The sequence below is a fragment of the Chanodichthys erythropterus genome, chromosome 20 (assembly GCF_024489055.1).
Source record: "Chanodichthys erythropterus isolate Z2021 chromosome 20, ASM2448905v1, whole genome shotgun sequence".
Classification (NCBI taxonomy): domain Eukaryota; kingdom Metazoa; phylum Chordata; class Actinopteri; order Cypriniformes; family Xenocyprididae; genus Chanodichthys; species Chanodichthys erythropterus.
In genome coordinates this window covers 12,004,375-12,137,848 of record NC_090240.1, presented here as the reverse complement: position 1 = coordinate 12,137,848, position 133,474 = coordinate 12,004,375, and the positions used below count along the sequence as shown (strand labels likewise).

At 38.2% G+C, this 133,474-nt stretch overlaps 4 protein-coding genes and 1 long non-coding RNA gene across 11 annotated transcripts; 4 read left to right on the top strand and 1 right to left on the bottom strand.

The window, feature by feature from the left end:
* Window positions 1-10,118: 10,118 nt before the first annotated feature.
* On the top strand, window positions 10,119-10,837 carry LOC137009444 (uncharacterized). The gene is made up of 3 exons (XR_010892895.1): window positions 10,119-10,179; window positions 10,283-10,381; window positions 10,685-10,837. It is a non-coding gene; the product is annotated as an uncharacterized lncRNA (long non-coding RNA).
* A 24,017-nt stretch (window positions 10,838-34,854) lies between these two features.
* Window positions 34,855-38,618, bottom strand: snai1b (snail family zinc finger 1b). The gene is made up of 3 exons (XM_067371902.1): window positions 38,449-38,618; window positions 37,451-37,993; window positions 34,855-35,707 (listed from the first exon to the last, which is right to left on the bottom strand). Exons 1-3 carry the CDS (start codon window positions 38,522-38,524, stop codon window positions 35,526-35,528), a joined length of 801 nt encoding a protein of 266 aa, XP_067228003.1. The 5' UTR covers window positions 38,525-38,618; the 3' UTR covers window positions 34,855-35,525.
* A 32,042-nt stretch (window positions 38,619-70,660) lies between these two features.
* LOC137009164 (tumor protein p53-inducible nuclear protein 2) lies at window positions 70,661-81,806 on the top strand. 3 transcript variants are annotated; one of them, XM_067371135.1, is made up of 4 exons: window positions 70,661-70,917; window positions 72,664-73,013; window positions 76,492-76,921; window positions 77,931-81,806. In XM_067371135.1, the coding sequence occupies exons 2-4, from the start codon at window positions 72,890-72,892 to the stop codon at window positions 78,196-78,198; spliced, it is 822 nt and encodes a 273-aa protein (XP_067227236.1). In that variant the 5' UTR covers window positions 70,661-70,917; window positions 72,664-72,889; the 3' UTR covers window positions 78,199-81,806. The 3 variants fall into 3 exon arrangements, with proteins under 3 accessions (XP_067227236.1, XP_067227237.1, XP_067227235.1); XM_067371136.1 differs by having other exon boundaries at window positions 70,661-70,926; window positions 76,792-76,921; XM_067371134.1 differs by having other exon boundaries at window positions 70,661-70,926.
* A 1,990-nt stretch (window positions 81,807-83,796) lies between these two features.
* LOC137009523 (glutathione hydrolase 7) lies at window positions 83,797-105,814 on the top strand. Of its 2 annotated transcripts, none has more exons than XM_067371812.1 (16): window positions 83,797-83,912; window positions 86,584-86,780; window positions 86,884-87,110; window positions 89,850-90,001; window positions 90,821-90,935; window positions 91,096-91,163; window positions 93,651-93,724; window positions 96,187-96,380; window positions 96,572-96,659; window positions 97,612-97,739; window positions 98,821-98,909; window positions 99,060-99,212; window positions 99,723-99,840; window positions 102,469-102,606; window positions 102,700-102,799; window positions 103,223-105,814. In XM_067371812.1, the coding sequence occupies exons 2-16, from the start codon at window positions 86,591-86,593 to the stop codon at window positions 103,390-103,392; spliced, it is 2,004 nt and encodes a 667-aa protein (XP_067227913.1). In that variant the 5' UTR covers window positions 83,797-83,912; window positions 86,584-86,590; the 3' UTR covers window positions 103,393-105,814. The 2 variants fall into 2 exon arrangements, with proteins under 2 accessions (XP_067227913.1, XP_067227912.1); XM_067371811.1 differs by lacking the exon at window positions 83,797-83,912 and adding an exon at window positions 84,116-84,509.
* A 1,850-nt stretch (window positions 105,815-107,664) lies between these two features.
* On the top strand, window positions 107,665-127,088 carry ncoa6 (nuclear receptor coactivator 6). Of its 4 annotated transcripts, none has more exons than XM_067370704.1 (15): window positions 107,665-107,911; window positions 112,981-113,244; window positions 113,446-113,601; window positions 113,767-113,889; window positions 114,034-114,162; window positions 115,873-116,715; window positions 116,808-116,894; window positions 117,058-118,495; window positions 118,593-118,708; window positions 118,795-122,280; window positions 122,388-122,435; window positions 124,208-124,238; window positions 124,593-124,634; window positions 124,955-125,100; window positions 126,907-127,088. In XM_067370704.1, exons 2-15 carry the CDS (start codon window positions 113,019-113,021, stop codon window positions 126,957-126,959), a joined length of 6,924 nt encoding a protein of 2,307 aa, XP_067226805.1. In that variant the 5' UTR covers window positions 107,665-107,911; window positions 112,981-113,018; the 3' UTR covers window positions 126,960-127,088. The 4 variants fall into 4 exon arrangements, with proteins under 4 accessions (XP_067226805.1, XP_067226802.1, XP_067226801.1 ...); XM_067370701.1 differs by having other exon boundaries at window positions 116,808-116,939; window positions 118,596-118,708; XM_067370700.1 differs by having other exon boundaries at window positions 116,808-116,939.
* Window positions 127,089-133,474: the final 6,386 nt, after the last annotated feature.

Genomic DNA, 133,474 nt, shown 5'->3' with positions numbered 1-133,474 from the left:
GTTTCTTTTCTAAAAAAAAAAAAAAAAGAGAGGGAGAGAGAGAGTAATACATTTAAAAGTTTTTAAAACCTGCCTTCATTACATACGAAAACCCAGTGTTTGTCCCATTTATTACTTTAAAAAAAACTATGAATGTTTTCAATACAGTACAAATCACTGAAACGTATCATCTCATGTTATCACTCAATCAGTGTTTAAAATGAAGAAAAAACGTCAAAACAATGTAAACAATGTCACTTAAAAATCACATTTATCTCAGGAAAGCTATTCAATGACCATAATTCAAATATGCATGAGATTACATATTTGTTATTTTTTTACTTAACCTGTTCATTATATTTTTACTTAACATAATGATTTCTTCATTATTCAGTGTAGGTTAGGCCTATGTTTAAATAAATCTGTCATGAAAACAAGTTAGGCTATTTCTGCCATTGTTTAAATGTTTATATTTCACCAAAAATGTGGAGTAGAAACATAATTATATTTTAAAACGTTTATATAAAAATACATTGTTATGTGTTATTTAAATGTATGTATACCTCTGTATTATTTGAGTGCTGATTATTAAATAAAATTTAGTTTTTTTGGCTGACTGCATCCTAAATTTTAATTTCGGTGCATCACTAGTAGGCCTATGAATAAATTTACACAAGAATATACAGTTAATTCCTAAACAAAGTGCTTCATGTAAGAACATCTCATTAAAAGGGTTCATGCAAGTCAGAATTTTAATTTAATCTGCATATCAACCTGACAAATTACATCACAGAAATGAATTTAATTTTGTGGGTTAGATAAAGTATAAGTAAAAGTAGAAACAGATCTTGAAATTACAAATGGAGGTTAGGGCCGACCACTTTTTTCCCAGTGAACGTTTTAGTGTGCCACCCTGTTTTTTACTGCCCCCCTCTGACCACCCCATTAAAAGATTTCCACACACCAGTTAAAGTTTGCAACATAGCAGTAATGAATAATATCTCATCCGTATTATGCTGTCACTGACCTGGCGGGCTGTTCTCCATAGCGGCTGCTTCAGGAGAATCCTCTTGAATTGCTAATGGGTCGGTGGTCTTTCCTCTAGCTGTCAGAGCGCCATCTGCTGACACTAGACAGCTAATGTTGAGCTCCACTGACTCCAGCACAGGGGAAACGCTTGTTGTACTCATGATGAAGAGCTATTAAACGCGCAATCTCTGTCTGTACAGACTGGGAATCTCTGCTCAGGTGAATACCTTCGCTTACACTCGGATTTTCACTGAACTGAAGTGTTAATATTGCGAGCGCGAGATAATATAGGCCTGTCTGTGTTCTGAGTTTATGACGTCACACGCTCTCTTTGTTAGCGCGTTCTATGAATCATTCTCCCTATTCTCTGTTCCATTAGAATGTTATGCCGAACCTCACGAAAGTATGTCAAGCTGTTTAATTAGTCGAGTTTGATTCCGTACAACCAATCACTGAAGGATTGATTTAGAGTCATTTGCTCGTGAATCGAACAAATATAATTTTCTTGTAAACTTACAAATTCACTGATTTTAATGACAAATTTCACTTATTACAAAGAGCAGCAAGCGTTGAAATAATGCACTATACACATGTGTATCTACAGAATCACAAAGTAGGCTTTTATTAAAGGTGCACAATGTAAGATTATCTGTCTGCTAGAGGCCTATTCAAAACAAAGGCGTAGCTTGATGACGCTGAGTTTGAGCGTGGAATCTTGGAACATGTGGTCTTCGCCTCAATGGACGGTGGAAAAAAATTGAGATAGGACTCGGGAAGAAATCATGTTCATGGATGTGATTATTAACGTTACTGTAGTATGAAGCAGAGCAGGACCGAGTGTTGTGGAGCTGAACGAGGAGCTGGAGCGATTGATCAACACACGCCTCACGAGCAGCGGGACTTTTATTATGCCGCCGGTGCTGCCTCCGCTTTTCCGGTCATGAGTATGAGGTAACACAGCTCTGTTTATCATATTGGATACATTTGAGAGTGTTGAAAATGATGTTATAACATTACTCTGAGTGTTCGCTCGGCGGCTGCTGTGAGACACTGTTACACACTGCAGTAAGATAGATCGATTTTACAATATATTAAATGCTGGATGATTGTGTTGATAAATGGCATGCAATTAATTTTAAAACGTATTGTATGATGGAGAAAATGCTGTATTACTGTTACTAAAAATAAAGCTGCATCTGATTATGCTATGTTAGCCAGTTCACAAAATCGTGTTTTTCTCTGAGGCATGGTAAAGCATGGTACTCGCAAAAAATCAAGAAAATTAGATTTAAACAAGACTAAAAGTGTTGAGCCATATAGCAATAATTAGTTTTCTGGCTATAAATATATCAAAACAGTTGTTCCCTTGCCTATTAAAACATGTAAATATTAAAGCATCTTTGAAAATAAACCCGGAAACCGAGGGTAACGCGGGTATGACGCAATTGACTGGCGACTCCTCACAGGTCCCAGAGCCTTGGATAAAATTGCAATTTTCTCCTGATTTACAAATAGTTGCAAACATTTGGGATATTGTAAGTACTCAAGTGAAAAAAATACATAACACTGGCCTAGTGGTTTTTGGATATTTTACTGCAAAATTCTTACATATCGCACCTTTAAGCAAATAAATTACTCACTCACTACATAAAACAGATATCTGTTGGGCACGATTCAAGTTTTAAACGCACAATAGCAGGCACACAAACACTTAATATTTAAATCTTACCAAAAATGACTGATTAAGCAGTTTGTTTTCTAAAATCTATGTTTAAGTTTTGTTCTTAAGTGAAGTGCCTAAATATAATTAATGGGAGGAGCGAGCCCATCTAATCTTCCAATCAACAGTATCAAAGCAGCTGCTTACCTCTCTTCAGTCTCAGCTGTTCCAGCATCCCTCCACCTCCCCAAACTCCACCTTCATCTCAGGTACCTTGCCCTGTATAATCATATCCTATATTTATTCACTGTGGGGTGTATCAGAGCTTGAGCTGAAGCTGATTCATCAAGTCCCTCATCAGTGGACAGCAAGCCAAATTAGCTAACCTAATACCTTAAAGATTATATGGGAAAACAAACTTGTTAAATAACATTTGGATGTAAATGGTCCTCTTGCTGACTATGGCGTCAGTTTTTCCATATCAGTTTGAGTCCAGTAATGACAGTCAAGAAGAAAAATCTGATCAACCCGAACCACCTTTGCAAGCACAACTTGTGCTGGATGCTTTACTGAGTTAGTTCTTTATTTTTTTTACCTCTTTTATATTTCAGATATGATGTTATAACTGTCATTTCTGTGTTAAAATGCATCAAACTGCATGGTCCAGGAAGCAGTCATTAGAAAAATGGTGAGAACACAACAAAAGGATGTGGCTGTACTGCTGAGGCAAAGTGTTAAAAACATTGAACCACTGATTCTGAAGTTCTGGTTCTGTGTGGGTCATTCCGTGTCAAATCAACCAAATTTCGGAAACTTCCCTGGCTTAAATTTTTGTTTTTGTTAATATTTTTTTCTGTAGAAAGACAAAATAAATAGTGATGAAAGCTATTAAAACTATTAAATGTCACAGATGTATATTTACTGAGTAATCCACTATTTTGTCAAAATGACAACTTTCACCTGAGATTTGGAGCCAATTTACAGGGGTGTAAAAATAACTTCAGAGAGATGGCAGCATAACAATTTTATTTTTACACAGAGATTGGTAGGTCTATTAGTAAAATACAAAATAACCCATGTATTGATGTTTTTCCTTCACACTGAAAAAAAAAAATAAAAAATGTTTCCTCATAGCAATAAACTATTCCTGTCCTTATAACTATTTTTGTTAGAAGGTGGGCCAAAGTAGCCAGTAGGCAGACATGGAAACAGTGACAAGACTACAAACTGCACAGCATGAATGTGCAGCTGCTAAATCAGCAGAAATCACATCAACATAACCAGAATCTCAAAGAAACAATGTTGAAATCCAAAAAGGTTCCAGTTTCCTATATTAATTAAAAGATTTACCTTCCAGATCCTTGAAATATTATCCCTGGCCACTCTTATGACTGGGAAAAGGATTGAAAACTATTACAAATCTGAGCAGAGCACCAGAATAAGGCTGTAAAAGGCTGGGTAGAGTGCTGAAGTCACTTTTTTGGTGTGTATTATTATGGAATTTTTTGATGGTCATATTTTTATTGGTACACTTAATTATAGCTCAAAATAATAGTATAATACAGTATATAACCCAATTAACAGATTCAAATTTCACTGTAATATTTATTTTCATGCTGTTATCTGCCTATATTATGCAAAGTAATTTAAAGTTAATTTAGAATTTTTGATTTTGTCTAATTTAAGATTATCAATTAAGTTCAGTCAATAATCACAAATTTGATTTCTTTTAATTTGATCAAGCTATTAACATGACATGGTGAATTCAGGGAAATCGGGCCACTTTTGTCATTCATCAAAAATGATCTGTTTATCTGAATTTACCCTAATGCAGTGATATATGTACACCGATTAACATTTTATGAAGAGCTGAGTGAGCTGATTAAGATCAACAAACACTTTTTTGCAAGGTGTTTTTACTATAGTTCCCCAGCAGGAGTACTCCAGCAGAGGGCACTACACCCTATATGTTTTTATGGTTAAAATGAAAGACAATGAATGTGTGCAAGCCTTATAAATGTACATTGACTTCATTGAATAATCATGTTTTTAGTTATTTCCTGACTAAATAAGCATTTTCCAAAGAATTCTGCATTTCTTCTTTCAAACACTTAAATTGTGTCAATGTCATAACATTACACCTACATAAAAACATCATACCAAGAACTATTCGGATGTTTTAGGAGCTTTCCTCAGACTTTTTTGATTTTGCTGTGGCTTTTAATCAGTTTGTATTCTGATGATTTTTAGAGGATCTCTGAAGTCAATGTTACTAACATCTGGCAACAACAAACTGTCTCAATACGCTTTGTCTTCATTTAGGCCTATCTATTGTTTTCTCATTATAAACTTAAAGGATTAGTTCACTTTCAAAGTAAAATTTCCTGATAATTTACTCACCCCCATGTCATCCAAGATGTCCATGTCCTTTTTTCTTCAGTTGAAAAAGAAATTAAGGTTTTTGATGAAAACATTCCAGGATTATTCTCCTTATAGTGGACTTCAATGGCCTCCACAGTTGAAGGTCAAAATGACAGTTTCAGTGCAGCTTCAAAGGGTTTTAAACGATACCAGACGAGGAATAAGGGTTTTATCTAGAGAAACCATCACTCATTTTCTAAAAAAATAATTAATTTTATACATTTTAACCATAAATACTCATTCTTCTTCTTCTCTATTTGAATTCCAGCAGTGTAGACGCTGCTAAGTGTATTACTGCCCTCCACAGGTCAAAGTTTGAATTAATTGTTATAAACTTTGACCTGAGGAGGGCAGTAATACACTTAGCAGTGTCTACACTGCTGGAATTCAAATAGAGAAGAAGAGAGCTAGTTCAAAATGAGTATTTATGGTTAAAATGTATAACATTTTATTTATTTATTTTAGAAAATGAGTGATGATAAGACCTTTATTCCTCGTCTGGGATCGCTGTAAACTGTAATTTTGACCCTCAACCATTTGGGCTCCATTGAAGTCCACTATATGGAGAAAAATCCTGGAATGTTTTCAACAAAAACCTTAATTTATTTTCGACTGAAGAAAGAAAGACAAACATCTTGGATGACATGGGGTGAGTAAATTAACAGGAAAATCTTATTTGAACGTGAACTGATCCTTTAACAAGTATCTTTTTGTGTTTTCACATTTTTTTTAAAGGGAGAGATTACTGAAAAATGAAAGTCATCTATCATCATTTATTAACCCTTGTTTTAAAGCTGCATGCATTTCTTTCTTAAAGAAGATATTTTGAAAAATGTCTGTGCTTCTTTCCATACAATAAAGTCAGTGTGGTCCAATGTTTTTTTTTTTTTTTTTAAATATCTTCTTTAATGTTCTGCAAAAGATGAGACAAAATGAATAAACTCTTCCTTTAAGTGTCCAAGTACTGTATTTTGTCCCTCTTCTCTTGGTTCTAAATTTGGTTTTCTACAGGAAGTGCAGATCAGATGTCCTCCCTTTGGCTCCTCCTCTCTATAATGCGGCACGGGCTCAACAAACCCCACACACAGTATCTGTTTTCTCTTTCAGGGGCCAATTGCCTGCTAGTATTTTTATAATCTCCATTTTTCCTGACCTGTTGCTCTTCTCCTGGCGCCAGTGGTCTCTGACCCCCCCATCCCACAGCCCCATGTGTCCCACGACTCCTGGGTGGATAATTGAGACCAGCTGTTGCAAGGTGCCTTGCTCACCGCCCCCTGCTCCACTGCACTTGCTGTTTTGCCAGACTGCTCGCTTAAGACATGCTGCTCTCCTCCTTAAACTCTGCATGCCTTCCCCATCAATCTCTCTGATGGACTGATTGCCCTAATCTTAGCCTCTCTGTCTCTCTCTCTCTCTCTCTTTCTGTCCTCCTATTGGTTGCTTGTCATTTAACAGACACTTTTTCATCCAGGGAGGCTTACAGTACACTAATAACAGAAACAGACCCTCGGGGCAGTCTGGGATTAAGTGGTTTGCTCAAGGGCATATTGGTTTACAACTGTAAAGTACTTCAAAAAAAATAAAATGTCCTGAAAACCATGTTCATACTATGTTTTTAAAGATTATACCTTTAAACTAATGTTTTAAAATGTTTTCAAATAGATTTAAAGCTTGTAAGAAGCACAGTCAAACATGAATTATTAATGTATATTATAAGTGGGTATAATATCTTGGAAAACACTGTAAAATAAAAGCAATATTTTGAAAAATGAAATAAATACATTTTTGGAAGGTTTTTTTTTTTTTTTTTTCAATTAAAGATCATTGTTCACTTCTGACCGGAATACTGATGCTTCCTTCTAAAGACAACGGTCCGTCATCAGCCGATATCAGGCCGTCATTGAACATTTGGGTGGCCATTTTTGTAACACCTAAAAGGAGGACACTTTGCAGGATTCATTGAAGCCAGGTTAGTTCACCCAAAAATCAAATTTCTTTTATTAATTACTCACCCTCATGTCGTTCCACAGCCGTAAGACCTTCGTTCTGGTCCCAGAAGCATAAACATCGTAGGAGACTGACAGGAAAGTGAAGAAATTGTTGGTTAAAGTCAGTTTTGTTTTGTTTTTGTGCACAAAATGTATTCTCGTCACTTCATAAGATTTAAAGTTGAACCACTGCAGTCACGCTCAATGTTTTTAATACTTTTATGGACCTTGAAAGTGGAAAAAAAAAACATTGCAGTCTATGGAGGGATCAGAAAACTGATTTCATAAAAAATATTTCAATTTGTGTTCTGACATGAGGGTGAGTAATGACAGAAATTTCATTTTTGGGTGAACTGACTCTTTAAGGGGTGATATTTCTACCCTTACATTGATTTCCACAGACATTTTTATTTTTATAAGGACTACTTTTTTAACCTTTTTTAAATGTATGCATCCCCTTTTATGTAAATTCTTACAAATACAATAATAAGACACTATGCTGTTCAAATTAAATCAATATCTACAAAATCCATTTTTCCACTGCAGTGGCATTTAGATGTATACACTTTTACACTGCAATTACAATTGTATAAATAATGTTATATTTAAATATTGAATATAGAAATATAAAATCAAATTATACTTTAAATATGAAACTAAAATCACCAGGGGGTCTTGAGTGAGTCATTGATTCATCCATTCATTCAATAGATTATTAGAGTGGCTGTGTCCCACTTCAGAAGCTGCATCCTTCGAAGGACTCAGACTTGAAAGGCCATGAAGGTCGGAACAAGCATTGTTAAATGGGACGGTCTAGACTACAGAGGATCAACTGTGACAGCTGCCGTTGATGAGCTGCAGTAACGTTTACAGTTAAATTAAACTTTCTGAAAACAAAACAGGGTTCACAAACTGTCTGAATATGTTTGCCATGGTCAATTTCTGCATATAATTAAACTATATATAATCACTTCTTATATAAATCAACATTTGAACCGATTTTTATATATATATATATATATATATATATATATATATATATATTTGTTTTTTTTCACACATTTATCATTAGAAATCTGAGTAAGTTGAAACCCAATACCATTTAATTATTCAATTTCTCTTCACTGGTGCGCATTGAATTCTGGGGTAGGCAAGGCCGCGAAGGATCCATCTGTTGTATGCTTCATTTCACGGAAAATGTTTGAAGGAGTCTTCAATTGGGACAGCCTTTGTCACACCACGGTGATGCAATCGGCCTTCGAAGGATGCATGCCTCTGAATTGGGACACAGCTTATGAATGGGTCGTTGAATAATTTGGTGCGTCCCAATTCACATACTTATGCACTGTTCTATGATGTTTTTAAGTATGAATAGTGTGAGTGAGTTCTGTGTGCGTTCATGCAGAAAATTCCAAAAAGTGCACTTTAAATACCCGGATGATGCACTAAATTAACGGAAAAAATGAAGTGTGGAATGTTGGACACTTCATGCGCTCAACTGTCGCAGCTTTATTACGTAGTGGGAGGAATGGGGCTATCAGACTTCAGTGTTGAATGACAAAATAACCTTATAACATTTATACACTAGATGGATGAGTAGTACATAGTGTGTAAGTGTGTAGTGTAAAAGTGCATATTTGGATGCAACTTTTGTTTTTTCGGTTAATTAAGTGCATCATCTGGGTATTTAAAGTGCACTTTTGCTTTTTGGAAGTTTCAGTGTGAACACACTACTCACACTATATATACTACAAAGCGGCATAGAATAGTGCATAAGTACGTGATTTGGTACACACCTATTGACTATCGATTCATTCAAAAATGCTGAATCATTCAGGAATAAACCCCACAGTGTTGATCGGAGATGCACAACTCTGACTATGTTGTATCTAAAATATGTCACTTAATATTAACTTAAACATAGTTTAAAAAAAATAATAATAATTTACCTATTAATTGTATTCCATTGGATAAAGTATAGTGATAACCTTAAAAGGAGGATGCCATCAAGAAGTACCAGACGGCCGACCGGACAGACAGCCACTCTATTTAGTGTCTGTCAGCCCATTTTTTGTGGTGTGTTCCATTCTAGTGACATTGCGTGAAGGTACTCAAAATTTGTCATCTGTATTTAACCCATCCAAGTTTGTGCATACACACATTAGAAGCAGTGAGTAGTGAACACACACACACACATACTGCAAACCATGAATACACTCCCGGAGCAGTGGGCAGCCATTTGCTGCGACACCCGGGGAGTGATAGGGGGTTAGGTGCCTTGCTCAAGGATATTGAGGGTGGAAGAGAGCACTGTTCATTCACTTCCACACCTACGTTTTCCTGCCGGTATTGAGAATAGAATCAGGTTACCAGTCTGACTCTCTAATCATTAGGCCACGACTGCCCACGTGCCCCTAGTCGGACCCTGTTTGTGGCTTTTTGGCAAACTGAACTTGTTGAATTGGGGGCGGAGCCCATGTTCAGCTTAGAGAACCAGCGTATGAGAAGAATTATGAAATTGATTGAATTATTTCTCTCAAAAAAAGGGTGAAATTGGAAGCTAGCGCTGTTTTGTTTATGGTTTGAATATTCCCTTTTTGCATGATGAATACAGACTACTGCCACCTGCTGGTATGGAGAGTTACACCGTGTCTACACTGGACATGAGCGGCGCGATGTGACGCAACAAAAGACAACAGAACCCATTTTAATCAGTGATGTTGTCATAATCACTGGATGTGGCGTGACTGGAGTGACATATCTCCGACTACTAAAAAATCCAGTAAACTGATACCTCAGTTCTATTTATGACATACTGCCACGAAGGACAAACGCTTTGCAACGGGCCCTTTATTGCGTCCAGCGTAGAGAGCTTTAGCTGTTGCGACATGAGTGACAACGGTGAAATGTTATTTCCTCTTCTGCAGGCACAGAACATATGTGGTAGTTGATGATGACTCTACTCTCACATTGTTAGCTTCTACTACAATATGGATTTGGATTGTGGGGAAAACCGGGGGAAAGCCACACCAACACAGGGAGAAACTGCTCACAGGATCAGTTGGGACTCCCTGTTGAAAAAAACGCTGATATGCTGATAAGGTCGGTTTTGTGGTTGGTATGCTGGTTTGAGCTGGTTTATGCTGGTCCATGCTGGTCAATGCTTAAACCTACCTTAACCAGCATATGCTGTTTTTTTCAACAGGGGGAACAGAGAACTTCTTGCTGTCATGCAGCAGTGTTACCCATGTGCTACCCAGCTTAGCTACATGCTTATGCTAAACTGTATTGTAATTAATTTTAAGTGAGTGACAAGCTCAATTGTATTGAATGCCTTTCTTTCTTGAATTCCTGCCTTTCTGTTATTGAATTACAGAAAGGCAGGTCCATGTGCTTTTAGAGATCCAAAACTTTTCCAGAGAAGAAAAATCAAAGATTTCTTAGCATTATAAGTTTTGTTTTTTTTAATCACTGCCTCTGAAAAAATTGAGAGATTAAAGCATGTGGCTTGTGTGGTTAGAGGGACCTTGACAAAGAGAAATTAATGATTCCACCTCCTTTCCAACAGAGTTCTCTTGACCATGCGTTCCTTGTGTTTCTCCTCCAGCAGTCGCCTCCACACCACAAAAGCAGAGTCAGACCTCCTCATCCCCAGGGCGATCCACCGCCCTGTTGGAAGACCACAAGTAGCTCTCTGCTGGCAGTGATCCGTGTGAATATCCATTCTCTGAATCCATTCTGTCAGCATTCATTCTTTCATTTTATGCTCTCTGCCTCCTCTAACATTCATGAACTAATTAAAACTTGATCTACAATGTACAAAAGCACGACATATATACATATATATATATATATATATATATATATATATATATATATATATATATATAGGGGTTGGGTAAGGCAATAGAAAATATCATTAACCTGATATAAAATTAATGGAAGTCTATGCAGTGTCCTCACTAATATAGTGAAACAAACATGTGTGTGGTCCTGGTATTCCCTACATTATGGGGACCAATATCTACAAGGATAGTAATACCGGATAGTTTTGACCTTATGGGGACATTTTTTGGTCCCCATGAGGAAAACAGCTTATAAATTATAAGTGATGTTTTTTGAAAATATTTTTTGATGGGTAGGGGAGAAAACATACAATTTGTAAAACAATTATGTCTATAGAAAGTAAAATAAAACAGGGAAACCCAACACCTGTGTGTGTGTGTGTGTGTGTGTGTGTGTGTGTGTGTGTGTGTGTGTGTGTGTGTGTGTGTGTGTGTGTGTGTGTGTGTGTGTGTGTGTGTGTGTGTGTGTGTGTGTGTGTGTGTGTTTGTTGCAGTCTCTCTGGCTCCACAACCTCATGAATGTGTGTGTGTGTGTGCCCTCCATTTTTACGCCCCCTTATGTGAAGGTGTGTTTTTGAGTTAGCATATCTCTATTCTGATTAGAAATATGTATGTCTCTATTCTTATTTGGTCTACATTTTTAATAATTCATCTTTCCATATAGCACTGTTAAAAATATAGTTTTGTAATAGCCTATGCTATTCTTGTAAACATTGCATGGGAGGTCTTTATAACAGATGTTCCCTCTCTCAATCCTTCCCTTTTAAATGTGTCTCTCTACCCAACACCTGTTGAGGCATAAGGGTCCTTAAACTGCTGTGTGTGTGTGTGTATGTGTGTGTATGTGTGAGAGAGAGAGAGATGAGGTGTGGGGAACTTTAGAAGACAATAACTTCTTGATTGTAACAACACTTGTCTCCCTCCCCTCACACACACACACACACACACCTACACACACACTCACAGAGCTCTTTGAACTAGAGAGAACGGAGCACACATAAGCTAATTAGCCGTTTGCTGCTCATTTGGCACCTCAGTGAAAGACAGTATTTAGCCTGTTAGCATTGCTGTGGAAGGCAGTAATGCAAATAAGCGAAATTGCATGAGACGCATTAAATAAACACACAATTAATTGAAGGATTAGTTCACTTCGGAATTTAAATTTCCTGATAATTTACTCACCCTCATGCAAGGGCGTAGATTTGGCTTCAACATTGGGGGGGTTGAGCGTTGGTATGCTGCCTGTAATTTTTTTAATTAAAAAAAAAATCTGTTTTATGTGTAGTGTTATTGGATAATTTATTTCTTATCTATCTATCTATCTATCTATCTATCTATCTATCTATCTATCTATCTATCTATCTATCTATCTATCTATCTATCTATCATAACTTTATGGAATTATCTATAACCATTCATCAAATTCTAACATAACGGAGTGATTTTAAAAAGAAAGAAATTATGTTAAATATTAAAACCGACAGTAGGTGGCAGCGATTCGATGTTTTAATGAGTGAGCTACTTAAATCGTTCATTCAAGCAAATTCGTTCAAAATCAGATTAATTAAGGATGAAAACAAACACCGATGTGAATACTTTTGTCATTGATAAGACATTATTGAAAAATGAAGTAACAAAACAGACGGCTGTTTTAGTAAGTGGTTACAGTTTCACTGATAGTTATGGCTAAATTACAATGGATTAGCTAGCTAAAATATATGTGGAGTGTACTTAGCTATTACAATGTTTTCATACCTCCTTCTCAGTACATGTTTTATTCTTTTTAACATCCCTCTTTGAACAGAAATTTAAAATAGTCGGCTGGGCAACGGTTCTCTTCATTTTTTGGTGCTACCCGTACTCTCCATTCAAACATTAGAGCTCCACTCGCGTTGTTTTGGTGAAAGTGCGATGCGCATTGGTTGGGCGTAACCAATCGGTTCAATGGAAGGGAGGCACTTTTTTTGACTAATTTATTATGACAAACTCATTTGATTAGAAACAAAATTATTGTAACAAAATAAATGAATTATACATATGTTAGTATAGATCTACTGTGATTTTCATGTTGAAATATTGGGGGGGCTGTAACTGATGGATTTGAATATTGGGGGGGTTACCTCCCCCCCATCCCCCCCGCAAACTACGCCCCTGCCCTCATGTCATCCAAGATGTTCATATCCTTCTTTCTTCAGTCGAAAAGAAATTAAGGTTTTTGATGAAAACATTCAATTTTTCTCCATATAGTGGACTTCACTGTGATTCACAGGGTTGAAGGTCCAAATTGCAGTTTCAGTGCAGCTTCAAAGAGCTCTACAGTGACAATAGCATGAACAGAGTGAAAAAAGATCTAAAGTTAGCTATTGCTCATTGACAGCTGAAATTCATTTTATATATTTTAACCATGTGTTGAAATTTGAACAACATATCAATTTCAAATAGAATGGAATGTTTGGTTTTCCTTCCTATATGATGTCACTTCCTGGATTTATTTTATTTATTTAAGAAAATACTAACTGGATGGAAAGTGAAAATTGAGGACACAAGAAAAACCTATAAATTGCTAATTTTGAAACATTTTAATAGACAAAGAAAAATGAAGAAACTCAAAGGAATATTTCTTAATTGCCATTTTGTTTGTTGCACCAAAGTGATTTAGAATTTACTGAAACGACTGTTATGTTAATATGTTTTAATTGTGTTTCTGTGAAAAAACAAAAACTTTAATATGTTTGTGAAGGACCATTATTTTCTGATTGTGGACATTAATTTAAATGTTGTGTGTGTTTCTTTAGTGGCGTCTCTCAGCAGTGGGACGGATGTAAGCACATCTGGAAAGACTTACGTGATGAATCAGGGTCTCTGAGTGTGTGTGTGTGGGAATTCTCTCGGCTTTCTCTGTAGGGGGGAGTTTTCCCAAACCCCTTTAAATCAAGCTTTAAAGTAATGACTTCAGTGTGAGTGTGTCCTCACATGCAGAAAAGAGTGACTATATAGATAAACCCTGACTATCTTTAACCATTATCCTTTTTTTTTTTTGTTTTCTTTTTTATTTGGTTAATGCCTGGAACACAGTGAACACCACATCCTTTCCCCTCCTCAGTCTGTCAGTCTGGATCATGAATTTTATGTAAAGATTTCAATGCTTGACACTTAATTTTTCACTTAAATTGTTTCATGAACAATTTTGGTATACTGTGTTGGGTCACCAGTCGATGTACAATGTAACATCTGGGTGCTGAAGCAAAACCAGCTGAGAACAAACTACCCAGCAGACACAAACTCACATACAATCTCTCTTTCCAACAGATACACACTTTATCAACGTATACAGTAAATCAGCTGTCACAGTTTCTATACTGCCACACATGCAAAGGGCTCAGATCTCTGCTCTGGGGTAGAAAGCCTCTAATATCTGTGTGTTAGCTTTGGCTCACTGATGTGGCCTTCATGGTCTGACTCACAGGGTATTTTAGGATCTCAGCACTGATAATTAAACTGCGCATGAAGTCCTCGAAAGAAAATAAATAAAGAGCCACTCAAGGACAATGCATTACTAAATCATGTCTCTCCCTGTTAACATTATGAACAATACAAACAATAGTTTGGACACAAAAAAAATTGTTTTTGTGTCCAAACTAGTGTTTGTATTGTTCATTACGTCAGGCTGCGTTTACACTTGGCATTAAAATGCGACCTGAATCTGGATGTCATCCACATACACATTGAAAAGGCAAGTATAAACAAGCTTCTGATCGGAATGTTGTCCAATCAGCCTGTCCTGGTCCAGAGGTAGTCGAGGACGCATTGTGATCGAACCTCAGTGTAATGTAAACGCAATCCAGCCATCGTATCTACATTCAGAGGGCGACTTCATATGCAGTGGGTACGTAAAGTATCCAGACCCCCTTAAATTTTTCACTCTTTGTTATATTGCAGCCATTTGCTAAAATCATTTAAGTTCATTTTTTTTCCTCATTAAAGTACACACAGCACCCCATATTGACAGAAAAACACAGAATTGTTGACATTTTTGCAGATTTATTAAAAAAGAAAAACTTAAATATCACATGGTCCTTTGCTCAGTATTTAGTAGAAGCACCCTTTTGATCTAAAACATGAGTCTTTTTGGAAAAGATGCAACAAGTTTTTGACACCTGGATTTGGGGATCCTCTGCCATTCCTCCTTGCAGATCCTGTCCAGTTCTGTCAGGTTGGATGGTAAACATTGGTGGACAGCCATTTTTAGGTCTCTCCAGAGATGCTCAATTGGGTTTAAGTCAGGACTCTGGCTGGGCCATTCAAGAACAGTCACGGAGTTGTTGTGAAGCCACTCCTTCATTATTTTAGCTGTGTGCTTAGGGTCATTGTCTTGTTGGAAGGTTAAACTTCGGCCCAGTCTGAGGTCCTGAGCACTCTGGAGAAGGTTTTCGTCCAGGATATCTCTGTACTTGGCCGCATTCATCTTTCCCTCAATTGCAACCAGTCGTCCTGTCCCTGCAGCTGAAAAACACCCCCACAGCATGATGCTGCCACCACCATGCTTCACTGTTGGGACTGTATTGGACAGGTGATGAGCAGTGCCTGGTTTTCTCCACACATACCGCTTAGAATTAAGGCCAAAAAGTTCTACCTTGGTCTCATCAGACCAGAGAATCTTATTTCTCACCATCTTGGCAAACTCCATGGAGGCTTTCATGTGTCTTGCCTGAGGAGAGGCTTCTGTCGGGCCACTCTGCCATTTTTTGGCCGTACGGCCAGCTCTACGAAGGGTTCTGGTTGTCCCAAACATCTTCCATTTAAGGATTATGGAGGCCACTGTGCTCTTAGGAATCTTAAGTGCAGCAGAAATTTTTTTGTAACCTTGGCCAGATCTGTGCCTTGCCACATTTCTGTCTCTGAGCTCTTCAGGCAGTTACTTTGACCTCATGATTCTCATTTGCTCTGACATGCACTGTGAGCTGTAAGGTCTTATATAGACAGGTGTGTGGCTTTCCTAATCAATTCCAATCAGTATAATCAAACACAGCTAGACTCAAATGAAGGTGTAGAACCGTCTCAAGGATGATCAGAAGAAATGGACAGCACCTGAGTTAAATATATGAATGTCACAGCAAAGGGTCTGAATACTTAGGACCATGTGATATTTCAGTTTTTCTTTTTTAATAAATCTGCAAAAATGTCAACAATTCTGTGTTTTTCTGTCAATATGGGGTGCTGTGTGTACATTAATGAGGAAAAAATGAACTTAAATGATTTTAGCAAATGGCTGCAATATAACATAGACTGAAAAATTTAAGGGGGTCTGAAAACTTTCCGTACCCACTGTAAATCCCCGGCAAGCCTCTCCGCATGGCTGTGAGAAAATAATGGACGGACACATTTTTGACAAGAAATTAAATTTGTTTGAACTGTGTGTCATTTTTCATTTTAATTGTGCAACATTATCTGAATGAGGCGATCACATGTACAATCACAGTCATGAGATCTTAATGAAGAACTTCACGCTGTTTTGCCAGAGGAATAATCGAAATACCCTTTGCATTTTAAAGAATCAATTCACTTTGAAATGAAAATTACCCCAAAATGTATTCTTTACTCTTCCTTCAAGCCATCCTAAGTATATTTGACCTTCTTCTTTCTGATGAACACAATCTGAGTTATATTAATAAATATCCTGACGTGTCCAAGATTTATAATGGCACTGAACAGGACCACCGAGTATGAAGCTCAAGAAATGTACTCCACAGGGCTCCAGGGGGAGTACACATACGAATTAATAATGAGGAGACAGATGAGTGGCGGGAATCTGAACAAAGACGACACGTGATTGAACACATACTGAAAGTCCATAAAAACTAAGACAAACCAAACATGACTGTAACAGTACACCCCCCTCTGGTAAGGTGTGACCTCACGCCATAATGGAACAACAAAGGGAGGTCTGGAGGGGGTTTAGGAGGTGGAGGAGGAAATGGCAAAGTGATGGCAAGAGACTGGAGTGACGGAATGGTGAAGGGATGACGACGAACTCCCTGAAGCGCAGATGTAGGGTGCTTGGTGGCACAGACCCAGAGCTCCCCAGTGCCGACAGCCCACAGCGGAGTCGAGGATGGGAGGAGCCAAGATGGTGTAGCTGATGGCATCTGGGGGACGACTGATGGAGACTTGGCAGATGGATCCATAGGTGCAGATAGAGAGCCGATGGACTTGAGCGACATTGCTGGCTCTAGAGATCTCTGTGATGCTGCGGCAACGAACGTCAGAGGTGGAGCCAGAGTACCCAAGGGCTGAGGCGGAACTGGTGTGACAGAGGACAGAGGTGACGTTAGGGGGAAGGAGGAACCCGCTGCGATCCGAGGGTCTCCGGTGGAGCGGAAAGTGGGAGGAGACAGGGCGAAGCCGGCAGGTTGACAGGCTAAGATGGAGCGAAGTGGTCGAAGGCAGAAGTAGCTGGTTTTAGCTGGTCTCCCAGCCTGGCTTAGCTGGTCAAGCTGGTCTCCCAGCCTGGGTTAGCTGGTGTTCAGCTGGTTTAAGCTGGTCTTCCAGCCTCACAGTCTCCTAGCTAACCAAAATCCTTCTAAAACCAGCTATGACCAGGCTGGGAGACCAGCTAAAACCACCCTGACTAGCTTAGGCTGGTTTTAGCTGAATTTTTCAGCAGGGAGTTTATGCAGATTACTGAAAAGAGGAAATCATAGTCCATATAGTCATTGTGCTGTCTGAAAACAGCGATGATGAAGGTACTGGGTGGGATAGGGTGGGAAACAATACTTCCTCATTCCTAAGCTCTGGCTGACGTGCCGTGCCGGGTGGTCGCTTTCCGTCTGCGGTGGGCACACTCGAGTACTCCGTGGTCGATGGACGCGATTCGGGCTCTGGGTCTGACTATGTTCTAGACCAGGACATGACGCTCTCCAGACAATGGATGATTGCTTCTCTCCAGCTCAGTCCAGTGGTGTCTGGTAGGTCCACAGCGTGATGGTAATACGCCCTGATCCAGAACAGTAACGTCACGGTTTTATTGTCAAAAGGGCTGGTGAGTGCAAGACGACAGAAGTTGGTGGGAAGTGTCAGGAAATCGGTGCTCTCCTGAGAATCTTAAATCCATTTTGGGTGTTTCAGTCTTCTGTCACGGGTGGTTGCAAGGAAGGCAGACGAAGAAGACGAATATAGTTTCTACACAAAGGTTTAATGAGGATAATGCACAGAATAAACAGACAGGCAGGGCAACACACACTAAATGGGCTTTCACACCAGAGGAACCTTTTCATAGTTCCTAGAACTATTGGTGGAAGTCCCTGGATTTTGTTGTGTTCAATTTTAGTTCTAGGAACTCCTTTTGGGGGAGCTAAATTATCTCCTACTTCAGAGTAGGGTCTAAACCAGCACTAGTACGTTGACTGGTCAAACGCATGTCAAACACACCAGCACCCTGCATTTTTAAAAAGCTGTGTAAACGTATTTACTTCACAAACATGGAAAAAACAAAGTGAACAAGAAAAGAAAAAAGCCAGAGTGTGTGTTTGTTGGTGTCCTTTCTTGCACCGTGAATGTGTGCAGAGGACAATTCGAGATATACCACATCTATAAATGTGAGAACCCAATATTGCTTATTAAGAGAATGTGGAGGCTTCCATCTTGTTGCAACTAATTTCTTGGCAGCTGTTAAGCCAGCTAAAAACAATCGTTTATGAATTTTGTTAAGTTCGATGTCAGAGAGATAATTTCAAATAAAAACAGATGGGGACAAAGGGACCAAAACATTTAATATAATGGACAAATTTTCTTTAACCATATTCCAAAAGTTAGCAACCCCAGGGCATTCCCAAATCATGTGATAAAAAGTACCAATTTCCCCTGTATGGCAGAGTGTACAATTCGGATCAGGTTTAAGCTTCATACTATACAGTTTACGTGGAGTCATGTAAGTCCTATGAATAAAATTAAAATGGATTTGTTGATGATCCGGATTCCTAGAAGAAAGCATTACCATAACCCAGACACTGTCCCAATCAAAACTAGGGGAAAGGTCTGGAATATCTGTCCTCCAGGAACAGTCTATTATCAGAGGAGGATACATTTTTCACAGAAAAACAAACAAACATATAATTTAGAAACCAATCCTCTTGTTCCCTGGGTCTCACATAATACTTTAAGTAAAGGGCGGTCTTTAAGAGGAGACTGCCCTCAACTGTTAGTAATAAAAAAGATGCAGATTGAATTGAACAGAAAGTCCTTTAAAGGTGTAAAGGCCCTTGTCACCCATTATCACCCAAGAAATGAATCCTTTTGCCCACTGTCGACACTGGCCAAACTTAATAGGGTGCTTACCAATGAGCAAACCATAATTATTAATGATAGGAGAGTAGGGATTCCAATTAGAGCGGATATCACAAACTTTTTGCTGCTCTCTAGACTGACATGTGACACTAAAGGACCTTGCCACACCTCGGGTGAAGACTTTACTCGCTTTTATTTATAGGGATATAAGCAAATACAACTTCATCCAACTCCAGAGAAAGAACCAGATTTTCTTCCAGGGAATGCCAAGAAACTTTAAATTTTATCATCATACCAGCTAAACAGGAGACATAATGTAAAAGCCCAGTGATACAACTTAAAATTGGGGAGTGAAAGTCCACCAGCAAATCTATCTCACTGCATTGTGGAAAGCTTAAGATGTGGCTGTTTGCTATTCCAGACAAATTTTGTGAATATGTTATGTAACCTGTCCCAAAAACGGGACAGAGGAATTTGGGAGTGATGACCAGGTTACATGAAATTTTAGACAGGATACCCTCATAGTTGGTCTTAATTATATACTGCAATGAAGCACCAATCATAATACCCAAATACTTAAATTGTTGAACCACTGGTATACCTGAGGGTAGTACTGTGTTTCTCATTGTGTCTTTCAGTGGAAGAATTGCCGACTTTGTCCAGTTTATTTTATATCCGGCAATGGCTAACTGCATGATCGCTGCTAGCACTAGCCTCGCTAGAATCAGTACAATCTTCCATAAAGCCTCGAGAATGGTCCGGCTTGTTCTGTTTTGACAGCTTGGGCATGATAAACTAACAATGAAGTGACTAAATAATGAATTTGAGAAAGATGGGTAAAAACAGGAATGTGGACTGGGAGAGGTGAAAAACACGTCTGATCGCCATTACCAGAAGCCTGCAGGGTTAATTGTGTTCTTTTCTCCACCTTGATGATATGTAATACTGAAAGTTGTCTTAGGAGATTTCGTCTCTTTGCCCAACTTTTTGCTCTTTCAGTCTCATAAATTATGTGTTTACATTCCATATCAGTTAACAACAAACACAGATGAGATCTCGGGCGTCCTCCATCCATCAGTTTTTTAGTGTTTATAAGAACTAGAACTACCTGGTGCGAAGGCCCCTTAAATGCAACTTAAATGTAACATGGACTGAACATTGAAGGACTGTGAGGGAAGAACTTAAGTAGAGAACACAAACAAGGATAATGAATCAAACACAGCTGATGCATACAAACTAAAAATGAAGGTAACCAAGGAAACCGACGAGTGGCGGGAATCTGAACAAAGACGACACGTGGCAATTGAAAACAAACTGAAAGTCCATGAAAACTAAGACAAACCAAACGTGACTGTGACAATGAGGTTTTAAATGATAAAAACAATAATATTTTGGTCAAAATGAAAGTATTGTGACACTTTGTGGTTGTAAAAAAGAGTATTGGATCACATTAGTTTATGTGATGTGATGAACTACACCTGCTACAACTGTGTGAACTTAAAGGGATAGTTCACCCAAAAATGAACATTCTGTCATGAATTTACTCACTCTCATGTCATTCCAAACCTGTATTATATTCTTTCTTCTGTAGAACATAAAGATAATTTCGTAGAATGTTGGTAACCCAACAATATTGGTTACCATTGACTTCTATTGTATTTCTCAGAATATCTTTGTTTACATTGCACAAAATAAAGTATAAGTCATACAGATTTTGAATCACATGAGGATGAGTAATGAAAGAATTGCTAATATGCAATAAGATTTGAGTAGTTAATCTAATAAGTGTGATGGGAGATAAGCTGGCTAAAAGTGCTCACACCGTTGATTCAGCAGAGGAATGGGGTTGTTTGATTCATGCTGGGCTGAGCACATCCACACATACCTGCATGACTAACCCCCCTGCAGCAGGACGGCCAGGGCAGGAAGGGGAGGTGGGACACTGGATGGGGGTGCTGTTGTTTTGGCTCCGCAGGCTGCTCAGGTGGACCGATATCTAGAATTACACAGTGACAGCTGTAGAGACGCTTCAGCAGACCTCAAACCAAGCTGGCAGGTCACTATCTGTCACAGCTCACTGATCTGTGTGTGTGTTTGCATGTATAAGAAACACTGTGATTCATTTCAGTGACAGTAAAATGCATATAAATCTCAGACACTTGACTGCACTGATTGAGTTTGACATTAGCATTTTTGTATCCCTTAATTGTATTGTATGTGCATGTGTACTTCCGATCTTAAAATATAATTTTTTACATGGTGTACTTGCCAATATACATGTATATATATATATATATATATATATATATATATATATATATATATATATATATATATATATATATATATATATATATATATATATATATATATATATACATGTATATTGGAAAACTGGATGTCTGTGTTAGAGTGTAATTATACACTTAAGTACTGAGTAATTTTAATGAACTACATATGCTTAATAAAGGGTTAGGGTAGGATTGGGTTTTGATTTAGGGTAAGTTGCATGTAATTATGCATAATTTATAGTTATTACTGCAGTAACTACATTTAACGTGTAACAAGGATACTAATAAAGTGTAACCTAAGAAACTTTAATATTATATTATATTATATTGAAAAAATGTATATATAAAAAAAATATATATTTTTATATTATTATAAAAAATGTAAGAAACTTTCAAGACTATATTTTTAAGACACTTAAGTACGCTTTTAAAAAGTGCACTTTGTAATAATTAAAAGTTTTTAAAGGACATTTTAAATCATTATGTTATTTCGGCAATAAGTACTTTAAGTTTTTAAGTTTTTAAAAGTATGCTGAAGTGTATAAAGTATAAAAAGTATACTGCTTTTTTAAGGAAAGCTTTTGCTGTAATAAGCATAAAGACCCCATAGCAGATCTAGGCAGGTGGTGCTGGGGAGGTGGAAGGGCTGGATAAGAATTTGTATAGTGCACAGATATTTGCATTCGTTTGGATGCATTGTGATTATAAAGGGAAATGGTAATGGATACATAAAATCAGTTACATTGCACAAACCAATCAGATCGTGAACAGAGTTTCATGGCTGAACTATTCATTTGGTGAAATTAATTGATTCTTAATTAGACTGAATTGCTTTTATAGTAGCCTGTACTGAATGTAAAAAAGTGCAATCAACTGTTTTTGCATTGAGAGTGTCTATGATTCCTTAAAATGTTGTCTAGATTTGCTACATAGGATGGTGTTGTCTCTGTCTTATGTAACTGGAATCTTTAGTCTTAGTAAGGGGACAGGTGTGGACCCACCTGACCATATCCAGAGGTCACAGGCACCTTCTGTCTCCCCTCCATCCACCTGTCTGTGCCTTCTGTGCTTGGACCTCGGGTTCTCCAAACACTCACACCCATAGGGAAACTACTGCTCAGTGGTAAAGCACAAAGAGACAAAAACACAAATAAAAACAGGCACAAATGAGATTTCTGCTGATATAAGTATAGAGCTATTAAATTAATATTGGATAGCAAATGCCAGATAACTTTATCTTGGAAGTCTTTGTTTAAAGTCCATAAGCTTCTATTCTCTGTCAATCTATTTGAATGGGGAAACTCCACAGCTGTTTGTCAATATTGTGTTTCAATATTTCAAATCAGCAATACAGTCTGACAACAATGGAATCATAAATCTTGTTTCTTTAGCTCAAGTCTTAAAACCACATACTTTACTATTCTGAGCAGGCATTTTTGAGATATCTTCTAGAGGGAACACATATGAGAAGCAGGAGACTTTTCCTTTTCCTATTAGATAGGATATGATCAGGAAGCATTGGAATACAGAGTCAGGAAATGACCACGAGCCAGGACTAGAAATTAGGTCAGCCGAAGTACTTCTGTGCCATATGTAGGAGCACTGCCCAGAAGGCCATGGCTTCGATGAGAAGAAGGACACTTAGGCCCTGTCCCAAATGGCACCCTAAGCCCTCACGGTCTTCCTCCACACTTTTGAGAAGGGGTGTGCAGCGGAGCCAATATCTGTATCTGTAATAATCTCAAAATTATTCATATCTGTATTCTGATAAAACCAGAAGCGGGTGGGGCTTTACCTGAAAGTTCATATATTTACTTGAGAAGACTGTTATGTCTATGGCTTTACAGCCTACATCTGTTTTCTTTGTAGTTATCATTGAACAAATATGCCTTGAATAAGTGCTCAAATATTTTATTTTTATTATTATAACATTCATTTGAATATCTTCTAACTGTCGGAGCCTCATATAGGCAATGAGATGTAATGCGGTTGTGCTTCAGATGACTTGAGTTCGAGTCCCAGCTCAGGGACCTTTTTATTCAATATTTGTTTTGAAGCCATTATCCATGTCTTTCCAAATGACGTATTCGGCTTCAGGCACACCCCTACTCGCTAACACCCTTCTGAAACCTAAAATGACAAATGGGACACTCCTTGTGGACTTCATGAACACACATGTGGTGGCCATTTAAAGTCTGCAGGACTATAACAAGGGAAAGCATATTTAAATATTTCGGAGTGATCATAATTTCAAAGGTTTACATTTGGGACTATAGCCTATGTATTTTTGTCATATTTGACCCAACCAAAACCCCCTGCTCTAATCTGCTAAAACCAACTATAAGGCATAATGATATTAAAGGGGACCTATTATGACCTTTTTCTATTTTTGGTCTCTACTAGAATAGGTTTTCATGTTTGAATGTTCAAAAACACATAATTTTCCCCATATTCTACATTGTTGCAGCTCCTCTTTTCCCAGTCTGTCAGTAACGCTCTGTTTAGTTCCTGTCTCTATGAAGCCCCTCCTTCTGAAAAGCGCAATGTGCTCTGATTGGTCAGCTGGACCAATGTGTTGTGATTGGTCAAGCACTTTAAGCATGTTTGGGAAATGTCCTGCCCCTTACCATAACCGCCAGTTTCAACACACTACTAACACAACTCAATCAGGCCTCTGTCCTTAATTTTGTGTATGCATTGGACGGGAATTATTTAAAAGAGGCATATTATGATATGTTTTTAGAAAAAAAAACGTAAGGCTACAATGGCACCATTTCAGGGAGAAAAAAATCACTTTGGAATAGGGCTGCCCCCTAATAGTCGACTTAACGTTAGTCAACCAAGATTTTATTAGTCAGTTGCAGGAAAATATATTCCACAGGAAGTGGAGAAATCACGCAGTCAGTGAGGGACAGATCGTTAACAGCGGGTCCTTGTGATAATTACAGTATGTCGGGCAGGAAATCCAAATGTTTGCCTATCATCCATCAACCTCAGTTATGGCTTATTATTTGAAACATGTAAGTAGTATCAACTTTACATGGCTGTACCTAGATTAATGTGCGCCATTATATATCCAAGTGTTTGTGTAGAGTGAGGAAGGCAGCTAAAGTAGGCTAGAACATGCTTTACTGCACGACATGGAGGTGCCGGCGTGATCAGTTGCATTTTTTCAAATTAAAATACTGTCTGTCATACAGATAATAGTAATACATAATTCAAAACTGTAAATCTTTTATTTGTATACTTTTATTTCTGTACACTCACAATAACAACAAATTGTTGTGCTTTTGTAAAATAAAGAAAACAAATAGGATGCGCTTTCTGCCATCTTAGTCTTAGTCAGATAAATGAACTGAAATCAGCATATAGGCTACTTTCCTCAAAGACATGAGAAATATATCTAAAAAAAGCTTGAAACAAATACTTTTAAACAAACAATTCGAAAACAAATACTCACTGCTTATGTAATCCATATGAAAGGTGCATTTCTTTCTATAGGTGTGTTTCTGAGATGGCGAGTCAGCATAATCAACTTCATCTTTGCAGCCAACACTGTTTTAAAAAAACACTATTAATAAACAATTAAAATGTAATTTTATAACAATAAACTTACATAAATTTGTTAAATTTGACATTTGTCGTAGGAGAAGTCACACTGCAGGACTGTGTGCCAAATCTTCTGACACTCCCAGAATTTAGTTGGAGGTAAAATTTGATCGCAACGGTCATTAATCGGCTGTTTGTGAACATGTGAAACTAGTGATCAAAGAGTACAGATTTTAGCCTAGGATTATAGGAATCATTTAGGATTCTCAAAATTTGTCTCAGACAACCAAATCATGGCCAAAATCCCACAGTGTGCACCCACCTTAAATTAATATAAACGTGTGATTAGTTAACTTATGTCTTAAATAAACGATTACTAGTCGACTACAAAAATCTTTAGTCAGGGGCAGCCCTACTTCAGAGTGACTTTGTGCTTTGTTACTTTGCAGACCTTTTTCATGCTCAAATAGCACCAAAGTTAAAAATGTTAGAAAGCATTATAAGTCCTCTTTAAGATAATATAAACATTAAAATCATTATTTTATGTAAAGCTGCTTTGAAACAATGTGTATTGTGAAAAGCACTATAAGAAATTCTTCATTTGCACTCCATTTAATCTTGCTGTTTGGGAGAACAGTGTATCAGTGTATTTTTTGTTTTCATGGACAGTTTCTCACAGACACTTACAGTACAAAACAGTCCTCTACAATGCACCATTTACCCAATAAGGATATCAATGCAGGCCTCAAAGTTTCTATTTATATCTGTAAAAAGAGATTAGATATGCTGTGTGTGTGTGTGCATAATTATAGCATTTTTCCCATATGCTCCATGAAATTTGTAATCTCATCAGTACCTTGAACCGATCACTGCTGCATATGCTTTTTGGAAAAGGAATATAATATGCTGACATAAGTCACAGTAAGGAGAAACCAAATCTTTGTCAAAAATGCACACACTCACAGATAAATGAACGCTCTGACTTATGAATGCGCTGAGTGGTTGTGAGATGAAGAGATACAAAGGCCGCCAGAGGGTGTGCATTTCAGGCAGGTGCAATTATACACCTGCAGGCTGTCTTCAGGACACAAGTGTGTGTGTGTGTGTGTGTGTGTGTGTGTGTGTGTGTGTGTGTGTGTGTGTGTGTGTGTGTGTGTGTGTGTGTGTGTGTGTGTGTGTGTGTGTGTGTGTGCGCGTTTTCGTGATTTATGACATGAGTATTACACTGGTATTACGACGTAAACATAAAATATGAGGACATTTCATGAGTCATTACATATAAAATAGCTTTAAAAACATACTAAACAATGTTTTTATTAAAAATGTAAAAATGCAGAATGTTTCCTGTGATGGGTAGGTTTAGGGGTAGGGGTAGTGTAGGGGGGTAGAATGTATAGTTTGTACAGTATAAAAACCCTTACGCCTATGGATTGTCCTTACTAAGATAGCAAAACAAACCTGTGTGTGTGTGTAACACTCACAGTAGTCCTCTTCACCTCTGGCTCACACAAGTGGCAGAACAATAGAGTTGTAAAGTGCTGCAGGTCTCAGGGCAGAACAAAAGTGCACCTTGCACCTTTCAAATCATCCAAAGTACCTCCTGAGGCCCCAAATACCTGTGGCGCAGTCAAAGAGACACTGCAGGTGTTTTCTCTGTAACCGCAGGTGCAGTACACGGTGAGACACGCCCTCAATTTCACAGTAAAAAACACAGAAAAACAACTTTTTTACAGTGCTTGCGTGAAAGTGTATGCAACAGACATGAAAACCTCAAATCATGTTGCTTTTTGAGGTGTTCAGGTGAGATATTACTTTATTTGCATCTGGTGGACGAAAAACACCAGATTATCAAAGATACTTGAAGGGTAAGCTCTTCTGACTTGGGCAATAAGCAACCACAGTAGCAACTGCTTATGCTAAACATGCTAAAATGTATTTGACTATGTTGAAATCACATGACCCACAGTGTTTTACTAAACATCTTAGATATTCCTCAGGGTCACTGCCTGCTAGTAGCGTAGTTTTGTTTGGTAATGCAAAGAGCGAAAGTAACACAATGAATCACACTTATTGCTTTCCCAGCGGAGACAATGGGACAATCAAGACATGTACAACGAAAGAAGCATAAAATGTCTGAATCCAGATGACTGACAAAGACAAAAAACAAGCGTAAACATCAGTATGACATACACAAGGTGGGAAGACTTGATGATGGAGAAAATTCTGAGTAATGAAGTGGTTTCTTTTTGTTGGAGAGGTAAGAGAAACTCTAAAACACACTAATATCAGTGTAATTTACATAAAACTGGCAGTGATGAAAAGATGGAAGTGCAGCATCTAACATCATAGTGATATATTTGTATACAAAGAACAGCAATGCTAACATTAGCTAAATAAATACTGAATTGCACTTTAAGTTTAAGCCTTAATGCTGTTAAGCCTTAAAGTTGTGTTCACTGAAGAGCCAAATGACGTCCAGATCACCCTCTATGGACAAAATGGTTGGAGTTATGTTTAGCAATAAGGTTATGGGTAAATTTAGGGTGTGGTTGGAGAGTCTAGCTCCATCCATTACATCCAGCGAGAGGGGGGCTAGATGTCAAGCTCCACCCATTGGCTCTGCAATGAGCAGCCTCTCAAAAAACACAGTTATACAATGAAAATGACACTATTGACACTGTTAGTCACAGCCAACTTAAAGTTAATGCTCATGTATATAAACAGAACCCCTAAAACTGCTGTTTTGCTGATTCAAAAAACGTTTCACTGTTCTGTAAATGCTTCTCCTCTTTCTTTATCTTTTCTCTCTTCATCCTCTCCTTGTATATATTGTTACACATCTCTAATTTCCTGCCCTCTCCTCAGTCTTACTGTAAATGTGAATGTGTTGTTACACACAATTTGTTTGGTTCTTGCAGAGATTCTTCAACTGGGCCCATGAACACCAGACATCAGTGTGCTGCAAATGTGATGTTATATAATATCTGTGTTTCTCAAGGTTGCTTAAATCCTTAACTAATAGACCACCCCATTTACAACCTGTCCCCTTCATTCACATGTTAATTAGTACTGATAATGCACAGGTGCCCAGTCCTGCTCCTGGAGGGCCAGTATCCAGCAGTGTTTAGCTCCAGTCCTAAGTAAACACACCTGAACCAGCTAATCAAGGTCTTTGGGATCACTAGAAACTTCCAATGAATTGAACACTGAAGGAAAGAGGCCCCCCAGGAGCAGGATTGGATGCCCATGTGATAAATACTATAGGCCTACTAGATGAATACTACTACATACTAGACCAAGTGCAGACAAACCAACTCTTGGAGTTTAGCTCCAACCCTTATCAGACACATCGAAAACAATCAAGGTGCTCAGGATTACTTGAAAACAACAGCTAGGTGTGATGGAGGAGGGTTGGAGCTGAAGTTTAGGATGGCCTAGGTGAGACCTCACTTCTGTTCCTGGTGATCTACCTTCCAGAGGTCAGTTCCAGCCTTGCTCTGACACTCCTGTCATTAAATATCCAGTGTTCCTGTAGGGTTTGTTCACCCAAAAATGAAAATTTAACTTTATATGATGAACAGATTGGTAGTTATGTAGCTGTCTATGGAAGAACAGAAAGTTCTCAGATTTCATTTAAAAGAAAACTTGTGTTCTGAAGATGAATGAAAGTCTTACGGGTTTGGAACAACATGAAGGTGAGCAATTAATGACAGATAAACTTTGCAGGAAGGTAGATTTCCAGGAACATGATTGAGCATCCCTAGCTTGGATGAATGCTGTGAAATGCTTCTAGATAGTTTGAAAGGAGTGAAGAAACTTTGCCTTTAGACCACAGTCCCATTTTAAGATATGTTTGGTTGCCTTTTTTTTTTTTTTTTTTGCATTGATTTAACATTTAAACATTTAAAGAGGATTCACCATGCCTGTGACCCTATAAGACAAATGGATGTATGGAAAATTGATGTATGGACCTTCATTACATGGAGTGATCTGAAGGCCAAGAATCAAGAGACTTAGACTGAGATTAAAGATTCTCATATACAAATTGGTCTCCACACTCGAATATAGCACATACAGCTCACTTTTGCGCAACACTTGCGTCTCTTGCGTTATTTTGAAATCATACACCGATCCATCTGCACAGCGCTGCTTTAAGTCGAACAGACCTTAAATCTGCAGTGGTCAGGTGGTATAGCGGCCACATGGAATGAAGAAAATTACGACTTTACATATGTAATTAATTTGGACGTTACTCAAACTAGACCTAGCCAAACTTGGGGTCTTTCTAATGCCAGATTGTATGAGTCTCCCTTAACTAACCGCTTCCGAAATGAGGATATTCGTTGCAGATGTGAACATCAGCCATTGCTTGAAGAGCAGATTCAGTGACGGTAACTGCATGGTTTGACCACGTCTGTAGAATGACTGACAGCAGGCTACCATTCAAACTCCTTTGGCCAAATTGTCCTGCCCAGTGGAAAGTCCAACAAACAGCACCAAAGAAAACGTGGATCAAGCTGATCGATGAAGAGAAATTGACATCTCAACCTCAACAAGGCCAGGTCCACGGCCATGGACCCCCTGGCATGGAAACGTCTTGTAATCGAAATCAGGCAACCATTAGCATCCACAGCAGCATATGCGGTCTTAGAAATCGATCCAAACCAAGCATCAGCTAGGGATTAAAGAAGAAAAGAAGACTACAAGCATATTCACTGCAAGACGTTCTACAAGCATGTGAAGGCTTTTTTCACTTCAGAATCGTTATGGTAATTATGACATGCTGTGAACACACCTATGAACCTCAAACATCAACTAATGTCAAATATCATTGGTTCTGATTGTCACATGACCAAACAGAATAACATTTGACACAATATTTGATGTAGACTTAAGCCATGTATCCACAGCAGGAACTTTCCACAGGAACTAGGGACTTAGGGGTCGTACTTGGTGTTTTTCGAACGCAGTGACCAGGATCTAAATTAAAATTTCCCCCTCAGAAAGCCCCTGCTCATGAGGTAGTACTTTTTCGGAAAAGTGCAGGAGCTTTCAGTTGTGAGACTTGGGCGCTGAACATGCTGATTGGTTGAGTTCAAGCAACATTTTAAGTGGTTGACTCCACACAGCATTTTATTTTAACCACCATTATTGAAAGTCTGTTGCGGTGCGGTAGAGTTGTTTGCTATTCAAATCAACTACGGAGTTTAAAAAATACGATCGATGGACCGACGACGAGGTTCAGGCTTTATAAGGCTTGTATGTGGAGGACGAAATCCAGTTGGAACTGGAAAGTTGCGTGCAGCCCTACGTCACAGGACTAATTTGCCTAATCTTCATGGTAGTTTAGACCACGATGGAAATGCAAACAGCAACAGGTCTGGGGGAAAATTGTTTCTGGGACAAATTGTTCCAGGTAATTTCGGTGGAATCGCGGCTATAGTGTATAGATTGTGTCGATACAGTCATACAGTCTGCAGTGGGAATTTACTAGCTTAGTCATATGGATTAATTTCATGCTATCTTTATGTTCTTTTTGGAGCACAAACTTTTTTTTGTGTCATATTGCCTTTTTTTTTAAATGCTCAAACATTTTTCTTTTGTGTTCCACGAAACGAAAGTCATACAGGGTTGGAATGACATGAGGTTGAGTAAATGATGAACAGAAAGTTACCTGCTAAGACACAATCGATGTTCAACAAAAATGTGAAAATTTGAGGAAACAAAACCAGCAGGGAAGTTAAGGGCGTTGAGGTGGAAGGGGCAGGCAGCTTCCAAAGAGGGGTTGCATCTGGAAAAGAGAGAGAGAAAGAAAGCTAGAAGCCAAAGTATGTGGGTAATCCTCACACAAGAGCACAGTCACCCAGAACTCTGTTAGTAATCCAAACCATCATAACAGCTCCTGGCTCAAACACGATCCCTATGACTCAGCTCTCTAAACCACCACCTCAAACATGAAAAGACAAGAACATCACTGCTCAAATATGCCCCTTTAAAGGCAATGCATGACCACTGCTGATCACAGAGTCTAGAACCAGCCCAAAGACCCTCAAATTTAATATCTAGGACCAGTATTCCTGGTTCAAACAAAAATCCTCATCTTTGTGTCCAAAACTGGTCTCAGATCTGTGTAAATGTCCAAAACAATCGACGACATGAATAGGTTAGAGAATTAGGTTAGGGAAGGTTCACATTCACTCTTTCACATTGCTCCAAACCTGAATGAAATTGTTGTAGTCCATCTTGAGTCCGAGTCCAAGAATGTATTTTTATGGTCATGGACTCAGAGTCGGACCAGGCTTCATTCACCCCAATGGAAAGCAATACAGTTCACTTCAGACCCTCTTCTGGTCTTGTTCTTGACTCAGACTCAACCATACACAGGTCTCGAATGAGATGATCTCAACTACAACACTGCTGCTTGACTTTCTTTTGTGGAACATCAAGTTTCTTCTTTAAATATGAAATATCAAACGAGGTTTGATGCCAATAATATTAAACATTGTCATTTGTTTTGATCTGTCTTGACTGCTCATCGTTAATGTCAAATCTTATTGAAGAATAACTTACATTTGAACCTGTTCCTTACACAAATCTCTCATGACTTGTAATAGTGCATGAACCATGGTGTTTCTTGGACTTTGACATCTTCAACCCTTTTCATTCGTTCTAATCTCCATTTGTGTTTCTCAAAATGTCAGTTGAGTTTGGAATGACATGAGGGTGAATAAATAATGAAGGAACTTTTATTTTTGCCCAAACTATTCCTGTCATTATCAGATCCCTTTCTAGTGCACTCCAGCTAGCAGGAGGCGTTTCTCTACCCAGATGCTTCAGATGTTTTTTATCAGTGCTGCAAAAAGGCCAGTGTTTATATGTGACTGACAAGTCATTTCCTGTGTCCGACGGGCTCCTACAGCCTAGAGAGAGGAAAGGAGGGAATGAGAGGTGAAAGGAAAAAGTGAGGTTAATCTAGGTCAACAATAGGAATAAGGGATTTTTCTATGTATGGCATGATTTCTCAAAGAAACTAGTGATGTTAGACCACTCTGCACTGTAGAAAAGAATTGTTGGTTTAACTTAAAAAAGTAAGTTACCTAAGTTCAATGAAATTAAAAATTTGAGTTAATACAATTAAGGTGATTGGTTTAATCAGCAGATACTCAAAATATCATGTTATCTGAACCACATTAATTATTGAAGTAGATTTGACAAAAGAAAAAATGTTGTGATAACACATCATGAAAATATATTTTTTTACAGTGTATCAATATTCCTATTGGTACCTTGTGGCTTTTAAATTACTCAAAAATTTGACAAAAATGTTTTAAACAAATTTTTTAACATTTTAAACAAATATGTGCATTGACAAATGTGGTCTTCATGCCTTATTACTGACAGACATATAATATATGTAGCCGAAAGGCATTAAGAAATGTTCATTCCAGCAAGGCAAACAAGAGGAGAAGACTGACAACAGAGCAACTCATTCCACACTGCACCACCATCAATTACAGACATATTATCTCACCCCCTCACAGGTACAAGGGAACATTTTTTGGCTTTATGGGGAATTCTTGCAGATTTGTGCTGCTCCGAGGGTTGAAAGACAATGACATCACCCATGTCATCCATCCAGCCACCCACACACAGTTGTCATCTCCCTGTGAACATGACTCCGTGGCTTCAATCCTCCACGTCTATTATGTCTGACTCTATGTCTCCAGTTGAGGCCAACCACATCAAACCCAAAAGCCCAAATGACTTTCGTCTACTGAGCACCAATCATATCTGACCATGTCGGCCCACATACACCCAAACACACACATATTTGCCATTTAAATGACACTACCTTAAACAAGTAACTTAAGAAATATTTACCACAGAAAACTATGTTGACTCACCCAGCAGTGTTACAGCATTGTTAATCAGCTGTTAAAAAGCTGTTAATCAGCTTTTATATTTATATTTACAGTTTTTATTTTAGTTTAAGTTTAATTTTTTTCATTTTTTAGAGTTTTTCAACTAATAATTATACTTTTTTTCAGCTTTCAATTACAAGTTCAATTACCAAAAAAAATTGTTTTAAAAGTTTTAGTTAACACTCCTTCACAGAAATGCATTTACAGTGGAAGTCTATGGGACAAGGCTTTTTTAAAGCCAAAATTGGTATTTCTTGCTAATTCACTTTAATTATTTAATGAATAAATGCTGTTTCTGTGTGTAATGTTGTCTAAATTGTTATTTTAAAGTGGGACTTTTTTGCTGGACGAACATGATTTGTTGGTATTATTCCTTTTGGTGATATTTGCCACATGTAAGCAGTCCTTTATGCAGACAGCCAAGGTTTTACTGCAGTTAGCCACTACTAGTAGGCGAGAAACTGCCATTGACATGAATAGGAATGCCAACCGAAACTTTTTTTTCAGGTATTATAGACCTCCTTAAAGATTTACACCACATTACTTTTGTTTATCCTTGCACAAGTTACCAAGTTCACAAAGGTTTATATGATTCAAATTTGTAATTCTTAATTAACGGGCAGAGCTCCGTTCTCAATGAGCACACTATTTTAGTGGTCACAGATGTTGCAGATGAAGTATGCCACAGATAGTTGCTTTCAGCCTGGAATATTTCTTTAAGCGTGCCCTCCCCCCGACAACTAGCTTCCCCCATCAAAATCCCACAGCTTTGAGCCTCCAAATCAGCAAAGGAAGTGCATCGTTACTCTAGCAAGACTGGTTGGCGTCAACGTGGGTCACAAGGGCTTTGTGGATTCAGATTGCTCGGGAAAGGGTGAGTTGCGGAGGCAGTCCACAAAACTGAAAACCTCAAAACTCTGGCCACATTCGAAGCACAGATTGTTGGCATTTCCCACATTTATTAAATTTCCCCTCGGGGAGGTATATCTATCTATTTGACAGATTGAGGTTCTGGAGCTGAGAGCTGGATCCACTGGTCTTAATGGTGCAGACTAGAACATTTCTCTTCCTCATCTCTCTGGTGCTCCTCTAAATCTTCTGCCTCCCTTTTGGTCTTTTTCCACCTGCAGTGTGTCTCAGACATGAACATTTGTTGGCCATGTGTCAGCTAAACTGGGTTAGTGTTGTATTAGCGTTAGGCTAAGCAGAAAGTGTGTGCAGGTGTTCTGACCATCACTCAAAATATCTGACTGCGTCTAGACGCAGACGATAAATATTTATTACACCATATCTATTCAGAGACATTTGGATGTAAATTAATGCATTCAAGGAATAATTCACCCCAGTTATTTTCTTTAAAAATTCTGCTAGCTTGTATTAATAAAAAAAAAAAACAGACACAACATTTGATGTCAAACCTGGTGTAATATGCTCAAGCATTATCAGCAAAAACCTATTGTTAGACTTCATATGTGCACAAACTGCTTAGACTACTTTTATCGTTATTGTTGTAAAAGAGCAGTAAGAACATTCTGCTAAATGTTTCATTTCATATTCCATGAAAGATATAAAGTTATACTGGTTTAGAATGGCATGAGTAAATGAATACAAAGTATTAATTCATTTGTGGGCGAACTCTTCCTTTAGCACATTCAGCCTTCATAAAAACACAAATTAGACACTTTTCTGCTAAACAAAGAACATAAATTACTTTATTGGGAAAACATAGCAAGTGGAAATACACTAAAACATCTTTGCTCAGAAAAGATTGCATAGCATTTGTATTGTGTTATACGTCCAACATTTAAACGATATATAGAAAGCTAGTTTCAATATCATTGTGGCTTTGGAAAAAATATGTTTGAAGAGGATCTCTCTCAAATGAGAAACTGCAAATTCCCTTCAGTTCAGAGGACCTGGAGTAAACTTTGTACATAAAACCGGATGACCTTCTTCTTGTGTTTTTGACACCCTATTCAGTCTTTAAGAATATAAAAACATTCTGACGCTGATTCAGGAGTCAGACTGCAAATTCAGGACATGGCGAATGACGCAATACCTCAAAGCTCGAATTACAGAGACAAATTCCATTGCCTAATTGAACTCCTTATTAAAGTAGGTCTTTGGTGCTTTTCAGCCATCAGTCTAGGGAAACCAATGCATTTGTCGACAGCCCTGTGCCGCAACAGCTGTCTCAATACATCCTTGCAAGTCTGTGGAGATCTTGGTGAGAGATGACCTCTCACCACACACGTTTTATAGCAGCTGCCCCCTCGCAGTCCCGGACCAGCCGGCACCGAGGTGCATCTTGGGAATCCACCGAGAGCCAGTTCATGGGCCCCCTTCCCACGCCAAAAATCTGCAGTCTATGTATAACAGAACCTCACTGTGAGAATGCGTGCAAGACTAAAACTGGTAGAAAAATAGCATCTCTTCTTTTGGCTTGTGGAATAAAAGGTAAGGCACTGTGTGCATCAAAAACAGCATCAGTACATTCACTTATGGCTTAAACCCGTCCCGGCTCCGCGCCGAACGATGGGAAGCAGCTGTCTTCTCGTCTAGGCAGACGGACAGCAGCCGGAGAGGGTGTGTTTGTGCAGGAGGGACATGCGGCTGAAGGTACGAGAGCACGTTCCACACTGGTACTTCTTCACTTCGGAGTGGGTCTGAAGGTGAGCCCGCAGGTTCGAGCGGTCCGCAAACGCACGGTTACAGTGGGGGCATGAGAAGGGACGTTCACCTTAAAACAGAGATTTTGTTTTAGCATACACACAGACAGACATTATGTGTAGATGGTCATTGCGTTGAAGACATTTTATGCATTTAAATCTCTAATTCTGCAAAGTGAACCTACAAAAATTGTGCCATAAGTAGTTCCTTAAAAGAGCCCACCTCCAAGTATCTATGATATTCTTGTCTCTAGATATTTGGGAGTCCTTTATGCAGACAGTCAATGTTTTACGAGTTAAGATCAGTTAGCCACTGCTGTCAGAGAAACTGCCATTGACAATAAGGGGAAGGCTAACTGAAAGCTTTCTCCAGGTATTATAGACCTTCTCAACTTTTAAGATAAATTACGCCACATCACTTTAGTTTATCGTTGCACGCAAGTTCACGGTGTTTAAACGACCATGACAAAAGATGAAAGATTGACTATAACAAACTACACTTTCTCAAGTATGAAGCCCTTCAATGAAGTAAGAATTCAAGCTCTTTGTTTTAGTAATGAATACCCTCCTTTTAGTTCAATCGTGATCATTCCTTGTTTTAATTGAGGCCATGATTTAACTAAAACAAGAGAAAATTAAGGAATTCTTATATATTTTTTCCCCCTGCATGTCATGACTAAAAGAGCCCAAGTTTCTATCTCTGGATAGGACAGTTTGGGATTTTTACACCACTTTTATTGTCTTCCAGATGTAAAATCCAGTTACTTAGAAAAGTAAAAGACCTTAGTCAGGGTAGCAGCATATTTAATTTTTGTTTTGAGGGACAGAATACAGTGCCTTCAATGGATTGTACTGTAGTTTAACAACACACCAATTGTTCAGTTGACGAAACATCTTTCAGTAGAGAAAAACTTTCAAGTTTTAAGAGTTGTGAAAATTACATGATCTAGGATCTTTATAGCCTTCAGTGTGTGCCATTATAAAGACTGTGGTCCTGTTTACACCTGGTATTAGGATGTGTTTTGGTCGACCGGACCACAAGTGGACGACGCTAAATACAGGTGTAAATGGGGTCTAAACCGTTTTGAGGGAGGTCATCGAAAAGAGGTAGTCGAAAACGCATTCGACCGGATTGCTTTTGTAATGTAGACACTTGGGTCTAAACCGTTTTGAGGGAGGTCATCGAAAAGAGGTAGTCGAAAACGCATTCGACCGGATTGCTTTTGTAATGTAGACACTTATGTGGTCAAATGCGTACGAACAGCCACATAAGACCTCCTACTCTCCAGCTACTGACCGAACGTGTAAACAGATTTCAAAACACTGCTGCATGAAGCTTCGGAGCACAATGAATCAGCATATCGAATCATGATTCGGATCGCGTGTCAATCTGCTGAAATCACATGGCTTTGGCGCTCCGAATAACTGATTCGACACGCTGATTCATTATGCTCCGATGATTCCTGAAGCATTCTTTTGAAATCGGCCATCACTAAATAAGTTATTTTGGGTTATTTTTGGCGCATCAAAAATATTCTCGTCACTTTATAAAATTAATATTGAACCACTGTACTCGCATGAACTGATTTAAATGTGTTTTTAGTACATTAATGGATCTTGAGAGAGGAAATGTCATTGCTCCCTATGCAGGCCTCACGGAGCCATCGGATTTCAACAAAAATATCTTCATCTGTGTTCCAAAGATTAATGTAGGTCTTACGGTGTGGAACAGCATCAGGGCGAGTAATAAATGACAGAATGTTAATTTTTGGGTGAACTAACCCTTTACATGCACCACTAACAACTTAACTCACCGGTATGTGTACGAATGTGTCCTCGCAGTAGCCAGGGTCTGGAGAAGGCCTTGCCACATGTGGTGCACACACAGGGTAGTGTGTGTGAGCGGATGTGCATCTTCAACGCACCCAGACTGTTGTACTCTTTGGGACAATGCTTGCAATGAAAGGCCGCTCTGGTGGCTGTGCTGGTGGTTCCTGTGGCGGTGATGGCTGTTTGTGGGCTGGCGGTGCAGTGCGTGAGCTGATGGCGGGATAGAGCAGCAGGGCTACTGCAGGTCTTGCCACAGTGGGCGCACTGGAAGCGGTCGGAGGGGTCTGGGCTGGGGGGATCGGACGTGCGGCACTCGTCCTCCTCTCCGCTGCTGGAACTGGACTGAGAGCTCAGGTCCAGAGGCCCAGGAGGAGAGGGGATGTTGGGTGTAACCGGCGTGAAGGTAAGGGGTAAGGCACTAGTGGCCCACACAAGCATGGAGGGATAGTTGGGCACCACAGAATCTCCCTCCTTGGAGTGGAAGTGATCCAGAGGGAAGCATTGTGGGACGACAGCATAGCGTTTGTCTGGGGAAGAGGAAAAAGTGCCTGTTTAAGAGGTTGTTGGACTACATGAAAATGGTCCATTTTTGTTAGGTTTTATGAGTTTTCTGTTTTTATATTCTGCAGTTTATCAAAAGCACACTTTATTTTGGTTAGTATCTACCGAATATCTACTCCAAACTCTAAATAATGTGCATTAGCATGCTCTCACTTTTTGAGTTATATTAATCAGATTAAATTGTGAAATTTTAGCAGTTAGTTTAACTACATCTTGCAGTTTGTGAAAAAATAATATAATGAAAAACAAAATAACTGAAAGTAACAACATAACTATTGAAATTATAAAAGTAAAATGCTAAAAAAAAAAAAAGCAGGATGTCATTACAGCTTTGGCATTAAAGTTTTGGCTAATCTTAAACTCTTTCATTTCACATACTGATTTTATGTACAATAACAAACATAAACAAAGGCACACTCACCAGTTTGACTCTCCAGTTCACTGTAGTTTGGCTTCTTGTTGGAGAAATACTTCTTGACAAGAAATGAACGTGGCATTTTGTAAAGATCCGATCCAAACTTCAGCTAAAGTGTTAAAGCAACTCTAAACCTACTCTCTGAAAAAGCTGCAGAGCTTCAGAGTCAGGGTCTGCTTAAGATGTCCAGTAAACTTTGCGCTCAAGGAACGTTAGTATCTTCTCTGCACATGAACTACTGCCATTCAGTCCACACGAGTCTCTTCATATGAGGCTGGCTCGAGCTCATCCACGCCCCCTGAAACACCCATTGACCGAGACCAGCCTCCTGCAGGTGCCCGCGGGGACTCACCACTGCTTACAGCGCGTATCATTAATTCGTGTCTATAAAACTTTAAAACAACTGCTCAGATTTTAGATTGTCTGAGCAGCTGTAAAACAGTAAATAAGCCTTTATACAATGAGCTGCGTTGCTCGGCGGTAAACGTCGCGCAGTTAGAAGAGTTAAAATGGCGGTATTGAAACTGTTCGTTAAACATTGGAGATGTATTACTGACTTCATTAGTAATGTCCAATGCAGGTGGATACATTTCACAGACACAAATAAACTGCCTAGTTATATAAAGTGTACATTTGATATTGATATGCCTATTCTTTATTGTGAACACGAACACATGTGGGGTAGGCCTAAGTTGTCACAATGGAAAACAATTAGCCTATGGCATATGGAAAAATACCTTTTTAAAATACATGACAGCTTGCACTGACTTGCCATTTTTGAAAAATTAAATAAATCCTTCATTATAGGCTATTAAAGGATTAGTTCACTTTCAAATTAAAATTTCCTGATAATTTACTCACCCCTGTGTCATCCAAGATGTCCATGTCCTTCTTTCTTTAGTCGAAAAGAAATTAAGGTTTTTGGTGAAAACATTCCAGGATTTTTCTCTTTATAGTGGACTTCAATGAAGCCCAAATGGTTGAAAGTCAAAATTACAGTTTCATTACAGCTTCAAAGCGTTCTACGTGATCCCAGACGAGAAATAAGGGTATTATCTAGAAACCATCGCTCATTTTCTAAAAAGAAAATAAAATGTTATAAGTTTTAACAATAAATGCTCATCTTGAACTAGCTCTTTTCTTCTCTGTTTGAATTCCAGCAGTGTAGACACTGCTAAGTGTATTACTGCCCTCCTCAGGTCAAAGTTTGAACTAAATTGTCATATACAATATGCATGTGTAAATAAGTGCAATTTAGTTCAAACTTTGACCTGAGGAGGGCAGTAATACACTTAGCAGTGTCTACACTGCTGGAATTCAAATAGAGAAGAAGAAGAGAGCTATAGTTCAAGATGAGCATTTATGGTTAAAACGTATATAATTTAATTTATTTTTTAGAAAATGACAGATCGTTTCGCTAGATAAGACCCTTATTCCTCGTTTATTTATCGTTTAAAGCCCTTTGAAGCTAAACTGTAATCCATTGAAGTCCACTATAAGGAGAATAATCCTGGAATGTTTTCCTCAAAAACCTTAATTTCACATGAACAAGAACATTGACTTCTTGGATGACATGGGGGTGAGTAAATTATCAGGAAATTTTAATTCGAAAGTGAACTAATCCTTTAAGTGTTTTAAAATTCTAGTTGATATTTTGAAACCGGACTAAACATCGCTACGTGACAACTAGCCCCGGTCATCCCTACAAAGGACGGAATACACGGGCTTAAATTAGACACAAAGCACAATCGCAAGTCATTTAATAATCATTTGGAGCACAAGCTCCTATTGATCCTTCATCTCCGAGATCAGAGGACACACATTAGACTGATCTCCAGCATGGGTCTCTGCGGGACGTGAGAGGCGCTCAGCGGGTGTGTGGCTGAAAATTAACCGACACAAAAGTGTCCGTCCTGAATCCTCCTCTGTTATTTCCATCTCATGCCGCAGGCACATTCACTGTTTCACATATTACTGCCCTGGATAATGAGGTGCTAAAATGTCCATCGGTTACTTTGCAAATTAATCTCTCATTGTGTCAGTCAGTCAATGTGGCCATTCGATTATACAGAGGGTGTTAAGTGTCGTGATTTAGCGCTCATTCATCCCGAGATGCACCTGTGCGCGAGTCAGATTGTTCCTGCCGTCTGGAATGTGACGCATGTTAGCGGCTCTTCACACGCCGACGCCGAGCAGACGCGGGTCAAACGAGCAGCACTGCCCCTAAAACCCCTTCCACACCAGCCACATTCCAACATCTCACACCCATTCCCCTTATAAACATGACAATAAACAACAGTGTGTGCTGTGGAGGTGTTTGTCTCTTTTCATGAATATAAAATACACCAATAAACAACACTTTGAAAAGTTATAATTGAACAATATTTTACTGTAGCAGGCTACATGTAGCCTATATTGTCTTGTTAAATATAATTTTCACAGTAAATTAGCCTATAAGGTCACATTTATACCAGTATTAGTATTTTTATAATATTTATGATATATTACTATCATTGAAGTCCACTATATGGAGAAAAATCCTGGAATGTTTTCATCAAAAACCTTCATTTATTTTTGACTGAAGGAAGAAAGAAAGACATGAACATCTTGGATGACATGGGGGTGAGTAAATTATCAGGAAATTTTTATTTGAAAGTGAACTGTAACAGTAGGCTATGTGACAAGGTTATGTCCAAATTCACAGTACTCATAAAAGAGCAGGCAAAAAGTATATCGATGACCAACTACTATACGATGGACACTTTACTATCCCATGAGGCCACAGGAGAGGATTTATGAATGGCAGTGAAGTAGGTCATGTGATAATGACAACATGGCGAATGTAGTACGACTGGATTACATTCATACTACACACATTCATACTATACAGAACATACTTTTTAGCAGTCACAAGTACTTATTCAAAATAAGTACATACTCAAGAGAGTGTGCGATTTCAGATGCAGCTTTGGACACTTCATGCATTCAACTATGCGCTTTAATTTCGTCAGCAGAGGGGAGGGTCTATCAAACTCTGATGTTGGTGACAAAATAAGCGTATAAAATTCATCCACTACACGGTTGAGTACATAAAAGTGCATAGTGTGTAGTGCGTCATTTGGGACACAGCTAATGTCTATTTTCTGACTGCAACGCAAGCCTTAACTCTTTAATTTTGTCCAAAACATCTCACACATACAAAAGGTTTTAGTGTTGAATTGGCATTCACATAATTTGCTGCATTTTATGCTTGTCAGTACACATTAGAAAACAGCCACAGGTTGTGTTTTGTGACCGGAGTGCCGTGATCTTTTGACCTGGACACAGGGAGCGTATAAAGCACAGAAATGTCCTCAGTTGAGAACAGATGTTTTCCTTGTGTTGCTCAGGGGGAGACAGACACTCACTCACTCACCACAGTCATGAAAAGAGCATTTACACTTCATTCAGCACTGAGCCTATATGAGTCATATGACTTCATCATGAACAGACATGTGATCAGACTTCACTTACAACATGTGTGTGTGTTTGAAACATGTATGACTGCAGCTGAGTAGAGAAATATGATTCTCACAAAATAAACAAGAAATAATTTAAAATATTTTATAGATAAAAGGCTTCAAATGTGAATTAAATTAAATCACTAACACAAATACAGGACAAATACAAAATTATAAATAGGCACATTTATAATATTTGAACATTTTACTATTTATAGTATTTTACTGTGAAAGTACAAAGTTATAGACTGCAGTTCAATAGCTCACAGAGGCTGCATTTATTTAAATATAAAATATAGTAATAACAGTAATATTAATACAATATAAGTGTTTTTTACTGTAATATACTGTAAAATGTCATTTATTCCTGTGATCAAAGCTGAATTTTCAGCATCATTACTCCAGTCTTCAGTGTCACATGATCCATCAGAAATCATTCTGATATGCTGATTTAACATTTTTGATCATTATCAGTTGAAAACAGTTCTTTTTTTTTTTTTGGAAAATTTTTTGTAACATTATAAATGTCTTTACTGTCACTTTTGATCAGTTTAATGAGTATACTGAATAGAAATGATGTTTTATAAACGTAGTTCAGGAGGAACAAGTCAAATAAGATACCCAATCATTACATCATCTTGATCATTACGTCATCTCAACCAGCTGTCAACAATATGTAATCAACGTATCTACCCAATCGGCATGAGTTCAGGCCTGTATATAATCACAGTCAAACTCACCCAAGGATCCTCGACAGTTTCCAGAATTTGGTCCCGCCCTAAGTTCCTAACATGTCCGAAGTCGCGTCCGATGAAGAATCTTTCATCCTCGAGGAATCTTTGCCACAATCTTCTGGCCTTAAGAACAATTTTTCTCCAATCCAACGGCATTATTTCGGAGGGGCGTCAGCCCAAACAAACGGGTCCCTGCATGCCAAAACGCCGAGGCCTGTCACCACGTCCGAATCATCCGCGATATCCTTCTGTGTATTTCCCTACTCTGGCCCATTCAATCATTACTGTCATAGAAAAATGACAATAAGGCAGCCGAGCACCAAGCTCGAGTCTCGGGCAATGCCGCCTCTTCCGGCGACGGAACGGGCCTTCTTCCAACGTCAGGCCGCCGCAGCAGGCCTTCAGTAAACCCGGAGCATGGGAGCCGCGCAGCGCAGATCCAGTTCCCAGCCGGCTCACATTCTCCACTCCATCGGCTCAACCCCGCAAGAAGCACAGTTTAAATCCTTCTCGTCTTCTTTCCTGAATTTTCAGTCATTCCATCTGGATCAATGTTAATCGGGGGATTGTTTCTGTGACTTGCCGTTATAAATTACTGTGCCGCTTCCTTGCGGTTAAACACGCAAACAGTGGCTCATATATCACGTTCAGTTCGCACGCTGAATCACTATGAAACTCGGAACTTATTGTCATCGCTGTTCTGCGATTTATCAACAAATCGCTTGGAAACTTAAAGTAATAGTATGCATTTCTGTAACTTCAACCCACAGCTTCACTATTGAGACGAGGCACAGACTGGTAGGACAAATTCTTAAAATCGTTCTTTTGCTGATGCATTTAAATAAATTTTACCGTTTCTATTCATCTGTATGTTCATCTATATTTAGAACTAGCAGAATCTGTAAGTAACGTAACGAACCATAGACCAATAACCAGTGAATAAACTGTTATGTTGTATGTTCCTACGCAGTTTGATAAAGCATCGGATTTGATTTGAGTAATTTGAGTACCTGGTCTGGATAAGTATTGGGAAATGGAACTAAAAAATAAACAAATAAATTTAATTATAATAAAAAAAAAATAAAAAATAAATAAAAAAAATCATTCAAGCAGCGTGTTCATGGTAAATTTAGTGCTTGTTGAACACCATTGAATAAATCCAAGTTGCACATTTTTATTATGCAAAGCTCTCTTTTTACAAGCTAGTCTCTTTTGATCTTTACTAAATGAAGGTGCACGTGACTCAAACCAGCAACATTTGATCAAACGATCATCTAAATCAGTCTGTAGCCTACTTTGCTGTTTGATTGTTCAACATCAATCACAGTACAAACTGTAAACGACAGTATGGTATCAAACAATCGTGCCAGAGGTGAATATATGCAGGTTATAAAGCATTTTAGGCTTATTAATAAAAATTAATAATCGATTTCTCAGCCTTGCACAGTTTTGCTGAACTCAAACTGAATTTATGGGCTTTAACTTAAATAGTTAATTTCTAGGCCTCACCACATAAGGAAAAATAGGATATTCTTTTTATTTGTTTCCATCTTCATAGATGGTCCAAACTGTTCCAAACAGGAACTGCTATCTTTGCTCAGCTATCTTCATGATGCGCATAATCCCGCAGGTCGCTTTTTTCATCTCCTCTCTCTTGCTTCTTCGATTCATGCACTGGGCCCCAGATTCCCCACTCTCCTCCTCCCTCCGCCTAGCCACACACCACAGTTTCCCAGGTGCCACACCACATACAGCTCTCTTCGCGAATGCCTTCCCTCCTAGCGTGAGGATGCCTCCGCTAGCAGAGCAAGCTCCGCTGTTTCAGCCATTTCATCCCACCGTCTCTTACCCTATCCATTTTCTGTGGCCTGTAGATGTTAGCGTGAGGATGCCTCCGCTAATGGCGCAGGCCCAGTCATCAGTCTCAAACTCTCTTTTTGTCTTTGGTCTACAGCTCAACCACGGACCTTAGCGTGAGGCTGCCTCCGCTAGCGGCGCAGGCCCAGATGCCATATTTTACTCCCCAGTTTCCCTCTTTTTCTACACTTCTTGTTCCTCCCCAGGCTCAGGGACTGACCCAAGCGTGAGGTTGCCTCCGCTAGCGGCGCAGGCCCAGCGGCCGTGTTTGACACCCCGCTTCCCTCGGTTCTGCACTTCTTGTTCCTCCCCAGGCACCAGGGACTGACCCACGCGTGAGGTTGCCTCCGTAGCGGTGCAGGCCCAGAGGCCTTATTGGACTCCCAGCTTCCCTCTTTTCTACACTTCTTGTTCCTCCCCAGGCTCCAGGGACTGACCCTAGTGGCGCAGGCCCAGATGCCATATTTTACTCCCAGGCTTCCCTCTTTTCTACACTTCTTGTTACTCCCCAGGCTCCAGGGACTGACCCAAGCGTGAGGTTGCCTCTGCTAGCGGCGCAGGCCCAGAGGCCTTATTTGACTCCCAGCTTCCCTCTTTTCTACACTTCTTGTTCCTCCCCAGGCTCCAGGGACTGACCCAAGCGTGAGTTTGCCTCCGCTAGCGGCGCAGGCCCAGAGGCCTTATTGGACTCCCAGCTTCCCTCTTTTCTACACTTCTTGTTCCTCCCCAGGCTCCAGGGACTGACCCAAGCGTGAGGTTGCCTCCGCTAGCGGCGCAGGCCCAGAGGCCTTATTGGACTCCCAGCTTCCCTCTTTTCTACACTTCTTGTTCCTCCCTAGGTTCCAGGGGGCCAGCCCGAGCATGAGGCTGCCTCTGCAAGCGGCCCTCGGGCCCAGCCATTCCTCCAGCCTGCCTTTCCTGATTTTCTCTTCTCAACATTACTTTATTTATATCATGTAAACAGCATTAAGAACCTCCAAGCTCCCAGCAGACCACTTTTCCAGTAATTTGTTCCCCATAGGAGCAACAACCACAGCTGCTCAATAAGGCCTTTCCCAGCATCAGATTCAAACACTTGGTCACTGGTCATAAGAAGCTTTTAAGAACTACATCAAACTGTTTCCACATTAAAGAAGCCTAACAAACGCTAATCAGCTAGGTTTTCAGCTCCAGCTCATATTCTCACACGTACCCACAAGCCATATCAAACTCAACTAATACCATCATTCCAATAAAATGGGAATGATCTCATTGCCAGTGCAGCGATGTGCTCTGCTCCCGCAGGAGCTCAATTCTTCTGGCCCTTCTCTCCACTGCCGCAGCAGTGATGTTGCCTCGGCTCCCGCAGATCAGTTCTTCTGGCTAATTTCTCCACTGCCGCAGCAGTGATGTCACCCCCGTTCCCGCAGGAGCCCAGCTCTGCCCAAACTCGCCCTCATCCAATGTTGCAAGAAATCTCCCGGTCTTCAAACTAACCCTCTAAACAGATGATTCAAACCACTCAGTCAAATCAGTCAAACTTCAATCTGACACCATGAGTATTGAGCTCCCATAAGAACCTCAGAAACGGTATACATTTTCTATTTTCGTTCAACTATGGCTTGGGCTTACCCGTCCGATAGCAGTGAGTATTGAACTCCCGTCGGACGCCATGAGAGCCCTTACCAAACACATGAACCCCTCTGCCAGCGGATGGGCTTACCCGTCCGATCGCAGCGAGTATTGAACTCCCGTCGGACACCGCTAGAACCCTCCCAATCTAAAATAACTAAACAATTACCCCATGCCAACCGTGGCTTACCTGTCCGATCGCAGTGAGTATTGAACTCCCGTCGGACACCACTCGAGCCTCCAATCTAAAATTACTAAATGTCCACCCCACCATCAGCGGGGGGGCTTACCCGTCCAATCGCAGCGAGTATTGAACTCCCGTTGGACGCTGCTAGAACCCTCCCAATCTAAAATAACTAAACATTCACCCCATGCCAACAGGGGCTTACCCGTCCGATCGCAGTGAGTATTGAACTCCCGTCGGATGCCGCAAGAGCCCCCCAATTACTAAACGTCCTCCCCACCGTCAGCTGGGGCTTACCCGTCCGATCGCAGTGAGTATTGAACTCCCGTCGGACGCCGCAAGAGCCCCCAATTACTAAACGTCCTCCCCACCGTCAGCTGGGGCTTACCCGTCCGATCGCAGTGAGTATTGAACTCCCGTCGGACACCTAAAGGGGCCCCCTCAGCTGAAGCTACCCTTCTAGTCGCCGCAAGTAACGAACTCCCGTTGGATGCCATTCCTTCTCAATGTTCTGGCTGGTGGGGTTTTACCCATCCGATCGCTGCGAGTATTGAACTCCCGTCGGATGCTGCAGACGCCCCAGCCAAAACATCTAAACCTTATCTTAGTTTGCTGGTCGAAGAGGTTTATATTCATTGGTTCGCTGTGAGTATTGAATTCCCATCAGATAGAACCCTCCTGATCCGGCAGACCGCTTTCTCCTTGCAAACATCAGCCTTATTTCTATATTTTTGGGGGGGTTACAGTTCCCGGCTGCTGTCCGTAGCCAACATTTTGCATTTTTGGGGGGGTACTCTGTGTTCGGGCCGATTACCGAGCTCGGAGCCCTCTCCCCGGACAGCACGCCAAATACGTTTACCAATTAATTTACCTGACTTATTTGTAAGTGTGAACTCGTGAAATGATGTTTTATAAACGTAGTTCAGGAGGAACAAGTCAAATAAGATACCCAATCATTACATCATCTTGATCATTACGTCATCTCAACCAGCTGTCAACAATATGTAATCAACGTATCTACCCAATCGGCATGAGTTCAGGCCTGTATATAATCACAGTCAAACTCACCCAAGGATCCTCGACAGTTTCCAGAATCCCTCCACCACCCCGTCTCCTCACACTCTCTGGATTACTTCATATAATCTAAAAGGGGGGGGGGGGGTACTCTGTGTTCGGGCCGATTACCGAGCTCGGAGCCCTCTCCCCGGACAGCACGCCAAATACGTTTACCAATTAATTTACCTGACTTATTTGTAAGTGTGAACTCGTGAAATATTAATTTCTTTCAAAAAAAATCTTACTGACCCAAACTATTGAATGGTAGTGTATATACATTATAAAGTAACTCATACTTCTTACTTCCTAAAAGCATTTTTACCATATTTTACAATAACATTTTAAATTAATTAATTTAAACCAGTACAGTGTTTCACTCTTAGTTCATCTGTTTTACATCCCTTGGTGCTTTGAAAGGTCTATTATAATTAAATAAAGGAGTTAAGCTTCTGCTTGACTTTATAGAGGCTGATTGTATGGTGAGACTCATAAGAGCACTTCATGTAATGGGGGAAGGGAGCGGTGGGCTGTTGGAGGGGAGGTGGTCGTCTTCAGATCCCCTGCCTCACACAGCATGGACCAGATAAGGTACTGCATGGAGACAAGACCCCCGCCAGAACTTAAGCTTAAACATATGGTGAAATGCTCCTGTTGTCGGAGGAGGAATTTTACTTAACAACCCATGTCTACCTTGATGACCTGTCTGTTAAGACTCTGCTATTCCTCTGGACTCGACCTCAATCAAAACATGACCGACTCTAAAGCAAACAAACCAATGTCCTCAGATGAACCGGCTGGGGCTGGATGCTGGGTGACACTCACCATGTGTTTCTGGGCTGTAGTATGTGAAAATAACCACAGATGTTGGATAAAACACTGCCTTGAATAATTATGAAACAAAATTGGGGGAAACATTTCAATAGCAAGTGCATTTCTCAGTTGTATGAAGTGTGATGATTCTGCAACAATAACAATGTTAATATGGAGTGTGGTATTTACAGACAGTTTACAGCACATTTACTTAAAATGAAAGAAAAAAAAAAGCACTTCATAGAGCACTTGATCCAAAGAGGGAGTACAATTCCTCAGTCTTACTTGGTCTAAAAACTCAAAACATCAACTTCTTCCAAATCACTCACTGTTGAACCAACTGTGGCCTCAAGAATTTTCATGCAACAAGGCTTGGAAACACAAGTAAGCTGTCATAGAAAAATCAAGCTTTTTGTTATTTTTGTTAAATTATATCAGTCAAAATGCTGGTGTTCCAGTCACAGAGACGCTAAACTTAAAAAAGTACATTTTAAATAATGTTTTATTAATTTTAACTGTAGTTTGTTATTTGATATAACATTTGGTAAATACACTAATGAGTCAAAACATTATGACCAGTCACAGGTGAAGTGAATATCATTGATCATCTCCTAACAAGGGCACAAAATAAGGTTTGGGTAGATTAGATGGTAAGCAAATGATGAGTTTCATGCAGGAGAAATGGGCAGGAATAAAGATCTGAGCGATTTTGATGAGGACCAAATTGTAATGGCAAAGCGACTGGATCAGAGTATCTCTGAAACAGCAAGGCTTGTGTGTTGCTCCTGGTCAGCAGTGGTGAGAATTTACAGTGTCCGAGGAGGGACAAACCACAAAGTGACAGGGTGTTGGGTGCCCAAGGCTCATCGATGCACGAGGGCAACTGTCTGGTCTGTGCATCAAAGATGTAGGTGACTTTGTTTCTTCAGTAGAACACAAATGATGATTTTTAACTCCAACCATTGCGGTCTGTCAGTCGTATAATGCATGTCAATGGGAATTCCATCTGTAAGAGTCAAAAAAGGTTTTTACCTCTAATACACCACTATGTCCAACTGCCTTGAGCGTGCACACGGCATCCGGTGCTTGAGGTGTGTACACGCTCTGATGCCGGAAGTGATCGCTAGCACTCATTGACATATACACGCACAAGATCACTTCCGCCATCAGAGCGCATTTTCAGACCTCACCAACCGGATGCTCAACGCAGTTGGACATAGTGGTGTATTAGACGTAAAAATTATATAAATACTGTTGGGTTTCTCACATAAACCGATCTTTTCTTGTCTTAGGACATCAGTGTGTCGTCATGAGCCGCAGGGTTTAATTTGGATTTGTCTGTGCATGTTTTTTTGACTCTTACAGATGGAATTCCCATTGCCATGCATTATATGAATGACAGACTGCAATGGTTGGAGTTAAAAAGTGAAAATGTTTGGAGTTGCTCTGGGCAACGTTCTGCTGGGAAACCCTGGGTCCAGCCATTCATGTGGATGAACATTTGACACGTGCCACCTAAACACTGCTGCGGACCAGGTACACCCCTTCATGACAATGGTGTTCCCTGGTGGAAGTGGCCTCTTTCAGCAGAATAATGTACTTGTCACACTGCACACATTGTTCAGGAATGGTTTGAGGAAGATGATGAAGAGGTGTTTCCTTTGCTTCCAAATTCCCCAGATCTCAATCCATTTGAGTATCTGTGGAATGTGCTGGACAGTGTTGGGTGGAAATAATTACTAAGTAATCTAATTACTGTAATTTAATTACTTTTCCCCTGAAAAAGTAAAGTAAGGGATTACTCTTAATTTTTCTGTAATTTAATTACCTTTGTAATTTAATTATGTGAAATACTTCTATTATTCTATAAAAAACAATAGTGGATTTGACATCAACCTTTAATGTTAAAATTTATGTTTTTAATGTAAGCTTCTCCCTTTACACACTTTGGTCAGATCAAGAATAATTTATACAATTTTATAGTATTTATTTAAGAATTAAAAGAGCTATCTTTGTATTGTTCAACTGGACGAGGTCAATATGGGATTTAGAAAGTAATTAGTAAGTAATCCAATACTTTTTTGAGAAAGTAATTAGTACAGTAATCTAATTACACTGTTGAAGATGTAATTATTAGTAAGCAGTGCTTAGGGAAAGTTACTTTTAAAAGAAATGCGTTACAATATTGCATTACTCCCTAAAAAGTAACTAATTGCATTACTTGATTATGGAAAGTAATGTTATGTTACTTTTGCGTTACTTTTTTCACATGGGCTGTGCTTGTTTGTTTGTTTTTAATATCAAAAAATCTACTTTTTTGTCAAATCTAAATGTGACAATGAATAAGCCTCAGGCTGATAGAAATGCAAATTCACATTTGTACAGTTAATAAAGTGAGATTAAATACATAAAGTATATGTGTTATTTATCATATTTTATTATTGCAGGTTTGCGTGAGTTTCACTGTTTTTATTCATTTTGAGGAATACTGAAAACTTGATTTCTCTCAACCTGGAGACAGGAGAGCTGTCAGTCAATAAATGGGAAAACACGTTATTTGAAAAAGTAACTCAGATATTTTGTTGTAAATTTAAAAGTAATGTATTACTTTACTCGTTGCTTGAAAAAAAAAGTAATCTGATTACGTAAAGATCTACTAATGTCTTGGTGCCAGATTTTGTGTTCTGTAATGTAAAGCTATCTATGAGGTTGTCATCCCTTTTTGAGGTTTGATAACACCACCTCAGATATCTGCTTCATCTTCTTTATGTGAGGTGAAGCACAGGTCCTCACTTTATAGAGCATAACAAGGGTGTTTTACACAAGAAGGTTTATCTGTTAGCGTTTCCATTCATCTCAACGACACTTTCCTGGCTATACAGGACGTACTGGATGAAAGTGCACAGTTTGAAAGTCTTTGCTCATGGGACACAATATTTCCAGCCAAACACCTGAGTCGTAAATTAAAGGTGACAAATCAATCTGAAGCTGCAGTGACTATGAGTGACGTCATGACAATGCTGATTGGCTGATGGAACAAGTACACACACAGTCCCAAAACCCCTTCACTATAGTGACTGTGACATCAAAGACAGCAGACAGGGAAAAAATATAAGTGCATTTCATGTTCAGAAAAATTTTTTTTCATTTGCTAACCAGCCAATCCTTGACTCCTTAGTTGGACGTCCTAAATGCCCATAAATCACCCTGCCTCTTTCTTATGCTGCCATCTACAGGAGAACACCAAAACTGTGCTGACCCTGAAAAGTCTAGCAGGGGATTTCAAATCTGGCCCTCCAGGTCCACTTTCCTGCCGGGTTCAGCTCCAACCGTGATCAAACACACCTGAACAAGCTAATCAAGGTCTTCAGGATTACTAGAAGGGTTTTGATCAGGGTTGGAGCAGGAAATGCAGTCATGTGATCATTATCTGAACATCTGGGCATTTATGTCCTTTGTGTCATTAAATTGTTTTAATTGTTATGCAAATCAAACAAAAAAGACAATCAAATATATTTATTGTAACTTAAAATAGGGTAATTTACTAAAAGGCTAATTGACCTTTTACCAGTTAACTAATTGCTGTATAATTCAAATGCAATTTTAAAGCACTTCAGATGCTTTCTTATTGAAAACAGCCAGCTTATTTAAATACTGAGACAATAAACTGAGAAATTTACCAAAAAGTGAAGCAGAAAATCGTCCTGCCCCGCCGACAATTTAATTGGTCAACTCGGCCTGCACTTGCACAAAAGTTCAGACTTCATGGATTCATTTCACAGCTCAGATTGCGTCAAACAAAAATGCTATATATCAGGATAATAAAGGTTATGGTTAGGTGTTAGTAGCTAGGCTATTTGTTTCAGCCATAGACAGTAAAAGAAGGTTTCAGCGAGCTTCGCGCTTAACTGAGGGAGAAAAAAAAATCACTCTCCTACACAATCAAAGCTAGCAGCATGTAATAATAATGTAAAAACGACGATTGATTAAATGAAATGAAAATGATTTTCAGACTTTATCTAGGGCTAAAATTTCAAATAAAGTAAACAAGTAACTTAAATAAAACACGCCAACATCTGTGGCTGTACATCAAGCTCCTCGCCACTAGAGGTCAGACATGCCAAAATAACGAACTGATCTGTCGTCATTGTGTGTTAAGTGTTTATAATTTTCTGAATATTAACTGGAGATTGATTTGGACTTAATAACAAATATTGTATCAATAATACAGTTGATGAAATATACTTTACAAATTATACATAGAATTTATCCAATAAATATAATTTATCCAATAAACCAGTTCATATAAAAAATATTTTTTTGAATGTATGTATTCTTTTGGATTAATGTGGATATTTAGCCTAATATATTAAGTGGAATTAAAACTAACACAGAGATATGTTAAATCATATAATATTACTTGGTAAGTTTTACATACACAAATGTAAAAGGTCTGAAAGGATACCCAATATCACCCATTTCAAGGCCGACATGAAGATTTATTTTGAAACCTTACAAGGACACTCAAACCACAAAGCAATGAGAACTATGGACATTTAAAATAATTAAATTCCTCTTCTTTATTTTGATTATACATGTAGCTATACCCTTTTCTAATATTTTTTTCTTTCTTCCTCTTTAATATGTGAATATAGGCTAATTTTCTCTTTAAAATCACTGATATGAATGTTTGATATGAATCCTTAACGTTCATCATATACAATACCTGATGTTAAAAATGTTATTAATGTTTTGTGATGCTATGGAGTTCCTTCATATGTCTTTTAAAATGTTACATATATATTTTTGAAAAAAAAAATAATCTGTTTGTATGCTTTATGGGCTTCAAAAAAAAACCTGGTTAACTCTTTTTGATCCCAGATCCCTGCCACAATGAACATACATGTTAAAACTCTTGTGGTAAATAAAACTTTTGTATGTGGGTGAGTGTTCTCTCCATGTGGTCTTTTACATTGTTACATTTATTAATCTACTTTATCACAGCAGATAATACAGCACTGCTAATGCTATACATAAGAGTAGAGGGTCTATGCCTTTAAAAATATTACACATACAAAACTGCCGCCTTAGCCCGGTCAGAATTTGTCTGTGTTGACACAGTCAAATTTCACGCGTACTCTTTAAAAACATTTGGACTCGGACTGCTTTGGTTCAGTCACGTACTGCACATGTGGAGTGAAGAGACACTCAGAGCTCGAGAGAGAATCCCACCTGCTGACGTCACAAATATTTAGAAGAGATGCTCCAGCCAATCCCAGTCATTTAGAAAGCTCGTGATGTCACCGGGATTGGCTGGAGCATCTCTTCATGTGCGCAGTGCTGGTTATGGGTATCTGGTTTCACGTGCACACCCTGTGGTTTTAGGGGGAGGAATACTTTAGTTTAGATTAGATCTGGGAGGTTCAGCTTTAGGGACCCGCAGGGGACCTCGTGAAACTGGAAGTAGTACATCATAACCTCAATTTTTTATTGCTGTGTTTCCAAAGATAGATTCACCAAGTAATATTTTTTACTTGAATAAAACCAGTTAATTGCTGCACCTGAACCAGAGCAGGCTACCATCTAAATATCATGGTACATTAATTCCAGAATGTACCTCATTAACATCCATCACTTTTTGTGTGGGGTATTAAACAAATTCTCCCTTTATAATAGGCTAGTTGCCAACAAATGATTTATTTAATAAATGTTTTATTTAATAAATAGGTAACACTAAAGTTCATTAGTTAAACATGAACTATCCATGAGCAATACATTTGAACAATACTGTATTTACTAATCTTCGTTAATATTAGCCTAGTTAAAGTGGCAGTCTGCAACTTTTTTTGTCTTAAACATTTACAAAAAATATATAATGAGAATATACAACATGAATCCATTTTCCAAACCGTGTTTTTGTCTTATCCTGAAACATTATGGTACACTTATAATAAGTGTTTATATTCGGACTATTTCAGACCGGACTGGTAGGACTCACCGCCATAGATAAACACAGAGAAAAGTAGCTCCGGCTAGAACGTTCCTCCGCAAGACGCGTGCAGTTCTGTTTATTAATCGCTAGAGGGTCAAAAATCGCGGACAGCAGCTTTAAAGGTGCCCTAGAATCAGAATTTGAATTTTCCTCGGCATAGTTGAATAACAAGAGTTCAGTACATGGAAAAGACATACATACAAATTAACTCTGCTTGACAAAAGTGCGCATCAAAGGCGCAAATCGACCGCAAAGGGGGTGCTCATGAGCACCCTTCTGAAACCTAAATATAGCAATAATAACTGACATGATCCATGATATCATGATATTTTTAGTGATATTTGTAAATTGTCTTTCTAAATGTTTCATTAGCATGTTGCTAATATACTGTTAAATGTTTCTTACTGTATTCTCGGAGACAAGAGCCGTCGCTATTTTCATTTTTAAACACGTGCAGTCTGTATAATTCATAAACACAACTTCATTCTTTATAAATCTCTCCAACAGTGTGTAATGTTAGCTTTAGCCCGTTAGCCACAGAGCATAGCCTCAAACTAACACAGAATCAAACGTACCCATCTAAATAAATACTTTACTCACATAATTCGAAGCATGCATGACGAACATCTTGTAAAGATCCATTTGAGGGTTATATTAGCTGTGTGAACTTTGTTAATGCAATGTATAGTCGAGAGCTCGTGTGGCAGAGGAAGCGCATCTCTTAAAGGGGCCGTGCTGAAAAAAAACCAGTGCATAGTTAATTATGCCCCAAAATAGGCAGTTAAAAAAAAAATTATTTAAAAAAATCTATGGGGTATTTTGAGCTGAAACTTCACAGACACATTCAGGGGACAACTTAGACTTATATTACATCTTGTGAAAAAACAATCTAGGGCACCTTTAATGGAAATATGGTTGTTAATTGTTTGTTCATGTTAGTTCACAGTCCATTAACTAATGTTAACAAGATTTTAATAATGTATTAGTAAATGTTGAAAATAACATTAACAAAGATTAATAAATGATGTATAAGTGCAGTTCATTATTAGTTCATGTTAACTAATGTAGTGAACTAATGTAATTTATTTATTTATTTGGAATGGGAATTAATGGTTAGAAAAAGAGAAAAAAATAATTATTAATCCCTTTTGAATTATTTAATTATTTATTTTTACCTTCTGATAAAAAATAAAGGGGGTGTCGAAAGTTGCCTACTTGCAATATGAAGCTTTATTTGTAATATAAAGACACATTTCTGTAGCTCTATCATTTTAAATTGTAGTTTTCGTCACCTCTGAAATGGTCATACTAACCTATTAAAATCTAAATATATCTTGATAACGGAAGTTTAGAGAGAGCAAATGGCAGAAATGGTACTGCAATCGTAATAAGCAATATTGTTTTGTCATATTGCTTTTATACAACTGTAACTTACATTTTAATATAGCAGTAACTGCCACCAGAATGCTTTACAGTAGAGATGGAGTTACCTGGGAGCTGCTGCATATGCTTTTTGCCAAACATAGCCATTTCTTTCAGTTCAATGAGTTCAACTTTAGGTTTGGTTTCAGGGTTTGTTTGTTTTTTGTTTTGTTTTTTCACATGGTTTCAAGTGTAACATCCCAACCTACAGTTTCACCTTCACAGCACTAGAGGTCACTCTCTGTGACTACTGACACTTACTGCTTTTAGTCAGACATCCCCTGTGTCTCAATGTGCATACTATCCATCCTAAATAGTATGTGAGATTACAAATAAAGCATAGTATGTTGAAAAGAGTATGCCAAAAGTCACAAATATCCCAAAGAAAAAAAAAAATCACAATACAGCCTTCATTGAATTTTGTTCAGTTTTGCAGTTTGCGGATAGCATACAAATGAATGAGAAGTGCTGTAAACGGAATCATACATGTCATGCAATTGTCCTTGATTTCTCTTATAAAACAGCATTTTTTGGTGTAAACTCTAAAAAAATAGATCAATCCAAAACACATGTTTAAGACCGAACGTGTTGAAGATTAGCTGATTGGCTGTTGAGTCATTAAATGATAAGCTATTTCCTCACAAAAGCGGTTTATTTAGCGTAGTGAAGCCTCTCCTCCATTGACATCCATTAAAAAAACAATGTCCTCTGGTCTCCTTTCCTTGCATACGGCAGTGTTAGCTAGTGTTACGCTTTTTTCTTTTTGCTAACCATGCAGGTTTGCCTTAAGTGGCTTTTTTCAGTATTGGGCAAATTCAAACAGAAGTGAGCATTTCCTACTGTGCCCTACTCACTCTGAAGGGCCCTTGCATGTTGTAATGTAGTAGTCTGGAACGCATTTGGCAAAGGAAGCAGAGAAAAAGAATTTAATTTCCTTATTAACTTCACATGGAATGCTACTATGACATTGCAGCATGGCGTCCATCACACAATCAGTTGTTCTATGAGACCTAATGTAGCCCCGCCCCTTTTCAGTACTGCGCCCCACTGCATATAATACCACAGCATGAAGTTAAGATCTTACGGATTTACGAATGCACCGCTCATTTTAATATCTTCCCTGTCTACTGACATGTGCTCATGATAACTTTTGTTAACTCTACAATAAGTAAATCTAATTCACCAGTTAATTACTCTTCAACAGTGATGCCATATAAATATACTGAGCTATACTGCAAAAAACTGATGTTCAAACACCAAATTCTAAAGATGTCAGTGCGCTTGTTTCTCTGGCCCATAAGGTCCATATGTTACCTCAAACTCTCCCGCCATCTGCCTTTGAAATTAATTATAAGGATTCGCCACACTGCATCACATGACCATAAATTATAAAATTCTTCTTTGAATTAAAGCTGCAGTCCATAACTTTTTTGGTTAAAAATTATCCAAAAATTCTTTTGCGGAAGTACATAACCAGCCAGTGTTCAAAATTATCTCCTTAGCTTAGCCCGATTCACAATGATAAACTTGTAATAATGTTTTCTAATAAAAGTGGTACTGGTGGGTTTTCCTTGGGAAATTCTTTGCATCATTACGTCACATCTGTTTACATAAAGAAGGAGTCCCAGCTAGTAGTCTATATGGCATGTGAGGATTCCGGTGAGAATCTGTGATTCTTAAGTACAGTATCTACACCGGTGCGGTGACCGACAGCAAACATTAGATTCATCCACGCTGAGGAGTCGTGCCGAAGCACAACTCACGTGAAGGTGATAATTCCGCAAATAACTGCAATTGCAGGTTTCAAACAGAGATGGCGACAAAGGGCCAATTCTTACGGACTGCAGCTTTAACCATTACATCTTTCTGACTTGTAGAAGGGATTTAGGCCCTGTCCCAAATGGCACCCTAAACACTCACGGACTTCCTACGAGTCTGCATTTTCGTGACGTAACACCGCTTTGACTGTCGGGATGAAGTCGGCTGCAGAGCTTGCGGGCTCGACAACCGTGTTAATTTTGACAGCAAATTTTGATTTAGTTTTAGTCATAGTCTTTTGACTAAAAAGCCATTTAGTTTTAGTCATATTTTAGTCATCGGAAATTATTTTAGTTTTAGTCTAGTTTTAGTCGACTAAATATAATAAGATTTTAGTCGACTAAAATGTAATTTAGTTCAATTGTAATGCATTAAGTAAGCATTTCTCTAACAATACACAGATCCAATACACTGATATTCTCCAAACTGTTTATGTTCACTTAAAACAATCAACTGAACTTTATTCACAAAAACGGGCAGTTTTTGACCGTTCAAGTGCAAAAAGGCACAAAAGACAGCTCAATTCTGTACTTGTCAGGGACTGACACACTTACCATTGAGGTAATATTATAGGCTAGTTTTTGTTTAAAAATTTTGATTATATTTGATTTTAAGTCTTTCTGCTTTCATTTGCTTTCATCTTTTAGTTTCTGCTTTTATATGTCTATATAGTTTTTTATTTTTTTTATTTCTGTTTTAGTTATTTTAGTACATCAGGTTAAGCTAAAGCTTGGAAACTAGATTAATTTTTTTGTATATATGTTTTTTTTATGGTTTTAGGTTTAGTTATTATAACTATAATAACCCTTATACTTGTAAAATATATTGAATAATTTGTCAAATAATGTTCTTAGAAACAGTAGTTTGCTAAATACAGTTTATTGTGTAAACAAAATAACAATAATGACCAGGAAACAAATAATAATTATAAACCATCCCGAAATACACAGTGACTCTTATTTTGAGATGTACGCAGTCTGCACTGTAGCAGGCTGCTCATTTAAGTTCAGATAAGGGAGATAAAATTTGCATTCTTACAACCGTCTAAAACATATTTCCATATAAACATTGTGTAGTAAACACTGTCATAATTCATCAACATTAGCTCATAAGCAATCGCTTGTCATAAATGTGTGCTATTCACTTATTGCGAAGCACTCTGAAGTGCAGCTGCGGGAGCCTGTAGAGGGCGCAACAGCGCTGTGTTTTCCCGCGGTTAGATCAGCAGGTTACACTTAAAATGTGAGCATCTTCCACACAGGACAGCAGTCCTGACTGGATATCTTCCCAAATCTCCCCTCTCTATCATTTTCATCTCATTTTTATTCGTTGGCGAAAATTAGAGTAGATTTCAGTCCTAGCTTTAGTCATTCAAAATGCATTTTTATTTAGTCATCGTCTCATTTTCGCCTGTCAAAAAATGTTGTTGACGAAAATTTTTCGTCAACGAAATTAACTCTGCTTGACAAAAGTGCGCATCAAAGGCGCAAATCGACCGCAAAGGGGGTGCTCATGAGCACCCTTCTGAAACCTAAAATGACAAATGGGACACCCTACGGTCTCATGGACTTAATGGGCACTCGTACATGCCAGCCATTCCACAAGACCGAAAGTGCATATGAAGCGTGCCATTTGGGTCAGGGCCTTTAGTTCATTTCCCTTGGGAACGGCCCTAACATGTCATCTCCTTCCTGATTAAGTGCCCTTTAACTACCATTTGGACATCGCACATTGTTACTACTGCAGTTCTGGATGTGATTATTTGATTTATTTATTTGATCAATCAATCAAAAACATGTCACAGTGCTGTGAACTGTGCTTTAAAAAAAAAAAAAAAAAAAGCTACTGAATAATAACCCTTTTTTTAACCCTTTAAAGCCTGACATATAAAATAATAGTCAGTGTATATATAAAGTGTAAAGTTTTTTTTATAATTTTATGTTTCCTTTAAAATCAGTAAAGATTTTACAGCAAATAGAACCCTGACCTGAAGGGGGACGTGTTTACAATTACACTCAAAGGCCTTTTACTTGCTTAAAAAAGTATAAATTATGAACCAGGACAGAAGTAGATTGTGTGCAGGTTTTTCAGCAAAGTTTTGGTCCTGTTAGAATTTCAGAGGCCTCAGAAGTTTTAAATATGACACTATCTATGCACTTTGCATGTCAAATTGCTGCATTCTTGACAACTTTACCTGAAGTTTTGTACACACACACACACACACACACACACACACTGTTGAACCTGTATTACGCCATCTGCTGGCCTGTCATGTCTCTTCATGCGACCCCTGTGACATGCACAGGTCTATGTTATGAGAGTAAAAGGAGACACGGCCCCGGGGAGGATATTTTAGGACGGGGCAGAGAAAGGTTATGCAATCTGAGGTTCAAACTCACCCCTGTGCTGTTCTACATATTATTTATCAACCTGGCCAATATGCTGAGAGTGTGTATACATAAAATACTGGACATTGATGAATCAGGCCGAATTAGCCTGATCCATTAGACTGATCCTACAGGAACGGATCGTGTTGTGTAAAGTGGCCTGTATATGACAGGAGGGAGGAACTGATGAATCATGCACAGTTAGACCAGGAACATGCAAGTAAACAGTCTTTTTGATTTCCTGATGACTAACTGTTGTATTGTGATCTAGCAAAAGGTTAAAACTGTTCTTTTGCTACTATTCCCTGGTGGAAGTATCTGATCCCCGGTGAGTCTGTGTGCTTCATATTCCTGCCAAGGGCTTTCCACTGGGACTGTTTGTTCCCATCGTGTTGAGACACATCTGACGAGCGGAGAAGACCATGAGGAGGAGGAGGCCTGTGAATCAGATGTTGTACTCAGCAGAGGGAACAGAGTAGGAAGTAGGTCCATTTTCCAGCACAAATGAGCCCTTTCATCTGTGGTTACTTGAGTTACTGCACTCATTTGCAAACGGAAGTGGAATTCTATGCAAATGTTTCATAGATAATAAAATTATGCCTCACTCTTCCTCTGTAGTCTACCCCAGTGTTTCTACACTGGTGGGTCGCAAGTCCGTTTTGAGTGGGTCGCGGAGTGTGCATTCAAAGAAATAACAACAAACGTATTCCTATGTTTTTCTTATGCAAAATGTTAATTTTGAAAGACGCATGTGAAAGCAGTTGATGCTTCTGTCAGAAGCAGTTTAAAGGGTTAGTTCACCCAAAAATGAAAATTCTGTCATCATTTACTCACTCTCAAGTTGTTCCAAACCTGTAAGACCTTCATTCATCTTCGAAATACAAATTAAGATATTTTTGTCCAAATCCAAGAGCTCTTTGACTCCTCCATAGACAGCAATTTAACCACCACATTCAAGGTCCAGAAAGGTACTAAAGACGTCGATGTGACTACAGTGGTTAAACCTTAATTTTATGAAGCGATGAGAATACATTTTGTGCACAAAAACAATACAAAAATAACAACTTTATTCAACAATATCTTTTCTTCTGTCATTTTCTACGCTGTTTACACCCCGCGCTTCCAGGTTCTACATCAGAACGCTGACTCATTATTGGCCATCTCATGCGTCAGCATCACACGCATGCGTCGTGCTGCTCACATGAACAGCATTGGCCAATAAGGAGCCGGTATTCAGACGTAAACACGGAAGTGCTGAACTGCGTTCACTGCGTCAACTGCGTACGAGACTGACAGGGTAGAGAAGAAATTGTTGAATAATGTTGAATAATGACCTTATACTGTTTATTCATCAGTATTAGTCATATTCATATATGTTAAAGTGTAATACATTTGCTTGTTTTTTTTTTAAAAGCAAATGTATTATAATTTTTATAGGCAATTTGGCTCATGGCTTAATGGCCATGTAAAATGTAGGTCCCATGGCAAAGTGTCAAAGCTTGATTTCTTTTTTACTACATGAACTCTTGTAAATCCAGACAGATTTTTGAGTGCTGATTAGTCTATGCAAAGCACTATGGTGCCAGGGTTTTGTGGGTTGTTGCCGGGTCATTCAGGGGCCAGTTGCTTTAACAACGTCACCATCAGGGTTGCCAGGTCTGCGTAACAAAACAGGCCCAATGATAGCCCAATGACCATATCCTAAATATCAACTCAAAATATGCCATTCCCATATGTAAAATACATATTTTACAGTCACTGTTATAAAACCACTATATGGTAGTTATCATATGGACAGCTCAAATGCTCCCTAACAGTGGCCATACTTCACTAAACATAACATCTAGTTATATCATTGGTAGAATATAAAATATTTAAATACAAGCATTTCAGTCAAATGCAATATGTCAAACCTTTAACCTGTGGGAAAATCAATCCATGGCAACAGATACTCTCAAAACTAGTGTTTTCATCATCTTCAAAATTAATATTTTGTTTACTGACAGCTTTGTTATCACCCAGCTAATATTTGATTATGCATCTGCTCTGCAGTAAATCATAAAAAAATATTAAGATTTGCTGATGATTTTAAACTGACGGAGTGTGTCTGCTTCCCGAACAATGCTAGGAAGACTGTTCCAGAGTTTGGGTGCTAAACAGGAAAATGATCTAAAATAGCCTGCAGTTGATTTTGATATTCTAGGTATTATCAACTGGCCAGAATGTTGAGATGGCAATAGACGGGAATCACTATAATGCATTAAAAGCTTGCTCAAGTACTGGGGAGCTAAACCATTTTAGTACATTGTAGCAAAATGTTTAAATGTATATGATGTTTAATAGGGGGCCAATGCAGTGTTGACAGAACCGGGCTAATATGGTCATAAGTCCATAAGAACTCTAGCTGCTGCGTTTTGGACCAGCTGGAGTTTGTTTATTAAGCGAGCCGGGCAACCACCCAGTAGAGCGTTACAGTAATCTAGCCTTGAGGTCATGAACGCATGAACTAACTATTCCGCATTTGTCATTGAGAGCATATGTCGTAGTTTAGATATATTTTTAAGATGGAAGAATGCGGTTTTACAGATGCTATAACGTGGCTTTCAAATGAAAGATTGGTATCGAAGAGCAAACATAGGTTCCTAACTGATGACGAAGACTTGACAGAACAGCGATTAAATGTTAGACAGTATCCTGGGTTAATACATGCAGAGGTTTTTGGCAAAATAATTAAAATCTGTTTTTTCAGAATTTATTAATAGGAAATTACTAGTCATCATTTTATATCAGCTATGCATTCCGTTAATTTAGGGAATTGGTAAGTTTCGTCAGGACATGAAGAAATATAGAGCTGAGTATCATCAGCATAACAGTGAAATCTAACTTGTTTCTTGTTATACTGTTGATAATGAATAGATTAAGGAATGCTAAGAAGTTGGAGGTCTAATTTAAAAAAATGAATGAATTGTCAGGTGGTTGTGTGAGTGTTGTGGGTGATGGCTTGGGTGTTGCTACAGGACCGAAGTCAACAGACTATGTGTCATTCCCTTTTCTAGATATGATATATAGGTCCTGCCTTCAGACTAAGTCAAAGGGATTTCTATTTTTGTCCGTTTTATAAAGTTTATTTGAAGTATGTTGGGGACCAAACAACATAGACCCTATTTCCCATAAGGCAAATATATATGTTGTAAACAGCACAGCCAACTGAAAATACTATAAACTAAAATTTATTGAAAATAATATAAAAATATATATTAAAATATATATTAGCAATTGACCTTTTGTATAGTCTTTGTTTTATATTTTTTTTAAATGTTTAAAAAAAATTTTTTAAATATATCTGAAAATAATTTTGTTATATGGTTCATCTTTTTTTTTTTTTTTTTTTTTTTGGACAAAATTAAACACTTTTTCAAAATATCTTCTTTTACGTTCCACAGAAAAAAAGAAAATTCATACTGGTTTGGAATGACATGAGGGTGAGTAAATAAAATTTTGGGGCGAACTATCCTTTTAAGTACTAGTTCTACATAGTTCTACATTTTGATAGCATTAGAAGACAAAACAGTGACCAAGTCTTTTTTGTTATTCTTTTTAATTAAGTTATAAATAGCAGCAGAAAGCGGTTGAAGACTTGCAGCTAGATTACTGCATGTCATCATATCCCACACTGACACAGAAACGCTCCATGTGAACTATAAAGATAAAGAGTGAGAGTCGAGTCAGACAGCAGGCCTCAGAAATGACCTCAGTCTTATCAAGAGTGAGAGCATGAAGTACAGTTTGTAATGGACTTTCTCTGACTGTCTGCAAACATATATGTTTTTTAGATTAAAGCATATGCTGTATATTACATGTGATATTTTAATGGAGACAAACAGAGATACAGATTGGCTTTGTTCCAAAACTTTAGCCAGCTGCCTACCTAAACAGCATTATTATGCATCATATGGCAGGTAGCAGGTAACAGCAGGTAGGATAATTATACTGCCTTCTAAGACGCCTTGTTTTGGCCAAATTCACAGGCAATCCCAGAACCAGAGCAACAAGCTCTGTAAATAGGCTCAAAGTTTGAAAAAACTGCCTTACACATTTAAAACATTTAAAAAATAAACATTTTCTCAGTTATGCCGTAGAAGAACCATTCTTGTTTCCACAAAGAACCTTTCAGTGAACAATTCTTAAAAGAATGATGTTTTTCTTAGTGTGAAGAACATTTTAAAAATCTAAAGAACCTTTTGTGAAATGGAAAGATTCCATGGTTGTTAAAGGTTCTTTATGGAACCATCAATGCCACAAAAGAACCTTTATTGTGTGTAGAGGATACAAAGAGTTTCACTACTGGGTTTGGAACTTAAAATGCCTTAATCATAAACAAAGCATTTAGTGTACCAACAAGACATGCATATTACAAAATATATTTGTCATCATCTGGATTCCTAACATAGGTAAATTAACAAGAGGTCCTCTATTGAATGTAGCTCAGGTGTGTTACTGTGACTAAACTGAGATAAGATTGACCTCTCCCTCACAGGCATTTGTGTTTGTGTTTCCATAGAGTCTGTCCTCCACCTTGTTTATTTGAGAGTTTGTAATGAAGCTTTCATCTGGCCCCTCCTCCAGCCCATCCTGACTTCAAGCACTTCACACCGTTCACTGCAACCGCATCTGTTTTTAGCGAGGACGCTGGAAAGGTTAAGAGGGCCATGAAGGCAACGTCAAACCATGGCAGCGTCAAGGCTAGGGAGCTCCAATAAAATCAGTTGTTGTGGTGTTTGTTCTCAAAACAGCCATTTATCTCTCGGTTGTCTGCCATCTTGAGTACATGCAATTTTCCAGCTTGGAAAGTCTTTCACAGCCACTTTAGGATCCTATTTTCAAATCCCCATACTCTCTAAGCTAGTTACAGTGTATTTACTACACAGACTTAAACTAATCAAACTCAAAATACATTTCCACCATTTTTACGGCACTTGAGTTTCTGTGATGCTCAAAAACAGTGAAGAGTGTTACTCTAGTCAAGGGTCATGTACAGGCTGCTAAAGTTAACAGTATCACACCACCGCACAGTGAACTTTCACCCACTTTTTCACCTTTAAGCTAAGGTGAAGGCCTACAGAAAGACACCTGCCAAACAAGCCAACAACACTTAAGCTTTAAGAGAGGAAATGTCTGCAAAACAAGTACATAAAGTATGCAAGGGTGTAAACGCATAGACAGAGATTTCAAGAATCCGATGTTTCTAGGAATGTACTTAAGTATGTTTTAAAGCTGTGGTGTGTAACTTCTGCAGCAATAGACCTTAGTCAGGGTAGCGCCATATTGTTTAACTACACACCGACTGTTCAGCTTGACGAAACATCTTTCAGTAGAGAAAAAGAGTTGTGAATTGTGAAAATGATGTGATCTAGGACCTTTATGCAGTGCGTGTATGTCTATCCCTCACAGCCTTGTTTCCATCTGCGTTAAATTCAGTATGGCGTCTAACCTGACCAGGGTCTACGGCACCAAACTGAAATGCAAAAATTGTTTCCAAACAGGTTTTCCAACCACTCCTTCCACTCCACCCCAAAGTCACGCTATTGGTTGAGTCAGAAGTTTACATTGCTTAAAGGAACAGTTGTTTTTACACAATGGTACATTTCTGAATTTAATAATTGTCTCCTTTTCACTTCACTCCTTTTCACTTTTCAACATCAGACATTCACATTGAATGTCTGATGTTGTTTGACTCCATATTGAGGACTTTTAAGAAACATTAAAGCAATTCTAAAATAAAGATCATCCAGTTGTTAAGTCTGCCATCACACATCACCGTTTCCTGGTTCAAACGCTCAGATGAGATCCTGAAAGCAAACAACAAACGGTGCTAATACACTAGAGATGCACCAATACTAAATTTCTCCACCGATACTGATAGTGATTATTCAGAGTGATATCTGCCGATACCAATACAATAGTTTGGGGGTTCTGGCTTTTATAGCTTTTTTTAAATTAATTATAATTTCATTATAATTAATCATTATATTTTTTATTATTATATTTTGAAAATAAAAATAAAAACTTTATTCTCTCCATTTTATCAATTTGTTTCAGAGTAACTAGTTATAAACATAAATACATTACTCAAATTAATTTTAGCATACATTAAATTCTGAAGATTAAATTAATATATCTTAACTTTCTGAATGTCTGAGCTGATGAAAATGTGCTTTTATATCAGTGCAGCTCTATAATATACATGTATATGGTTTCTTGTAATACAATTGAAAAATCATGATCATAACCTTTACCTCCACAGCGAAGTCTCAGCTGGACAGACATTGATTTGTCTTATGAATTGTTAAAATATGGGTGTCCGGGACACCGAGAGTGCTCATAAACGGCTGTTGAGATTGAAACACTTGAAACACAGAAGAAAGAGCCTGGAAATTGTCTTCGATACATCATAGCTTAAGTGTCATGAAATCCCCCTGTTTTAGCCTGGTCATTCACACCTCTGAGCTGGAAAAACTCTGTGAAAATGGGCGTGTAAAGCTCTGGAAAAGTGGGAGTGTAGAGGGGGAGAAGAGGGGAGAGAACAACCAATGAAGCACAGACATAGAACACACTCATTATACAGAATAATGAATATTAATATATGAGCACGGAGAAAATGACAAAAAACTCCCAAGCACAAGGGAGAAATGCGAAAGAATATTTAATAGGGCTAATAATGGGCTACTTTGATTACGTTTACAAGCACTGCAGTCTCAAAATCAGTCTTTGTCTATTAGAATAATCGTGTCGTCGCGTTCAGATCGGCTACACCACTGTATCAGTGTCGAGTTTGCACATATAATTCATTTGAAGAAGACTTAACTACTTAACTTAAGACTTAACTGTGCATAACTACACTGTAGTTAGTTAGTTAATGTTTGGTGCAGGAGAATGTGTGAAATAAAAACTTTAAACACAGATACTTTATTCTGTATGATATGTGACACGTGGCTAGTGTTATTAAACCGAACCGCGTGTAATTGTATTTTTCATGTGTTCGTATTCAAACTCCAGTTCTTACCACATCGCGAGCAAAATACAAACACACGTGCTGTGCTGAAGGAAACATCTACATACGGTTCGGGCGTTTGAACGCAGATAGAGCAGGCAGAGGTGAATGAGCCGCACTTTTGTGACATTTGAATTCTCTGCTGTAATGCGATCTCACGCGAACATATTTTCCATTTGTGCTGGTAGATTACAGCAAAACAATCCACATGCACACAAACCTCTGCTCTGGTCGCGTCGCAGGAAAACACATTGTGTTGTAGTAGCACTGAGGAAACGAACACCAACGATATGTCTCTGAATGACAAGAGACCGAGGTGAGAAAAGTGATACTTCCTCATGCATAATAACGCAATTATAATCTTATGCATACTACAGAGCAGTGATTGGATTAAATGAGCTTTATGTCATGAATATATGTCGAGAATCACTCGAAACGGTCTACGTCAGCATATTCGACCATGCCCATACTTGGGCTGAAAGTACACGATTACGTCAGATTTTGTGACGTTGCTCCGACTCAGCTTTTCAAACCGGAAGACAGAAATTGCTCTGAAAAATGCAAAAAAACTATTTTTCGCATATAAATAACATTAATGAGTACCTTTAGTGTTTTCAATGATGTGCAGACTATACATCTGTTTACATCACAAAAAAAGTGTTTTGGGGTTTCATTACCCTTTAACAAGTGGATTGTACATGTGATTAAATATAAAATAAATACACATTTCTACAGTTGACAGGTGATTATAAATACTGAGATGTAATCATATTATGTAATGTTTCAGAAAATAATAGTTTATTTTGTATGATAACATGTTTATGGATAAATGAAAAGTGGTAAATGTAGGGAAATATTATTTGATTAATGTGATTTAAAAAAAAAAATATATATATATATATATATATATATATATATATATATATATATATATATATATATATATATATATATATATATATATATATTGTTTAATTTGAATTCTACCTCCTTAAATTCAAACAATTCTGTAATTAACCTGAAGTTGTCTATGGCCTACCTAAATTTGTTGTGCACATTAAACTGCATTCATGGTTGTGAAACCCAACCCAATTATTGACAGAACTCTTTGTTTGTTTAATATGCAATATCATGTACCAAATCGAACACTTGGGGCAAGTCGTGTCCTGCCTGTTTGATTTCATAGGTCAGGTAAAAGATAAAAGTACCAGCTGGAGGCTTGTGTTGATTATTATTACAAGCTGTTTTTTCAAGGATCACGTCCAAGTTTATTGTTATTATTTTATTAGTAAAGACAACCACGTCCAGGGTGTTAAAGCCCAATCAGCAGGTGAGGAGTTGTGAGACGGTGTCATTGTATCAGCACACGCAATAGGACTGTGGAAATGGCTACATATGGTTATTATAATATGTGTTCTTACTTGCTTTTACTAAATGAGGCAACACGCTGTGTGATAACTAGAATGTGGGGAATGACTGGCAACAACAACTAATGTCTGGTATCTACAAATAGTGATTGATGCTGCAAACATCTAATTCTGTGTAACAGATCATTTGTAACCTATATAGGCTACAGAATGTTACTATTGCTTATTTTATTGCTAGGATTTTTGGTAGGTAGATTATTGAGATTATTAGTAATCCTAAAACGCATGCAAATCAAAATGCATGCAATCAATATTGCTAATAAGTGACCCTGGACCACAAAATCAGTCTTAAGTCACACGGGTATATTTGTATAATATATACAATTGTATAATACATTGTATGGGTCAAAATTATCAATTTTTCTTTTAGGCCAAAAATCATTAGGATATTAAGTAAAGATCATGTTCCATGAAGATATTTTGTAAATTTCCTACTGTAAATGTATCAAAAATTTATTTTTTTTGAGTGGATATGCATTGCTAAGGACTTCATTTGGACAACTTTGAAGGCAATTTTCTCAATATTTTGATTTTTTTGCACCCTCAGATTTCAGATTTTCAAATAGTTTTATCTCTAACAAATATTGTCCTATCCTAACAAACCATACAGCTTATTTATTCAGCTTTCAGATATAAATCTCAATTTCAAAAAACTGACCCTTATGACTATGGTCCAGGGTCACATATTGTCTGTTTAGCGGTCTGTGTTAACACCATGCAAAATTATATATCTGCTAGCATTAAAGGGTTAGTTCACCCAAAAATGAAAATAATGTCATTTATTACTTATTTTATTTACTTCATTTATTACATTTATTATTTATTACATTTATTACTCATGTCGTTCTACACCTGTAAGACCTTTGTTCATCTTCTGAACACAAATTAAGATATTTTTGATTAAATCATAGCATAGACAGCAATGACATTTCCTCTCTCAAAATCCATAAAGGTATTAAAAACATGTTTAAATCAGTTCATGTGAGTACAGTGGTTCTACCTTAATAGTATATAACGATGAGAATATTTTTTTATGCGCCAAAAAAACAAAATAACAGCTTTTAACAATATCTAGTGATGGCCGATTTCATAACACTGCTTCTTGAAGCTTCAGAGCAGTGTTATGAAATCGGCCATCACTAGATATTGTTAAAAAGTCATTTTTGGGTTTTTTTTTTTTGGTGCACAAAAAATATTCTCATCGCTTTATAGTATTAATATTGAACCACTGTACTCACATGAACTGATTTAAATATGTTTTTAATACCTTTATGAATCTTGAGAGAGGAAATGTAATTGCTGTGAATGAAGGCCTCACTGAGCCATCAGATTTCAACTAAAATATTTTAATTTGTGAAGATGAACGAAGGTCTTACGGGTGTAGAACGACATGAGGGTGAGTAATTAATGACATTATTTTCATTTTTTTGGTGAACTAACCCTTTAAAGCAAATATACAGATGAAAACAATCCAAATTACATGGAAATACATTTGAGTTTTTATCTTAATATCCTGAAGCTTAAAAACGCCAGTCAACCATCAAGGTCTTCTCAAATATCTGTAGCTCTCCATAAGCTGCTGACATGTCAGTGTTCAGACCATGTGTTATGATTGGTTACTTGTGACACGTGGCAGTCTGTGTCCCGCCCCCAATGTGAAGAATGTGGTGAGGGAGGGGCAGGCAATATTTACAAACACTGTTTAAAGAGACAGCTCACAAAACCAGACCTCTGCTGATCACATTACCTGCAGCACCAGAGTACATGCACCTGATCCAAAACCAGCCCAGTGACATGACATTTTAAACCGGCGCCAACGGAAATCAAAAGAATGATGCAAGTAACAGGAGTTACTGTGAAATCATCACTTTATATCTTTAATCACAGCTTGCTAGGCCTTTATTTCAAAATCTTCCATAGCCATAAAAGTCTACATTTTGATTTTTTTTTTAACTTTTCTAAATAAACTACATAAAAGTGTAAACACGCTTATTCTTCTTCAGCAGTAAAGATTGTAGATGCGATTTCAAAAGGGACAGAGCCATGGCTGGAGCTCCCCCTCTCTGGACGTTATTTGGGCGTAATGGGTGGAGCTAGAAGGTCCAACCACACCCTAAAACTACTCATAACTCAATCCCTCCACCCATTAGATCCACAGAGGGGGAGCTGGACGTCATGCGGCTCTGCAGGGAGCTCCACTTGCAAGGAATCTTTTGATAAGATTATCAGCCCAACCCCCACCGTTTCACTTACAGCCCTCGATCTTGTGTAAATCTCTGATTGGTCCAGCCGGGGAGTGGGCGGGGCCAGGCCGTTGCTACGAGCGCCATGACATCACAATCAGCTGTTTTGTACGCTCTATATTCTGATCTGCGGATCAGCTGGGCGAAGCAATAACATCACAAACGATATCTGCTGGAAAAACACTTAGGTTGCAGATACTACTATTCAAACGTCGTGTAAATCAGAATTTACACGTCGATTTCTTCTAAGAAGAAAGACTTTTTCATATTTTTTTTTTGTGAATTTACTACCTCATATAAAAAGAATACCTAAAGCTATGCTTTAAGATTTTTGTTGTTTTTATTGTGTGGTCGTCGCGTTTACAACTTGAATAATTTTGCAGGTAAGACAGGTAAGATGCTGAATATACACATCTCCTTCTGTCTTTTAAAGCGAGATCTGTTTTGTAGCAGAATTGTGTTTAAACTGCACTAGATCAGACCTGTAATGCAAGCGATAACAACAGCTGTCCATTAACTGTCCATAAATAGGTCTGTATAGGAACAGTGTTTCTTCTGTTGTCAGTTATTACGCGCTCTCATTCCTGTCGTTCGACATCATTGTTTTGCTCTCGCAGCCTTGACTAAAGCTGGTTTTCTCGACGGTTTTCTGATTTCTTTTCTCACAGAATCCGTCTTAAAATAACATTCATATGCCAAAATTGTGTTTTCAAGTCGACGTTTAATGGCAGTGATTTTAACTTATGCGGTTTTGTTTAAACCAGCTCTATATGTGATTTTTAGGGTTGATGTATAGAGTCTGTGGTTATGTGAGTGAATTGAGAGCGCTGGTAATACCCTTGATCCGAGCTGTCATTGCTTTGACCCTTTGCGCTCAGTCTCTCTCTCTCTGCTCTTCGCATTATATGCTCATATTCGCTGCTGTTATAAGTTTAGCATTCACGTCCGCTTTTCTGCTTGACTATTTATCAAATATAAGGCCACGGTTGCCTTAGATTCGGACGGGATCATCGGTACACACAGGAGTCGATGTTGTTTTTCAAACAGCATCTGTCAGACGCGCTAAAATAATGTTTTATTTATCAGCGCATTGTTATTTTTGATGTATGCATTTAATTTATCCGAAAAAAAAAAAAAACTATTTTTATACCTTGTTGCAAAAGCCGTATTCATAAACACATTTTTTTCTTGTTTCTATCAAAACGACCCTGTTTCCTTTCTGTTGTTTCGTACTGTGTCCGCTAGTGTTAAGAGGGCGGGGAAGGTTGCGTCTAGTGCGTCAGCATTCAGCGGAAGCCCCGCCCACTGACGTCAAGATTCATTAATGCCTGTAGGGGAGCCATAGGGACTGATTTTTTTCTCTCGTTTCAGTGAATGAAAAAAAGATTATAAGGTTATGGCATTAGAATAAACGGTTTATATTTAATTATTAAACACAAGGAAATAAATATGGATATAAACTCTTCATCACCTCAAAGATAACTGCTAATGTGCATATATGAACATTAGATAAACTGTAAATGTATGAATAGTTGATGTTGATGATTTTAAATCCCTCTAATGTTTTAAATTCAATTGATTAATCAGTGCAAATGGATGTGAATGAGCTCAGCTAACTGGCAGAGAGAGATACAGAGAATTGTGCAAATATGTTAATATACTGGGTAAATATTATGCAACCTGTCAAGAATGGGTACTGGTCATATTTCATATTCATATTCAGTCATAGTTAACAAGTCATAAATTTTATTTGAAAATTATAAAAAAAGATGACGTTTAATTTTGCATAAAGAATGCTGTGTATTTACTACCATTTTTCCAGTGATATTTACATGAAAAAGCGTATTTCCTCCCAAATACAATACTATATATATATATATATATATATATAATCAAATATATAAATATATATATAATATATAAATAATTTTATGTGAATTATTTATAGATCGCACTATTACCTTACATTACAAAATGGCATAATCTGAATACTCGTAATGCCAGTAAGTCTATAGTTCTACAGGTTGTTAAATGTTATTTCTATGAAATGTTACTCCATAAATATTTTATGATATGGTTTTCTTGACCATCCTTCCTGTTCTTCTTTTTTCTGTCTTTGTCAAACGTAGATCTTTGCACCACAACCAAGTGAGACCTTATATTGTACTGCGCCTTCTCTGAGACACCTTTGTTGCAACAAAATAGGCCAATACGTCTGTGATCAACCAGCTATCCGTTACATCACTGAAAAAAAAACAACATTAGTCACTATAGTTAATAAGCAGAAAAAAAAACTTCTAAGGCAGCTATCCCTCAGGAAACAAAAAACTGTGACCTTTGACCTCCGAGGCAGCCATGTTCCAGCGGCTCAGCAGTCTGATCTTTGGAAGCGTGGAAGAAGTTACTCCGGAGCTGAAGGGACCAAATCCCTGTGTGACTGAGGCTGACGAAGAGGGATGGCTCCTGGTCAATGTGCCCGGTGAGTGTCCTACACAAACAACAAGAAACACTGTCTGTAATGGGACCTAAATTTATACAGGTTACTAATTAAAGGCAAGGGATAAATTATAGGTAAGGTAGCTTCAACTCTGAAGAGTATTTTGGGATAACAAGGCAACATTCTATTGGATGTAGTGGATTAATTTATATGAATTTGGAAAACATTGGCTTGGTTCCAAAACCTAGTGAACTGTCTCAGTATTTACTGTTTATAGGCAATTATCTTCTAAGACATCATCTCCTGTCTTTATGTTGAGAGAAATAAAGTGCAGAGGTGTTGTGGGTAAATATGATGGTTAATGTTGTATTAGATGTAACGCATTACTTTTCATAAAAAGTAACTAAGTAACACAATTTGTTACTTTTTAGGGAGTAATGCAATATTGTAATGCATTACTTTTAAAAGTAACTTTCCCCAACACTGCTTCTAGTATTATACTTCGACACAAGCTCAATTTTGTGTGTTGAGCTCTGAACTGTGCCAGACCTCAATTAATAATGTAAATGCTGCTGTAGTGTACATTAGCATAATTAGCAAAATTAAGAAAATTAGCTTTCTTTAAAAATAGCTGTCAGAAATCGCATCCTGTCTAGTAGGTACTACATTTGATTTGAAACTTACTTTGCAGCCATAAAAAAGTATGTTCTGAGTAGTATGAAAGAATATATCTGCCATGTTGCCACTGTCACATGATCTACCAACATCAGATCATGTTGCTTTCACAAATCCTCTCCTGCTTCAGGGGATAGAAAAGTGCTTATAGCAGAGGTGTCAAACTCAGTTTCTGGAGGGCCGCAGCCCTCCGGAGTTTACGGTGCATTCCAAACGGGATATATCGCCCTCCGAAGGGCACTTCGGAGTGAAAATGATCATGGCCGCCATGTTGAAGGGTCGTTCCAAACCAAAGTGATCAAAACTGACCACTTCAAAGGGCCCTTCGGAATGAGGGATTTTGAAGGGTACAACTGATGGACACTTTGGGTCTCCATGATCCTTTGCACAGGGAAGTTCTTTGACGTCACGGAATTGGTACAGGAGGTTAGGAGTTTGATTTTACCTATAAATGTAGCTATGTATAGTATTTTTCTATACTACTGTAATATTTATACGAGTTAGATTTGGTACATTATGGACAAAACAACAGTGTACTTCAACAAAAAATACTTTACAGCTCCCTTTATCAGTCCATTCAAATGTTTAAAATACATAGACACAATATAGCCTACATGCGATAAACCTAAAATAAATAAATAAATAAATAATCTAACGTTAAACAAAAGGCACAGCTTGCACAATTTACTCCTCTTTGATTGTCTCGTCAAGATGACGCAGAAGTGCGTTCCAAAAGAAGAGGTTTTTTTGACCCCTACACCCTTCATCCCTTCGAAGCTCTCACTCCGGAGGGTAAACCCTTTGAAGGGATTAAGACATAGGGATGAGCCGTTCTGAATGGAACGCAGGGTATGTTCCAACCCTGCTCCAAAAACACATATCTGTAGTTTTCAATCAGGCCTGAAGGACTTGATTAGCTGAATCAGGTGCATTTAATTAGGGTTGAAGCTAAACTCTGCAGGGCTGTGGCCCTCCAGGAACTGAGTTCGACACCTGTGGCTTATAGAATGCACACTCTGGAATTTGTCCGGAAGTCATCTGGGTAAGAGGTGAGAAAGATGGTGACGATTCTCTCCACAACACCCAGAATGTAATTTCAGTCGGGAGGATGTTGAGCCACTCAAAATCATTGCAAGGGACATTCCTTCACCGCGTTGGCCCTACATGTTTATAACTACCTGAATAATAATCTGGTTTAATGAACAGACATTCAAAGATAACTTTATTATCCCCTTGAACTCTGAGGTTTGTCACACCCACAAAACACAGAGTCATGCTCAAAAGTTGACATACCCCTTGCAGAATCTGCAAAATGCTACTTATTTTAACAAATAAGAGGGATCATGCAAAATGCATGTTATTTTTTTATTTAGTACTGTCCTGAATAAGATATTTTACATAAAAGATGTTTACATATAGTCCACAAGACAAAAAAATAGCTGAATTTATAAGAATGACCTCATCCAAAAGTTTACATATTGATTCATAATACTGTATGCCGTTACCTGGATGATCCACGACTGTTTGTTTTCTGATGGTTGTTCATGAGTCCCTTGTTTGTTCTGAGCTGTTAAACTAGCAAATGTTCTTCATAAAAATCCTCCAGGTCCTGCAAATTCTTTGATTTATGCTTTATGCTTAATGTATGATTTTGAGATCCACCTTTTCACACTGAGGGACTCAAACACATCTATTAAAAAAGATGCAAACATTCACTGATGCTCCAGAAGGAAACACAATGCATTAAAAGCCAGGGGGTGAAAACTTTTGAACACGATGATGTCCACATTTTTCTTTTTCGTTTGTTTAAATATCATATTTTTTCAATTAGTACTGCCCTTCAGAAGCTACAGAAGATACTTGCATGTCTCCGAGAAGACAAATTAAGTACAATTTACCTTTATCTTCAAATTCAAAAAGTCTTCACCCCCTGCTTCTTAATGCATCGTGTTTAACTCTGGATCATCAGTGAATGTTTGAACCTTTTTAATATTTGTATTTGAGTCCCCCAGTTGTCCTCAGTGTGAAAAAATGGATCTCAAAATCATACAGTCTCTGCTGGAAAGGGTTCAAATATGCAAAACATGCTAGAAAACCAAAGAATTTGCAGGACCTGGAGGATTTTTCTGAAGAACGTTGGGCAGTTTAACTGTTCAGAACAAACAAGGGTCATGGAACAAACAGTCACATGAATCAGGGACATGGATCATCCAGGTAAAGACACATAGTATTAAGAAACAAGGGTATGTAAACTTTTGAACAAGGTCATTTTTGATCAATTCTGCTATTTTTTTGTCTTGTGGACTATAAACATCTTTTATGTAAAATATTCAGGACAGTACTAAATAAAAAATAACAAGCGTTTTGTATGATCTCTTTTATTTTGTTAAAATTATTAACATTTAGCAGATTCTGCAAGGGGTATGTCAACTTTTGAGCAGGATTGTAAGTAAGGTGGAAGTGTGAAATTTCTTTGCCAATCTCCCCTATTAGCCATTATTCCAGATAGTCCAGCCCCAACTACTGCCAACAGTTGAGCCAGTGTTGTAATATATCACTAGGTTTTAGAACAAAGTCATTGAGACTTTATAAAGTAGTACATGGTGATTAGATAGTAATATTTTAAAAGGGTTATAAGAAACTAATGACAGTATTCCTATTCTCTGTGTTTTTCTGTTGTTTCTGTATCCCTTCTCATTTCTCCATATTTGATTGAATTGCTTTTACTGGTATGTGTGCTCATGGTACTGGCATTCCCCACTCGCATGGCTTCAACCAAACCTTTCACATTCTGGAAATACACCCTATTCTGTCTTCTATCACGTCCTACTTCACTTCACCTAAGTCGAGGATGGGCCAGAGGCAACATCAGTAGCACGCCCCCGTCCCCGCAGTGAATGTCATGCATCTCAGATATGTGGCCCCTCTCCTCATACCTGCAAAAATCGCAGGACTAGAGCAGGCAGGACACAGGCAGCACATCCTTCCTCCCTTTCCATATGCTCTCCTCCTGATCCCGCCTCCTTCTCTCACCTTGAGTCAGTAGAAGTGAATGTGTTGTTAAGTGAGAGGGGCTCGTGCTCCTGTAGTGACTGCAGCATGGATGAGAGCTGGTTTGTCACCCCTCCCCCCTGTTTTACTGCAGAGGGAGCCACGGCAGAGGCTAGTCCCATGGAGGACCTCCTCATCGAACACCCCAGCATGTCCGTGTACGTCTCGGCTGGCCCTCTCCCTCCGGTGGAAGAGAGCACCACCAGCCTGGCTGGCAGTATTAGGTAAATTTCACTCCCACTGTTAGCGTACATTTCCACATGTAACACTGTGTTGTAAACAGATGCAATATTTACATTTATGCATTATGTGTTTTCAAACCTGTTCTGTAGGATATCTGACACTTAATTCAGGTCTTGCAGTCTCTATTAATGAGCTGAGTCAGGTGTGTTAGATGAGGCATAAGTGCTGGGGGTCCTCCAGGACAGGTTTGAAAACCCCTGATTTAGCAGACTCTTTTATCCAAAGTGACTTACAATAGAGTAAAGGTCACCAGCCCTACTCTTGGAGAGCTACCTCCCTGAAGAGTTCGGCTCCAACCCCAGTCAGACACACCTGAAGCAGCTAATCAAGGTGTTCAGAGTTACTTGGAAATTCCTTGGAAGCAGGTGTGTCAGAGCAGCGTTGGATCTGAAGTCTGCAGGAAGGTAGCTCTCCAGGAGCAGGGTTAGAGATCCCTGCAATAGAGGAACATCAGCAATTCATCACAGAGCCAACAATATTTGTAGCCATTCAATTCCAGGTTTATTAGACAGTTAGATATATAGTTAGAGTTTAACTCCGGGATGGACAACTTCGGTCCTGGAGGGCCACAGTCCTACAGAGTTTAGCTCCATCCCTGATCAATCTCACCTGTGTGTAGCTTTCTAGTAACCCTGAAGACCTTGATTATCTGGTTTAGGTGTGCTTGATTAGAGTTGGAGCTGATCTCTGCAGGGCAGTGGCCCTCCAGGACTGATGTTGCCCAACCCTGGTATACCTCCACTACTAATCAGATCTGAACCAGCAAATCAAGTTCTTCAGGATCACTAGAAACTTACAGGCAGGTGTGTTGGTGCAAGTTGGTGCTACAATCTGCAGGACACCCAACTTACATCAAGTAAAAATAATGCTAAATATGAAAAACAGGATGATGCTGACTGAATTTTGACTTCCATCCTACTACTCTTCTCATCCATTCTGTCCATTCTCACTCAACCTTTCACATTCTTCCTCCTGTCTGCACTGTTACAGCAGGATGTCTGAATCAGCAATGCCCGCCATGACCAGGAGCAGCATGACCACACGTGTGACCAGGGGAGCGGCCGCACAGGCAGGTGCCCTAGCTAAAGTCACCCAGGTCTCCAGGGTCCAGAGGGCCAAAGCCCGCACTGAGCGTCGGCACCTGGCACGCAATCGCATACAGCGCCAAAACCGTGTGCGTGAACAGGTCCAAAGGCGCGCGACCCACACCCGCAACTCCTTCCTGCACCAACCGTGCCAGCGCAACATCTGCCACTGAGGCATCAAAGTTTACATCGAGGGCATTATTACACATAGACACCCCAAATAACCCATACCTACCAATGAATTCCCTTCCTTCTCACTTGTCCTCCTTTTGCTTTTACTCTGCTTTTATGTCCATAATGTTATTATACAGTTTCATATTAATCAGGTTTGTCCTTGAGCACAAGCCAGTTTATCTTTATCCTCTTCTCACTCTTATCTGGCTGGCAGGCCACCACCAAGCACAATTACTCTGTCTAAGATCCATATATTTGCTTAAATGCCATGTACCTCCTTGTGTGTCCTTGTAACACCTAAATCAGTTTCCCCATCTGGGAGCACAGCCGAAAAGGAGACACATGTAAACTCTATATCTTTACATACAACATCCCTCTAAATGTATAACACTGACACTTCAGGTACATTAGTGCTATTTGTTGAAATATAATCAGGTTAATTTTTCACATCCGTTTAGTTTTGCGTAAAAAACCCCAGAACATTAAATACATTAACCTTAAAGCCCCGGGTATACTTTATTTTCCGTGTTCCGTTCTGAGCCTTTCAAACTATACTCCTTGGCCGTGAGTGCAGAAAGACACGTTCTAGTGGACTTTTGCTTTCAAGTGCTCAAATCACTCGCACATGTGCCGATATATGTGCACTGTCCACGTGGACAAAAAAATTGGGCTGCACACAGACCCTCCTGATGACGAAAATGATGTCACATGGACATTGCTCGGACCATCACAGGAACACGGACGGCCGAAGTATACTTTGGGCTTAAGATTTTAAGAAGAGATTTGTATCTACCTAGTAATGTCATATAAAAGTACTACAGCAACAAAAGAGTCACTAGAAAACAACAAGAATGGAAAGTATGAAGATAAATGTGTAAGCAAGAATTATACAGATAAAAGCTGTTGAGAGTTTACAGAGCAAGACAAATATAGTGGGATATGTTTGCAAAGAGGTTATTTCAACGTAGATGTTGCTGCCTGATTTTCAACATTACGGTGCTAACTTTCAAAAGTATTTCAACCCCAAACAATTTAATTTAATTGATTGCTATTATCTGACCTCTGTTCCAAAACCTAGTGAGCTGCCTATCCAGCATTTAGGAAATGCCTTTCATAGTTGTGCTTCTGCAAAGGCAGAATCCTTCCTAGAGAAGGCAGTTCCAGTGAAATGAATTATTCAAGGTGGTGGAGAAAGCGGGCAGCATCAATTTTATACATACTCTGAAAGGAAAGAAATACCCCCATGTATTTAAAAAAATAGATATTTTCACACAATATGTATGTGTACTATGCATTTGTTTATATTAGAGCATTGCCTTTCATTAGCTTAGCATAATGTTAACAGCAAACTTTATTGAAATCAAGTCTCTTGAGGCAGCTTAAGGAATCTAGCTCACTAGATTTTGAAACAGAGCCTTTAGTTAAACTGAGGGAGGAACATCATGGACAGGACTGATACTATGCCAACAACATGCTATTAAGAAGATTTATTATTATTTTTCAGTGATCTTTTAGGGATATATCTGTTTAGGGAGATGGTATTTCCCTAAATGTGACGTGAAGCTGAAGTATAGCTCCCTTTCAACATCTGATCTAATAGGAAAAGATCACGGGAGTATCAGGGCAGTGTGCAATGTCTTTACAGGTCACATGATCAACATATAGAACTGAGGAGAAGTTGCCATAGGCTACAGATATAATTGCTTATAATATGTGCAGGATAGTATAGATTATGACTGTTTATTTGCTTTGTAGAAGATTATTGATGGATGAATCTCACAAAACATGTCAAGAATCTTAAAATGCCCTCAAAATGAAAAGGAAAACATAAAAACCCCCCCCCCCCCCCCCCACACACACACACACACACACACACATTGTTCATTGATGTAGATGTATATTTTCAAAGTTTTCAGTGTAGCAAAAAAGGCTTGAAAGTTGCCCTGTCCAGCACTTAATGCTTGTGTGAGAAATCACTGTGACCACAGAGACAAAGAACGAAATCTTATGACCATTTCTCTGTTTCTCAAATCATCCGTTTTTCAGACGATGTCATTATTTGCATTTCATCATACCTCTTATATTGATTATATGATTGTGATTTACATCTTCATTGTACTCTGATGTTTGTCTGTCAGAGGTTGTTGGGTCAACGCCTCTCTTGAGATGGACTCGGTGCACATGAATTCACATTAACACGTACGTTGAATCCTAAAATGTGCTCTTCCTCGATAGTCAGCAAATACCCTCGGCACATTTACAGGAAACCACATTGTGATCTATCTTATATGTGTATTCAGTAATGAATAGACTAACAATGGTGCTGAAAGTATATAATTATATGACTGTTTGTACATTTTTGAGACTTTGAGAAGTTTGCACTGTCATACGTTTTGTGGAGAATCATGGTATTTAGCGGTATGTTTTTGTTTGCATTGGTGAATGAGATGCCAACATGCATGGGTTGGGGAAAAAAAGCTACCTTAAGAGGTAAACAATTAGTTGCATTCAAATGTATATAATTGCAATCTATTTACAGTTCAGTGTTTGCATTTTGAAACATCACCTTTCTTGTTTTCATGGTATCGTTTAACCGTATGTTGCTCCAAAAACTTGAGTACACTTCCTTCTGCTGGGTATTTTACGATACGAACCAACATTTGCCATGTTGTCAATACCACTGTTCATGCATTAGGAGGATTTGATTTCATGAGATTTCTTTTATTTCTTCTGTCATTTAATGTTTAATCATTTCTTGTAGTCTTTCCTGTACACCTGCCAAAATCTGTAAAACTATTATCGTAGTAAGTTATCTCTTAACAAAATAATGTAAGTAAATTGTAAATCTAAATATGCTTTTATTTCTTTGTTTTCATTTGAAACGGACTGATTCTTCATCATATTGACTCTACAGAGAGAGCAGTACGAATGTCAGTGGTGTATCTAGGAAAAGCCAATGCCTTATAGCCTTACAAGGTTCCTTAACATCATCCACTTGAAGGTCGTCTTCTATCACATTGTTTCTATGTGTTAGATGAAGTGGACAAGGCAATATCGCGAAACGAACATGAAATCAGTGATCTCTGCCCTCTGAAGAGATCCACCGCTGTTGTTCACCATCACAGCTGGGCACTGTATACTCTGTGTTATTTTTCTCTGTGTGTGTGTGAGTGTGTTCAATATGATTAATTTAATTTGTGGGACTATAGAATGATGTCCGTTAGGCCTCGTGAGAGGCTGGTGGAAGCGAGTATAGTTATTGTGATTTGAGAGTGGATTGACTGAAAACATGAAATGAGAAAAACAAAACAAAAATAAATATGCTTGTATTTTTCCTCATATTGTTATTTAGAAGAGATGTTCACCTTAGTAACAAATAGAGTATTATAAAGATTGGTGTCTATGATATCTATGGTGATTGTGCCTTTCACTATTCTGCATGGTTTTCATGATGTGCCGACTGTTTCATCCATATGACATGGGCATCAGAGACCTATGCAAAATACTATGATGGGTTTCCAGCATCCTTTCAGAAATGCAGGTACCAGACAATAACAATAAACACTCAGGATGCAACTGCAATCTAGACTCATTATTTACCTGTGTGCTTATTTCTGTCGAACTGTCTTTATGTACGTGACTTGAAAATAAGACTATCCGCAATGAATATGTTAAAAATAAGTGAATATTAATATTAAATAACTGAAAACAATAAAATAGCCTCTCTATATACAGGGATGGCCAGTATTTATGATACATGTATTTCAAATACGTATTTCAAATACAAAATAATATTTTGTAATTTGTATTTGATAGTTGGCTTTGTATTTTGTATCAAAATACTTTAGTGTTTTGTATTTTTGTAGTTTTAAAATACAGTAAAATACTTTGTAAGAAGTCTACATGATGACAAAAATGCAGCCTCTGATTGGTGCTTACTCAGTAGTTTGCCCAGACTTTTCAGAACAGATGTTAAGTTTTGGAATAGTTTACCAATTTACATAATGCTCAAACTATTACTGAGCAGCAGCCCCCTATATTTATGATTTACAATCAATTGATTAATTAGTTAGAAACTAGTTGCTATGAATACAAGTGCCATCAGTTGTCTTCTTATGAATATTATGAAAAGTCTTATGAAAGTCAGTATTGCTGATGCAAAGTAGGCCCTTTGTTACCAAACACCAAGTAACTAAACTAGGATACAACTATGAGTCATTCGCAAACTGTTCAACATTAAACTGTTGGTTACTTTAAAACTAAAACTTTTATACCTTCATATAGGAGATCACAGGGATATGGGAATATTTGATCTGTTAAAGCCACAATATGTGCATTTGCCACTAGAGGTCTCTTATCCTTAATTTTGTGGAATCATGGGTTGTGTTGTCTTCACGTCTACAGCCAGTGGAAAAGAATCGGGATGGGACAGAAATATGTTCATGGATGAGATTATTACTTTTACTGTGCTAATGAGAGACGAGCGCGACATATCTTGAGTGCAGCGGAACTTTTATTATGCCACAGTCGCCACTATCTGCTTTTTTCAGGCTAGCGTATGTGGGGTAACGCAGCATTGTTTATCATATTAGATACATTTGTGTGTTGAAAGTTGTTATAATGCTACTCTGCGTTCACTTGGCAGGTGCTATGAGACAATTGTTGCACACTGCAGTAAGCTAGATCAATATTAGTGATGCTTAAACATGGTAATCGCGGTAACAAGAAGCTATGTAACATGATTAGTTTTCTGTCAATGAATTAATCCAAACAGTTCCTCATCTGTCTAATAAAACATATGTTTTATTAGACAGATGAGAAATATAATGTGTCTTTGGTGTTTCCATGGTTTCTGCAAAATAAAACCAGAACCTGAGGGTAACACGGGTATGATGTCATTGACAGGTGACACACAGCCACAGTGCATCGCCTATCAATTGTGTCCTGGTTAAAATTGCTTATTTCTCTGGATTTAAGCATTCTTTTTCTTTTTTCAAATTCCCAACATTTGGGATTATGTAAATACACATGTCAACAAAATATATTGTTCTAGTGTGTGAGTGTATTACACACACACACACCCACACACACACACACACACACACACACACATATATATATATATATATATATATATATATATATATATATGTATATATATATATTTATTTTATTATTTTTGTTTTTTTCATGCTCCGTTGTAAAAGTATTTTTCAGTATTTTTAAAATACAAAAATACAGTAGTTTATTTTGATACATGGTATGGCTGCTGTATTTTGTAGTTTATTTTGATACACTTAAAATTAAGGTATTTGGGATTTTATTTTAAAATACATTTTGATGTATTTTTGCCCAACCCTGTCTATATATAAATATACAAATCATTTCAAAGAATACCACAATGCTACCATGGTACATGTAGCTAGCTAGTATTTTGTTTGCGATGCCTGCTAGGTAAATAAGGGTTAGCTACAGTGTAAACTTACTAATTACACCAACATTGTTTTCTGTGAAACCTCAGTGTGTTTGGCGTGCATTTAATTACACGCACACACCTTCTCCAGAGGGTTGATGATGAACCTGTTCTGCAGGATAAGCGTCTCTTCGCTCCGAGGTGTGACGCATGCGCAGTGTTTGATTCGTTTAAAGAAATCAATGCACTAATTCACCAGGACTAATATGTGAAAAAGGAACTGAACCGCACATTTCACCTGTAAGTATGATGGAAAGGCTGGATTTAAAACAGTATTGCTTTTGTTTAATTGCTAATGTACGTTAGACTGGGCCGTTTTAGAAGGAAAAAAAAAAACGAAAACAATACGCAATCTTTGAAGAGCATCTCAAGACCGTTGTGTTCTGTTCTGTTTTATTCCCTTGCTCAGTCTTGGTATTTTGAACAAAATAAAAACGCGTCACACGTACACGCCCGCGCACCTGCGTCTTTAACATTGCAGTGATGATGTCAGCTGATCCTTCGGGTTTTCTGCTCCGTATCCGTGTGAAAAAAGGCAACGAGTAACGTAAATCAGCTGTTTACATGACACAGCTCTGATCTCCGAGTCACGGATGTAAATACAGATGGAAGAAATTAGTCGCGTTGACTGGGCTGTTTAACGTTGCGCATCTCGCCGGTTTGTTTTGATGTTGTGTCTGACGAAAGAAAGCCCATGCGGATGTAACTTATATCAGTCGACACTGATTATTTTGAGATCTTTTCGGAGGTGATCTGTAACTCTACAGTGATGTTGTGAAGGGGAGCTGATTCATCCAGACAGCGCCAGCTCTTCACTTACATTTCCTGTTTTGTATGGTATGATGTGTTTTATTATAGCATATCGACTAATTTTCATGACAAATTGTATTTTCTAGATATCGCCTGTAGGCAGCAGACGATGCTGTCGATATTAGCTAAACGAACATATACCAGGCCTTCATTGCTGTCAGTGAATAAACGATGGAGGGAGGCCTGTGATATTATGTTATACTAGAAGTGTTAAATTCTGATTTCAGATCAGTTTTGTTTTACAATTTTGTGTTATATGGCGAAATTAGTGCAGGGCTCAATGTCAGAGGTCATTATAGTTATAATAAAACGGACAGTTTACAAAATTCATTTAAAAACTATTTTCTTTTAATAAACATCAAGATTTTTTTAATGCATTAGTGAAAAATGTATATTTTAGCTCTGTAACTAGTCTTTATTTTTTAACTATTTAAATTCGCTCTTAGTTCATTTGAAATGGTCCTGTGTTGTGACATTTTTAAAAAATGTGACAATTTTTTTTGTGTCCAAATGGTTTAATTAAATTTATAAATTAGCAAATTACTTGCATATATTCTCTTTTTTGAGGACCAAGTCTGTTTTAATTCATTTTTAGAGAATTTTTGGAGGATGATTGCAAAAATGTCAATGTGGTGTAACCGTAAAAACTTCATAATAATTCATCTTGTTTAAAAAAGGTGAAATTCTCAATAAAAAACACTTGAAAATAGTTCCAAATAGGTTGTTTTATATTACATCTTTAATCAGCATCATAAAATAGGGATATTAGACTATAACCCCTCCATAACAGAAATAACTTGCAATAACCCTAACCAGTTACACCATTTGACATTTCAGTTTAAAATCAAATTTGACAGGCATTATCATGGACACCTATGTAAGCACATGGCCTTGAAGGGAATATTTTAAAAAGTTAATACTCATGTCACATCATGGTCTTGCACAATTTGAACAAAATGGCTCCTTGAAAGGTGGTTACACCACCTTGACACTTCAGGAATTTGACTTGAGTCACATGATTCCCCAAATTCATTATAATATTCAGAACAATGGTGTTCCATTTACTTTTATTTTCTGAGAATTATTATTGAGAATTTCTTTATTGAGAATTTCACCTTTTTTAACAAGATGAATTATTTGGTACAAAGTTTTTATGGTTACACCACATTGACGTTTTTGCAAACATTACCCTAAATATTCTCTTGAATCAGACATTTTTGACTTTGTCCTCAAAAAAGAGAATCTATGCAAGTTATTTTGCAAATATATTTCGAAATTTTAACCCTTTTAAATTTAACTAAACCACATGGACACAAAAAAGTAGTGTCACATCATTGACCCAAATATGGTCATAAATATGGCATACCTGATACATGTAAAAAGAGAAGCAAAATGCTGTGTAAAAATTGTTTTAGGTGGAGAGTTGTGTGTCAGCTACCCATAATTATGTACATAAACATGCAGTCAAACTAAGGCAAATAAAAGTAGCTAATAGATCAACACTCGGCAGAAAAATCCTGTTTATCCCGGATAAAACTCTAGAGCCCGGGTGGCCAATCCTTCTCATGGAGATCAAGTACATTTATTTATATACAAAAAATGTCGCCGTTTGGATTTAAATAGGCAAATGCTTAAGAGTCTATGATTGGATCATTATTGCTGTGATTATTGTTTCTAGCATGTTATATGTTTGGCAACAGCTCTTTTATTTCATTTAATTTCTGAAACAACCATGTCGGCATGTCCACGATGACATAGCCAAGATTCAGGCTCAAAGTGTGAAAGAATGGTTGAGAGGGAGCATGAAGAATCATTTTCACACATGAATTGGCATCTCTGAGTCAAGACCTTAAATTAATTGAAATCATCATTGTTTGGGATATGTTGGAGTAGACTTTACAGAGTGCTTGACTGTTGCATTGTTAATACAAGATCTTGACAAAATGTGTGTGTGTGTGTGTCCATTTCTGGGTTTTGGCCTATAAAAATATGTAATCCTTGCAACACTCTGTATGTCAAAGAAAATAATTGTGCTATAAATTTCCAGCATAATGAATGCAGAACTATGCTGAATTTCATGTCCCTGTATTGGTGATTTCAGGTAAATCATGTACACTCCAGCAGGCGATACGGGAGTGACAGTGGTTGAGAAGGATGCGGCTCTGAACAGTGCATACTCACCTGTGGACTACATGAGCATCACCAGCTTCCCAAGACTACCGGAAGATGATGTTTCAACCGATAACACCCTAAAATCACGCAAAGATGACGATAACTTCCTCAGTGAGCAGGACACGGGTAAATGCATTTGATCATAGATTGTCTGATTAGGCCCTGAGGGGTCACCCATAACTGCTCGCTCCACATCGTGCCCTGAATTCTGTCCTGTCTCTCCATGTAGAGCCTGATCTGTTTCTGAATTCAGCCCGACTGCAGCGGCTGCCCTCTTCTGCCTCTGACTTGGCCAGACATGACATCTCTCCACTGAGAGAGACCACCAGGGACCCGCTGGCACAGGATTGCGCGTGCACACGTGATGGTCTGACCGTCATCATCACTGCCTGCCTGACCTTTGCCACCGGGGTCACCGTGGCCCTCATAATGCAGATATACTTCGGAGACCCACAGGTGCTGTGAATCACACAGGAATAAAGAGATAAATAAAAAATAAAAGCTGTTCATTACATAAAGCCTTGTTGGTTAAGCACTGGTTTTAAAAAACAGAGTTGTATGCCTATTTAATTAAATAAATTATTGTTTTAATCATTTTTATCTACATGTTGCCAGGGTTGGAAGTAACTATATGTAGTTAGGATTTGGTATGGTTGGTAGTTTTATTAGAGTGTTGATGAATGTAAGCAAGATTGGTAGTTAGTAGGGTGGGTCATTTTTGTCAGAGTGTTAATCAAAGGTAAACTGGATTTATATTTGGTTAATTGGGTAGTTTATTTTACAGTGTTAATCATCGGTAAACAGAGTTTATAGCTAGTTAGTTGGGTAGTTTATTTTAGAGTGTTAAATAAAGGTAAGCAGGGTTGGTAGTTGGTTGGGTGGGTCGTTTATTTTAGAGTGTTGATCAAAGGTAAACGTTTATAGTTGGTTAGTTGGGTAGTTTATTTTAGAGTGTTAATCAATGGTAAGCAGGGTTGGTAGATCGTTGGGTGGGTAGTTTATTTTTATTTTAGAGTGTTAATCAATGGTAAGCAGGGTTGGTAGATCGTTGGGTGGGTAGTTTATTTTTATTTTAGAGTGTTAATCAATGGTAAGCAGGGTTGGTAGATCGTTGGGTGGGTAGTTTATTTTTATTTTAGAGTGTTAATCAATGGTAAGCAGGGTTGGTAGATCGTTGGGTGGGTAGTTTATTTTTATTTTAGAGTGTTAATCAATGGTAAGCAGGGTTGGTAGATCGTTGGGTGGGTAGTTTATTTTTATTTTAGAGTGTTAATCAATGGTAAGCAGGGTTGGTAGATCGTTGGGTGGGTAGTTTATTTTAGAGTGTTAATCAAAGGTAAACGTTTATAGTTGGTTAGTTGGGTAGTTTATTTTAGAGTGTTAAATAAAGGTAAGCAGGGTTGATGGTTGGATGGGTAGTTTATTTTAGAGTGTTAATCAAAGGTAAATGGTTTATAGTTGGGTAGTTTATTTTAGAGTGTTAAATAAAGGTAAGCAGGGTTTATATTTGGTTAGTTGGGTAGTTTATTTTAGAGTGTTAATCAAAGGTAAACAGGGTTGATAGTTCGTTGGGTGGGTAGTTGTTTTAGAGTGTTAATCAAAGGTAAAAGGGGTTGATGGTTGGTTAGTTGGGTAGTTAATTTTAGAGTGTTAATCAAAGGTAAACGGGGTTGATGGTTAGTTGGGTAGTTTATTTTAGTGTTAATAAAAGGTAGGCAGGGTTTATATTTGGTTAGTTGGTTAGTTTATTTTAGAGTGTTAATGGTAAACATGGTTGGTGGTTGGTTAGTTGGGTAGTTAATTTTAGAGTGTTAATCAAAGGTAAACGGGGTTGATGGTTAGTTGGGTAGTTTATTTTAGTGTTAATCAAAGGTAAAAGGGGTTGATGGTTGGTTAGTTGGGTAGTTTATTTTAGAGTGTTAATCAATGGTAAACATGGTTGGTAGTTGGGAAGTGTATTTAGAGTGTTAATCAAAGGTAAGCAGGGTTGATAGTTCGTTGGGTGGGTAGTTGTTTTAGAGTGTTAATCAAAGGTAAAAGGGGTTGATGGTTGGGTTAGTTGGGTATTTTATTTTAGAGTGTTAATCAAAGGTAAACGTGGTTGATGGTTAGTTGGGTAGTTTATTTTAGTGTTAATAAAAGGTAGGCAGGGTTTATATTTGGTTAGTTGGTTAGTTTATTTTAGAGTGTTAACCAACGGTAAACAGTGTTGGTGGTTGGTAGTTGGGAAGTGTATTTAGAGTGTTAATCAAAGGTAAACAGGGTTAATAGTTCGTTGGGTGGGTAGTTGTTTTAGAGTGTTAATCAAAGGTAAACGGGTTTGATGGTTGGTTAGTTGGGTAGTTTATTTTAGAGTTAATCAAAGGTAAACGGGGTTGATGGTTGGTTGGGTAGTTTATTTTAGAGTGTTAATCAAAGGTAAACAGGGTTGATAGTTCGTTGGGTGGGTAGTTGTTTTAGAGTGTTAATCAAAGGTAAATGGGTTGGATGGTTGGTTAGTTGGGTAGTTTATTTTAGTGTTAATCAAAGGTAAACAGGGTTGATGGTTGGTTGGGTAGTTTATTTTAGAGTGTTAATCAAAGGTAGGCAGGGTTTATATTTGGTTAGTTTATTTTAGAGTTAATCAAAGGTAAACAGGGTTGATGGTTAGTTGGGTAGTTTATTTTAGAGTGTTAAGCAAAGGTAAGCAGGGATGGTAGTTGGGTGGGTAGATGTTTTAGAGTGTTCATCAAAGGTAAAAATGGTTGATAGTGGGAGTAGTGTTAAAGGTAAACAGGGTTGGTAGATTTTTTTTTTTTAGTGTTAATCAAAGGTAAACAGGGTTGATAATTGGTAGGGTGGGTAGTTTTTTTATGCTGGGTTGGTCATTTTTTTTAGAGTGTTAACCAAAGGTAAGCAGTAGTTGGTGTGGTTGGTATTTATTTGTTTGTTTATTTGTTTGTTTTCTTCAAGCTTTTCTATGGACCTGTGAGGCAAATTAGCATATGTTCTATTTTCTATGTACAACGCATATGTACCACATTTTTGGGTGCCTTTCTGGTTTTAGTGAATGATGCCTCAAATTGATTTGCTCATTGAGAAAGGTGTGCTATTACTGTTCTGTCCAATGAAATGTATAGTTTTTTGACTGGTGTAGGATAAATTCCAAATTCTATTCCAATAGAACTTTTACTTATTTTTTACTTCTTTTCTCAGGTGTATAATCAAGCTGCAGTGGTGACAGATGTGGCCCGCTGCACGTCTCTTGGCTTTGACGTTCTGGGCAAACAAGGGTCCAGTGTTGATGCTGCCATAGCCGCTTCCCTCTGTCTGGGCATCATCCATCCCCACACCTCAGGCATCGGCGGGTACGAGCACTAGTTCTGTCTTTAACAAGAGTCTTTTTTATTTTGTGAGGGAAACTTTAAAGGGATGGTTCATCCAAAAATGATAATTGGTAAACAGAATCTAAAACATGCTTGTGTGGTGGAGCTACCATTGACCATATTTGATGAGCTCTATGAAAGTGCGCTGATCAATGTGAATAAAAATGTAAATTAAATCTGTTTATCATATGAACCGATCATGCCTCTTCCAAAATCTTGGATCAAACTGCTCCATTCATATGGATTACATTTACATATGAAAGCATGTAAAAGTTTGATGTAATGGATGGTCAGTGGATCATTTGTGTGTGAGTAAATGATGACAGAATTACCATTTTTGAGTGAACTAACCTTTTAAAGATTACAAGCTAGAGAAAAGTAGAAACAGGGTTCCCACTAACATGGAAAAAACATTTCATGGGATTTCAAAATTGCAAAATATAATTTATTTATTTTTGCTCTGCTGTAAAATATTTTAAATATCTCTATGTGAGTGTTTGCAAGTAAAACTTGCTCAGAAATCAATGTGAAATTGTGTACTATGTCTCCCTAAGTATAACTGTGTAAATATTATTTCAAAAGTCTAGCCAGAAATCTTTGTTAAAGGATTTTTTTTTTTATTTATTTTTTTTTATCCTTATGCATTAAATCACAAATAACTGGAAAGGTCATGTAAATTCAATGGTCAAAAATTCCAGGAAGCATAAAGAAGGTTTTATAAGTAGGCATGTGTGCAGGGATAGAGAAATTGATTTTGTGGGTGAGTCATCAAAAACAGTAAATGACTTGCTTTCTTCACAGTGGTGGCGTGATGCTCGTCCATGACATGCGAAACAATGAGAGCCGGATCATTGACTTCCGTGAGACGGCACCCTCTGGTATTCACGAGGACATGATGTTGAATCTTAATCAAAGGGTAATGCTTTATTTTGATCTGCTTTCATCTTGGATTAATGTGTGCCATATGATGATGATAAAAATCCGAAGAAAATTAATAAGTGCACGTGTTTTCACAAACACAGTATCTGCACTGTGCTTGTTCTACAGTCACTGATGTGTCTCTTTCCCTCTGTTAGTCAGGTCTGTCAGTGGCTGTTCCAGGCATGCTCAGCGGACTACATCAAGCTCATCAGCTGTATGGAAGGTACTCTCACACAGCATGTAGAGTTGTGACTATTGGCATAAAGTTTGGTCTGCACTTAAGCTTATTTTGACTAGGAACCGCCCACTTAGGCAGAAAGAGGCTTGCACATGTAAAGCAACCAATCTCAGGTTACTTTCAGACAAACAATGTGTCCTAACCAGGTGAATCATATCCAGATTCCAGTGAGAGATACTTTTTCTATCTGCACTGATCAAAATTACAGCCAATCAGGAACATCGAGTGAGCTGAGGAACGTAAAATAGATGCATGAAACACATTTCTCCAGGTGGCTTCTTTTTAAAGTGCCCATATTATGCTCATTTACAAGTTAATGATTTTATTCTTTGGGATCTCCTAGAGTACATTTACATGATTTAAGTTTTAGAGTTCAAAAAACAACATATTTTTCCAATACTGTACGTTGCTGCAGCACCTCTTTTCACCTTCTGCCTCAAATGTTCTGTTTTAGTTCCTGTCTCTTTAAAGCCCATCCTTTCAATTTACATTTCAGTGAATGACACGCACAGGCCAAAAAACAAAAAACTGTTTAGTCTAGGGCAAAATATGAAAATATGTCAGTAAAACGCATTTCACATGTACACACAGAACGAGCATGAGAGCCTTTTTTTTGTGCTGAGCACCGTCATGAGTTTAATAACACTTGCAGCGTGAATCACAGTTCATATCAGTTCAGAGCAAGCATGTTTCAAGTTTTTATGGACATATTTCATCTACTCTAATGCTATAAATATATATGTGCATTATACAGTGGTATGTCTGATCATGAACACGATAACACAATGGATTACTTAAGTAAATAAAACTTTGTTGTCATGGGGTTATATTTAAAAAAAAAAATACAGCAAAGTTCCCCCAACTCTAATTTTTTCTAATTTTGTTGTAGGTCTGTGTTTTATTAATCTTGTTTAGGCAGAGCTTCAGACTGACGGCAGAGTAAAGTAACTTGCATTGGCCGAGAACCGCAGAGAGGCCGTCTGACTGACATGTAAAACAACCTATCACAGTTCGTTTTGTTCTGCATCATGTTAAGGGGCGTGAAAATGTTAAGTCGATGTCGCTACGATAACAGACCGGCGTGCATCTAATAAATGATTTATTCAAGAATGTTGTGCAATTTTACTGCAACAATGGTGCTGCAAACTTCACATACTTTTTTTTTTTTTTTAAATCCTGTGTTTAGTTGATCATGGTAAGTGCTCGGTTTTTCTTTTCCATGAGGGGGTTTGGCTTCACAAAGGCTTTGTTTCCTGGTGGTTTATTGATAAAGTCTCCCTTCCAACCCGCAAGGTGGGTCTTGTTTAGGTGGGTCTTGTTTAGGTGGGTCTTGTTTAGGTGGGTCTTGTTTAGGTGGGTCTTGTTTAGGTGGGTCTTGTTTAGGTGGGTCCTGGAATGGGAAGGTTTGGGAACCCCTGGCTTAGAGCGTGTTGGAATTGTAACATTTGGAATTTTACCATAATGGGTTTTCAGCTTCCGAGGCTTTATGAGCAACTGTAAAACGTATAATATCAGTGCTGTTGGTCTTGGAAGTCCATGCAGTGCCCTTGCAGTGAAAAAACAAAACAAAAAAACAGCATCATCTCAAGAGAGAAGAATCACTAACCCAACTGTTTTTTGAGGACAGTCCAAAGCAGCCAGTAGGCGGGCATTATACGAATGTGTTGCATGTAACTATGTCACAGAAATAATAGAAGAACTGCAAACAGGGCGTTTCAGGCAGGTGTTTTCTGTTCAAAATCTGTTCATCCAGTGTTTAGAAATCCACATGTTCGCAAATGTCACGTGATTTCAACGTGCATATTTAGCAACAGTTTCAAGTTGGTCACACATATTCGCCATGTTGACCATCAGAAAGCTGCTTTGTTTGAAAGTGACTTCTGTGTGAGCTGTGCTTCATACATCGCTATACTATTGACAGTAGACAATGGACCTTTTTTTGCCTGTGAAAACGGCATGTTTTAAATTATCAGAATTTAAAAAAAAAACAAACTTATGAACAGTCTTAAAGAAAAACTATGAGCTTGCTAAATTGTAAGACTACTCTAGGCATTTTATCCACCTGGGGCTGGTTGCATAAACCACTAAGACTAGTCTTACAAGTTAGTCATCAAATTGTTTTGTTCATAACTCTAACTTAAGTCAGTTACATAATGTAGATTGTCCTAATTTGATACTAAATAGTAAGATTTGCTGCCCCTTGACTAACTTCTAGTGGGTCGTACTAGATCTTAAGACACTGTCTTAACATAATGGCTATGTTTATGCAACTGGCAGGAAATGAGACTTCTACTTGTGGTTTTGTGATATTGAGGTTAATTTTTAAGTCCTATACAGTAGATCATATTGTGCACCCACTTGAAGTTGCGCACAAACAAATAGTAGACTTCTTAGTGAGAAATAGAGTTATTTTTCATATTTTTATAAATTTTATCAACAGCTTCACATTGTAGCATGTTCCCTCTCCTCTAGAATGTCATGGAAGGATGTCATCACTATGGCTGCAGATGTGGCAAGGAATGGATTCAACATTACGCACGAGCTGGGTGAGCACACAACACACGTGACACAGTAGGGCTGTTGTCATAGTACCAAAAGTTTCAGTAGTCTGTGCCTATACCAGTAAGATTTTGCAGTTCTCTGTACTTATTTCGGTACCAGAGTGAAAACTGTTGAATTAAGTACTTTAAATATGTTTGTCCTGTTTTTTCTTATCCGTTGGTTTTAACTGTTTCAAATTCCTTTGCGCATTTAAGTCTGCCTGTAGTTAATAATTTTATCCCTTAAAACTCACCAAAATGACATATTATTTAAACGTTTTTCCTATGAAAATAATTTCTTTATGCCTTAAAATAGCTTGAATGCAATGCTACAGCCTTGCTTCATTTAGTATACACTGCTATGAATATGCAAATTAGCCCCGCCTCCACTCACTCACACCAGCTCAGAAATCCACTCGGTCAACTTTACTGTAGTAAACACTGCACAGTGGCAAGTGGAAATACTGGTTTAATTCAGCCATATATGTTTGAACCAGAAACTGATTCAGAAGAAGTGGAAGAGTGAATTATACAGGCTCATCTCAGTAGAAGTATCAGAATGGCAATGCTTTTTATGAATCACTCTCTACAACATCGGACGCATAATATGAGATGATAATATACACTATATTGCCAAAACTTTTGGGACGCCTGCCTTTACATGCACATGAACTTGAATGACGTCCCATTGATCCGTAGGGTTTAATATGGAGTTGGCCCACCCTTTGCTGCTATTATAGCTTCAACTCTTCTGGGAAGGTTTTCCACAATGTTTAGGAGTGTGTTTATGGGAATTTTTCACCATTCTTCTTGAAGCGCATTTGTGAGGTCAGGCAGTGATGTTGGCGAGAAGGCCTGGCTCACAGTCTCCGCTCTAATCCATCCCATAAGGTGTTCTGTCGGGTTGAGGTCAGGACTCTGTGCAGGCCAGTCAAGTTCCTCTACACCAAACTCGCTCATCCATGTCTTTATGGACCTTGCTTTGTGCACTGGTGTGCAGTCATGTTGGAACAAGAAGGGGCCATCCCCAAACTGTTCCCACAAAGTTGGGAGCATGAAATTGTCCAAAATGTCTTGGTGTGCTGAAGCATTAAGAGTTCCTTTCACTGTAACTAAGGGTCCAAGCCCAATCTCTGAAAAACAACCCCACACCATAATCCCCCCCTCCACCAAACTTTACACTTGGCACAATGCAGTCAGGCAAGTACCGTTGTCCTGGCAGCCGCCAAACCCAGACTCGCCCATCAGATTTCCAGATAGAGAAGCGTGATTCGTCACTCCAGAGAACACGTCTCCACTGCTCTAGAGTCCAGTGGCGGCGTGCTTTACTACTGCATCCGACGCTTTGCATTGCACTTGGTGATGTAAGGTTTGGATGCAGCTGCTTGGCCATGGAAACCCATTCCATGAAGCTCTCTACATACTGTTCTTGAGCTAATCTGAAGGCCACACAAAGTTTGGAGGTCTGTAGCTATTGACTCTGCAGAAAGTTGGCGACTTCTGTGCTCTGTGTGCCTCAGCATGCGCTGACCCCGCTCTGTGATTTTATGTGGCCTACCACTTTGTGGCTGAGTTGCTGTTGTTCCCAATTGCTTCCACTTTATGACACCACTAACAGTTGACCGTGGAATATTTAGTAGTGAGGAAATTTCACAAATGGACTTATTACACAGGTGGCAACCTATCACGGTAACATGCTTGAATTCACTGAGCTCCTGAGAGCGACCCATTCTTTCACAAATGTTTGTAGAAGCAGTCTGCATGCCTAGGTGCTTGATTTTATACACCTGTGTCCATGGAAGTTATTGGAACACCTGAATTCAGTGATTTGGAGAGATGTCCCAATAATTTTGGCAATATAGTGTACATCATATACATAATTCACCCACTATATATTCCTAAATGTACATGATTTTTCATATCAACAGAAAAATATAGCATGATTACCTGGCCTTTCTTTAGACTCCCCTGCCTCGCAGTATTGTAATTATATGCTAAAGAACGCCCACAAGTTAACATGATTGGTTACAACATGTTTGTGATGGTAGTAAATGGGGGGCAATTTCAGACCGTGATTTTGGGACTGTCTTTGGTTTACTGCAGTTGTAAGGAGAAAATACTCAGCAATGGTGTTGACTGATGAATTTGCACATGGTTTGTATTAAAACATATTAAAAACACTACATGTAAACAACATTAAAAACTTGATTTTCACCACGGGGGGTCTTTAAATACAGTTTGCAATACAGTGCGGACTATTCTGACTAACTGACTGACTAGCACTTCTGATTGGCCATTGCCTTCACGCGTTCAACAGATATGATTGTGGTTAGATACATTGCTCAATGCTTGTTCAAACAAGTGTTAACAGAAACCTTTGATGCTTTTAAGAAAAGTAAATGTGTGAATTTTTTGTTTTTATGTTGACTTTAAAGCAGTTTGGTGTAAGTCCCTTCATCTTTCCACAGCTGATGCGTTGTCTAAAGTGAAGGAGCAAAATGTTTCGGATGCATTCAGAGATCTGTTCCTGCCTAAAGGTCAGGCTCCACTCGCGGGACTTTTCACTAAACGGCTGGATTTAGCTGCAATTTTGGACAAGATTGCAGCCAATGGAATCTCAGAGTTCTACAATGGGAATCTGACTCAGGAAATGACATCAGTGGTATGTCTCAAGTGTTACTTTAGTATTATTTATATGCTATTATAATATTTATTAATATTTTTCATTTTTAATTTAAATGCTTTCAAGCACTGCCATTTTAACCATTTTGCAGATAATTTAATTGTGCTACCAATAACTAATAGCACAGAACATATTATAATAGTTACATTATTATGTGTTTTTGTGACCAGGTTCAAGCTAAAGGAGGTGTGCTGACAGAGGATGATTTCAAAAACTACTCCACTATCATAGAGAAGCCACTGCAAACTCTTTACCAGGGTAAATAATACCCATTTCATGTCAAGTTTATACTAAGCAGCTGTAAAAGACCCTATAGGTCTTTAAAATTTTGTCTGTTGCAGTTTATTACTTGATTAATTGCAGTAGTTTAGGTCTCTGTTGACCTTCACAGCTGTGAAGCAGAAACTCCAAACTGTAGAGCAATAAAAACTTCTGCTTTAGCCTGTATCAATTTCTTTAGTGCACAATTATTATTGCTATTTCACTTCTCAGAACTGGGTGGACAAGAATTGCAGGTGGAAGTTCAGCAGTATTTTGTAAAGTACACAATAGTCATTCTTAGGTAAAGATATCTGTATGGAAATTGACTGAATTAAAAGTTAAAGTAGTCCATTTAAAGAAAATACTAAAAAATATGATTTTGTCATAATATTATTAATATTATTTGGATTATTTTGCTTACCCCATTGGCAGATTATTTTGCTTGTTTTAAGGAAAAATTTTGACTTATTTTTCTGAAAACAAGACAATAGTTTTTTACTTGTCTAGAAAATGCTTCTTGATTTAAGAATTTTTTCCTATTTTGGACTGGAAACATTTTTTTGCAGTGTCAGCTATAGACATTCCCTTATCTACATACACACACTTTACATTTGCATGTTTAGCTTAAATTTTAATTATATGCATAACCAATTTGCTCCCCTTACTCATAAAAAAACAACTCCAAATTCATGTTCAAACCACATGGCACAAAAATGTTTAATCTCTTTATCCAAAAGGCTTCTTGCATTACAAAGTTGATGAGTTGATTATTGCCTTATGAAAACACATTAGTTATATTTAGACTAGACTACAGACTGCCTGTCTTTTCTTCAAGTCACTGATGGCTCATTTCTCCAGTGAGATCAACACCTGTCTCGACAGTCTTAAGTGTTTCAGCAGTATTTTAATTGAAAGGTTCACAGTGCTTTGCCTTACATTACTCTGTCAGGCCACCAGGTGTTTGTTCCTCCTCCACCCCATGCGGGAGCCGCCCTCCTCTCCGCGCTCAACATCCTGGAGGGATTTAACATCACAAGCCAGGTGTCCAGGAGCCAAATTTACCACTGGATAGCTGAGGTACTACAGCGCTTTAACTCACTTCACATTACGTGTGATTTATTGCTTATAACAGTGATATATTTGTACTTAATAATCAGATTATTGTCTGTTTGCTCTTTCCAGTATGTATTTTGCGCTGACTAAAGAGTTTCCTCTTCTATTAGATGCAGGCTTTTACGATATGCTTTACTCTGTGTTAACATCTTTTTTTATACCTAGGTTAAGTGAATTTATGAGTTTTTGCCTAGTTGAGCTGGTTGTGATTGACACTGTGAGTTGGAAAACAAAATTTGAGCTGATTTACAATCAGTGTGTATATATATAATATATATTAGTATTTTTAGGAGATTTTACGGTACTAAATTATAGTAATGCAGAAGTTATAATCCATTTATTCACTTTTTGAGCATGAACCTAAAAAAAAAAAAAAGGAAATTTCCAACTTAAACTTCATAAATCTTGAATGCTTTGGAGCACAGACTTATATTTGGTTTCTTTTTAAAAATGACACTTGGCAGATTATTGATGCAGTGAAAAAGTGATACAATTTTACATTTAATGTTATGAAAAATTAACAAAGATAGCATTTTCAATTTTATATGAAAAACATGTTTTACTCTAAAACTGTGATAAAATCAAAGCCATAAATCTAAACAAGCTGTGTTGCAAATTTGAGGTTGATATCTCAAAAAATTAGCTTTCAGTAAGATTTTGTTTGTGCGCAGTACCAAATGTTTCCACTAAATGAAATTCGTCTTCCATTCATTTCCAATGCGCTCATTTTTGACTGCGAACAATACAAGTGTGACTATTTTTTTCAGGACCATTTAACCTTTTCAAATCATGATTTTTTTGTTTGTTTGTTTGTTTGTTTGTTTTTTTTGCTCACAAAGCAAGTGCCAAAACCTGAAATAAAAAAACTAAACGTAAATTTTTTGGGGGGTTTTCAAAATTGACCAAACAGCATCAGGGCTAATATTGTATTTTATTTCAGTTGATTTTAAAATTGTTTTTAGTAATAACCCTGGTGCACAGCAGCGCTCAGGCTCATGTAATATTCTTTAAATATTCCTGTCTGTTTCATTTGCTCAACATGTAGTCAATGAAGATTGCATTGTCTCAAGCCAGTGGACTGGGAGACTCCATGTTCGATTCCTCTGTTTCTGAGTTGGTGGCAGAGATGCTAAGGTGAATATTGAGCCAAAATTATTCAAACAATAATTACACTCAAAAAATGTTTTCTAATTGTGTGTGTTTGAGGCAGTGATCAGTTTATTCACAGTAATTTTCTCTTTTTTGTTTCAATGACATTGGCTTAACATTCACTGCCTTTGACAGTAAAACCCGGGCCGCTGTTCTCCGCCAAATGATCAGCGATTCGCTTGCGTCACCCGCCGAACATTACGTCCCATCATACGAGGTGCAGGAGGGTGCTGTTGCCAGCCAGCTCATGATCATGGGCACTGATGACTTGATAGTGTCTGTTATGAGGTGGGTTACATTACAAGGCTGTAAGAGAGTGTTTTTATATACAGTCAAACCAAAATTTATTCAGACACCTTGAACGTTTCATTCATTATTACAGTTTATTCACTATCGTTTAAAAAAGGGTAATACAATGTGACAATATTTCAGAGTTAAACTGTGTCAGAAAAAAATTGGTAGTCCACAGTTTGAAGATTTTTTGGGTATAATATGTCACAGTTTACTTTTATTTTGCTATTCTCACTTACATAAATGAACTATAGTGTCCTGCACCTACTACTAGTAAAAATATATATAAAATGTCTGAAAAAATTTTTGTTTGACTGTATGTAATGCCCTATAGTGTGCAGTCCAATCCTAAGTAAACATAGTGACATAGGATCACTAGACACTTACAGGTAAGTGTGTTGAAGCTGGAAAATAGCCCTCCAGAAGCAGGATTGGACATCCCTGACTTATGCTAAACAAATTGTTGATTTACATTCATGAATAATTTAATTTACACTTTGTTCCTAGTTCGCTAAACCGGCCGTTTGGAAGTCGTATTGTGACTCCCTCTGGGATTCTCCTTAACAGTCAAATTCTGGACTTCTCTTGGCCCAATAAAACCCATGGCTCAGCAGCATTCAATCAGGTACGCTAGGATGCCTACGCATGGCAAAAACGGGCACACGCTTTACCAAACCTTGTAATTTCGATTTTGAATGATTTTTATTTTCTGCATCCATTGATTTTTTTTATTTATTTTTTTTTTGTAATTAAAACGTCATCCTGTTTTGCCATTTGGTTTAAAAGGTGCTGTAACTTCTATAATAAACTGACAACCTTAAAAACCTTTTCCATAATCGGAGGTAAATATATAAGATTTCGAATGTTTTTAAAATAAGTCTCTTCTGTTCACCAAGGCTGCATTTATTTGATTAAAAATAGAAAAAAAAAAAAATTAATATTGTGAATATTACAATTTTAAATAACTGTTTTCTATGTGAATGTTGTAAAATGTAATTTATTCCTGTGATCAAAGCTGAATTTTCAGCATCATTACTTCAGTCTTCAGGGTCACATGATCCTTCAGAAATCATTCTTATTTGCTGATTTGATGCTGAAGAAAAATGTATTATTATTATCAATGATGAAAACGGTTGCATCATTTTTTTTTTTTTTTGTCAGGATTCTTTAATGAATAGAGAGTTCATAAGGACAGCATTTATTTGAAATAGAATCTTTTTTAATAATCTTTTGTTAATTATTTTTTGTCACTGTTGATCAATTTAATGCATCCTTGCTGAATAAAAATATTAATTTCTTCCTACTGACCCCAAACATTTGAACAGTAGTGTATGTTACAATAGCTTTCTATTTATAACTTTCTATTCATCAAAGAATCCTGACAAAATCATATGCAACTGTTTTCAACATTGATAATAATAATAAATGTTTCTTAAGCATCAAATCAGCATATCAGAATGATTTCTGAAGGATCATGTGACACTGAAGACTGCAGTAATAATGCTGAAAATTCAGCTTTGATCACAGGAATAAATTATATATTTATATTATATATTATTATTATTAAAATATATTCATATAGAAAACATTTATTTTAAACTGTAATTGTCACGGTCAGCAGAAGACTGAAGACTAGATATAAAAACGTAAGAGGGTTTTATTAATCAGAGATGGTAGGTACAACAGTGTGTATAACACACACAACAACCAACAGTGAACTGAGAAGAAAACGGAACTTAAGTACTGATTCAAGCAAGATAATTAATCAAACACAGATGAACTCTACAAACTCATAATGACAGTGACCATAGCAACTAGGAAGTGGAATACAAACAAAAGAAAACAGAAACTGAGGAAATACAAACTAAAAGTCCAAGAACTGAGCTAAACTGAACATAATGGTGACCGTAATTATATTTCACAATATTACTGTATTTTTTTAGTTTTTATTTTAATCTAATAAGTGCAGCCTTGGTGAGCACAAGAGACTTCTTTTTAAAAACATTTACAAAATCTAACAGATCCCAACCTTTTGAATGGCAGTGTATATGAAGGTGCCACAGTGTCATACACACAAATACATACTTTCTCACAAGGGTAGAGTAAGGGAGCGTTGTTAATCGATTAACAGGTTTTTACCATAGTATTTTTAGACTTTTACTGTTAAAGGGTTAGTTCACCCATAAATGAAAATGATGTCATTAATGACTCGCCCTCATGTCGTTCCAAACCTGTAAGACCTCCGTTCATCTTCAGAACACAGTTTAAGATATTTTAGATTTAGTCCGAGAGCTTTCTGTCCCTCCATTGAAAATGTATGTACGGTAGACTGTCCATGTCCAGAAAGGTAATAAAAACATCATCAAAGTAGTCCATGTGACATCAGAGGGTCAGTTAGAAGTTTTTGAAGCATCGAAAATACATTTTGGTCCAAAAATAACAAAAACTACGACTTTATTCAGCATTGTCTTCTCTTCTGGAATCCTTTCAATTGAATTGATTCCATTGAATCCTTTCATCTGTCGGCGTTGGTAATGCACTTTTACGTCACCGTGGTTGTTTTTGGCGATTAGGACATCCGCGACATGCACACTTACCCACCATTTTAAAAAAATATAGCAATACCAAAATACAAACAATGTAGAATAGCTTGAATACAGCGTGCATCTCCCTCAGACTGTAAACAAAGCTCAGGCGCACCGGATAACACGTCAGCAGCGTCTTACATCAGCAGCGTCACTGCGGAGTCGTGAACCACACTCCGGAGCAGAAGGGGGCGGTAATGCACCAATAAGCTAGATGCCAACCGCCATAAAACAGGAAAGAAGAAGAAGCAGCAGCGGAGTTGTGAACACGGATTGACAATAGACCCGGAAGAGAATACAATGCTGAATAAAGTCGTAGTTTTTGTTATTTTTGGACCAAAATGTATTTTCGATGCTTCAACAAATTCTAACTAACCCACTGATGTCACATGGACTACTTTGATGATGTTTCTATTACCTTTCTGGACATGGACAGTATACCGTATATACATTTTCAATGGAGGGACAGAAAGCTCTCGGACTAAATCTAAAATATCTTAAACTGTGTTCTGAAGATGAACGGAGGTCTTACGGGTGTGGAACGACATGAGGGTGAGTCATTAATGACATCATTTTCATTTATGGGTGAACTAACCCTTTAAGATTACAATAATTTTTTCAGTAAGTGGTGTCTGTCACGATTGTAACATGCTGCATGTTATCATCAGCGTAACAGCGTTGAGCCGGGCAAGAGGCCGGCCTCTTTCCTGACGCCCGTGGCCGTGAGGCCATCCTTAGGGCTGTGCGGCACCTACATCGCCCTGGGCTCCTCTAACGGCGACCGCGCCCTGAGTGGCATCGCTCAGGTCAGTCCTCATTGCTTTGTAGAAGTACTCTAGCACATTTCTTTAAAGTACTGACCTTAGTGACTAACCGCTTATTCTGGTGTGTTTTTGCAGGTTTTGATTAATGTTTTGTCATCACGCAAAAACATGAGTGACAGTGTGTCGTACGGGAGACTCCATCCTCTCATCCAGAACAACACCCTCCTGCTGGACTGTAAGTTAAAAAACTATTATATTACTACATAATAGTAATAGTCTGTACATTTATTTAATGTAAAAACAGTAATACTGTGAAATATTATTACAATTTAAAGTAACTGTTTTCTATTGTAATATATTTTAAAATGTAATTTATTCCTGTGCTAAGTAAACATTTACATATTTATGTGCTAAATAAAAATACCCTGCAATTGTACTTTTGGTATTCTTAGTCTGCTAAATTGGAACACCTAATTTTGTACTTGATGCACTTTAATAGTGCGGAAGTAGTGCTGGGGTCCAACTAAAGATATACTTTATATGTCAATGTATTTGAAGCATACTTAGTATGAAATAAATGTATTTTAAATAGATTTTGGCATAGGTATTTTTTTTTTTTTAACTAGGGTCCACATTAATTCTTCTTTTATCTGTCCAGCTAATTTTCTGGAGGCAGATGTGATGTCTCTGATACAGAAAGGCCATGATGTGCAGAAGGTGGACATCATCTCGCTGGTGGAAGGAACCCGCAGGACCAACGACCTGATCATCGGCGTGAAGGACCCGCGCAGCACCGACGCCTCTGCAATGTCCATGTCCATGCCCTAGATTCACACACATTCACACACTCTGGAGTTTGTAGATGGTCGCAGGACTGTACTGTCATACTGTTTGTGCACTAAATGGACTGGTTATGAGGTTGTAGAGCACAGAGTAAAGCGAGTAAACACTCCTGTTGATAAGGAAAATAGATGGAAATGAACCACAAACACAGAGAAAAACAGCTTGCATGCGCACATGATAATGACAGCTTGTGAAAGGCAGTAAGACTGCAGTGTTTTTCGTTATTTACCTAAAGATTTCAAGAACTACACTTCATGACACTGCTATGTTATCACACAAGACAGGATTATGATATAGTTTGAGCATGTAAACTGCTCTGACACATACAGTACCTGTCAAAACATTTGGACATAACTACTCATTATTTATTGAGGCATGAGAAGTGATGAGAAAATAGAGCTGCACGATTCTAGCTAAATTGACATTATTATTTTATATGATTCTAAATGGACAACTAAAATACTCATTTACTAGAGGTTCTGACAAAATGTTAATTTAGCTGTAGTCTGTTTAAAAATATTTAATTAATTTGAATACTTCTTTTAATCGGTTGAATGAATGATTCATTAGGTGCGTTCAATTTGAAGTGGCGCTGCATGGATCGATCAGTGTCCCGAGATCAAAGTATCCCGAGAGCCATTAGAGAGTAGATGGCTCGGTATGCTTTCGAATCGCTCTCGCGGTACTTTGATAATATACACCGATCAATCTGCGCAGCGCCGCTTCAAGCCGAACACACCTAATGGCTCGCTCAAAAAGACTTCACTTATATTATTACTGAATGAATCAGTGTTTTTGAAGAATCTCTTGAATGAATGATTCAATGACTCGCTCATGAAGAGTTCACTTGTTTCATTACTGGACGAATTGGCTTTTTGAACAAATCTCTTGAATGAATGATTCAATGACTCACTCATAAATACTTCACTTGTTTCATTACTGAATGAATCAGCAGTTTTGAAGAATCTCTTGAATGAAGGGTTCAATGACAAATACATTTAAAAAGTCTCTTGTCGCCACCTACTGGTGTAAAGATGTAACTGATACAATATTTTTTGAAGCGTCAAGTTAATTTCAAAAGATGATTTGCTCTATTTTGATCGCTACCGTAGACATCAGTGTTTATATCAGAACTATAAACTTTAATCCCAGTACATTTGTGATAATTTGAATTATTGTAACAGAAATAATGATAGGGTGTGGTTAGAAAGGCAGATTGTGAAGCTTTTTCAGACCTTAACATGACAACTGCTGTCTGGATCAGCAGAAGCACTAATGCAGATTTGAAAGTTTGCTGTGATCAGAGGTTTAATAGATGCAGGCGAATCACTGTCATTTAGGAATAAAATTGCATTGGTGTTTGAATCGAGATTGTGATCTTTTAACGATTAATTGCGCAGCTCTACCTGAAAATGTTGAACAACTCTAAATATTTAAGCGTATTCCTTTATCCAGAGTTCAGCTTAGCTCACTACTCTCAAAAAACTTCATCATGGGATGCTTACAAAATGATCAATAAACCATACTGAAGATGTTCCAGGTATGCTGGACTCATGTTGTCTGCTTTCCCTTCACACTCCACTGGATTTATAAGAAACATACTCATTAAAGTGTGTCCAAACTTTTAACTTGTACTGCATATTTCAGTAAGTCTGTTTTTATTTATTACTAGTTCCTTGAGGATTGAGTAGGAATATGCCTTATGCGAATGACTCCAGGGGTAGAAAAAGGAAAATGGAAGGATTTTTTTCATGTCTTGCAAGGTCTACTGATCTGAAGTCTTCATGAAGGAGTAGCTTCACAAATATGTGTAGCTGTTAGGCCTGCATGAAGATTGAATGAAAGTGAAGTTGACATTCTTGCATTGACAGACAGTGTACTGCAAATGCTACTGTTTACAAATTAATTGTGTTGTATATTATTTATTGATTATATTAGAGGGTTTGGTGGTAACAAAATGGTAAATATATAGTCTTGTTTTATTAGCCAATCAAAAGGGAAGTTACCTATAATGAATGAAGCTAAGAGAAGATCACTTGTAAAATATGATAAATAAGATGGATTTTCCTACAGGTATGTGTGTCATAGCCTTTCATAAGCAATTTAATATATGCTATAATTGTTATTTGGTTCAACCGTTTTTATTTTAAATTGTTAATGTCAGTTTGCTGATGTAATTTTAATTAATTTTCTCTTTTATGTGGAAACAGTGAAATTCATGTCTTGAATGTTTGCTACGCACATAATTTTCTTCTGCGAGTGAGAGACAATCAGTTGACTTTATGACAGTGATTTTAGTGATTTTTTTTGTTGCCACAACTGATCATAATTGCACTGTAACAGCGTTACTGTTGTGCTTAGTAGCTTTACAATGAGAGTGACCAGGATGAAGAATAAATATTTATATGTAGTGTAGGTCTAGTTTCGTTGCATTATTTCCAAGCTCATTGTTTTGGTGCTCCTGCCTCCTGTTGCTTAACCCTTGTGCGCTCTTCGTTTGGGAAGTACACTCAGGGTCTTTGGGGTCTCCACAGACCCCAGGCAACAAAATGTAATTTTTTAACAATATAATTGTTTTTTTTTTTTAAACAAATGTAATTTTACTCTGTTTATTAATGTTTTTACTCAACATTTGTACAGTTTTTGGAGGATTTATCATATTTTTAACAACTTTTTATGTAAAATTCACTTTATAAAAGGCCCAGATTTCTAACTTTCATTCATGGGGATAACATGAATAATTTGACATGGTTTAGTGTAAGATTTTTGCCCATCTTTTGGAAAATGCAGATTTAAAAGTAAAAAAAAAGATCACTTTTACCAGTAGATGGCTGCAGAGCTCCACTATTTGCTATGTGCTATTTGACTGACTGAAAGATATCTTTTCACAAGTATTTTTCAGTTGGATTCATATCACAATTATAACAATAAAAATTTGTTTAGTATTTTTGTAATAAAACAAATCATTTTTTCAATATTGTTACATTATGATGAGACCCCACTTAGAAAATGGACAAAATTCATCCTCAAAATTAACATTTTTGAAAAACGTTTTTTCAACACAAAAAAAAAAAAAAAAAATGCTAAACTTTGACAAAAAGTATTTTTTATTGTCATAATTGTGATTTCATAATATTTAGATATAAATCCAACTGAAAAATACTTGTGAAAAGATATCTTTCAGTCAGTCAAATAACACATAGCAAATAGTGGAGCTCTGCAGCCATCTACTGGTAAAAGTAATAGTTTTTTTTTACTTTTACATCTGCATTTTCCAAAAGATGGGCTAAAATCTTACACTAAACCATGTCAAATTATAATTTATAATATAATAATATAAGAATATATTCATGTTATCCCCATGAATGAAAGGTAGAAATGTGGGTCTTTTATAAAGTGAATTTTACATAAAAAGCTGATTTTGCATAACAAAACGAAACATTTATTTATTTATATAAATTTAAAATATATGATAAATCCTCCAAAAACTACACAAATATGAAGAAAAACATAAATAAACAGAGTAAAATTACATTTATTTTTTATTTTTTTTTAAACAATTATTTTGTTACAAAATTATATTTTGTTGCCTGGGGTCTGTGGAGACCCCAAAGATCCTGAGTGTGACTTTTTTTTTTTACACTAACATAAAAACAAGATATCACTCCAATTGTTTTTTTTTTTTTTTTGTAGATCTAGAAAGTGTTAACAACTGTAAAAAGTTTCATGTTACATATTGGACAAAGGACATTTTTTTTTTTTTTTTTTAAATTTTAGCAAATGTCGTTTGGGGTCTAAAAAGACCCTCTAAGGGTTAAATATGCTTGATTTGCTTATGCAAGCTATCACTAGAAGGACTTGTATAGATATAAATTCTCCTAAAATTAAATTATTTTTAAATAAATGGGCCCCATAAAGGCTCAGAGAGTTAAACCTATCACTGAACATAATTTAAAAACGCCACGGTCTAATGAAAGCGAAGTAATTGAGAAAACTAAACGCCCAGACAAAAAGAAATGAGATGATAAAACAATGTAAAAAAGCTCTTCGTTATGGACTCATAAATTACTAAGAAACTACTAGTGTAATGCATTAAAACATTTGTTAATTTCATGTAACGTATAATGTATATGAAGCTGAAATGCAAAATGTAATTTTTAAAGACAAAATGAATCTGTTATCATATTCAGCAAAGTGGTCACTACTCCAAAAAGAAAAAGCGGAACCTGTGTCTTTCTGGCGACCGTTCACTTCCGGCCATCTACGTCCGCCCCTTCGGTCACTCGTGTTTTGTGCTGGTGATCTTTCTGTCACAATATTTTTGTGATCAAACCCGCTCTCGCGTACTGGACGGTAGAGCGGACACGAACGCTCGGTCCCGTGCAGCGCGAACGCGCGCACAGCCCTGAACTTACGTGCACAACGGCCTCGAGAACGCGCCGTTAGCGTCTGTTAGCATATACCTGTTTACTGCAGTAAAACCACTCCTCATGGACTGACAACGGTGAGATTTTACCACCTCATTACTTCATAGGAACATTAGTATGAAATTAGCACGCAAATGTGTACAGTGCATGGAGGGAACACCCTTTTATTGGTGTGATAGTGACCAGTGAGGCTCTCTGTGTTTGTGTAGCTAATACATTAGCCTGAGTGAGGTAAACTCATTATAATAATGCAGGTATTCGTTACGGTGTTATTGCTAGGATTACATGTACCGGATATGAGCTTTAAATTCATTATAATGTTGTATTGTTTGACTTACGCGTAGGTAATGTGGTTTGTCTTTGTTTTGATATTGCTAATGCTAATGCTAGAGAAATTAACCCATATGAAGCTCTTGAGTAAAGTCATCAATAATTGCAAGGATAATAATGTACGAGGTGTTGTGTATTAGATATTTCTCAGTTACAGTGTGGTCAGTTTGCAGTGAAACTCCTCTCAGTATTACTAAAGGCACCTCATACTAGTATTTGACATCTCATCAGAAGTGCCACAAGAGTTATCATAAAGTATCATTGTTGTTTCACTCTGTTCTTCGAGTTGCTGATATGTTATTTTTGATAAAGAAGCTTTGTGTAGTCTTGGTAGTCTCGCTAACAAATAATCAAAGTACTAAAATAAAAACGATGTTTACCATGGTGTATATATCAAAGTATCATAGTATTACCACTTTTTTTTTTATAGGGCTGGTTATTGTTACACATTAAAGTACATAACAGGGTTTCCTCATAATATAACTAATGTTCAGTCACTGCTTCCTGTTGTTGCTTTATTGCATATTATAAAATACTTTATAAAAGTGGTTTTATCATTTTCTGTTTAGTGGATAATGGAGTGAATGGCATCGATTTATAAAAAACAAACAAAAAAAACATAAAAATTGCAATTGATACATAAAAAAAAAAGTTTTCCACGATAAGCTTGATTTTATTTATTTATTTTTTATTTCTCACAAATGTTTGGGTGATGCAACTCCCCTGATTTCATAATCAAGAAAAAAGCCTTATTAAAAGAATCAAAGCAGATTCTTGTGCAGTCACACCCCTGCAGACTCATGACTGTGTGTCAAGGTCAGTAAGTCTTTTAAAAGATCAAAGCGTTTGACCTTTTTATGACGAAGCAAGGTCATGTGCTCTGACTCACTCTTCAAGAACATAATATCTGAATTAATAAAAATAAATATTCTTTACCTTGAAGGTATTTTTTAAAACAAAGTAATGATTAAGAAGTATGTACGCTACCGCTCAAAAGTTTGTGTTTTTGAAAAGTCTCTTAAAGGGTTAGAGCTTCGTTCATCTTCAGAAAATAAATTAAGATATTTTGATGAAATCCGATGGCTCAGTGAGGTCACTATAGACAGCAATGGTACTTCCTCTCTCAAGATCAATAAAGGTACTAAAAACATATTTAAAACAGTTCATTTCAGTTTGGTGCTTCTACCTTAATATTATAAAGCGATGAGAATACTTTTTGTGTGCCAAAAAAACAAAATAACAACTTTTCAACAATATAGTGATGGCCGATTTCAAAACGCTGCTTCAGAGCTTTATGAATCGAATCAATGATTCGGAGTGCCAAAGTCGCGATTTCAATAGTTTAGCCATTTGACAGGAGATCCGAATTACTGATTTGATTCGTAAAGCTCCGAAGCATTGTTTTGAAATCGGCCATCACTATATTGTTGAAAAGTCATTATTTTGTTTTTTTTGATGCACAAAAAGTATGCTCGTCGCTTTTTAATATTAAAGGAACACTCCACTTTTTTTGAAAACAGGCTCATTTTCCAACTCCCCTACTGTTAAACAGTTGAGTTTTAACGAATCCATTCAGCCGATATCTGGGTCTGGCGGTACCACTTTTAGCATAGTTCATTGAATCTGATTAGACCGTTAGCATCTTGTTAAAAAAATGACCAAAGAGTTTCAATATTTTTCCTGTTTAAAACTTGTCTCTTCTGTAGTTACATCGTGTACTAAGACCGCTGGAAAATGAAAAGTTGCAATTTTCTAGGCCGATATGGCTAGGAACTGTACTCTCATTTCAGCGTAATAATCAAGGAACTTTGCTGCCGTACCATGAGTGCAGCAGACGCAATGATATTACGCAGCGGCTGTGACCCCCTGCTTGCATAGGAAGCGTGCCTTGCAAACATGGAAACATTTGTGAGAGGCACTGCGTAATACCTAGAAAATCGCAACTTTTCATTTTCTGTTGTCTTAGTACACGATGTAACTACAGAAGTGTCTAGTTTTAAATAGGAAAAATATCAAAACTCTTTGGTCATTTTTCAGATTCGATGAACTATGCTAAGCTATGCTAAAAGTGGTACCACCAGACCCGGAGATCGGCTGAATGGATTCAAAAACGGTTAAACTAGGGAAGTTGGAAAATGAGCCTATTTTCAAATAAAGTGGAGTGATCCTTTTAAGGTAGAACCACTGAACTCGCATGTACTGTTTCAAATGTGTTTTTAGTACCTTTTATAGATCTTGAGTTAGAATGGCTTTGCTGTCTATAGAGGTCTCACTGAGCCATCGGATTTAATCAAAATATCTTAATTTGTGTTCCGAAGATGAACAAAGGTCTTACAGTGTAGAACGACATGAGGGTGAGTAATAAATGACGACATTTGCATTTTTGGGTGAACTATCCCTTTAAGCCCAAAAATTCATTGCCAGTAAATTTGACGCTGCGTGTCTCCAGTGGCTGGTAGTGAGGGTGCTCCAGTCAGGATTTTTGGGGCTGATTACCAATTACTGGAAGCAGTAAGAATCAGAACTAGAAGCAGAAGCAATAGGATCACTGATACCGATCACTGATACTGATCACCTAAATAAATAATACTTTTCATAACAACAATGCATTTTAAGTGATGAGAAAGTATCATGAATTGAAAACTCTCTGTTTATTGGCAAGCAACGTGCAAAATATTCCTTTTGCTCTCTTAAAGGTGACTAGGAACAGCTTAGAGCTTAACAAATATAGCATTCCTGTGAAATAAACAATTATAAAAAAAAAAACAATGGTCTTTATCAACAGAAAGTAATTAAATGTAAAACTACTGCATAATCCTCACTGTATAAATTATATATTAATCCTTCTAAATCAATAGCAGTGAGTGATTTTTCTGTCTTTTGTTGTTTGATTAACATTAATGACAGATGACAGCAGGAATATTAGGCTGCTGTCACTTTGAGACCGAATGCACTGATCTAATATACTCATACACATGCAACTTTTTTCCCAACTGTTTGTTCATAAGACATAACCGACAGACCGGTGAATGTAGTGAAGTAATTTTTGCTGCGTGTAGAACAATTGTCTCATGAGTTTTGTCATCTGATCGATTCTTTTGATCACCTTTTATAGAGACCACCAATCAAACTATATAAAGCTATTATCAGACGATAACGATCACCATCAATCGGAGCACACTTATTTCCAAGAATTATAGTCACGGATGCTATTCCAATGTTGTAGAAAACGAATCAGTTTTCTTGCCACTTGCTGGTCACAACCTGCATCCTGTCGCCAACAGTCACTGTTTCTCGTGTTGCCAGAAGTTGCTAGCTCTATTGAAATGAATGGGATTATGTAGGGGTGTTGGATTCTAGGTTTTTCGACTACCGACTCGACTCCTACCATATGAGTTGATGGAACCAGTTGAAATATTCATGAAATATTTGTCAAATTTAACGTTGACATTACCTCGAAATGATGAGTCATAATCATTGTTAACTTGTTGTGCTACCTAAATTTACAGAGGTAAAAATCACAAGAAACAACCATGGTTAAATATTATGTCAGAATTAAATCAATGAGAAAGAAGCTATTCCTAATGAATTCATCTCATTATAATGGTCAGGTGATCATCTCTTGTTTAGGTGCAAAAAACTGCATGGACACAGGGTTGCTAGGTCTGCACAACAATACCTGCCCAATTGCTGGTTTTTCGCTGAAGTAAAGACAACTTCAACTGAACAGTTACGGCCCGTTCACACCAAGAATGTTAACGATAAAGATATAGTTCTAAAAATCGTATTAAATATAAAAGAATAACACGGTCCACCCCACACCAATAACGATAACGAAATAGGGAAACAATATCATTGGCATCACTTTAGGAACAATTTTTTTTCCAGCTGTTGAATGATAAAACATTATCGTTCCAATCAGAATCCATTCGAATTTAAGGGCTCACGCATTTAAAATGGCAGACGATATTGCGGTGAAGTTAACTGCAGAAGTTCAGAAAAAGCCACCACTGTTTGACAATTCAAACCCCCTTTCAAGGATCCTTTAAAGAAAATGGATATATGGAAAACAATCGGTCATACCCTCTGAATAAATGATAAGGAGTATTAACGACGAGATCATGATGTCAGGCTAGCAAACAGTGTAACATAAAAATTACCTCAGATATCCAGTACTGGTTTTGCTGTAAAGGTGTACTTGGTTGGATTATATCAATTACACTAGCTATTCACTCGAAACATAACATGCTGAGGACAGCTGCTGGTTAAAGCTGTGAAAAATGTAGCAAGAACAACGCAACAAGTGAGCTTAGAATAAATAGACTGTTATCATTCGTTGGTGTGGACGCAAATATAGTTATTGTTATAGTTATCTTTATAGTTATCATTCTTGATGTGAACGGGCCTTCAAAAAGACTAAAAATAATAAATACATACAATATGGTATATTTATTGATGTTATATGCTTGGTGTCTTTTTAATGATTTATTGTTGTTAGTGTAATGATTATGAACCCAAATTAGGTTCATATGGAAATCCTTATATTTATGCATTAATATAAACTACAAAGTATGTGTAATTACAAACTGAAGTCACTGTGACTGTCGCATGTTGCTTTTTTGCTGTGTGTTTCTGGAAGTTTTTTAATCCAAAATACAGTAAAAACAGTAATATTGTGAAATATTATCATAATTTCAAATAATTATTTTCTATTTAAATATATTTTAAAATGTCATTTATTCCTGTGATCAAAGCTGAATTTTCAGCATCATGGTTTTCTTATCGATGGTGACAAACTTTGTTGTTTCTCTTTTAGCATCGTCACAGGCTACACAGCTCTTTTGGTGAAGGGCTATGGCGCATCAGCACGGCTTGTCTGACCTCTCCCAGGATGCTCGATCACCTCGAGCCGCCTCACTCACGGATCACGACTCCGGAGTGGAAGATGGAGACGATGGCTCCCGCAGCCCTACCACAAACTCCACAATCTATGTTGCTTTCAAAGGGAACATGAATGATGAGGACTTTCAGGAGAAGCTGGATACCATCTTAAACAGGATGCCTGATATGCTCATACTAGGTCAAGATTTGATTTGAAATTTTGATTAATATATATATATAGAGAGAGAGAGATTCATGCTATCTTTGCTAAGTGTTTAGTTGGTTCCTTCTCATGAAATGGCTTGACAAACACATTTTTTTTTTCATGGGGTCTTTAAATGTTTTTTTCCCCATCTCCTTGGGCTTATATTTCTCCTGTACTCCACTCTGTCTAATGAAGGTACTAACAAGCTTGAACCCAAGCGTGTGGAGCCGTGGAACAGCGTGCGTGTCACTTTCAACATCCCCAGAGAGGCAGCCGAGCGACTGCGCCTCCTGGCCCAAAACAACCAACAACAGCTGCGGGAACTGGGTATCCTCTCTGTGCAGATTGAAGGTACAGATGTGTGAAATTCTGCTCAGGCCAATGTGTTTCCTTGTGACCTGATTTTGCCGCCTTTGACCTTTTTTGCACTTTGTATTTTTAATTACATATAAGTATGATGTTAGCCTTTGTTCTTCAATCAGCAAATGTGTTGATTGGTCTGATGGGTTCATACAGGTGAAGGTGCCATCAACGTTGCGGTTGGACAGAACCGAAGTCAAGAAGTAAGGGTTAATGGTCCCCTTGGTGCACCTGGTCAGATGAGAATGGATGTTGGCTTCTCTATGCAGCAGGGCCAGGGTAATTATTCACAAGTGCTAATCTTAACATGGTGTACTTTAGCTCAAGCCCTAATCAAACACACCTGAACAAACTAATCAATGTTCTCAGGATGACTTAAATTTCATTAGACAAATGTATGCTGAAGAAATGCTTGTTTTTCAGCTGGAATGCGAATGAATAACCCTTCGGTATCCATGATGCCCCCTGGGGCTAATATGGCACCACAGGGAATGGTACCAAATAGTGGTGGACAGATGCAGCCAAGAGCACCAAGACCACCTTCACAAACAGGTAATGATTTAAACATCCAAAAGCCATTTGTTAATTTAATGATATGACCCCTAATTTTATGCTCCATACTAGGGGTGTAAGAAATTGTATTTCACAACAATATATATCTTGATATGGCTTTTCTTTTTTCTTCTTTTCTTTTTTCTTTTTTGTTATTAAAAATAAGAAGTATATTACAAACAGTGTGACAAATACATTAGAGCAAAGATATTTTTCAGCTAAAGTAGGTTTATTTAACACGTAGGGCTGGGCGATATATCGAATGCTTTTGTCACGCGCATTTCGTCAGTAAAGCCGGTTCCCTGATTACCACTAAATCGCCATCACCTGCTTTCAAATGGAGCGGCATTTAATAGACAGAGCCGTAGATCACTGATAAATCACGCAATATCGCGTTCAATATCGATATGAATCGCCGTCGATATTGAACGCGATATTGCGTGGCTTATCAGTGAACTACGGCTCTGTCTAAATGCCGCTCCATTTGAAAGCAGGTGATGGCGATTTAGTGGTAATCAGGGAACCGGCTTTACTGACGAAATGCGTGACAAAAGCATTCGATATATCGCCCAGCCCTAACATGTAGTAAGAAATACTACAGAAATTGAACCAACTGCATGGAGTTCTTTTTCAAAGCTTATTGCTCTTAATAACTCTAATAACTCAACATCAAGCACATCCCACTTTTTATTTTCTCATTAATGCATGTTTCTTTGTGTTTACGTGTATAACTTTAAGTAGTACTGTGCTACACAAATGTATTTACATACAATAAAATAAACAATATAGTAAAATCTTGAACAATAGACACTGTGGTAATGATATATACCATCATACTGCCCAGCCCTACTCCATACTGCCCTACAAAGGAAAATGCAGTAGTTGTGTCACCACTGGAACTTAGGAAAAAATGTCTTCCAAGGCTCTACAGTGTGACCATTTGCGAAAATTATTGCGTGCGACTGTGAAAAATTATTTAAGAGCACCAGTGCAACTGACCTGATCAGGCCCGGTTCTGCTAGAGTGTGCACCCTCATCTGAAACTAATAATAGCATATTATTAGTGGGTTGCAAATGACCCAATGCGTATTTGTGTTTGCTTTCTGGAGAGTGTCAAAGGCTTCTATTTACAGCGTGTTTTGCCGCATTGAGCAATGTAGCCAATCAAATGTAGCATATCTGTTGACTTCTTGATCGCAATGGCCAATCATATTCCACCAGAATGGTTAGTGTTCTGGAGCCTTCAAAAAAATTCTGGACAAGCGAGCCTTGCTCTTATTTTGTGTCTACATACAGTATAATGTTTTTTTTTTAAGCAGAATTTTCAAGTTTTAGTACATGTTTTTTTTAGATTTGTGCTTCACATGATCTTTGTCACTCACTTCACATTGATATCAGGCATACTGAAGAAAATGAAGCAACTGTTTTATTTTTATGCTACCTAATTTAATTATATAATTTTAAAAAAAGTTTTTCTTTAACTTAACTGACACTTAACTGAAGTTTAAAGCCATAGTGCAACTGTTGATTTACAGGTGAGTAGGCACTCCTCTGTTGTCAGATAACCTAAGACCAATATTAATCAAATTAAAAAGCAAAAGTAAAAGGTGATTTGTGGGTAAGAGTCCTATGCAAAGCAAAAGGTTTGTTATTATTAACAGGTATATAGTTCTCATTTTATCTTTCAATATTTTTCACTTTCTTTTTCAGACCCAATGGATCCCATGCTGGCCTTACAGCAACAGCAACAACAACTCCAGCATACTCAAGTGGGACATGGTCCAATCAGCAACTTAGGCCCCCAGGGACATCACATACAAGCCATGCAGGCAAATCGACAGTTAAATCCAGCAGCCCTACAGCAACTTCAGCAACAACAACAGCAGCACCAGCAACAGCAGGTTCAGCTGGCTCAACTAAGTGGTGCACGTGGTCCTTTCAACCCCTCTAACCAGATGCCTGTACCTCCTGGCTGGAACCAGTTGCCCTCTGGTGTTCTCCAACCACCACCTGTCCAGGGTCCTATGGGACCAGGTTGGAGAAAAGCCCCCCCACAGCCACAAATGGGGCAGCGTCAACCCTCTTTGGCATCGGTTCAGACGCCCAATCATCCACCACCACCATATCCATTTGGAAGCCAGCAGGCTGGCCAGGTTTTTAATACAATGACACCGCTTCAGATGCAACAACAGCAGCAGCAGCAGACAGGGGCAAACCAGTTTGCAACCCCTCAGCCCAAAGGCCCTCAAGGAGCACCAGGTGTAGTTGTCTCAAGAGCACCTCCTCCTCTGCCTCCATCCTCTGCCACGCAAGGCAATCTTGCAGCTAAGTCCCCTGGTTCCTCGTCATCTCCTTTCCAACAGGGCTCACCTGGAACTCCTCCAATGATGGGACAGGGACAAGGGCAACTTGGTCCACGTCCCACAACCCCCCAGGGGTTCCCACAGGGTGTTGGATCTCCAGGTAGAGCTGTGATGGGCCAGCAAGGAAACCTTCAGCCAGGCTTTATGGGCATTCCACAACATGGACAGGTCCCTCAAGGTGGTATGGGAGGTATGCTTTTAGCTGTTTAATGTAAAAGTGATATATTATTTATTTGGCTGCCTGTATTTATTTTTATTTTTATTTATTTATTTTTTTTGCAGGTATGCCCAAAAGAATGCCAATGGGGTTCCCAAATGCTCCTGTTAATCATAACTTTGCACAAGGACAGGTTACTACCACTGGAGCAGGTAGTACACCCCAATTACAAAATAATCAGAGCATTTCGAGCACTGGTAAGATGTGCACAAGTGGATTGTTTTAATTTGCCTTTGTTCTGTTGATATTTGAAGTTATGTCCACTTTATATGCAACTTTAATTCATTTTAAACACCTCTGAAAATCTTACTATAGGTGTCCAGTCTTCAGCTTCAGCGCCAAACCACATGCAGTCAAATCCTCTTCAAGGTGCTGGAATGATCCAACACACTAGCATGCCAGCCCAACCCCCAGGCACCACCTCAGGTGGTAGTATGGGACAACCTCAGCAAGGTCTTCAGACTCAAATGATGGGTGTACCGCAGACCCAACATCAAACACAGGTTGTAGTTTCCTCACAAAGTCAAATGGTACAAAGCCAAACAGGGGGCCAGACTGTCCTGTCCAGGCCAGTGAATACCGGGCAACGAGGAATGACCCCTCCTAAGCAAATGATGCCACCACAGGGTCAAGGGATCATGCAAAACCAACACAGTGGAGGACAGGGACATCAGGCATTATTGCTTCAGCAGCAGCAGCAACAACAACAACAACAGCAGCAGCAGCAACAACAACAACAACAACAGCAACAGCAACAGCAACAGCAACAACAACAGCAACAACAACAACAGCAAAATGCTATGATGGAACACATTGTAGCTAGTCAGATACAGAGTAATAAGCAGGCTTTTGGCCCAAAAGGTCAACCTGGGGTTATGCCAGGCCAGATGATGAGAGGTCCTTCACCCAACATTCAAAGTAATTTGCCACAGTTTCAATCTCAGATGGGCCAGCAACAGATGACTCCGCAACAGCATCAGCAACAACAACAACAATTGGCTCATTTGCAACAACAGCAGCAATTACAGCAACAGCAGCTACAGCAACAACAATTACAACAGCAGCAACTACAACTGCAGCACCAACAGCCACAACAGTCACAAATGCAACAACAGCAGCTTCAGCAGCAACCCCAAATACAGCAGCAACCCCATCAGCAAATGGTACAACAACAGTCTCAACAAATTCCAATAAATGGCAACCCCAACCAAGCACTGGGAATTCATGGACCTCAAATGCGACTTCCAGGAAATCACCATTTAGTACAACAACAGCTTCAGCAAAAGCAACAGCAACAGCAGGTGATGCTGCAGCAGCAACAGGCTGGTCAGCAACATCAGCATCAACTTGGAGATAGTAGTGGAAATGCTGATATCGGCCAACAGATGGTTCCAGACCTGCAGAATCAGCAACAACAGCAGGGTATGTTGGGGGGTCCTCAACATTTACAGGTTGGCAATGGTCATTTTCCTGGTCATCCAATGTCCTTCAATCCTCAGTTTGCTGGTCAGATGCCAATAGGAGGCCCATGTGGGCAAGCAGGTGGATTTCCAGTAAACAAGGATGTGACATTAACCAGTCCCTTGTTAGTAAATCTTCTCCAAAGTGATATTTCTGCCAGCCAGTTTGGTCCTGGTGGGAAGCAAGGAACAGGTGGGGTTGCTGCTAACCAGGCTAAACCTAAAAAGAAAAAACCTCCTCGTAAGAAAAAACCAAAAGCAGGAGAAGGACAACAGTCTGCTGATGGTCTGTGGTAAGTGCTTTTTATTCTTTGATTTTTACACTGAAGCAGAGGAAATGACTGTTGCACTGTTGTAGATAACTACAAAGTTCATCTATCTCTGTCTTAGTAGTCTGGATTCAGTACCCCATGGAATGGAGGAAGTAGAGATGCAAGGGCTGGGTAGTGATCAAGGGACTGGCCTTGACTCTAACGCCAAACATTCTGAATTCGCAAATAGACCAGGTAAATGATTGAATCTCTCTTGTTTGATGATCGATTGTTTTTACATAATTGTTTTTATTTACTTACTTTTTACTTTATTTCTTTAGGTCTGCCTGGTCAGTCTGGAGATCAAAGGGTATTACAGCAAATGCCAATGCAGTTTATGCCCCCGCAACAGCAGCAACAAATGCAGCAAATGCAACAACAGCAGCAAATGCAACAGCAGCAGCAGTTACAACAACAGCAGCAACAGATGCAACAGATGCAGCAGCAGCAGATGCAGCAGCAGCAGATGCAACAACAGCATCAACAAATTCAACAGCAGCAAATGCAACAGCAGCAAATGCAGGGTATGCAGGGTCCTCAAGGTCAAGCTGGAACATCACAAGGAAACCATCATGTCCAGACCCAGATTCATTCACAACAGTCAATGCAGATGCAGCAACAACAACAGCAGCCACCACAACACCTCCAACAACAACAACTGCAGTCACAGCCACAACAGCAACAACAACAGACACAGCAGCAACAACATCAGCAGCAACAACAACAAATGATGATGATGCTTAAAATGCAACAAGAAGCTAAGAATCGAATGCCACTACAGCAAGGTGGTCACATTCCTAAGGGTTTAGTCAATCCTAATGATCCATCTCAGAGAATGCCTGTATCACAGCCAGGCAACATGCCTGTAATGATTGATCTTCAAGGGCATGGAGGTGTTCCACCTTCTCCCGATAAAGCCAGAGGCATGCCACTCATGGTGAATCCATCTCTCGCTGGACCAGCGAGAAGGACACCCCTTTCAGAGGTTGGACAACCAACACCACCAGAGGAAACCCCTGGAAACCATAGCTTGCAGGATCGGGGACCCCTTGAAATTGGTCAACAGTCTGGAAATGGAAATCAACCAATGATTCCCAACCAAGGTCCTAATACTCATTTAATGAAATCTGTGCCTTTATCAGTGCCCCACCAGCCAGGAGCAAGTCCCCAACAGCAGTCTCAGCAAGTGGCAGCAATGGCTGGCTCACATAATATTCACTTTCCCAGTGCTCCTGCAACTTCCCAAAGTTCCCGCCCTAAAACCCCTAACCGAGCCAGTCCCCGACCATATCACCACCCTTTAACTCCAACCAACCGTCCACCTAGTACTGAACCCTCTGAAATAAATCTGTCCCCTGAGAGACTGAATGCCTCTATTGCTGGTCTTTTCCCTCCAAAAATTAACATTCCTCTGCCACCGCGACAGCCAAACCTTAATCGAGGCTTTGATCAGCAAGGTCTTAACCCAACCACCCTTAAAGCAATTGGCCAGGCTCCACCAAGCTTAGCAACTCTTCCTGTCAACAATAATACCAGTGGCAACAATAATGGCCCACAGTCTTATCCATCAGGTGGTGGCATAGTAAGCTCAGGAGGAAAACAAGACAAACAGACTGGTGTTGGGCAAGCTAAAAGGGCTAGTCCCAGTAATAGTCGACGATCCAGCCCTGCTTCAAATAAAAAAGCAGCCACTCCAAGCCCAGGAAGACAGAAGGGTGCCAAAACTTCACTGACATCACCTCCACATCATCAGCAGATCATGGTTAGTCCACAGAACATTATGGTTAGTCCCAACTCAGTGCTCCCAGCTACCTCTGCATCTTTGCCATCAGCAGGATCTGGAGAATCACAACAGAGTTTAAATTCTGTGCAAACCCTACCAGGCAGTGCTGATACAGTTAGAGATGGCCATGTACTGGCTACACAACCAGAGCAGCATCAGCCAGTTCAGTTAAGAGAGCAGTCTGCACCTAAAATGGCAAGCCCTCGGGTGCCATCTCAGGAACCCAAACGGCAAGACCCTAACAATTTGGTTGAACAGCGTGCTGAAGATAAACAACAACCTCGGACAACACCACAACATGACCTTGGCTCTGCTGCATCACCAGCATTTAGAGATGCTCCAACATCTCTGAATCAACTATTGGACAATACAGGTACCCCATCTTTGTCAATGAAATCTCAAAATATTCCTCAAGTGGGTGGAGAGCCTGTGCAGAAATTGAGCCCTCATGCGCCACTAGCTCAGGAGAACCAATCCAATCCTGTTGTCTCACAGAGCACAAATATTGGCACCTCATTGTCTACAAGTGAATCTGATCAAAAACCTAAATCTGCTTCAGTATCAAGTCCAAATTTTGTTCCCAGTAGCAATGCAAACCTGCAGTCTGTCAGTGCTGTATCAAGTGTTAGTTCAAACCAAGCTGTGCTGTTAAGCCTCACTTCAATTCCCAACCCTTCAGTAAGTACGAATCACAATCTAATACCCATCTCAAATGCATCTCAAACTGTCTTGCAAAGGCCTATCTCATCAGCAGCAACTCCACAAAACCAGATCACAGTCTTTGTAACCTCCAATCCCATTAGCTCTGCTACCAACACTGCTTCTGTAGTTCCTCCAGCTATTGTTTCCAAGGTACTGGCAGTTCCCAATAAAAACATAAGATCTCCAGATGTTCGTCAACAAAATCCTACTCAAACACGTCCACAGTTCATCACTGGACCTGTGTATTCAATATTTCAAGCTACGTCTGTACCATCAAGCACTAATGTAATGTCTCAGCCTGTCACAATGGTTGGTCCCATAGTCTCTGCCAATATCCAGCTTACTCCTACCTCAGTGTCAACTACATCACACTCTGCACCAGCGTCAACACCTATTCCGACAAACACAACTGCCGTCAGCATAGCTGCTACTCAGCAGAGCCGCACTGTCATTGGGCAGCTTCAAGTTCAAGTACCTGCAAGCCAGGCATCCCCTGTTAGTGTAGTACCACCATCTCAACAGCCAAGTCCTGGAGTTCCAAAACAGGAGAGTGTCTCTGATGCTAGTGGCTCAAAACCTAGTCCTGTTGGGCAGTCATCCTTACATTCTGGCATTTCCTCACCCTTTCAACAGCGTTTAGCCTCTCCACCTGCTTGCTCTAGCCCAGGGGCTACAGCTGTTGCTCGCAGAAGTCCCCTGTCTTCAACAACAATGTTAGCCAAAAACAGTTCAGTCCAGACTGTTGTAAGCAAAAATACTATTCTCACCATCTCTTCAAGCAGTGACAATGATAAAAAAGAGCGAACCCCTGTCACTCAGATAGGAAAAACTACGGATGTTGCCACAACTCATGCTTCTTGTGTGGTTACATCCGAAACGGTATCTGCACTCCAGCCTTCTGCTCCAGTGACTGTTCCAGCTGCTCAAATAGCTCAGCAGTCTCCACTTCCTCCAAAAGTGTCTTCTCCTGAACCTGTGCCCTCTCATTCTCCAGTCCTTACTTCTACACCAACGTCTAATATGCCCCCCCCAACCTCTACATCTGGAATGCTTCACCTGTCTAGTCCTGTTACTAATTCTTCGCCACCCTCTAGTTCGCCTGCAATTTCAGTTGCTGCATCTGCTGCTGCTGCTCCAGGACCTTCCACTACAACATCTGGCTCCTCCACAGCAACATCCCCACAACTCTCTGGGGAACATCAGCCTTCTTCACTGGTGGAGACTAGTGTACCTGACTCCGCTGAAACAAAAGAAGCAATTGTTGATGCTTCTAGCATCTCAGGTAACTGCTTGACGTTAATGAAGGTAAATACATTAGTTGTCTAGTCAAAAATGAATGATTTTTTAATTCTTAGTTGTTCTTTATTTTATTTAACGTAAAATATACAGCTCATCCTGAAGCTGCACAAGAAGACCAAGCTTCATGTGACCAAGCTGGTAAACACTTTTTTTTTTTAATAACTTTTTACCCATGCAAATAAGTCAGGTAAATGGCAGTAATATGTGAACTACCTTAAGCCCAAAGTATACTTTGGTTTTTAAGCATTCGATTAGCTTATGTATACGGCTGAATGCATATGGTGCTTTCAGGTCATGTAGGAAAATTCATATTTATGAGCTGAACGCACATTAATGCCACCACAATGTTGTAAATATGAGTCTGAAGCTCGGGATTTTCTTTAAGCCCCGATCTGTACGAGTTGGGGGTGTGTCAGTGAGAAACATGGCAGAATACAATACTATAGGTATTTAACAGTGACATCATCAGGCTTTTCTATTTACAACGAAGTAAGCTAATTGCCTGCACAAAATATGACAGCATTAGAATATAACAATATATGTAATGATAAAGTTTACAGTGGCTTCATAAATTAATTAAAATATAAAAAGCAAAACGCACATGATGCACGTTCTTTGTATTTCATTTTCTAGAAGTAGAAGTGCTGTATTTTTGTGTAATTAATTAAGAGAAGGTACACCGTCATCTGTACTGTTGTCATAAAAACACTTTCCAGGACTACTTGAACATATCAATAGTCTTTCAGAGTACACGCCATCTGATGGTGTGCGCAAAAACACACTCAACACATGCACACTAGAAAGTTTTATCTTTGTCCAGTGTCTGCGCTCTTTCTCTCCAGAAGTTCACATGTGTGCTTACAGAGCATGTGCAGTTTGGGTGCACGTACTAGGCTGATGATTTCTGTCATGTGCACTGTATACATAATCTAGCATACACATTAAAAACTGAAGTATACTTTGGGCTTTAGCGTATGCTAATCTAATTCAAGATTGGCTGTTTCTCAATATGCTTTCTTCAGCGATCTTGCGTCCATGTGTTCTTGCTCTACGTCATCATCAACCGTCGAAGTTCGTTCCAATACTCAAGAACGGAGGATGCATGAAAGTACCCGGATGTGTTCTTGATATCGAGGATGCAATTAATGCAAACTTGAGGGAATCGAACCATTAAAAATCCCAGAAGACGCTGCGGCGGTCGACGTACAGAAGCCTGTAAGCTTTAAATTCTTGTGAGATTCCAGCTACAAGCTTGCAAATACGTGACGGCTCGTGAAAGTAAACCGTTTGTTTTGCTTAATTTTATTAAAATGATAACCTGAAGAAAGCCTGCAGTATTTTTATTGGCATATAAAAAATAATCTTAACATTGACAAAGCATAACAGCCAAAGGCTACTCATTGTCATAAATACACACGGTGAAATAAAAAGAAAAAACTATATGAAAACAATGTCTATAATAATATGAAAGACATTTTTAATAGGTGATGACATTGTTTGTGTTATGTTTGTATTTATTGTGCATTAGCCACTTATAATATGCTGGGACGGTCAGTTGAGCAACAAGATCGCAGCACATCTTAATTCTCAAATGATGCGTTCTGTGTCTTCGCGTCCTTCAGAGTTCGTTCTTTCAAGGTTGCCTGGCAAGACCGGACTCCACGAAAACGCAAGTCCGTTCTCTGCGTTCTTGGAATTGAGAAACAGCCATTATGTAATCAAGAATTGATCCAATTTGGATCCAATCCAAAATCATCTCTCTTGTGGTCTGAACCCACTCATTTTGCTCAGCTTTATACCAGCTTGACTCAGACCAACTCCCAGGAATGTAGCCTAAAGCTGACAAATAGAAAATACAATTCACAATCAGTGTTTGACACAAAACTAATTTCAGTTGTCTCTATTTACAGGACAAGGGGTTACCACTGCAGCAGAACAAGGGTAAGGCAATATGTAATTCTGTTTCTTCATCAATACGATATAAACATGTTCAGCATCATGTGTGAAGTCTGTCTGACCTCTTGCAATGTCTTTTTATTTTAATTGTCTTTTGTAATTATTCTTTACCTGAATTTTAAAATTAATATGCTTTTATCCTTTTGTTGATTCAGTGTTTCAATCAAAAAGAGTAATTTTATTGGTTAACCTGAATGAGCTCACCTCATGACACTAATAATCATGGAATGATTCATGAAATCATTCTTTTTCCTTGATCTTTACTCAAATATGGGGAAGGAGAAAAAATGTTGTTCAGCATCAAAGCAGTTTACCGCTGTTTTTCCACTTCTATAACAGATGGGCAAAGAAAAGAAAGACGCCCGTCAACTTAGCCCCAAGGTATGTATATACCAGACCTGTAGATTCCCTGCACGGGGCAGCGTGGCCATTTCAGTAAATATGGTCATGAACAGGACGGACGTTATCTGTGGTAGATGAGGAAAAACAGCAAGTATGAAGTATGAATTCCTCAGTTGTATAGAGGACAGATGTGGTAATTTTCTTCAGTGTTAAGACCATTGAGAACAGTTGATTTCCAAACCCAAAGAAAACTTGAGTGTATATAGCATACAAACTGACTGTATGACTGCAAACTTACCGTACTCTGTGAACGTTTCCATTAACTTCTTGACCCCATTGCTTACCTCTTCCTTCTCCAGGGATACAAGAGCCACCACTGAGAAAGCAAAAGGTCCCAGTCGACGAAGCTCACGAACAGACAAGGAGCCTGAGGAGGAAGCATCCGACAATGGGCAGAGAAAAAGAGCTGCTAGGCCCGGGTCAGCCTCATCTAACATAGGAAAAGGTACAGGTTACCATTCTAGTCAACTAAATGGATGTCAGGCACAAATATTTGCTCTGCAAATTAGGGGTTGCCACGACTACTCATTTCTCCTAGTCGGTTACTTGTCAAAACAATACCTGAGTTACTTGAGTGCTTGTGGTTTACAGTTAAAAAAAAAATACATTAAAAAAAAGTGCTAACAAGTCTCTTACAACTATTGTAAAAAAAAAAAAAAAAAAAAAAATTAAAATAACAGGTTTCATTTTGTGTTTAACAGGCAAAATAACACATTGTAAATTGACTCAACATTATAACCTTAACATCCGCGTCATTTGATGTCGAACAATATTTGCATACATTGATTAAATTCATTTTAACAGTTAGCTTTAGGGGTATTATACAACATTAGCCAGTATCAAAAATAATGGATTTGTACTCACACCACTTAGTTCATAACTCAACCACTTCAAAATCGTTTATAATAGAATATGACAGAATTTACTGTATGTAGGCTATTCTCTGTCATCATCCTCCTGCCTCATATTCTCTTTGGTCACGGTCATGGCTCGGGGGTTTGCGTTAAAACAATCATGATGCAAAGAATGCAGTATGGTTATTGTGTGTTCGAGTACTCGATGGCTCCCAAAAGCGCCGACTAGTGGTTGAAGCAGTCGACTAGTCTATGCAAGCCCTACTCCAAATACATGATTCTTTTATATAAAATAGTTGCAAAATATATATCTAGATATAGAAACTTGATAATTGATAATAATAGATAAAATTGCTCCAATAATAGATGTTCCATTCTGTAATGTTTAAAAGGCATAGTTCACCCAAAAATGACAATTATCACATAATTTCCTCACACCCAAACATCCTAAGTGTATATGACTTTCTTCTTTCAGCAAAACACAATCTGAGTTATATTAAATAATATCCTGGCTCTTCCCAGCTTTGTAATGGGAGTTTTTGAAGCTCTAAAAAGCGCATCCATCCATCATAAAAGTAATCCATATGGCTCCAGGGGGTTAATAAATGCCTTCTGAAGCAATGTGTTTTTATAAGGAAAATAAAACTTTATTAATTAGAAATTAAATATAAAAATATAACTTTAGAAACTATAATCGCTGGCTTCCGGTAAAGGCTGATGTATTGACGAACGCAAAAGATAGAGCAAAACAAAACACTGATCATAAATTAGAAATTTAAAACGAGAATTTTTAAAGACAAATGTTGGAGGATTTTGATATAAGAGGAGCTTGAGTTTGTTGCACAGCCCTATTTGTCCGAACCGCGAGAGGCATCTACTCCCACAAGCTTACGCTACTCCTACATCCTATGTCATGTGTCGGGTCAGAGGTCACTCTTCCACTGGAACTCGACTTGCCTACGGCTGTTGCCAGGAGCCAGTGATTATAGTTTATAAAGTTATTAATATTGATATTTTTCTTACAAAAACCTATCACTTTGCTTCAAGAGGCCTTTTATTAACCCCCTGAAGTGGATTACTGTTATGATGGACGGATGCACTTTTTTGGGGCAAAATCTCGGGTACCATTCACTCCCATTATAAAGCTTGGAAGAGCCAGGATAATTTTTTAATATAACTCTGATTGTGTTTGGCTGAAAGGAGAAAATCATATACACGTAGGATGGCTTGAGGGTGAGTAAATTTATGGGATCATTTTTGGGTGAACTATTCTTGCACAAGATGTTTTGGCTAGGATCTGTTAAAAGCAGAGAAAATCCACTGTAAATCACAAGACAGTTTACCATAAATGCTGGTTGAAATGTCTAATCTACCTTTTCTTTCCCCTGTCTTTCAAGAATCAAACACTGGAGCCAGTCCCACCCAGGCAAAACGAAGGAAGTCAAAGTAATCATGAAAACCTGTGAATTGTACATTATTTTTTTGTTCTCTGAACTTGTTTTATCTGCTGTTTTTCCTTTTGTTCTGAGCAAGATAACCATGTACAGAAAGTCGTTTTCTTTCTTTCTTTTTTTTTAAATCATGAAACTGTATTTTGTCCCTGGCTACTAGATTGAGATGTTTAGAATTGTGTATGATGTGTTTGTATGTCTTGTTTTGGTGTGACTTTTTTATTATTATTAATATTGATCAATTCTAGAGTAATCGTGTGATGCAGACTAAGAATAGTATCGTGTCTGTTGTATCACAATATAATAATGTGACAGAATCAGAATTTTTACTTGCCGACCATGATGTATATCATGAATTAACTGCATTTCAATACTGTCAGCACCCATGTTCACCCATTTAGCCCCCAGATCACATGCATTAAACTATTTTTACTAGTGTACATCTGACTTGTTTTTTTTTTTTGTTTTGTTTTTTTGTCACTAAAACATGCAAATAGAAGCTCCGTCTCAAATTGTTGTTTTTAATACAAAAGTACCGTTTTATTTTTTTTTTTTTGTAATTTAACTAGAAATATCAGCCAAATTAAATTAGAACAGATTTAAAGACAAGACTGGAAAAATTCTAAATTGAATGCTAACATGGATACTGTGCAGTATATACTGATTAGTTGTGTCATTGATATACCCTGGGCTTTAATATGCGTTTCACCACAAAAATGAAACATTAAGGCTTGGCTGGGTTATTAGCCCCTGCTGGTAGATGTCAAAACCACAACATTTTTCTGAAAAAATAAAGTTTCTGTATTGAGAAGTAACCATGTGATCTGACATTTTTATATTATTTATACAGTATAGAGGACATGAATTGGAAATAACTGACGTATCTGTAAAGTGATATCAAATTCTGAAATGCATAAGTACACTCAGAGATGGGCAGTATTTCAAATACATATACTAATTTTTATTTAAATACATTTAAGCTTAGTATTTTGTATTTTCAAAATACATAAAATACTTTTTACCAGTCAGCCTCTCTATTAGGCAGCTGATTTCAACTAGTTCCTTTTTCATGCATGTGAGCTGAAGCAGTATGAGTGCATCTACAACTGAGTGAACAAGTGATCTGGATTCCTGTAAGGAAACAAGGAATAATGCTGTCTTTGCATTCAAGTGCTTTGGTGTCAGAAAGAATAGGAATTATGGAGGACACAGGATTTCTTGGGGAAATCTTGTTAAAGCCAAAATGTATTGAAGATATTTAATTTGGAATAAAATGTAGTGTTCCATTCATTGACAATCATATAAACATTCACAGCCCTGGACATAAGAGGTAGCCAGTCGGTATTGATTTTATTAGGGGTTCAAACACGAAGTGCTGAAACCCTATTGTAATTGCCCAGATTTTTATTATTTTTCTGGTGCCGTAAAACTGATCGTGCAGCCCAAACCGTAAGTGCTAGAGACTTGAAACTTTGTCAGATGATAGTACAAAAATCGAGGAGAGGTTGACAAAGCATGACCCAAATCGGCCAATAGGTGGCTCTACAGCGATCAAAAGTAGAAAATCGCCAATAACTCCTAAACCATTTGTCATCCTTGGCTCAAGTCGGACAAAACGTATATCTCCGATTTCATTTCCGCCTGGAAAATTTTTCCGCCATTTTGAATTTTGTCAAAAACCTACTTTTGCGAACTACTCCAGTGCAGAAATGTTCTCTGGAGACTGAAAATCAATAATTATCCAAAAAAAGTTGAAATTTTGATTCACGGTCGCTAAGGGGCGCCAAAACGTACGTTAAGGGTGGAGCCACTTTTACTAAAAAATGGTGACACTAGGTGCCGTTATAACTTGAAAAAAACATAAAAAAGGCTGAACTAAGCAACCGTTGGTCCGATTGACTTGAAATTTGGCATGCAGTGTCTTGGTCCAAGGGGTCATGATAGTCTATGAGGACATTGGCATATCTCAAAAAACATGGCCGCCATCGGCCAATGAAGTTTGAGCACCTATTAGACAAGGTTAATAGAGGCCAATCGGAACAAAACTCGTTGGGCATGTTCGACTCATGGACCTAGAGGTCTGTACGAATTTTGAAAGTAATCGGCCACAAGTTGGCGCTAACGAGTTTTACACATCAGTAATCACGTGGTGTTTAATAAAACCACATAATATGCATATCATTTGGTCGATCTCCTCATGCTGAACAACTTTGCCTCTAGAACCAATGCTGTCAATCAAATCGTTCATTAATTATTCGCAAATATATGAAAAACCTACTTTTGCAAACTAGTCCCAGGTTTTTTGCCCGATCGGAACGAAACCAGTGTAGGACAATTCTATGGACTCTCTAGATAAATAATTATCAAAAAAAAATTTGAACTTTCCCCTTTGGGTCGCTATAACTGGGTCATTTAGAAAATGGGCGTGGCTAGATATACCCAAAAGCCTATAAAACCTAAACAAAAACTCAGAACTTCACGAATATAGGTGAACACATGCAGCATATGACTCTAAAGAAGCATGCCAATGTTTGTGTAAATTGGACAATAGGTGGCGCTATAATTGTGAAAAAACATGTTTCTAATGGTTTTAGATGAAAATATATATAATTTTGGATGTGTCTGACTTATTTTCACGGGAGTCACGTCTTTTTACTCCTGAATCCTTGCCGAGTCCAACGATATCAAACATGTTAGGTTTCGCCTTATGGTTTGTGCTACGTTGTGATTTAGCGCTCAAAAAACTTTTGCGAATAACTTCGAAACCGTTAGTCCGATCGAGACAAAACCAGCGTAGAAAACACGGAACCTAAGTTGGTTTACTACGTGTTATAGCCCAAATGTCAAAATTTTGATAGGAAGTGGCAAAAAAATCCAATCAAAGTCTTTCATAGGTCATTTTTTATGCTCTCTTATATATAAGTGTCTATAACTTCAAAATGAAATGAGATATTTTCACCAAATTTGGCACACATATGTATGGACACATTCTGAGGACACCCCGCAAAAATGGTGGGAATCAGGCAATAGATGGTGCTGTAACTGTCAAAAAAACCTTTATAAACCATGTTTTTCCTTGCTAAATTGCCTGAATTGGCTGTAAATTGTGTCTTTTCTGTTTATGATCTAAATGTTTACATGCTTGCTAAATAAAATATAATACCATTGTATGTGCTTAAATGCTTGAACCCCGGTAAATGCTGCTTGCAGCTTTAATTATTATTTTATTTTGCTTTTATCAACTAGGTGTTCAGATGTGTTTATTAAACTTCAATCATTACTGCTTGCTATGGCTGGGGAATATATATGTATGTGAGTGTGTGTGTGTGTGTGTGTGTGTGTGTGTGTGTGTGTGTGTGTGTGTGTGTGTGTATGTGTTGGTGAGTAAAGTGTTAATGACTGAAAATGACTGAAAAATGAAAATGTTAATAATTTTAACAAAATAAGAGAGATCATACAAAATGCATGTTATTTTTTTATTTAGTACTGTCCTGAGTAAGATATTTTACATCATGTTTACATATAGTTCAGAACACAAAAAATAGCTCAATTTATAAAAATAACCCTGTTCAAAAGTTTAAATACCCTTGATTCTTAATACTGTGTGTGGTTACCTGGATGATGTACGACTGGTTGTTTGTTTTGAGATGGTTGTTCATGAGTCAGTTGTTCTGAGCAGTTGAACTGAGCTCTGTTATTCAGAGAAATCCTCCAGGTCCTGTAGATTCTTCAGTTTTCAAGAATTTTTTGCATATTTGAACCCTTTCCAGCAGATGATTTGAGATTTGAGATCCATCTTTTCACACTGAGGACAACTGAGGGACTCAAACACAACTATTAAAAAGGTTCAAACATTCACTGATGCTCCAGAAGGAAACATGGTAAATTGTACTCAAACATGCAAGTATCTTCTGTTGCTTCCGAAGGGCAGTAAATGAAAAAAAAAAAAATTTCAACAAAATATGAAAATTTTGGACATCTTCATCCTGTTCAAACGTTTTCACCCCCCAACTCTTAATGCATCGTCTTTCCTTCTGGAGCATCAGTGAATGTTTGAACCTTGAGTCCCTCAATTGTCCTCAGTGTGAAAAGATAGATCTCAAAATCATACAGTCTCTGCTGGAAAGGGTTCAAATATGCAAAAAATCCTTGAAAACTGAAGAATCTGCAGGAGCTGGAGGATTTTTCTGGAGAACAGAGCTCAGTTTAACTGCTCAGAATAAACAAGGGATAAAATGATTGACTACAGTGGAACTTTACAGAGCTCGAGCATTTAAAGCAACAAATAACATACAGTATCTCACAGAAGTGAGTACACCCCTCACATTTTTGTAAATATTTTATTATACCTTATATTTGACAACACTGAAGAAATGACACTTTGCTACAATGTAAAGTAGTGAGTGTACAGCTTGTATAACAGTGTAAATTTGCTGTCCCCTCAAAATAACTCGACACACAGCCATTAATGTCTAAACTGCTGGCCACAAAAGTGAGTACAACCCTAAGTGAAAATGTCCAAATTGGGCACAAAATGTGTCAATATTTTGTGTGGCCACCATTATTTTCCAGCACTGCCTTAACCCTCTTGGACATGGAGTTCACCAGAGCTTCACAGGTTGTCAATGGAGTCCTCTTCCACTCCTCCATGACAACATCACAGAGCTGGTGGATGTTAGAGACCTTGCGTTCCTCCACCTTCCGTTTGAGGATCCCCCACAGATGCTCAATAGGGTTCAGGTCTGGAGACATGCTTGGCCAGTCCATCACCTTTACCCTCAGCTTCTTTAGTAAGGCAGTGGTCGTCTTGGTGGTGTGTTTGGGGTCATTATCATGTTGGAATACTGTCTTGCGGCCCAGTCTCGAAGGGTGGGGATCATGCTCTGCTCATTCATGGTTCCCTCAGTGAACTGTATCTCTCCTGTGCCGGCAGCACTCATGCAGCCCCAAACCATGACATTCCCACCACCATGCTTGATGCTCACAACGCCATGCAAGACACACTTGTCTTTGTATTCCTCACCTGGTTGCCGCCACACACGCTTGACACCATCTGAACCAAATAAGTTTATCTTGGCCTCATCAGACCACAGGACATGGTTCCAGTAATCCATGTCCTTAGTCTGCTTGTCTTCAGTAAACTGTTTGCGGGCATCATCTTTAGAAGAGGCTTCCTTCTGGGATGACAGCCATGCAGACCAATCTGATGCAGTGTGTGGTGTACGGTCTGAGCACTGACAGGCTGACCCCCCACCCCTTCAACCTCCACAGCAATGCTGGCAGCACTCATACGTCTATTTCCTAAACACAACTCTGGATATGACACTGACGCACTCAACTTCTATGGTCAACCATGGCAAGTCCTGTTCTGAGTGGAACCTGTCCTGTTAAACCGCTGTATGGTCTTGGCCACCGTGCTGCAGCTCAGTTTCAGGGTCTTGGCAATCTTCTTATAGCCTACGCCATCTTTTTGTAGAGCAACAATTCTTTTTTTCAGATCCTCAGAGGGTTCTTTGCCATGAGGTGCCATGTTGAACTTCCAGTGACCATTATGAGAGAGTGAGACTAATTCACACCTGAAACCTTGTAACACTAACGAGTCACATGACTCCGGGGTGAGAAAATGGCTAATTGACTCTTCGCCGGGAGTTTGATTGACAAGTGATCTAACCAGTCAGAACACTGAATCTGCCATTTTGTCCGACAAAACAGTCAGGAATTAGAAGATTAACCTCGGTGGACTTAAACTTGAAAAATGGTGTGTATTTATATCTTTCCACGTTTGAAAAAACATTCCTTCTCATGTTCATTCATGTTCATTTGATGGTATAAATGAACTAGTAGTAAGAGATGATTGGTTTACGAGCCTCTTGAGCTGAGGCGCTACAGCAATCTATCACGACCATGGTCACGACACATTAAAGAGCTACAAAACGTTTTTTATTGTTTGAATTTCTTTAAAAAACTACACAGTTTGAAAGCTGGGACTTTGTTTAATATCATAAGTAACCTGCTTTGTCTTGTCTGTCAACGTGTTGTCAGTATCCTCTTCGCTCCGCGATGTATTTTTCACCGCGCGTGGCGTGACAGAAGCATGGCTTGTCGGACAAAGCAACAGTAACTAAGGGGGGCGGGTCTTTGCGAAGGGTCAGTTGGGCCCAATTTGGACATTTTCACTTAGGGGTGTACTCACTTTTGTGGCCAGCGGTTTAGACATTAATGGCTGTGTGTTGAGTTATTTTGAGGGGACAGCAAATTTACACTGTTATTCAAGCTGTACACTCAATACTTTACATTGTAGCAAAGTGTCATCTTCAGTGTTGCCACATGAAAAGATATAATAAAATATTTACAAAAATGTGAGGGGTGTACTCACTTCTGTGAGATACTGTAACTGCAGAGTGCATGCTCAGAATAAAGTGAGACTTGATTTTATGTCAGAAATAGTAAGAGTATGGCACGGTACTCAGGTTTTGCTATAAATAGCGAAACAACAAATTGTCTTTTCAGAGGA

What these genes read in the sequence shown, in the direction of transcription:
- LOC137009523 (XM_067371812.1), top strand. Translation starts at nt 86,591, where the DNA reads ATGTACACTCCAGCAGGCGATACGGGAGTGACAGTGGTTGAGAAGGAT. An exon ending in TGTTGAATCTTAATCAAAGG is followed by an intron (nt 90,936 to 91,095) that starts GTAATGCTTTAT and finishes TCCCTCTGTTAG; the next exon opens with TCAGGTCTGTCAGTGGCTGT. An exon ending in ACTGCAAACTCTTTACCAGG is followed by an intron (nt 96,660 to 97,611) that starts GTAAATAATACC and finishes TTACTCTGTCAG; the next exon opens with GCCACCAGGTGTTTGTTCCT.
- LOC137009164 (XM_067371135.1), top strand. Translation starts at nt 72,890, where the DNA reads ATGTTCCAGCGGCTCAGCAGTCTGATCTTTGGAAGCGTGGAAGAAGTT. An exon ending in GCTCCTGGTCAATGTGCCCG is followed by an intron (nt 73,014 to 76,491) that starts GTGAGTGTCCTA and finishes ACTTCACCTAAG; the next exon opens with TCGAGGATGGGCCAGAGGCA. An exon ending in AGCCTGGCTGGCAGTATTAG is followed by an intron (nt 76,922 to 77,930) that starts GTAAATTTCACT and finishes GCACTGTTACAG; the next exon opens with CAGGATGTCTGAATCAGCAA.
- ncoa6 (XM_067370700.1), top strand. Translation starts at nt 113,019, where the DNA reads ATGGCGCATCAGCACGGCTTGTCTGACCTCTCCCAGGATGCTCGATCA. An exon ending in AAGACCACCTTCACAAACAG is followed by an intron (nt 114,163 to 115,872) that starts GTAATGATTTAA and finishes TTTCTTTTTCAG; the next exon opens with ACCCAATGGATCCCATGCTG. An exon ending in ACCACTGCAGCAGAACAAGG is followed by an intron (nt 124,239 to 124,592) that starts GTAAGGCAATAT and finishes CTTCTATAACAG; the next exon opens with ATGGGCAAAGAAAAGAAAGA.
- snai1b (XM_067371902.1), bottom strand. Translation starts at nt 38,524, where the DNA reads ATGCCACGTTCATTTCTTGTCAAGAAGTATTTCTCCAACAAGAAGCCA. An exon ending in TGAACTGGAGAGTCAAACTG is followed by an intron (nt 37,994 to 38,448) that starts GTGAGTGTGCCT and finishes CCTCTTCCCCAG; the next exon opens with ACAAACGCTATGCTGTCGTC. An exon ending in ACACATTCGTACACATACCG is followed by an intron (nt 35,708 to 37,450) that starts GTGAGTTAAGTT and finishes CTCTGTTTTAAG; the next exon opens with GTGAACGTCCCTTCTCATGC.